General features: G+C 38.0%; 1 long non-coding RNA gene across 8 annotated transcripts; it reads left to right on the plus strand.

Annotated features, from left to right (window-relative positions):
* The first annotated feature begins 17,505 nt into the window (after window positions 1–17,505).
* Window positions 17,506–98,601, plus strand: LOC121498496. 8 transcript variants are annotated; one of them, XR_005989801.1, is made up of 7 exons: window positions 17,506–17,705; window positions 74,322–74,485; window positions 85,997–86,151; window positions 90,539–90,565; window positions 93,113–93,183; window positions 94,467–94,558; window positions 96,976–98,601. It is a non-coding gene; the product is annotated as an uncharacterized LOC121498496 (long non-coding RNA). The 8 variants fall into 8 exon arrangements; XR_005989800.1 differs by lacking the exon at window positions 17,506–17,705 and adding an exon at window positions 73,007–73,207; XR_005989804.1 differs by lacking the exons at window positions 17,506–17,705; window positions 90,539–90,565 and adding an exon at window positions 73,008–73,207 and having other exon boundaries at window positions 85,997–86,144.
* The last annotated feature ends 45,578 nt before the right edge of the window (window positions 98,602–144,179 follow it).

The following is a 144,179-nucleotide window of genomic DNA, read 5'->3' on the forward strand; positions in this document are numbered from 1 at the left end:
AGAGTATCGTGGACAACCTAAATTCCTTTTGTGTCCTAGTCTCACTCTGTCACATGTCATTGTTCTCCCATTTTCAACCCTCTCTCAAGGCAGCATCTCATGGCACAATCCCCAAATGTTCCCAAATGCTCAATGAGCTCCATTACACCAGTCCTCAGAAGCTCCAGCTGCTCAAAGCTCGATCCTTGGGGATCCTTGGCCTGTAAACAATCCGTGTTGTCAGACACAGGGGGCACCCCCTCTGGTTTTCCCTGAGGATCAGCTGTGAATATTAAGATATGTTAGAGTTGTTAAGAACAAAACAAAACAACAGCAAAACTGAAGACAGCACAATTCCCAAACATACAGTGTCTATAGTCACTTGACTGAATTACTTAAAATCTTAAGAGCTGATGGTCCTAAAATTTCTATCAAGAGACCAGAAATTAAGTTTTTGCAATCTGCCATCTGGACCTTGAATGAAAGAGAAACTTGTATCTTATCCTCAGTTCCAGTTTTGTTCAGAGACAAAAACAAAAAGAAAAGAAAAGATAAAAGAGATCTTTTGTAGGTAGGGCCTAAGAAGTGATATATGGTATCTTGTTCTAGTTTATCACACTTTGCTCATTTGTCACAGCACTTGGGTGACCTGGTGATGAGTAGTGTATAAAATTATAGACCAAATGCTTTAATTAATTCTTGATTTAGATTGTTAATAGACGTAATTCAGTTTTTCAGTACTTTTTTTATTGCTGTCGTAAATAGCGGAAAACCTGTCTCAAACCACCTTAAGATTAAAAAAGATTGATTTTTTGGTCATTGAAAAACATAGGGTAAGCCAGGCTTGGGGACTTCATTTAGAGCTTACTAATGTTATTAAGGGCCAGTTTACCTTTACCTTTCCACTTTACCTTCTAAAGTGTGATCTTTATCCCAGGTCTGATGCCCCCTATTGATTGTAAGGTAACTTGTCATTACTGACAATGCAGTGTGCTGTTTCCTTCCATATCTTAGTAGGAGAAAGCAAAGGTCTGGACCGATATGATGAGTTTCATGTTTACTGGGTGTGGTTAAGGTCCGTTGCCACTCCTGAACAGTGATAGCCATGGAGACAGAATGTATTGGTATGTTGTCGTCTACATGGGATACCTGGAGAGAGTAAGATGCTTGGAAACAAATCCTGATATTATATAAAAAATAACAAATACCATGTAATATAATTGCTGTTTTTTTAAGAAAATCTCTCAAGACTCCCTTTTCATACTTTTGAGGATTTGGGCATATATGTGGTCGCTTCGGCTGTATGTGGATGAACCATTTGTTGGCATTTGTATACTTTTTATGATTTTTATCTAGTTTACAGCTACTGTAATTCCCAAGGGTTGAGAGATACCAAAAGGTTGCTGGAATAATTTCACACTCCATTAATAAATAACAGATAGATGCTGCCTTTGGGATTCCAGGAGCATTTTCCTAAAAGGTTTAAACTCCTTAAAGACATGGCAGGTGGAAAGGTGGGGCTTGAAGTTGTTGGGAAGCAACAGGAGAAGACTGGAGAGGGAGCCGTTTTTGTCTAAATTAAGGGTTGAGTTTTTTCAAACTAATACAACTAGTATTCTCAAAATGTCTCGCTAAGTTAATGCTAATTGCAGAGAATAACTCTTAATAGGCAGAAGAACTGTAATGTGTTATGAAGAAGCCAGTTCTCCAAATGGCAAATTTATCCATTTCTTGATTCAGAAATGGAAGATGAGATCCATCTCTGCTTTCAGGATTCTCGTAGCTTGGAGGTTTAAATACTGGCATTGCTTGGAATGGATAATGCAATAAAAAAAGGTCAGTACCTGAAATAGAGTTGGAATAATATACACGAGAAGGACTTTCACAGGGCAGCAGGTTTCTCTCTCTCTTTCTGATTCGGTGCAGATCCAGAAACCTTTAAACTACTGTTTGGTGACACCTGACAGTGAACAAGACCTATCCTTCCTCTAAAGCTTATCTGTCATTTCAAACGTTAAGGAAAAGGTCAAACCAGGCTCACCTATGTGCCTTACAAAGCTCCAATAATCAGGGAATTCTCTTACCAAATACCTGAACTTTGGTGTGGTTATGGTTTCCCCCTAAATGACATTAGCCCCTTCATTCCTCTTCAGTGGTTCCAATGGTCCCATCATGCTGCATGATACCTGTGCAGCTTTGGCAGTTTCTGGAGAAAACTAATGGCCAGCGACGACCATGACCTCACACCCAGGACTGATAAAACTATAACGTCAAAGGTATGTATTCGACATTGGATGCTGATGTCTCAACATTTTGCCCTCAACTCCTAGGACTTCCTCTTCAATACTTCTTGGAGGTCTTATAAAAGACTCTATCTTCTCTGTTTCCTCCAGTGGGATATTTTACCTGGATTATTATCACAACTATTTTGCTATGTGCAATGAAATTAGCGGTGATTTCATTTGTTGAAATCATATGTAGACGACAGTGCTCTCTGCCTTATTACCAAATGAGTACAGTGTGCCCTTCAATAATTCTTTAAACTCTCAAATGCCATGGAAATAATATGCTGGAATATTACTGAGCTGTGACTGAAACACCATTTGTGCTAAATATGACAGCGCACAAATGATATTCCTCTATAAAAGTTCAAACTACATTAATCTTTTAGGGAGGTTCATTGACTGGGAAGATGGCTTAGATATAAAATAAAGACACGGAGAGCTCACCGAGGAGAGCTTTTCTGGTCAGGATTTCTAGGAACAAGTGTAAGGTAAGGTCCATAAGTTAACCCTTTATGATTAGAATGTGAGCAAGATTATGCAGTTCCAAAGGGGAGAGGTTCAAATGATAATGCATGTATTTCCATATGAGGGAAAAAATGGGCTTCCGGATCTGAGAATTACAAATCAAAGAACAGGGATTAAATGACCAGGCAAATACACAACATTATTGTTGTGGGAATCTGGAGGAGACAAATGTGATGCCCAGGTCTATGCTTATAGCCCCAGCCCATATTATTTGTGTTTAAAAGAATGACAAGCTCTTCCTATACAGTCTCTCCAATGCCATTTTGTCTGTCATTTTGCCTTATCTTAAGGCTGCACAAAGAGAAACAATTGCATGAACATCTCCTTTTTTTCCTGAGTTTCTAGGAATGGCTGTAAGTAAGTAGGGTTAGAAGCACATATCAAGAGGTGAAAGTGGGTTAGAGATTTTTTAAAAATTTTATTTATTCATGAGAGACATAGAGAGAGAGGCAGAAACATAGGCAGAGGGAGAAGCAGGCTCCTCTCAGGGAGCCGGATTTAGGACTTGATGATCCCTGGACCCAGGATCATGCCCTGAGCTGAAGGCAGATGCTCAACCACTGAGCCACCCAGGTGTCCCAATGGGTTAGAGATTTAATTAGGATTAACAAAAGTAGTTGCAGTGTAAATGTGAGACACTCTTAAGTTTCGTGGTACTAGTTTTTCTAAAATGTATAGAACGTATAAAAACACTACTATTTGTAAAAAATTATAAATGCAGTATATATTTATTCAATGCATAAAACATGTAACAGCATAGAAACATACAAAGGGAAAGTCACCTATCATCATAGTGTCCAGAGAAAACCATCACTAACATGCTGGCATGTATCTTGTAGTCTCTGTTCTGTACAAATAGACACATAGTATCTTTTTTATTTTATTTTTTAAAGTTTTTTTCTTTTTTTTAATAATTTATTTTTTATTGGTGTTCAATTTGCCAACATACGTGAATAACACCCAGTGCTCATCCAATCAAGTGCCCCCCTCAGTGCCCGTCACCCATTCACCTCCACCCCCCACCTTCCTCCCCTTCCACCACCCCTAGTTCATTTCCCAGAGATAGGAGTCTTCATGTTCTGTCTCCCTTTCTGATATTTCCTACCCATTTCTTCTCCCTTCCCTTCTATTCCCTTTCACTATTATTTAATTCCCTAAATGAATGAGACCATATAATGTTTGTCCTTCTTCTCCGATTGGCTTACTTCACTCAGCATAATACCCTCCAGTTCCATCCACATTGAAGCAAATGGTGGGTATTTGTCGTTTCTAATGGCTGAGTAATATTCCATTGTATACATACACCACATCTTCTTTATCCATTCATCTTTCGATGGACACCGAGGCTCCTTCCACAGTTTGGCTATTGTGGACATTGCTGCTACAAACATCGGGGTGCACGTGTCCCGGTGTTTCATTGCATCTGTATCTTTGGGGTAAATCCCCAGCAGTGCAATTGCTGGGTCCCAGGGAAGGTCTATTTTAAATTATTTGACGAACCTCCACACAGTTTTCCAGAGTAGCTGCACCAGTTCACATTCCCACCAACAGTGTAAGAGGGTTCCCTTTTCTCTGCATCCTCTCCAACATTTGTGGTTTCCTGCCTTGTTAATTTTCCCCATTCTCACTGGTGTGAGGTGGTATCTCATTGTGGTTTTGATTTTATTTCCCTGACGACCAGTGATGCGGAGCATTTTCTCATGTGCATGTTGGCCACATCTATGTCTTCCTCTGTGAGATTTCTGTTCATGTCTTTTGCCCATTTCATGATTGGATTGTTTGTTTCTTTGCTGTTGAGTTTAATAAGTTCTTTATAGATCTTGGAAACTAGCCCTTTATCTGATAGGTCATTTGCAAATATCTTCTCCCATTCTGTAGTCTGTCTTTTTGTTTTGTTGACTGTATCCTTTGCTGTGCAAAAGCTTCTATCTTGATGAAGTCCCAATAGTTCATTTTTGCTTTTGTTTCTCTTGCCTTTGTGGATGTATCTTGCAAGAAGTTACTGTGGCCGAGTTCAAAAAGGGTGTTGCCTGTGTTCTCTAGGATTTTGATGGAATTTTGTCTCACATTTAGATCTTTCATCCATTTTGAGTTTACCTTTGTGTATGGTACAAGAGAGTGGTCTAGTTTCATTCTTCTGCATGTGGATGTCCAATTTTCCCAGCACCATTCATTGAAGAGACTGTCTTTCTTCCAGTGGTTAGTCTTTCCTCCTTTATCGAATATTAGTTGACCATAAAGTTCAGGGTCCACTCCTGGATTCTTTATTCTGTTCCATTGATCTATGTGTCTGTTTTTGTGCCAGTACCACACTGTCTTGATGACCACAGCTTTGTAGTACAACCTGAAATCTGGCATTGTGATGCCCCCAGCTATGGTTTTCTTTTTTAAAATTCCCCTGGCTATTCAGGGTCTTTTCTGATTCCATACAAATCTTAAAATAATTTGCGGGATCCCTGGGTGGCGCAGCGGTTTGGCGCCTGCCTTTGGCCCAGGGCGCGATCCTGGAGACCCGGGATCGAATCCCACGTCGGGCTCCCGGTGCATGGAGCCTGCTTCTCCCTTTGCCTGTGTCTCTGCCTCTCTCTCTATCTCTCTGTGACTATCATAAATAAATAAAAATTAAAATAAAATAAAATAAAATAAAATAATTTGTTCTAACTCTCTGAAGAAAGTCCATGGTATTTTGATAGGGATTGCATTAAATGTGTAAATTGCCCTGGGTAACACTGACATTTTCACAATATTAATTCTACCAATCCATGAGCATGGAATATTTTTCCCTCTCTTTGTGTCTTCTTCAATTTCTTTCAGAAGTGTTCTATAGTTTTTAGGGTATAGATCTTTTACCTCTTTGGTTAGGTTTATTCCTAGGTATCTTATGCTTTTGGGTGCAATTGTAAATGGGATTGACTCCTTAATTTCTCTCTCTTCAGTCTCATTGTTAGTGTATAGAAATGCCACTGACTTCTGGGCATTGATTTTGTATCCTGCCATACTGCCAAATTGCTGTATGAGTTCTAGCAATCTTGGGGTGGAGGCTTTTGGGTTTTCTATGTAGAGTATCATGTCATCTGCAAAGAGGGAGAGTTTGACTTCTTCTTTGCCAATTTGAATGCCTTTAATGTCTTTTTGTTGTCTGATTGTTGAGGCTAGGACTTCCAGTACTATGTTGAATAGCAGTGGTGAGAGTGGACATCCCTGTCTTGTTCCTGATCTTAGGAGAAAGGCTCCCAGTGCTTCCCCATTGAGAATGATATTTGCTGTGGGCTTTTCGTAGATGGCTTTTAAGATGTCGAGGAAGGTTCCCTCTCCCTACACTCTGAAGAGTTTTGATCTGGAATGGATGCTGTATTTTCTCAAATGTTTTCTCTGCATCTAATGAGAGGATCATGTGGTTCTTGGTTTTTCTCTTGCTGATATGATGAATCACATTGATTGTTTACAAGTGTTGAACCAGCCTTGTGTCCCGGGAATAAATCCTACTTGGTCATGGTGAATTATTTTCTTAATGTACTGTTGTATCCTATTGACTAGTATCTTGTTAAGAATTTTTGCATCCATGTTCATCAGGGATATTGGTCTGTAATTCTCCTTTTTGGTGGGGTCTTTGTCTGGTTTTGGAATTAAGGTGATGGTGGCCTCATAGAACGAATTTGGAAGTACTCCATCTCTTTATATCTTTCCAAACAGCTTTAGAATAGGTATGGTTTCTTCTTTAAACGTTTGATAGAATTCCCCAGGGAAGCCATCTGGCCCTGGACTTTCGTGTCTGGGAGGTTTTTGATGACTGCTTCAATTTCCTCCCTGGTTATTGGCCTGTTCAGGTTTTCTATTTCTTCCTGATCCAGTTTTGGTAATTTGTGGCTTTCCAGAAATGCGTCCATTTCTTCTAGATTGTCTAATTTATTGGTGTACAGCTGTTCATAATATGTTTTTAAAATCGTTTGTATTTCCTTGGTGTTGGTAGTGATCTCTCCTTTCTCATTCATGATTTTATTAATTTGAGTCTTCTCTCTCTTCTTTTTAATAAGGCTGGCTAAAGGTTTATCTGTCTTACTAATTCTTTCAAAGAACCAACTCCTGGTTTTGTTGATCTGTTCCACAGTTCTTCTGGTCTCGATTTCATTGAGTTCTGCTCGAATCTTTATTAACTCTCTTCTTCTTCTGGGTGTAGGATCTATTTGCTGTTTTTTCTCTAGCTCCTTTAGGTGTAAGGTGAGCTTTTGTATTTGAGTTCTTTCCAGTTTTTGGATGGATGCTTGTATTGTGATGTATTTCCCCCTCAGGACTGCTTTTGCTGCATCCCAAAGATTTTGAATGGTTGTATCTTCATTCTCATTAGTTTCCATGAATCTTTTTAATTCTTCCCCAATTTCCTGGTTGACCCTTTCATCTTTTAGCAGGATGGTCCTTAACCTCCACGTGTTTGAGGTCCTACCAAACTTCTTGTTGTGATTTAGTTCTAATTTCAAGGCATTATGGTCTGAGAATATGCAGGGGATGATCCCAATCTTTTGGTATCGGTTCAGACCCGATTTGTGACCCAGTATGTGGTCTATTCTGGAGAAAGTTCCATGTGCACTTGAGAAGAATGTGTATTCAGTTGAGTTTGGATGTAAAGTTCTGTAGATATCTGTGAAATCCATCTGGTCCAGTGTATCATTTAAAGCTCTCGTTTCTTTGGAGATGTTGTACTTAGAAGACCTATCGAGGGTAGAAAGAGCTAGATTGAAGTCACCACGTATAAGTGTATTATTATCTAAGTATTTCTTCAGTTTGGTTATTAATTGGTTTAAATATTTGGCAGCTCCCACATTCGGGGCATATATATTGAGGATTGTTAAGTCCTCTTGTTGGATAGATCCTTTAAGGATAATATAGTGTCCCTCTTCATCTCTCACTACAGTCTTTGGGGTAAATTTTAGTTTATCTGATATAAGGATGGCTACCCCTGCTTTCTTTTGAGGACCATTTGAATGGTAAATGGTTCTCCAACCTTTTATTTTCAGGTTGTATGTGTCCTTCTGTCTAAAATGAGTCTCTTGTAGACAGCAAATAGATGGGTCCTGCTTTTTTATCCAGTCTGAAACCCTATGCCTTTTGTTGGCGTCATTAAGCCTGTTCACATTCACAGTTACTATTGACAGATATGAGTTTAGTGTCATCATAATATCTATTCAGTCCTTGTTTTTGTGAATTGTTCCACTGGACTTCTTCTTAAAGGGGAATTTTAAGAGTCCCCCTTAAAATTTCTTGCAGAGCTGGTTTGGAGGTCACATATTCTTTCAGTTCCTGCCTGTCTTGGAAGCTCTTTATCTCTCCTTCCATTTTGAATGAGAGCCTTGATGGATAAAGTATTCTTGGTTGCATGTTCTTCTCATTTAGGACCCTGAATATATCCTGCCAGCCCTTTCTGGCCTGCCAGGTCTCTGTGGAGAGGTCTGCTGTTACCCTAATACTCCTCCCCATAAAAGTCAGGGATTTCTTGTCTCTTGCTGCTTTAAGAATCTTCTCTTTATCTTTGGAATTTGCAAGCTTAACTATTAAATGTTGAGGTGTTGAACGGTTTTTATTGATTTGGGGGTGGGGATCTCTCTATTTCCTGGATCTGAATGCCTGTTTCCCTTCCCAGATTAGGAAAGTTTTCAGCTATGATTTGTTCAAATACATATTCTGGCCCTCTGGCCCTTTTGGCACCCTCGGGAACCCCAATTAAACGTAGGTTTTTCTTCCTCAGGCTGTTGTTTATTTCCCTTAATCTATCTTCATGGTCTTTTAATTGTCTGTCTCTTTTTTCCTCAGTTTCCCTCTTTGCCATCAACTTGTCTTCTATGTCACTCACTCGTTCTTCCACCTCGTTAACCCTCGTCGTTAGGACTTCTAGTTTGGATTGCATCTCATTCAATTGATTTTTAATTTCTGCCTGATTAGATCTAAATTCTGCAGTCATGAAGTCTCTTGAGTCCTTTTTGCTTTTTTCTAGAGCCACCAGTAGCTGTATAATAGTGCTTCTGAATTGGCTTTCTGACATTGAATTGTAATCCAGATTTTGTAGCTCTGTGGGAGAGAGGACTGTTTCTGATTCTTTCTTTGGGGTGAGGTTTTCCTTCTACTCATTTTGCTCAGTGCAGAGTGGCCAAAAACAAGTTGTATTGGGAAAAGGAGAAAAAGAGAGGAGAGAAAGAAGGATCGAAAAAAGAAAAAGGAAGGAAAAAAAGAAAAAAGAGAGAAGAAAAAGATAGAAAAAAAGAAAGGAAAAAAGGGGTGGGGGAAGCAAACAGAAATCAAAAAGAAAAAAAAAAAAAACACGGGGGAGTAGCCTCTGATTCTATATACTGTAAGTCCCTTGACTTCCCCTGGAACTTTCCAGCACTGCTTGGTCAATAATTTGTTTTTCCCCTGTCCGTCTAGCTGGTCTTCTGGGGGAGGGGCCTGCTGTGCTGATTTTCAGGTGTTAGCACTTGGGGGAGCTGCTCTGCCCCTGCCTGGTGCAGGGCTCAGTCGGGGTTGTTCACCCCGTGAGGCCCCAGGAGGAACAACTGCAGTGGCGGGGCCAGTTCTGGAGCCCTGGAGTCAGCTCCTGCAGTAACTCCAGAGCTCTGCATCTGCAGGGCCTGGAGGCTCCGGGCGGGGCCGCTGATCTGCTCAGCCCCGGGCAGGAGCGTCCTTGCGGTCCTGGGCCCTCCTGGCCTCTGCCTGTCCCCGGGGGGAGACCGGATCCTGGGCTGTGTCTCGGTGCCCTGTGCTCCGGGGCCTGCGCTATTGGATTCGCTCCCGGCCGGCAGCCCCCTCCGCGGAGCCGCCCCCGAGCCCCTCCGAGCTGCTCCCCGTCCCGCCGTGCGCGCTGCAGCCCTTAGGGAGCTCGGCGCACTCTCCCGGGGCGCAGGTGCCTGTTAGTGTTCCCGGGAGCCCGAGGGCATCCCCGCCCTCCCGGGTCTTGCTCTAACTCCCTATGGGCCCCTTTCCGCCCGGGAAGGTTGGTGCAGCTCCTGCTCCTCCGGGACGGGGCTCTCCTGTCCTGGGGACACTCGCCCCGGCCTCAGCCCGGCTCCTCGCGGGGCCCCTCCCCCTTGGAGGCCTTTTGTTTCTTTATTTCTTTTTCCCCGTCTTCCTGCCTGATAGAAGCGCGAACTCTTCTCACTGTAGCATTCCAGCTGATCTCTCTTTAAATCTCAGGCCGAATTCGTAGATTTGCAGGATGATTTGAAGGTTATCTAGGTAATTTGGTGGGGACCTGACTGGGGACCCTACTCTTCTGCCATCTTGCCCCTCCTCCTATTTTTTAAAGTTTTTATTTAAATTCCAGTTAGTTAACATATAGTGTAATATTAGTTTCAGGTGTACAATATACTGATCCAAAACTTCTGTGCTACACTTGGTGCTCATCACAAGTGCATTCCTTCATCCCCATCACCTATTTCACCCTCCCCTCTGATAACCATTAGTTCGTTCTCTAGAGTTGTTTCTGGTTTGCCTCGCTCTCTGTCTCTCTTTTTTTACAGTATCATTTTACTAATTGACTTTTACCCAACATTGTATTCCCCTAAGTCAGTTAATAAGTAGGGTAAGTCTTCCCACCCCCACCAAATGAAAGAGCTTATTATTAACATTTTTATTATAAAATCATTATTTATTTTAAGTGTAACACATATTTTTGACTCAAGTCCTGCGGAGGAAAAGGGGAAAGAACCCAATCTCACTTCTTTCATTCACTCACCCATTTTAGGCTACTAGTGCTTCTTGCGTTTCTGGCCACAAGCTCGAATTCTGGCTGTTTTCTCTGCCTGGAACGCTTTCCCCACAGGTCCTGCTTTACCAGCTCTTCCTCCTCCATTAGCCAAATATCTGCTCAGACTTCACCTTCTCCATGAGGACTCCCTGACTAGATATCTGCTCTTACTACCATATTGATTCCTCCTTACCTTACTTAGTCTTGTCTTTTTGTTCTTTTTTTTTTTTTTTGTAGCACTTAATGCCTGCTCTTACTATATAATTTATTTACATGTTATGTTTCTTGTTTTTGTGTTTGCCTCAGTAGAATGTAAACTTCTTCAAGACAAGAAGTTTTGTCTGTTTGGTTCCCAAGTACCCAGAATAGTGCCTAATCTATTAATATATGTTGACTATATTAATTAAATAACATTAGAGGGTGAGATCATGACAGTGGTAAGAAGAAAGGAGGGGAAAGATTGGAGAGCTCTTATATGAGTAGAATCTATAAGACTTAAAGAAAAAAAAATGAACCAGAGATGCCTCTGATATGAAAGTGATTCCCTGCCTTTTCACTATTGAATTATCCTGTCAATTATTTTAAAGTCTTTTCCCAATAACTTATAGCTCACTAATAGAGATTCGTAGAACTGGATCAAAAGAGTCTATTATTTTTAGGCTAAATATATATTGAATACTTGGAGCCAGAACCAATTGACCTATTGATTTGAGAGCCAAGACAGAAAGTCCATTTACCTGCCAAGTTCTGATTTTCCATGTCAGAAAGAATCTCTGCACTATTGATTAGCTGCTTCTGGGTACCATCAATATATTTTGCAACTGGATGTTTCTAAATAAGGATTAAGGGAGAGGCAGTGACTTTTGGATACCAATTAATGCAATAACAGAGACCAGTATTGCAAATAAAGGTTTTCTATTACATGAGCCGTGGGACAGGATGTTGACTCTGCCATTCAGCCTCAATTATTACAGGGAAGTCATTTAATTTTTTCCCCAAAACATTTCTGTTTGCCTTTGAGTCTTGCCTGTGGCACTAAGATGGTAAAGAATATCCCTGCCTAGACTCTTCACTGTCAGTGATATGTGGTGTAACAGTGCTAATAAGCTACTTGATGATGGGTAAATATTTTGTAATTTTTTTCCTGGCTTGCATATCAAAGAATCTACTCAGATTCAATCTGCAAGCTTTGTTCTCTCCCTGCCCACTGAAACCCCTAATATTTGCACTTGGATGCTAAAAAAGCCAATAGAGCAATGCCCCAAATACTCATATCCATCCTAGAGTGATGAGTTCCATACACCTGGATGCTACAGTACAGCTCTAATACTTGACACTTGACCTACCTTTCCTTACTTACATTTCCAGTTAAAAATATCCAATAAGAAAGTTTTCCTTAAGAGCCTTGCTTTTCCCTTAAATTTCTATCCCCCCACCAACTTTCCAAGTCACAGTAAAAGGCATCACATACTGTTTTTTTTTAAAGAGTGAGTTTATTTATTTATTTATTTATTTATTTATTTATTTATTTACTCATGAGAGACATTGAGAGAAAGGCAGAGAGATAGACAGGGAGAAGCAGACTTTTCGCAGGGAGCCCAGTGGGGAATTCAATCCCCTGAGCAGGATCAAGACCTGAGCCAAAGGCAGACGCCCAACCACTGAGCCACTCAGGCATCCCGCATCACATACTTCTGACTACTTCAACCAGAAACATAGCAGTATCCACGATGCCATCATTATCTTCACCATCACATCCAGTCCAACCAGGAGCCCTATCTTCACATATTTTAACATTAACCCCCTTTTTTAAAAGGTTTTATTTATTTATTCATGAGAGACACAAAGAGTGAGACAGAGATGTAGGTAGAGGGAGAAGCAGGCTCCCTCTGAGGAGCCTGAGGTGGGACTTGAACCCAGGACCCCGGGATCATGCCTGAGCCAAAGGCAGAGACGCTCAACCACTGAGCCACCCAAGTGCTCCCAAGGTAACCTTCCTAAAACATAAATTGGATCAGACCAATTTCAGTTTAAGCCCTTTAGGGGCTTGTTCACCACTGTATTTTTAGAGCTTTGGACAATGATTGGTATGTAGTTTGTGCCCAGCAGGTACTTTTAGAATGAAGAAAGTTTGACAACCAGGACACATTTCTAAAAAATGTGAGGGCCCTGTCCATCTTTTTTGAATTCATAACAGTACGATTTGGAATGCACCTTAAAGATGATCTGATTCAACCTCCTTTTGTATCGAATTTCACAGTGTGCACCTGATTCAAGATTTTGGTGTGATTTTGATGCTAGCCTCTGCTGCAGGTTCCTGTCTGATCAGTCTGTGGTTCTGTATATTCACTATCTACAATGCCTCTTGATTTAGGTTCTTTTCCATTGCTTCTACAGCTAGACCTCAGTTTGTCTCTTATCACTTTGTGTTCGAATTATTGAGACAATATGGTAGCTCGATTTCTTTCGAATGTATTTTCCTCTAGTTTTTAAGAGGGCACATTTCCCCAGATAAATATCAACCTGCTGTTCTTCTACTTAAGAGCAGATCTGCTTGATCAAATCTAAATTCCTTTGCTTGAAATGAAGGAGCAGGAACCATCTTGTCTTCTATCTATCCATGACACTTTGTAGACACAGCCTCTTCTCCTGGCAAGCCTTTCGATAAAGAGGTGCTGGTTTCTACTTTTCTTTATGGTATTACAACACTTTACTCATAAGCAAGGTTACGACTTGTTCTCAAAAGCCTAATTCCTAAGTAATCCATTTCACATAAGTACTTAAAAATAGGTCATCACACTTAATATGACTTATTATTTACTTGCATTTTTTAGTGTTTTCTCATGCAACAAGTAGCATAGATGGGGCCTAGTTGGCAAGTGTACCTTAAAATTTTGAGATAACTGTATATACTAGAAAACTTATTTTCATAAGGAGCCTAAGCCTCCTGGGGAATGTGGTGGAGAGAGCTTTTGGATTTATTATTGGGCTCCTGAGATATGGGGATAAGCCTGTCTCTATAAAGAGGAGAAACAAAGTTATTTAGTTTTAAAGATCTTTATTGATTTATTTATTTGAGAGAGAGCAGAGGGAGGTGCAGAGGGAGAGAGAATTTGAGGTCAATTGTATGCCCAGCACGGAGCCTGACTCTGGGTGCAATCTCATGACCATAAAATCACAACCTGAGCTGAAACTAAGAGCCTGACGCTCAACTGATTGAGCCACCCAGGTGCCCCAAAGGTTATTTTGTTTAAAAAAAAAAAAGTAAAAAGCAGCCATCCTGGTAAGAAAGGGAGTTAAGGTGACATGCGTTGTCTGAGATTTGGTCTTGATTGACTTCAGGGCAATGTATTTGTCATATTTTCCCAAATAAGGAATAATTCAGGAAGGTTTAGAGTATATCATTCCTTTAAAAAAATTATATAAATATTGTATGTATTAAATAAATTATATTTACACTGGAAGATTTAGCATTTTTTTTTTCTAAAAAAACAAAAAACAAAAAACAAAAAACAAACCATGGTGTCAGAGTCTGACACCAGGCCGAGACCCATGACCCCAAGATCAAGACCTGAGCTGAGATTAAGAGCTGAAAACTCAACTATATGCAAGTAATTCCTCAACCTGTAGATCTGCTGAAGTGTGAATGGGAGTCAAGGACGTTGTGAAACTAATTTGGAGGTGAGTATCTGATCTCTGAAAGAAAACCTCAATAAATATTTGCTATGTGAATTAATTGACCTCATCCAAGGAGTAAATCTCTTGGAGTTACGAATGTTGTTACTTTGTGAAAATATCCTTCAAAACACCGTCCATTGCCAGTACTGTGTTACTGTTTCTGAATGTTCTTAAGATTTGGAAGGTCATGGGATCCCTGGGTGGCGCAGCGGTTTAGCGCCTGCTTTTGGCCCAGGGCGCGATCCTGGAGACCCAGGATCGAATCCCACGTCGAGCTCCCAGTGCATGGAGCCTGCTTCTCTCTCTGCCTGTGTCTCTGCCGCCCACCTCCCTCTTTCTGTGTGACTATCATAAAAAAAAAAAAAAAAAAGATTTGGAAGGTCACTGGACATGTCCCTTAGGGACATCATGGCTCTAGTGTGATGGGTTTGGAAACTGGAGCTCACCATACCAATCAGCCAGTGGTGACATTTCTGGCTTAAAGAAAAGTTGATACTTGGACTTTGTAAATAGTCTGTCTTCATGGTTTTAGGGATCCCTGATCATACAGCCATTTTGAGGAACATTCCTGTTAAAACTCATGACAGTCCTCCAAAAAATGGAAACATGTGTTTTCCCTTCACTTTATCTATCTATCTATCTATCTATCTATCTATCTATCTATCTATCTATCTATCTATTTATGTTTTATTTATTTATTCATGAGAGACACACAGAGAGAGGCAGAGACATAGGCAGAGGGAGGAGCAGGAACCCTTATTTTTAAAGACCAATATTATGTAAATAAAAAAAGCAGCATATCCAGGAAGAATCTGAATTATTCTTTGTAATCAAATAATTTCCTACTTTGATAAGTCTGTAATTTGGCTCTGGCCATATAAAGAACAATATAAAATTCCTGGTTCATATATTGCAATTCTGGGTTGCCTCTTGTGATACTTCAAAATGGTCTTCTCCTGTTGTTAAGACTGTATTAAATTTTTCTAAACAGCATGAACTTATCCACAGTATTTCGTGGAAATGTATCTTAAAATGCCAACATCTTAGCACATTTAGGTGGATCTGTCCACTGGCGGGGCAAAATAATCACTTTCTTTAATCTTTAAAACCAGCTGTTCACAGACATTAATTGCCATGTCACTTACACTCCTCGAAACAGTGTCATTTGACAAAGACACACATTTTAATTTGTTTGCTGCGTCTGGTCCTATTACACTTGATACCTAGCCATTGTCAGTGGTAAAAGATTCTCAGCAACTTTGGGTGGTTAGTATTGTTGTACAAGATGTAGTGATTCCAAATAGGACATTTTGAGAATTGCATTCAAATAGCATTTGTTTGGGAATATAAGTCTTTTATAGTTGAAAACATCACATTTTCGATGAGAGCACAAAATAACCCAGTGCTGACTTTTTTTTTTTTTTTTTTGAGGATGAATGCATTCATTTCTGAAGTCAGGCAGTGAGGTAGAAGGCTTTGTATCTTTATCTAACTAACCCTCATAATGTATTGACATTTCCACAAGAAAATAAATAATTGCATACTTAATGTCTGGGTCAGCATATTTTTCTACTTCTTTTTTTTCTTTTACTACAATTTTGAGAATCATCCAATAAAGCAAAGAAGCTATTTCTCATCAATTATTATCTTTAGACACTTTTACATAAAAATAGTGAATGTAAACCCATATCTCCTTAAATTACACTGTAAATCTATAGAACCTAATGAGTGATTGACTTATTTTTTCATGTATTTATTTATTATATATTTATAGAGGAGTTACTCTTTTCCAGGTAGTATGCTAGATTCTAGTAATATAAATAAAAATAGAAGATTTCTGTGTATGTCACAAACTAGAAGGAGAGAAAAATTGTAAAGATGTAGTTATAATACAGCAGTAGTGAGACAGTGAAGTGTGGTTAAAGTGTATGAACCCAGATATCTAATGATAAATTCTACCTGGAAACCTCAAGAATTGCCACAATGACAACTTTCGCAGAGTTCAGTTTGCAACTTTTTCTGTCCCATTTTGACCCTCAATACAGAAAACAACTTAACACCAAGAGTCTAATGACCACAGTGAGAGGTAGAGATTTTATGACCCTCTCAGCATTGCCACAGCCAGGGAAGCTGGGGTACTGCAGAACACAGGTAACCTCACTACCCCTGCTGACAGAGGAGCATGATTTCTGCTTCTATGGCTTTGGTTCTCAAATCCCATCCTCCTCTGCATTCAGTGTCTATTGCCATTTTCATCTCCTGTCATTTTACTGGCCCATTCCTATTCATTTGGGGCCTAAATATCTTCCTCAGCAATACTTTTCCTGGCCCCTTAATCTAACCTACTCTCCTCTTAAAATGTTCATCAAACTCTTTTAACTTTCCTCCATAACCTTGCTAGCAGTTTATAATCACAGCTTTATTTGTATGTCTATTGATTCACATTGCAAGGACTGTGTCTCCTTGTTACTGTGACATTTCCAGTACCTAGTACACACAGTTTAAGTGCTTGAGGGAATGATCGTAGTATTTGTGATTGTACAGCAACACCATCGGGGATGTAATATACCTCCAAAAAGGAGACCATACCCCTCTGAAGATGTCAGCGTTACTTCTTAAATTCTTTACTCTTTCTTACTTCTTGCCAATGGGTTATTTACCTTTTGTGGTTGCTCTGCGCTGAATTAATTATGGATCTAATCAATCAGGAGGGTTCATCCTGCAGGGACACCCACAGAGCAGCCTTCCCAGTTCCTTACCTAACAGCTCCAGTCTTGGCTTGTGTGAATAATGACAAGAGGACTGTTCATTATCAGTCACCTTATTCTCTTTCAGGATAGTGTATGTTTCTGATCCTCTGAATGTTTGCCAGACATATTTCAGCCTATAAACTTTCAAGGGGTGCGCTAATTGGGCTGATACATACGAGTATCCTTGCATTTTATTTTCATTAGTAGTAGTGATTGTAACTAACATTTGGGAGCAACTGGTTATTATTTACTATTATTATTATTTTATTTATGTATTTATTCATGAGAGACACAGAGAGAGAGAGGCAGAGACGCAGGCAGAGGGAGAAGCAGGGTCCCTGCAGGGAGCCGGACACGGGACTCGATCCGCGGTCTCGGGGATCCCGCCCCACGCCGTTGGCCGATGCTCAACCACTGAGCCACCCAAGGGCCCACTCAGCCCTGTGAGCAGCGTGACAAACTCTCGCGGGATCTGCTGCATCCTGCCCGGGAAGCGAAGCCGCCCCTTTCCCGCGCGTGCGCACTGCGTGCCCCCTCCGGCCTGGGGGATGGGACCTGCTGCCTCGGTGTTGCAGCGCTTGGGGCCGCTAACCTTTACTTTACTTAATCGTGGTCCCAAAGCACAAGAATAGTGACGGGAGCAGTTAGGATAGGCCAGAGAGAAGCCACAGAGTGGTTCTTTTAAGTGAAAAAGTGAAACTTTCCGACTTGACAAGGAAAGAAAGAAAATAGTATGCTGAGGCTGCAAGGTCCACGGTAAGAACAAATCTGTGAAACTGTGACGACCGAAAGGGAAGTTGGCATTCGTTTTATTGTTAATCTCTTCCTGTGCCTAATTCAGAAATAAAACTTTATCATGGGGGGATATATGCAGAGGAAAAGCCAGGATAGGGCAGCCCGGGTGGCGCAGCGGTTTAGCGCCGCCTTCGGCCCAGGGCGTGACCCTGGAGACCCGGGATCGAGCCCCACGTCGGGCTCCCTGCATGGAGCCTGCTTCTCCCTCCGCCTGTATCTCTGCTCCCCCTCTCTCTTTCTCTCTGTGTCTCTCATGAGTAAATAAATAAAGTCTTTAAAACAAAAACCAAGTAGAATCCAAGCTGCGGGACAGAGGGCTGGATCTCATGACCCTGAGATCACCACCGGAGCCGAAACCAAGGCCACTCAAGCGGCTGCACCAGCCAGGTGCGCCCCAGAAGGCGGATTCTTTTCCTTAGCTCTTCTGCTTTCTTTTTGCAAGCATGAGAACACGGCTTGAGGCGGGAATACTTGTGTAGCGTGGCCGGAAGTACAGAGTACTTCTCCAGGCAGAACGGGCCCTGCCCTCCGGATTAGCGTTGGGCTCCTCCCTCCTGGTTGGGGATGGCTCCTCTCTCGTGACATCAGATAGAAGGTGCCACTCATGAGCTAGTACTTTCCCTACTACATTTGTTACACATTATTGGGAGCACAGTATCCAATGTCTATTTTCCCTGCTAGACCTTGCATTCTGTGAGAGAAGGGGTAATTTTGTTCCTGTTCATCTCTATATTCCCAAAGCCTAGACAGATTCGGACTAAAGGATGATACACAATGTATGTGGCTAATGACTGAATACAGGCAGAGTCCCTTCTAAGCCCTAAAACATGGACACACTGATTGACACTGTGCAGGGACTGGGGACAGGAAATGGCAAAAGTTACTTCTCCACTCAGTATTTGGTGGGCCACAGGGAGAACAAACTCTTCTCTTAGTGCCTTGGTGAGAAAAGGACATAGCTCACCTACTTAACTCTGGCAACATGCATCATCCAATCTGAACAGCCTTCTGCCCTCCTTCTGGTTCCCTGTCTCGATCTAGTTTTTAATGGAATACTAGCTTTCAGTCTCATCTCTATTAGCTAAGAGCTTTGCTGAACGATCTAGGTTACTTCAAATTTACCTACAAATCATGTGACCAGCCTCACTCTACCCTGTTCTGACTCTGCCACTTGGCTGTCTGAGCTTGGGAAAGTTGCTTTACTCCTCTAAATTAAGTTCTTCTTATCTCTACAATGGAAATGATAGTATCCACCTCATATGTTTCCTGTGAGGGCTAAATGAATTAGTGTATGTAGATTATTTAGCACAATGCTTGAGACTAAATAAGATTCCAGAGTTGCCTGCGTGGCTCAGTTGATTAAACATCTGCCTTCAGCTCAGGTCATGATCCCAGAGTCCTGGGATAGAGCACTGTGTGGGGCACCCTGGTTGATGGTGAATCTGGTTCTCCCTCTGCCCACCCCCCAAACCGTCCCCCAGCTGATGCAATATCTCTCACTCTCTCTCAGATAAATAAATAAATAAATAGTCTTTAAAAAAAGATTCTAGTTGACGATATTAGCACTGCACCAGTAGCAAAGGCTTCTCAAGGATCTGGCATGAGAAATATATAATCTTTGTGCCTAGATTGGGTGAACCTGATTTTCTCTAAGCTTATATCTGAACTGGAAATGGCACAAATTACTTCTAATTGTCCCCTACCCCATATCAAGTCCCTCCTTCAGTTCTTCCTTCAGATAAAGAATTCCTGAATTTAAGTGGGCACATGGCTGTCCAACTAGACCACATTCTCCCTCCTCTGGCTAGTGGGATATGAGCAGAAGTCACATGTGCTAGTCTCCTTTCTCCTTCTTGCAGACTATGGTGTGGTTAGTCAGCTCTAAAAATGGGGATAAGGGCAACACCCTTGGACACAGAAGGATAAGAACGTAGAAAGAATGTGGGTGCCTGGATGATTTCATGGAGCAGAGCTATCAACCCCCAGAATTGCCTATCTCTTCAGGTTATTCTGGGAGAGAGGAACAATAACTTCTATATTGTATTTGGGAGTCTCAGTGGTAAACAACTTACTATAATATAACTAATACACCAGCCTGGTGAGAAAACCTGAGAATGTGATTTAGTTGGACTCCAGAGAAAAAAAGAGGAAGGAGTGGGATATTTAGCACCTGTATTTCAATCTCTTTTTTCCTCTTATAGTCACGTTAGCAAAAGTAGACAGCAAATACCAACACATTCATGTCATTTCTACATAAATCAACAAGAAGTCCTGTAGTATCCTACCTGTAGAAAATAATCACGATATACCTTGAGTGTTGTGTGAGTTTTTATGATGTATGTGAGAAATTCGTAAAAGGTAAGCAAAGCAAGTGAGGGGGTTCTTTGAAGAGGTAGCTTGGAATGCTCCCCCACCTGAGCAGCCCAGGCAGTCACCTGGCTGAGACACTTTCTGAGAAGTGGGTATTCTGAGAGAGGTGGCAGTTCTTACTGCCTGAGAGAGAAATATGTCAAGATAGATAGAAGGGCCATAATTGACCTGAATGTGCCAGTTACAATTTTTAGCAGAAGCACACCTCTAAAATAATTCACCCCCAAAGTTAACGGAGTGTCAACTGAGAAAAACATTTTTGTGTTCTATAGCATGGCTCTCAAAAACTGAGTCACTGACTAAAGCGACTGAGAGGGAGCGAGAGGGAGAGCCTTTGAAAAGGACCCTGCAGGAAAACTCAGAGTGAGGACAGGTCTGGCCTCAAGGTTGATCTTAACAGAAAGAGAATGTCTCTAGCCTGGTTAAATTAATATAATCTTATGTAGGTTGAAGAGAAATAAGTGTTACTGACAGAACTGATGCTCTGGAAGCTGTCAAAATCCTGTCCAGAGATGACAGGGAGCTTTTGTGACTGAGCCAGCAAGTGACTGTAACTGACGGATAGGACAGTGTTTGGATATGAAAGACAGCTTTAAAGAAGCTGGCTAACTAGAGTCCAGAAGAATCTACTTAACATAAAGTGCTTGCAATTTCCATCTGCAATTGCTATGTCGACTATTTCTTATTCCAGTAATGAATTTAATACTAAATTCCTTGTCAGTTTTAAAATAATGATTTAACTTTTTACAAATAAAGATATTTATTTATTTGAGAGCTATAGCAAGCACGCGTGCACATGAGGGCGGGACGTGGCAGAGGGAGAGAGAGAAGCAGAGCCCCTACTGAGATCTGGGATCATGACCTGAGCCAAAGGTAGACACTTAACCAACGGAGCCACCCAGGTCCCCCCCATGATTTAACTTTTAATGGTTGGTAGAATTCTGTTTCTTATTTACAGTGTCTCAGTACATTAACTTTACACAAACCTCAATTGTTCAGTTATAGCTACCAAATTAGTTGGCACCTGGTACTCCCCAGCAGAACTTAGGTCTGGGCTAAGGTGCTAAGAGCTTAAAGAGATTTCTGGAGAGAATAATTATAAAAGAGATGAGGTGGAGGTTAGGAAAAGAAACGAGAGGGAAAGGAGTATTATTGTAGGTCAGTGCAGCCTTGGGAAGAGAAAGGTAGCTGAGACAATTTGAATTGTCTTGCCCCTCCCTTGGGAGGAGACCACAGCCTCTATGAGGAATGCTAATGGGTCTCCATGCGGAGAGTTTGAGACCTCTCAGGAGCCCTGTAGAGCCAAGTTTTACATATTGTTGTAAATGTGCAGGGAATTTGGAACTAACTCGTAGATGTACTTTGGGAATTATCCTCAACTATGGGAATAATTAAATGAAGTTTATCACAATTTTTCATATTTTAAACATCTGCAGTACTCCATAGTAGTGATAACATTTTGGGGTTTTTGTTTATTATTTTTTTTAATTTTAAGATTTTATTTATTTGGGAGAGAGAGAGAAAGAGGGAGAATGCACTAGCAGATGGGAGGGGCAGAGGGAGAGGAGAAGCAGACTTCTTGCTGAGCAGGGAGCCTGATGCAAGACTCCATCCCTGAGCCAAAGGCAGATGCTTAACTGACTGAGCCACCCAGGCATCCTAGTGATAACATTTTAAAGTGTGCTGTTCTTATATTTGCATCTATTTGCTTTTACAGGCAGATACGTTGGTAAATAAAGACAGTGTTTTTGCTTACATGTTTCAGGCTGATCCCAACATCATCACAAGAAAAATAGCAACTGAAAGCAACAATATATAGATAGGCACAAAAAAAAAAAAAAAGAAAAGAAAAGAAGAAGAAAAAGAAAAAAAATCCAAGCTCTAGAGAATTTCATACTATAACATGGATTATTTAGGTATCTTTCTATGACTACTAATACAAAATCATGTTCTTTTAAAAAATATTTTTAACGACATCTGAGTGGCTCAGTGGTTGAGTAGTTGAGCAGGGAGCCTGCTTCTCCCTCTGTCTATGTCTCTGCCTCTCTCTGTGTGTCTCCCATGAATAAATAAATAAAATCTTTAAACAAAATATTTTTAAAGACTTATTTATATTTGAGAGGGGGTAAGGGCAGAGGGAGAGGGAGAAGAAGACCTCCTACTGAGCAGGGCCCCAATATGGGGCTCGATCCCAGGACTGCAAGATCATGACCTGAGCCAAAGGCAGACACTTAATCTACTGAGCTACCTAGGTGCCCCCCAAAATCATATTTTAATACTTTAGTTTTATATAGAACTTTTGTAGAGATGATCTCATCTGATTATCGTGGGAACCTAGCAGTTGGTATTATTATTGCCAAATCTCCACTAATTCTTGGAGGCTGGCATTTGTGGCTATGGGAATGAGAAGGAGCAGTGACAGGGTTGGTGGCTGGAGCAGAAAGTCCACATCCAGGACAAGAGTGAAGGAGCTGTTGAAACTGAATAAATGAGGCCCAGACTTTTGAGGAATGCTAATGTCCAAAAATTCAACAGGAGATTTTGAAGGGTTCTCAAAACCCAAGGAGGCTGGAGGAACAGACAGCATCAGGAATGGAGGATGCTCACCTGAATGGTGAGTAAGGAGTGTGAGAATGGAGTCTAATACAGCAGGGCCCCTTACCTCTCACAGACGGATGAGACTCATGAAACACTGAGAGCTTGAGTAAATTTTCCACTCACACAGTGAGGAGCAAGATTGGCATTTACATTTACTTTGGCTGATTCCCATGCCAATATGTGATAAGACATATTTAAGATATTTCTTAGCCCTGATTCATACTTTTTGCACTTATTTGACTGTAAGAGTTTTGATAAGATAATCACCATTTTTGTATAGTTTAAGTAAAGTATCGTTGTAATTTTAACTTCCTCTTCTTAACTTTGGTTTCTTTCTAACTTTGGATTGGTCTACATCTAGGTGTAAAATTACATAAAAATTTTAAGTTAATAATAGGTATTTGAGTTAGTAATTGTCATCAGAAGACGCTATGTCCACCAGCTTTCATAATTTTCTTTTTTTTTTTTTAAGATTTTATTTATTCATTCATGAGAGACACACACACACAGAGAGAGAGGGGCAGAGACACAGGCAGATGGAGAAGCAGGCTCCATTTACAGAGCCCGATGTGGGACTCGATCCTGGGTCTCCAGGATCACACTCTGGGCTGAAGGCAGTGCAAAACCTCTGAGCCACCCGGGCTGCCCTAACCTCTATTTCAAACAGAGACACTGAAGCTTTCATCACATCAAATGTTGGAAGTCCATTGTTCTGCCCTATATTTCCAAAGATTCCTGGTAGAACTTACAGTCTCTCCCTTTTTTACCGTTAACTCATGCTAGTTCTTCAGTTTCATCTTCTCACTAGCCTCCTCTCCTTGGGCTCCTGCCCTCCCCCCTTACCCCCCACAGCACTCTGCCTGTGACTCAGCCAGGCTTCTACATTGCCCAAATGACCACTGACAAGGTACTGTGCATGACACATTATTAGGAAGGTTTTAAGGAAAATGGGGTCATTGCAGCTCAGAATAGGAACAACTCCAAAATCAGAAATGATTTTTCCAAAAATAGTTTATGAACCACTTTCCATCCTGGATCACCTTTTACTGCCATGGCCTGCCTGTGGATCTTAAACTATTGAAATATTGTTGGCTTCTCTTCATAGAGGGAGGGCTCATCACCCCCTCTTTTCCAAGTTTCTAGGGCCCCTGAAACTTTGGAGCTACCCATGAACAACTCCCCAAATTCCTGCTCATTTATTACATAATTTAGATTCATTTAAGCCTCCCCATCTGCGTGAGCTCCTGACCTCACCTTTCCCTGGGTTATTCTGTACAAAGGACTTAGGGTATGTGATACAAAGAACTGGTGAAAGCTTTGAATTCTTAGGCAAAGTTTTTTTTTTTTTTCTTCCTCACCTCCAGCTCATAAGTGAAGGAAAAATTTATTTTCAGTTTAAAATTTATTTTTGCCACTTCAGGAGTAGTGATTCATCTTTGTTTTTGCAGCCATTGTATTTCTTTCTGTTACATGAAAATAATAGTAATAAGTGTTGCTTGTCGTTACTCATTTTACTTTGTGAGAGACACAGAATTTAATGCTTTACATTCATTTATTGAATTAAATCTTTGCAAATGACATGTGAAGTAAGTCCTGCTATCGCTCCTCATCTTATAATGGCTGGAACTGAAGCTCAGAGGTTCAGTGTCTTTCCTGAGTTGTGCAGTCCCTGCGTGCAGAGGAACACAGCATGGGAACTGAGCTTGGATGACTGCAACTCTTTGCTCTCAAGTGCTATATTATCTGACATGCTGGGCAGAGGTGGACTGCGCTATACATCTGTATCATGCAGACGGCACTCTCTCCCAGTGTCCTTCCTTGAACTCATGTGTATGTATTTAAGAAATGACTTGTGAATTAAAAACTATGACAGGGAGAGGAAGAGGAATATGATTAAAGTGAAAAGTACTACTTGCTGGCAGACCAACGGAGAAATAAGAGTTTGGTGACAATGCCTCAGCTGCCTTTTTCCATTTATCTGGCATGCAGATCCTAGGGCCATAGAATGCTTGTAGAGGACAACTGCTAAATGGACAAGAATGAGGGGGAAACATCTCTTGTGCAAAATTATTTGTTGTGGAGTACTTGCAATGTGTAGAGTTATAAAGTAAACTTTGGGTAATGAAAACAAACTTCGTTGCACTGAAGCTTTCTTGGTTATGATATAAAATTGCCAGAGGTTATCTTTAGCTTTTTTTTGGAATAGTTTTAAAAGTCATTTGCCAAATTTGCTCTTAGGACTATTTGATGTTTGTTTGTGGTTTCTTATTCCTGTCTAGTTTTCAGTGATATATACATTGACCTTTTTTGGTAATTATGCCCCATAAAGTAGTGGGGTAACTTGAAAAAAACCTAAGGGTGGCTTTGGCCTCCAGGAATTTGGGGGGGTTGCTATTGATGTAATTGTGTTATGTAAGTTAGAGTATGAAAATCTTTCACCCACTTCTGAGACAGGCATAAAAAGGCTTACATAAGAAAGAGGGTGATGATTGTTCATGACATTGTGGATACACTTAATGCCACTGACCTGTACACTGAAAAATGGCTAAAGTGGTTAATTTTGTTATATATGTGCTTCCACAATTTAAAAGAGTAATGAAGGGGGCAGGGAAGAAAGAGGAGGGCTTCATCTCTAATCCTGTCATGGTCATCTTCCTCTGTTATTCAGAGATATTTCTTCTGGGAGATCTCCAGGAGTGCCTAGGGCTCTAAGCATTGGTGAATCTTGACATTTTAAAATATCCTGATGTTCTTGTCTCCCACATATCCAGCCAAAACAAACCAAACAAACAAAATTACATGAATTTTCAGTGGTGGGTGTTGGAATATACAGAGAAATATAAGATGAGGGTCATGTTCTCAAAGACATGACAAAGAGTTGGAGAAATAGTTTGAAAGGTTAGCCACAAACACATGCATATTGCTAATGTACCATATAAGGCCTTTAAGTGGTAACTGATTGATGTTGATTGTAAGGGTTTAGGAAATGGACAAGGAAGAGAATTCCAGAATACTAGGACTATCAGAGAAGAATTCAGGGAAAAGGTGAAACATGAATTGGTGCTTGAAAGGTGAAGAGGAATCAGATTGCTGTGGAATTTGTCATAATGAGAGACAAATTATAATCATATCTAAGGACAAATGATTATTTTCTTCCTTATGTGAACTCCATTCTCTTTCTTCTTTGTTACAACAATATTATCCGCATACCTTCGTTTATAAGTCATTCAGTAATTCATTTGTTAGCACCATGTGTCTTGCCTGTAGCCTGACTCTTACTCATGCATTGGGGTATACTGTGAACTAAATAGAAGAATCTCTGCCCCCATGGAGCTTATATTCCAGTGAAGGAGACAGATGATTAAAAAAGATATATGGGGGATCCCTGGGTGGCTCAACGGTTTAGTGCCTGCCTTCTGCTTGGGGTGTGGTCCTGGACTCCCAGGATCAAGTCCCGCATTGGGCCTGCTTCTCCCTCTGCCTATATTTCTGCCCCCCCCGCCCGTGTCTCTCATGAATAAATAAATAAAATCTTTAAAAAATAAAAAAGATGTATGAATGAAATATAGTGATAACTGTAGGAAAAAAAATAAATCAGAAGAAAAGATATAAATTGCTAGAGGATATTGAAATTAGGAGGGTGGCTGAGGAAAACCTCACCGAATATGTGAATTTTGAAGAAAGATCTGAACACAGTGAGGGGGAGTTATCTAGGGGAAGAGCATCCTGGGCCGAGGGTCCAGCAGGCACAGAGGTCGTGATGTAGAAGTGTTCTTGATATGTTCGAGTAACTGCAAGAAGGCCAATGTGGCTGGAGTAAGTAATAGGTGAGAGTGTCAGAAGACGAGATATGTGAGGCGATGGTGAGCCCAGTCACATAGGGTCTTTCATGTCACAGTAAAGACTTTGAGTGAGTTAGGTCATCTTTTCAGGATTTGAGTACAGAGATAACATGATCTAACTGGGTTTTTAGACTCGTCTGCAAAGGACTGAAGGGGAGAAACTGGTTAGGAGGTTATTGAAATAAGCTAGAAGAGAGGTGCTCTCTGGTGCAGATTGGTGAAGATGTTGAGAAGTGTTCAGTTTCTTGATGTATTTTGAAAGTAATGCTGATAGAGTTTGTTGATTATTCAGATGGAGGAAGTGAAGGAAAAGAGGAGTTAAAGTCCTTGAGCAGCTGCGTTGCTCAGTGGTTTAGCACAGCCTTCAGCCCAGGGTGTGATCCTGGAGATGCAGGATCGAGTCCCATGTCCGGCTCCTTGTGGGGAGCCTGCTTCTCCCTCTGCCTGTGTCTCTGCCTGTCTCTCATTCTGTGTGTCTTTCATGAATGAATAAATAAAATCTTTAAAAAAAAAAGTCCTTGCCTTGAGTGACTGTAAGGATGTAGTTACTTTGAATGAGATGTGGAAGATTTTGGGAGGAGTTGTTTTGGGGAAAATATCAGGAGCTTGTTTTGGACATGTTGAGTTTGAGATGTTTAATAGGCATTCATTCACTGGCAATATAAAATAGGCAGAGGGTATATAGGCTTGGAGTTCAGAGAAAAGGTTCAGGTTATAGATATAAACTTGGGCATAGGGATGTTATTTAAGGTCATATGATGAAATAGGAAATGAATGTAGATAGAGAGAAGGGGGCCAGTGACTGAGCCCTAGGATTTTCCAACATTTTGAGATTGGGGAGAAAAGATATGAGCAAAAGAAACTTGGAGTATGTAGAAAGTAGGGATAAAACCTGAAATGTGTGGTGTTTGCGTCACTGGTGACTTTGAAAAGAGGAGTTTCAGTGATGTAGTGGGGATGAAAAACCTAACTGATGTGTTCAAGAGAAAACGGGAGAGGAGAGATTGGAAGTAACTGAGGAGTTTGTGGTAAAAAGAAGGAAAGAAAAGCAGGTAGCTGGAGGGGAGGAGTGAGGTCAAGAGAAACTTAAAATGATATGAGAGTAATACGTACATGTCTGTATGCTAATGGGAATAATCTGTAGAGAGGGAAAAACTGATAATGCAGGAAGGAGTATAATTACAGAGGAAATATTCTTGTAAAGCATGGAATCGGATTTAAGGAATAATTATAAGTATTTGAAATAACATGAGAGAAGGTAGAGTATACATACATACTCCAAGGTAGGAGGCACGTTTCAAAACTGGCAGTTTGTACCTGTTTGCTTCAACACATTTTATGTTTATTTCTTTGAGTCCTTTATGGGCCTTTTTGAAGACAAAGGCTATACTACTGCATTTTTATGTGTGGTCCCATCACTCAACAGATGTTTCTTGAATGAATGAATGAAAATGAGAAACTCAACATTTATGGCCTTGAATACACATAAATGAAAAACTGGGTTTTAAGCATTATAAGGAACAAAGTAGGGGCACCTGGGTGGCTCACTCGGTTGGGCATCTGCCTTTGGCTCAGGTCATGATCCTGGCATCCTGGGATTGAGCTCCCCATCAGGATCCCTGCTCAGTGGGAAATCTGTCTCTCTCTCTTCCCCTCTCTCTGTGCTCTTTCTCGCTCTCACTCTCTCTCAAATAAATAAATAAATAAAATCTTAAAAAGAAACAAAGTGGAACCTAATATTTTTAGTCTTCAAGAAGGTTAAAAAATTAGTGTTGGGAAGATATAATGAAATTTTTAAAAAAGATTTTATTTATTTATTCATGAGACACACACACACACACACACACACAGAGAGAGAGAGAGAGAGAGAGAGAGAGAGAGAAACACAGGCAGACGGAGAAGCAGGCCCTATGCAGGGAGCCTGATGTGGGACTTGATCCCGAGGCTCCAAGATCAGGCCCCAGGCTGAAGGTAGAGCTAAACTGCTGAGCCACCCGGGCTGCCCATGAAATTTTTATTCTTAAAAGAAGTTTTCATGATTATCATCTAAGAAGATATTACTCAGAAATGACTTTTAAAAATTAGCAGCTTTAGGGGATCCCTGGGTGGCGCAGCGGTTTAGCGCCTGCCTTTGGCCCGGGGCATGATCCTGGAGACCCGGGATCGAATCCCAATCGAATCCCACGTCGGGCTCCCGGTGCATGGAGCCTGCTTCTCCCTCTGCCTCCCTCTCTCTCTCTCTCTCTCTCTCTGCGTGACTATCATAAATAAAAAAAAAATTAGCAGCTTTATTGACATATAATTCATATACCATAAAGTTCACTCTTTTAAGTATGTAATTCAATGTTTTTTTTTTAGCATATTCACAGAATTGTACATCTATTACTACTATCTAATTCCAGAGAGAAACCCCATAAAAGAAACTGCATAGCCAAAGCGGTCATTTGGCTTGGTAATTACTAATCTACTTTCTGTTTTTATGGATTTTCATATTTTGGACATTTCATAAATATGGAATCATGAGACATGTGGCCTTTGTGTCTGACTTCTTTCACTTAACATATTTTCAAAGTTCATCTATGTTGTAGCATGTATTGAAACTTCATTTCTTTTTATGATTGAATAATATTCCATCGTGTGGATATGCCATGTTTTGTTTATCCATTTCATCAGCTGATGGACATTCAGATTGCTTCTACTTTTTTGGCTGTCATCAGTAACATTGCTATGAACTTTTATATGCAAGTTTTTGTATAAACACATGTCTTAAATTCTCAACCTATTATAGTATTAACTCAAACTTCACAATCTATTCTAAATATTATTAGCTCAAAAGCTCAAATATTATCAATTTAAATCATAAAAATTAGCTGTGGGTGAGGTTCTTCTCATAAAACATCCCAGGGCATATTTGGTCTTCATCTGTGTATCTATGAAACTAGAAAGCGTATTATCTACACACACAAATATAATGATGGGACAAACCTGAGTTATAGACATTCCTGTACAAAAGGGGAGGAAATAGAAGGAACAAAAGAGTCCCTGGTTCCAAGCAGTTTTTCTAGCTGGAAAAACTCTATTGGGTTTCAAGGCCTGGGAATAATTCTCTGTAAATCTTGGCTCTACTCTCTGGGCACTTGGTTCCACACCCTCAGAATTATCTTATTTATTTATTTATTTATTTATTTATTTATTTATTTATTTATTTATTTATTTATTCATTCATTCATTCATTCATTCATTTATTTATTTATGAAAGATAATGCATCTTTGCAGCTGAGTAGTTTTATTAGCATGACTCATGCCTGTAGAATTTTGGGTGTCTAGCAGCCTTCTTTCATTTCATACTCTCTTTGTCCTTTTGGGTCCAAGCTGGTATTGTTTCTGCTAGTATTTAAAATTCTCAAAAACCTTGTGGGTCTTCTGTGTATGTCATGGGATTTGCTCCATTATTGGTGAGGATCCTCTAAAATATTTCTTAGATAATCCCATCCTTATTTTTGGCCTCTGCTGAGCCAGCTGAAGGGATTTATGAATCACAAACTTAATCTTTTCAAAGAGCCTCTTCTGTGATATGTGACTGAATATTCTGACCTTTTGATTGATCTGAGGTATTAGCAAAAGTTTATACAGCCACACACTCAGCTTTTTCTCTCCTGAAGGTACATCCCTTAAATTTTAGCATCTTCGGCAATCTGATAATGCTGAGAATTCCCTAGATCATCAAGTCCTGGTTCCTTTTTGCTTAACTCTTTCTCCCCTCATTCTTGCAAGTTTGTCAACATGATTTAGGTACTCTGTAAGGTGATGCATGTTTTCCTTACTACACTTCTTCATTTCTTCTGAGGCCTCTCTAGCAGAGTTGTTAATATTTCTGCTACCAGTCTGTTCAAGGTAATCTAGGCCTTTCTGATCTTGCTTCTCAGAAACTTTCCAACCTCTGCCAACTGTCCATTTCAAAAGTTACTGCCACATATTTATGTATTTGTTGCATCAGAACCCCACTTTCATCGCCATAACCTGCATTAGCTCTCCATTGCTGCTGTAAAAACTTAACCACACACTTAGTGGTGTAAAGCAACACAAATCTATTATCTTGCACATTTATTAGAAGTCTGACACAAATTTCACTGGGCTAAAATCAGTGTACCAGCAGGGCTGACAAGGTTTATGGGAGAATATAATTGCTTGCTTTTTCCAGCTTCTAGAGGCTACCTGTACTCCTTGGTGTTTGGCCTCCTCCTCCATCTTTAGAGCTGCAACAGTGGTTTGAATTTTCCTCACCTGCATCCTCTGACATCCTCTTTTACTTCTCTTTTCCACTTTAAGGATTTGTGATTAAATTGGGTTTACCCAGATAATCCGGAGTAATCTCCCTGTTTCAAGGTCATTTTATTAGAAACCTTACTTCTTTGTGTAACCTTAAATCTCCTTTGCCATATAACCTAACAAATTCATGGGTTTAGGATATTAGGACTTGAACATTTTTGGGGTGCCATTATTGTGACAACCACACTCATATAATCTCTTTATTTGTTGTAGGTTTATTCAGATTTTCTTTTTGAGTAAATTTTGATAGTTTGTGTCTTGCTAGGAATTTGTCCATTGCGTCTAGGTTGTCTAGTTTATTGGCATACGTCTGTTCCTACTATTTCCTTATAATTGTTTTTATTACTGTGAGGTTGATAGTGATCTAATTTACTTTCATTTCTGGCTTTAGCAATTTTAATCTTTTTTTTTCCTTGGCTCTATCTAAAGTTTTACCACTTAAAAAAATCTTTTCAAAGGAACAACTTGATTTTGTTGCTTTTCTCTATTGTTTCTCCATTCTTTATTCCATCTATTTCCACTCAGTTTTTATTATTTTCTATCTCTTGTTTGCTTAAAATTTTAGAGAAAGAAAAACAAAATAGCTTTTTTTTTTTAAATAAAAAAAAGTATTTTATTTATTTGAGAGAGAGATAGCATAGGCAAGAGAGTACAATGTGGGAGAGGAGGAGGGGCAGGGGGAAAGGGAGAAGTAGACTCCTTGCTGAGCAGAAAGCCCAACTCTAGGCTTGATCCCAGGGCTCTAGTTTCTTAAAGTGAAAGACTAGATTACTAATTTGAGATCATTTTTCTTTCTTTTTTTTTTTATTATTTATTTATGATAGGCACACAGTGAGAGAGAGAGGCAGAGACACAGGCAGAGGGAGAAGCAGGCTCCACGCACCGGGAGCCCGACGTGGGATTCGATCCCGGGTCTCCAGGATCGCGCCCCAGGCCAAAGGCAGGCGCCAAACCGCTGCACCACCCAGGGATCCCTCATTTTTCTTTTTAAATGTAAGTGTTTATAGCTGTAATTTTCCCTCTAAGCATTGCCTTAGCCATATTCATAGGTTTTAGAATATTGTATTTTGTTTTTAGTATTTAAAATATTCTCCAGTGATCCCTGGGTGGCACAGCGGTTTGGCACCTGCCTTTGGCCCAGGGCGCGATCCTGGAGACCCGGGATCGAATCCCACATCGGGCTCCCGGTGCATGGAGCCTGCTTCTCCCTCTGCCTGTGTCTCTGCCTCTCTCTCTCTCTGTGACTATCAAAAATAAATAAAAATTAAAAAAAAAAATTCTCCAATTTCCTTTGTAACTTTTTCTGTGATCCATTGGTTACTTAGGAGTGTGTTGTTTAATTTCCACATATTTGTGAATTTCCTAAATTTCTTCCTGTCATTGATTTTGAATTTTATTCCATTGTGATCAGGGAATATACTTTGTATGATTGCAGTCTATTTACATTTTTTGAGACTTCTCTTAATGATCTAACACATGGACTATCCTTGAGATTTCATGTATACTTGAGAAGAATGTATATTCTGTTATTAGGTGGTCTGTTCTATAGATACATATTCTAATTGGCTTATAGTATTGATTTAGTCTTCAGTTTCCTTGCTGATCATCTATTGGTTGTTCTATTCATTACTAAAAGTAGAATATTGTATTCTCCAGCTATTACTGTTTAATTTTCTATTTATTTTTTTAGTTCTGCTGATATTTGCTTAGTGGATTTGGGATTTTGTTGTTAGGTATATATGTTTACAATTGTTTTGTCTTCCTGACATATTCATTTTTTTAATCATTATAAAATACCTTTCATTCTCTTTTGTAACAACTTTTGTCTTAAAGCCCATTTTGTCTAACACATACATAGCTCTCTTTTGGCTACTGTTCTCATGGTATATCTTTTTCCATCCTTTTACTTTTTACTTTCTTGTATCTTATTTCTTACTCATTTGTTTCTAAACTGAGTCTCTTGTAGACATCATATAATCAGATCATTTAAAAGAATTCTCTGGCAATCTCTGTGTTTTGATTATTGTGGTTAGTCCATTACATTTAATGTAATAATTAGTAAGGTAGGATATATATCTGCCATTTTGCTGTTTGTTTTCTGTATATTCTGCTGTGTTAAGTAGATCCTCCCTAGCATGTCATTTTAATTCTGTTATTTTTTTTTATCACTATGTGCTTTGAGTTATTTTAGTAGTGGTTGTCCTGAGGACTATAATTAACACTTAATTTAAAATAATCTAGTTGTGTTAATACCAACTAATTTTTATAGCATACAATTTTTTTTTGCTCCAGTGTGGTCCTGTTCCCACCTGCCTTCTTTGTATAATTTTTGTTATATAAATTACATCTTTATTTGTTATAACACACCAACAGTTTTATAATTATATTTTTATCTAATCTTTTTAATTAGGAGAAAAAAGGAATTACAAACTAAAATACATTTATGCTACTTTTTATATTTTCCTATTTACGTTTAATGGTGCTCTTAATTTTTTCATGTGGATTTGAATTACTGTCTATTGGCCTTTTATTTAAGCCTGAAGGACTCCTTTTAGTTTTTATTGTGTGGTTTGCCTTCTTGTGACAAATTCTCTCTGGTTTTGTTTTTTGGTTTTAAAGAGAAAAATTGTCCTGACAAATTGTTAGAATAGTAAGGAAAATTTTACTCAAGACTGTTGCAATAGGGGGAGAATATTTCACTAGAGGAGAGAGTTTGGGCTTAACTCTGAACACAACAAGGACAAATGGGTATTTATAGCTAACAAGCTGAGTGAAGGTGCCAGTAGATGTAAAATTACTAAGAGGAGAAATCAAGAGTAGGGAGATTCTTGCTATACTGACTTAGGATTCTTGCTAAAAACAGATCAAGGTTTAGGCCTGATTGAGAAGAGGGGTCAGAAGTTTGGTCAAGGAGAGAGTCTTTGTTACGGGAATGTTATAATTTATCTTTCATTTTTGAAGGATAGTTTTTCTGGATATGGAATTCTTGATTGACAATCTTTCTTTTAGACCCTTGCAACTTTAGACCCTTGCAACATTATTCTCTTGCCTTCCAGCCTCCATGGTTTCTGATGAGAAGTCAAGTTTTAATCTTATTAAGGATTCCATGTACATGATAAGTCACCTTTCTCTTGCTGTTTTCAAGATTCTTTTTTTGTCTTTTGCCAGTTTGATTATGATATATTTAGGTGTGTATCTCTTTAAGTTGATCCTAGGCTCTTGAGCTTCTTAGACATGCATATTAATATTTTTCATCAAATTTAGGACATTTTTGGCCATTATTTCTTCAAACATTCATTCTCAGCCTTTCTCTCCTTTTTTTCTGAGACTCACTCTCATGATTGGTATGTTGGTATGCTTGAAGACATTCCAAAGATCTTTGAGTCTTTGTTAATTTTTCTTCATTCTTTTTTCTTACTATTCCTCAGTTTATATAACCTCAATCAGTCTTCAATTTTGTGATTCTTTCTTCTGCTAGATATAATCTGTTGTTGAGTCTTTCTCATGAAATTTTCACTTCCATTATTGTACTTTAAAATCCTAGAGTATTTATTTGGTTCTTTTTTTCATCCTCTTCTTCCTCCCTCTATGAGATATCTCTATGAGATATTACTCTCATAATTTTCCTTAATTTATTACACATAGTTTCATTTAATTTTTTAAATGTATTTATGAATACATTTATTTATCATTAAATTTTTAAAATGTATTTATGATAGCTGATTTATGATATGAGATATTACTCTCATAATTTTCCTTAATTTATTACACATAGTTTCATTTAATTTTTTAAATTTATTTATGATAGCTGCCTTAAAGTCTTTTCCTAGTAAGTTCAGCATGCAGGCTTCCTTGGAAAGTTTCTACTACTGATGTTTTTCCTACATGTGGGTCATATTTTCCCTTTCTTTGCATGTCTTGTTTATTCTTTGTTGTAGTTGTTATCTGGACACTCAGTATAATGTTATGTGGCAATTCTGAAAGTGACATCCCTCTGTACTCCCCCAACCTGAGTTTTTGTTCTTGCCTTTTACTTGTTTATTTAGTGACTTTGGCCTATTCCGTAAAGTATGTGTAAAGTCTGTAAAACTGTATATAGTCACTGATGTCTCTGCTTGATTACCTTAGTGATAAGTTAATGAATGGACAGAGATTTCCTTAAAAGCCTTGAGTCAGTAAGGCTTCCAGCCTTTGCTAATAGATGTGTGTGTATGTGTGTTGGGCATATTTTCAATGCTATTACAAGTTATTTACAACTCTGCCTTAGCTTTTATTTTTTGCATGAGTGGGGTCTCAAGGTAAGCCAGGTATGAGATTCTGGCCTTCTGAGATATTTTCTGAGCATATGCACAGCCCTGGGTGTGCACACAACCATGTTCTCACACATGATCTTCTTCCTTGCCAGGAATATTTCAGAACTTTCAAAACCTGTATGGACATGTTATTCCCCAGTTTTTCATTTTAAGTATTTTGGTCAGCCTTTTGTTAGCCTCAGTTGGTAATGCTGTCTCAGGTGGCAGCAAAATTAAACAATTGCCATTGATTGTCTTTGACAAATGCCCTGTAGATAGGTCTGTTTGCACAGAGCAAGTTCTGAGTCATGTCAAATAAAGACAAGCCCTGAATGGAGCTTTTTAAGTGAACAGCAAGACAGATCAAATGGTGACAGTTCTGTGGGGACAGATCTTTTAAGGGAGTTCCAAACTCATTCTGTTTCTTCCAGTGGCTGCCAGACTGCTGTTTTTCACAGCTACCATAGAGCTTTTATTCTCATGGTTTCTATCTTGCAGCTTTCTTTAAGAACTAGATGGAATAAAAAGTGAAGTTTTAATTTATTATATTAAGGAAGGGAAAATAAAAGGAGGTATTCTGTCTTTTTAAAAATGATTATTAACCTGTTCACAACAGATTTTATTAAAGGAAAGATAAGTGTCATCTGTCACTTCCATCCACCAACAAAAACAATATTTCTCCACAGTGCTGGGTAAATGACTCTTGATTACAGAGAATCCTTGTTAAGAGAGATGCAATTCCTTCCATGTTGATTCAGGCATAGAACAATATAGAATCATATCATTTCATTGAAACACTCGAGTTTGTTCTGTAATAGATAAGTTAAATGCTTTCACCTGAGACTAGTTTTCTGCAGAATTCTGAGTACGTAAGAGGTTCACAACAATTGAACTTCTGGATTTATTGTCAAGTAAATTTGATTAAACCTATAAGTTTTAGGCTACAAAGCAAGATTCCAGTCAGCATATCCTTGAATTTGCTTAACTCAGTAGATAACAGCAGCAACAACAAGAGAACCTGCAAAAGACAAGCAAATATGGAAGCAAACAGCCACAAGCATAAACATCTGAACTTTACTGGGATGGAGCCAGAATAACCAACAATTCATTTTATTCTGGTACTAATTTTATGGTGCTTGGAATTTAATTAAAAATTGTACGATTGGGGGATCCCTGGGTGGCAGTGGTTTGGCACCTGCCTTTGGCCCAGGGCGCGATCCTGGAGACTCGGGATTGAATCCCACGTCGGGCTCCCGGTGCATGGAGCCTGCTTCTCCCTCTGCCTTTGTCTCTGCCTCTCTCTCTCTCTCTCTCTCTCTCTGTGTGTGACTATCATAAATAAAAAAAAAAATTGTACGATTTAGGGGGTACCTGGCTGGCTCAGTCCCTACAGTGTGGGACTCTTGATCTTGAGGTTGTGAATTTGAGCCCCATGTTAGACATAGAGATTATTTAAAAATAAAGTCTTAAAAAGATTGTATGATTTGGCCTTCTATTTTTTTAAGTGTGACTGTTCTATACTTGAATGGAAGATGGAATCATTGAGTGCCTCATATCTTGGGTTAATCTTGATATACTCAGCTTTAATCAGTGACTAAACTTTTTAGTCAGTCAAATGGAGTTATTAATAATTTTGATTTTCTCTTTGCATCTTTTAAACATGAGAAAAATTAACTAATTGTTTTCCTTCTTTTTTTCCTGCCTACTCCTTTGGTGCTACTTTAAATCTTTATGAGTTAAAATCTGAGTATTAATAGTACTTTTACTTGATGGAAAAATGAATAATTAAATTATAAAAAGGGTTTTATTTATTTATTTTTGTTTTGTTTTTGCTACTTTTGCTTTTGTTTGTTTGTGTTTTGGTAAGAGGAAGTAGCTGCAGGAAATCTTATTCAACTTTCTAATCAGATCTGGATCCTGAGCAGCCAGATACACTTTTTTGTTCTAGCTTAGCAGACCAGAAGGTCAAGGTAGGTTTTCTCAAATCTGTTATTACACAGGGATTAGTCCCAATGCAATTTGGAGTTTCTTTCTCATAGCTGGTGTAGCTTTGTACTCACTTATTACCAGACCTGATAAATATTTACATAAGTATTAAAGTGACCAGCCCTTTAGAAATATATGGCTCCAGTTGATTTACCTGTGAGAGTGTATTACTATCAGTGTTGTTGGTGAATGATAGTTTTGGTTATACAGACCTTAAATACAAGTTTCCCTCCTCAGTCTCTCTATAGAAATACATGAATATGGCTGCTGGTTTATGGAGTGGGGAATATCCATTAGTCTCTGGTGGCTTGAGCCAACATAAATGATTCCTTAGAGCAGTGAGATGGAAAACTAGAAATCTAACTAGCTGTATGGCAGACAAGGACTAGACTTCCTCGTATAATTAACGTGTGAGATGGGAGCATTGCTTCTTGAGGTTTGATGGCCTCTCTGCGTCATGTAGCTCACTGGGTGTGAATGATGTCTGCTTGTTTATCTGGAAATCTGAAAGTTTGCCTTTGTCTTATCTTTACACCTCATTGCTCCTCCATCTCCTTTTCAAATCTCATTTAAAAGGTATTTAGATATTTTTTCCTTGCCCATCTTTCTTAATTTTACTCTGCCTCTCTTGATGGCCTTGTGATTCCAATGTCTAACATTATCTTTTCCAGGGTATTTGCCAATCTTCTTCTTCAACTCAAACTTTGATATAAAATATCTGTAAATTTAGCCTATGAAACTCAGACTAGTGCATGGAAATATAGTTGTCTAAATTAGCTCAGGTCAGTAAACTGTTTCTAAAACACAAGTTGGTCACTTAGGACATTGCATTAACTCAGGCACAAGTAGTTTCATAAGTTAAATTATTAGTACAGTGTGCCAAGACATTTGTTACTCAGAAACTATAGATTAAAAATGTTCTGAAATGAAATTATCCTTTTAAGAGAGTGGCTCTTCCTTTTATAGTAAAGGGCTATTCTAGTCAGAAGAGATGGTGGGCACTGAGCTTGTGAGGTTATTAGGCAAGGTGGTAGCTATGGAGAAGTGTGGAAAGGAGTTTGGAAAGTTCTGACCAGGATTTCCTGCCACTGAATTGAAGGGAGTATACTTTAACAGTGCCTTCTAAAATTTAAATCTCTTGTAGCTTATGTACACTTGTTCTTTCTCTGTTAAAAAGGCTGAGGTATAGAGGTCTAGGAAGGGGGCCATGATAATTACCTGTGTTCACATCCCTACCTTCTCTGATCTCAGGGCATTTGAAAGTTAGTGAGACAAACTTTGAGTTAGCTTTACCAAATGTGTGCATTCTACTGGATATAGATAGAGGTCAGTTAATTAGTTTTAGTTAACCTATTGGGGACTGGTGTCCCTGGTGTGTAATTTCAATCACAAAGTGAAATAGAGACCCTGGCTGGATCTGTTCCAGCATTATTGGGAGGTATTATTTTAAGTAGAGTCAAATTTTACCCAAATATCTAACTCTTGGGGATGAGCTGCTTTTTTATTTCAATGACTTTATTATTTCTTGAGCTAGTCTTTGTTTACAAGTAGTGGGCTAGCTAAATCTCTTAGGTATATGGTAGGTAATCCAGACAAAGAAGTGAAGGTGCATGTCTTTTCTGCTGTGAGTGGGCTGAGCATCTCAGTTTCTGGGCTACTTTCAAAGTTTGTGAATGCCAACATGTTTGTCTGTATTATTCTTGGCAATATTGGTCCTGGAGAGACTATTTCTTGGATGGATGCTGCACTGCAGGAAATAAGGGTTTCTGGCCAATGTGGTACCATTCCAAAGGAGCGCTGCCTTTCAGGGAGAGGCTTTCTGTGAAATGCACTGTGCTGCTGCTTTTGAGAGATGTCTGTCAGCATCTCAAGGAGACCAATTGTGATCAAGTGGCTGGAAGCAGAGATTTAAGGGCAGGTGAGAAACCCAGTGGATTTTCCTCCACACCCGTACCATTTGCAAAACAATTCAGAACTTAGGATCTGGGAGCTTGAGTATCAGTTTTCCCCAGAGAAAGAAGGCACAGCCTTAACTTATGCTTGCTCCAAAGTGTTATTTCTTTGATGTATAGGTATTCTTTTTAATATCTCTGTGGGAGAAGTAAGACATAGGATTTAATTTGCTTACTTGTATTGAGGTTGAGAGGAAACTTTGAAAAGTTAAGTATATCCAATTGTTGCTTCCTTGTAGAAGAGTCTAAAGAAAAGCCAACTCATTGAAATGGAAGAGACCTCAGATATATACCATGGTATGTTGACATGGTTTTCTAAATTCATTCAGTTGAGTTCCAGGATCCTATGATCCCTAAAGTTTCTTGAAGGAAGGTTGGTGGTAGCTGATATTTAATCTCTGCCTGTTATATTACCTCCAAATTTTATCCTCATCAGTGTTTTTAGAGAAGAGATTTTTAGATCCTAACTTGCTATCTTTAGAATAATGATGAATTGAGCTTCACATATTAATCCTCTTAATGTTTAAAAAAATTATCTTCATTTTTGTGAATCTTTCTTTTTTATCCCTTTATTCTTTTGGTCAACACTATTGATGCCTATTGTGTGATAATAGAAGCATATGAATTTTCCTCTGCCTCAGTGATAGAGTATTTTATTCTTTTATTAAGTCAGGCACTCACTGGTACCTGGTGCCTCTTCAGAAAGGGGAAGGTCACTTTTCTCAGAGCAACAGCATGAGGACTAATTTTTTAAAAGAACCTGGTTGCTAGGCCATAGGTTCTTTCTCATGCTGCTTCATTTGGGTGTTTTTTCTTGTTCAGAATAAGCTTTCATGAGTTAAAATGATTTCCCAATGGTCTGTCTTGTCTCCTCATAGTATCTTTCAGTTCAGTGCCCTCAGATGATGATGAGTATGCTGAATATGAAAGCTTTTGGCTGAGGCTGAATAAGCTCACTCTAAGACAGATGTTCAGTCTGTAGAAATGTAATAGAAAATCCATTCAGTGTCTCATCAGCCCCAGGTTGATGATGTGATTCAACTTCAGGTGCTTTGTCTTCAGTGTAAACTTTTTCATCTATTGCTTTGAAGATGGAATGATGATTTCAAATTGGATTTAGGATGCTGATGGAAACCAGTGCCTACTTCATTGCTCCTGGTGGCCTACACACTTGTCATTCTTGTCAGCCAGAGAAAAGGCCACTTTTTGCCTCCTTAATTCCTTTTTTGTTTGACATCTCCCTTCTAGTCAGTATTGCTTCCCTTTCCTTAATGTCCACACTGCTAACCCCCTTAGTTGCTGTGATAGGTTATAGTTATCCCTGGACTCATCCCCCTTATTTTACTTCCTTTCCACTGTGTTCTGATGGGAAGACCTCAGGTGCATTTGTTCAGTCTCTACATTTTCAGTGTAAGTCACCAGTCTCTTTTTGAAATGCTTCTTCTTCAGGTCTAGCTTAGTATGATAGATGTTCCTTATAGATAGGAGCAAGGCTCCTGTGAGTCAGTATACACAGGTAGATCTAACACTAGTTGTTAAAATATTGAAATATATCTGAACTGGTCAGGAAATAGCCCTTTCTTGAGACCCTGGATACTCCTCACATGCTTTGGCTTCTTTGGCCCCTCCTCTGGAATCATTCCTTGGAACTCCCCATTAAGGGAAATTTCAAACCCTACTTCAGTGCAGTGGCATTCAGGAATTCATTCTGATTGATTGGTGCCTCTGCCAACCAGTTATAAATATTTTGAGCATTGCCCCTCATTGTTAGTAAAATAGAGTTCATTGGCAGAGCTTTCTAAACTTTGACATTTATACCTCTTCTGAAGGCTAAACTTTTTGTTAAGAAGCATAACTTCCAGGATTAGATACCAATATCCTTCTGGGAATGGAAGTGAATGTCATATTAGAAAACAAACCATAGGGATCCCTGGGTGGCTCAGCAGTTTGGTGCCTGCCTTTGGCCCAGGGCGCGATCCTGGAGTCCTGGGATCGAGTTCCGCCTCGGGCTCCCGGCATGGAGCCTGCTTCTCCCTCTGCCTGTGTCTCTGCCTCTCTCTCTCTCTCTCTCTCATGATTAAATAAATAAATCTTAAAAACAAACAAACAAAAACAAACCATATTCGTGTCAATCCAGTAGTAGTTTAAAACAATTTCTCAGGGATCCCTGGGTGGCTCAGCGGTTTGATGCCTGCCTTCAGCCCAGGGCATGGGGATCCCAGGATCAAGTCCCACATCAGGCTCTCTGCATGGAGCCTGCTTCTCCCTCTGCCAGTGTCTCTACCTCTCTCTCTCTCTCTCTCTCAAGAATAAATGAGTAAAATCTTAAACAACAACAACAACAACAACAAAACAACACAATTTCTCAGACCTAGGCTAATTCCTTCATAGTTTTCTTGATAATACTCCAACATCTGACAGGCCCCCACCCGCCACCCATGACAGTATTTGGAACTAACTTGATTTTTGAAGTTTTGGGGCAATGGGAGATTATATACTTAAGAATAGTCACCCCCACATCATTAAGAAAAAGTTCTGATCTTCTGGAGTGATTTTTTAAAAGCTGTTTATTTATCACCTTTTTGTTCAGTGGTTTGGCAGGATTTAGCCAGCTTTGAGGAATTAAGATTTGTCTTTTCCAGTAAAAAACATTTGCCCTTTGTTTGGCATTTAAAAAATGTGATTCAATTTGCACCGTATACGTAAGCTCTAGAGTTACATTTTAGAAACCTGCAAACAAATGGAATGAACTCGCTTTTGTGTGTCAATATGTGGTTTTATGGATGGGAAGAGATGGGTACATGCCCATTGCAGGCCCATTCATTCCTCTCATGTTTGAAAGCTTCACTCTGAAATGCCTTTAATGGAAGATGTTTGTGTAATATAGAGGTGGTTGTTCACTGTACCATCACTGATGTGCTGCATTTTGACCAAATGACTAACTTTGTAAATAGACTGTTTATGTCGAGTAGGAGAAAAGCTTCTCCACCGAAGTGCATTTTTAATGATTTACTTTAAGAGTAAGTGGGTTTAGAAGTAGCTGCCCAGGAATCTGATTGGCTGGCACAAATGCCACTTCTCATAATTACCCAATAAACCATAAGGGCTTTGTTGGCACATTTATTCATGCCTGTCATGTCAGACCAGCTGCCACCCAGCATCCTAAGTCCACTTCTAATACCCTCTTTAAAATCTTTGTGGAGAAATTTGGTGCCTACATACTTTTGAAAAATCTTTGTGGAGACATACGGTATCTAAGTGCTGCAAATTTCATGATAAAATGTGTTGTTTCAAAAACAAGTTAATATTTTTTTCTAAATAACTAAAATTATGAAAATTATGATTGTAGACTAAGTTGTTATATTGAGTTTAAAAAAAAATGTTTCACTTTGGTACATTTAAGATATGTACTAAAAAAATGTACCTGTAATTTAATCTAAAAGATGCAAATTGTAAATTCCATCTTGAAACCAATTCTTGAAACTTGTGGAAACAATATATTAAAAAAATTAAAAGAATAAAAAGAAATTTAAATTCTATCCTGGAGGTAGGAAGTAACCTGCTCAATTTCTATGGCAAGAAAAAAAAAAAGACCCAAAGAAACTGTAATGTAGGAAATCAGAAGAGCATCCTGTACACTAAGTATAATTATTTTCTGATTTCCTTTTAAAAAAAGATTTCTTTCTTTCTTTCTTTCTTTCTTTCTTTCTTTCTTTCTTTCTTTCTTTCTTTCTCTCTCTCTCTCTCTCTCTCTCTCTCTCTCTCTCTCTCTCTCTATCTCTTCATGAGAGACGGAGACATCGGCAGAGGGAGAAGCAGGATCCCTGTAGGGAGCCCAATGTGAGACTTGATCCCGACTCCAGGATCACACCCCGAGCCAAAGGCAGATGCTCAACCACTGAGCCACCCAGACATCCCTATTTTCTGATCTCTATATGAAGTATTTCAATTGTATGGTAGACTAAGGATATTATAAATGATTCTTATACCATTTTTTGAGGAGTAACAAGAAAATATTGAAACTATGTAAATATGGTACATTTAAGGGAAAATATTTCATCTTGTAACAGTAGAGATTTTGTATGTTTCACATATGCCTTCAGATCTTTCTATTAAGATCTCAGTTGTATTTTTATTGATTGGTGGGTAAGTAAATGGCAGTCTGTGGGCTCTGCCATTTGTTGTTGACATCTAGAGTAATTCAGCCTATTTTCTCAGACTGCTGTGACACTCTCTACATTATCACATAATTAAGTGGGACATGGGAACAGTGACATACTGAATAAATAAAATGGACATACACTGAAATATTAAAAGAAACCAGCTCTTACAATGGCCATGTAGGCCTTCCAGAAAATAATAGTTTTACTTTCAAGAAAGTATTACAGAGTGACTCTATCAATGAAAGTTAAAAATCCAGTATTTCCCCAGCAGAATATTGGCTCTATGAGGATGAGGATATTGGCAATGTGCTAACATGAAATAGAAGAAATTAAATGCACTTGACAATAATTGGCTGAAGAAAATTCAGGAGATGTGTGGTAGCAGCAGAGCACAACAATATAACACAATTAGGGACACATTAGCCATATGTCTCTATTACATTGAGAACACAGCAATATAAATGACCAGGTGATGACCTTCACCCCAAGCTAGAAGGTAGATGACAAAGTCTATGTGTGTTTGGAAACTTAAAGTTGGAAAAACAAGGATAAAAAATTAAAAGACACAGGAATGGCAGTGGTCTGGTCTGCAGCTTGGAGCTGATGAGGACTTGATAAATAAAGTTCAGTAAAGGTTCAATATGGGAAAAAATTATCTTGGTTAGGTGCTATGGATTAAGTGAAATTAAAAATAGTTTTTGTTAGATCTCAATATAACCTCTTGTAATTTGTACTTTATGTCAGCAAATATTTATGGGTAGTACATGTTAATACATCAGAATAAGTCTATCCTTAGTATTTAAGGATGAATAACCTTCCATAACCATTTTATCTTATGCATTAGAGCCCTGATCAAATTAGAGCCCTGATCAAATGGTTCTGTAATTTTTGGTTTATATATGTCTCTTCTGACCAGCCTCTGGTCTTCTGGTAGGTGGGCACAGGTCCTTGGAATCCAGCCTAGTGCTGAGTACATGTGATCTCTCAGTAAAGTCACCGAATGAATGGTTTTAAGATGACTTTAGTTATGAGATTTGGTGTGTCTGCAAAGGCAATTGACTGGCTCCTTTAGAACCTTCTCTCTATCTCATGTGCATTTTGTCTCTTTTTAGGGGTTTGTTTTAAGGGAGCGCTTGGTCATAATACTGTGTGGTTTTCTCATACTCATTCTATGGTTGTTGTCAAACTGTCCATATAGCTAAAGTAAATATGTGATACAGAGGTAAAGGAAAGAGGAAAGGATAAATTAATGAAGCAGTTTAGTTTAAAGAAATGAAATCCCAAAAATGTTTTATGAGTAGTGGCAGGGTGACCAATTTAATTATAAATATATTTATGAATATGTTTATGGAGCTATAGGCTGGATAAGTTCTGTAGAAAAAATTAAGAATATATATGTGTATGTGCAATACCCAATATTTACAAATATGTACAAATACCTAATTTAACATGATTGAAAATAGAATCATAGATCTGTCCTTGTTTCCCACATATTCAGTTGATCACATTCAATTTTATTATGAGCACTGGTTGTACAAGTATTCCAGAGGTGGGCAACATTTCATGTTATATCTTACTCTCCATTTTTATGATTTCTGTTTTGTTTACAAAAGGAATAAAAGTTTTTATTGACCTTTTTATAGGGGCCTGGTGTAACTTAAAAATACTTGGTTTTTGAGTATATATTGGGTACTAGGTAAAAATATTTTCATGCTTGTATTTTGTATTTGTTTTCTTTTATAGAAAAAGATATTTAAGTTTTCATCAATATAGTTCATTGGAATGCCAATTTCAGATTTAGTAATTTAGCCTGGTAACTGCTAGGACAACCATAAGACAGGTGAAGGAAACAGGCTTTTGAGGCAGATGAGTCTTCATGTTCCAGTTCTTCCCCTCACTACCTGAGTAATCACAAACAAGCTACTTAACACTTCAAGGCCTCAGTTTTCTCCTTTGTAAACACAAGATGATGTATTCTTCATTGGGTTGTTGTGATGAATAAATAAAATAATATAAATTACCATGGAAGTGTTCAATTAATAATAGACCTCAGGGTAGGAGAACACTTTTCTTCCTTTTAGTATTTGTCTTCCTACTTATTAATGGGAGTGCCATCATTTTACCTCTTGTTACCTTATTTTCTCTGTGACAGTGTTAATACTATAATATTACTAGATCATACTGTTTATTACATTGATTCATTATATGCCAGGACTTCCTCAAGCCCAAATGCAATGTAATGCATTTAAAATTAATGAATTCTGAGTCTCAGAGTGAGGCTCTTGTTTTTGCTGATTTTTAAAATCTGATTTGTAGACAGAATGTAAGCACAAAGCAAGTGTTTTGAACATCAGAGTTATATTAAAATATGTTGTGCCTTCTAAGAGTATTTAAACTGTTATCATAGAGCACTAGGTTTCTAGAACTCTAAGAGATCTCCTGGGGTGAGTTTACTTTCCTGGCTATCACAAGCTATTTTATGGTTTGTGTGTGTGTTTTCCTTTTTTTTTTTTTTTTAATATTTTATTTATTTATTTGAGAGAGTAGGGGACAGGGGCAGAAGGATAGGAAGAAGCAGACTCCTTGCTGAGTGGAGAGCCTGATGCAGGGCTTGGTCCCAGGATCCTGAGATCATGTCCTGAACCAAAGGGAGACACTTAACTGGCTGAGCCACCCAGGTGCCTCCTGTGTATGTTTTACCTTAATTGAAGCTGCTTATAGTCTTTCAATTTAGACTCTTCTGCTTTAGCTCATCCATCCCTAGAATGTTGTCCTGGATGATAGAAGGGAAGTTTCTACGTCATCCAGTTATAAAGGGATTCTGATTTAGGTTGCTACTCTGGATATATCTACTTTATAAGGACTATGTCTCGGATGTTCCTCAACCTAATGGCTCTCCTGACTTCTTCAGACAAGCTCAGCCCTTGGTAATTGTCAGAAGTTATCTTGGCAGTCTCATGTTTATCACCTAGCTTATCATTCTTCTTTGTCATATTCCCTAATCCAGTCTTCTAGAATCTTGTACCAGGTCCCCAGCACTAGCCTGATCCTCCTCTTTGCTTCCTACCTTCCAGTCATGATTTTGGCATCTTTCTGATGAATAACTGCATTGGCTTCTCATTTCTTTACATGATAAGTTCTTAGCCTCTGCTCAGATCAGAAAAATCAGCAGCTAAACTTGGCTCCTGCTGCTAATGTCCTGGTCTTGGTGCAATCATTATTGTCATCATCGTCATCGTCATCATCATTGTCATCATTGTTAATGTCATTATTTTTATTCCTCCTTTTCTCCCTTTCTTTTTTCCCCTTTTCTTTTTAAGACAAAAGCACTCCCTAAGTCCTATTAAAGAAAAAGTTCAGAAGTGCCCTCTGTTTCTTTACCCAGGTAATATACAAGAGGAAACGCTGGAGAAGGGAATGACAACCACTTGAAACTTCTCTATGTCAAGACAAAGAAGTGCCATTGAATGATTTCATTATTCATGGGGCTGTTTAGGATCTTCCCACTGTCTAGCTGTACTATTAATATTTACTTCCAGTATATATCATTGCTATTGGCTCATTGTGTTCGACTGGTAGGCTCATTGTATTTTACTTTAGTCCCTAAAGTCAGGTTAAAATGAATATTAGAGATAGTTTTGGGAGACAAAAAGGCAATTTTCCTTGCCCATTCCTTTCAGAAAACTTCAAATGCTTAGAGGGTAGGGATTGAGGGTGAGTTAAGACAAAAACCTACAGTTCTCCTCCTGTGTCTTTCTCCTTTACTTTCACTTGGAACACTTCACTTCTGATGAGTCTGGTTACGAAATGTATTTCCCCCCCCACACCAGGCAATTTTATAACACCAAACAGAATTTAGCAATTTTTTTTTAAAAAAGTAGGCTCCATGTCTACCTTTCATGACTGATATCAAGACCTGTGCTGAGATCAAGAGTTGGACACAACTGACTGAGCCACCCAGGTGCCCCTAGAATTTAGCAATTTAACTCAATTTATTCTCTATTCTGAAGATGGTGTCAGATCCCACAGATTAAGGGCTCAGTCCCATGAGACTGCTTCCCACTTTAGATGCCATGTACAAGTAGTAGGTTCCCAGGTTATCCACAACTTTCTTCTGACATGGCTATGAATCATAAGTTTCCATGACCTCCTCCCCCTTGGATTCAATTATTTGCTAGAATATACTAGCACACAGAACTCAGGGAAATATTTATTTACATTACCATTTATTAAAGTATTCAGATGAATAGCCAGATGAAGAGATACATAATGCGAGATCTAGGAGGGTCCTGAGCATGGAAGCTTTGGTCCATGCAGAGTTAAAGTGTGTCGCCCTCCCAGAATGTGGATGTGTTCACCAACCTGGATGTTGTCTGAACCCCTTACTTTTAGGATTTTACAGAGATTTCATCGTGTCAGCATGATCAATTATAAATTCCATCTCCAGCTCCTCTCACCTCTCCAGAGAAGTGGGGATGAGAAGGGGCTGAAAATTCTAAACCTCTAATCATGGCTTGATATTCCTGGTGACCAGCCTCCATGTGGGAACTCATGCAGAATTACCTCTTTAGAACAACAGATGCTCCTTGTGCTCTTATCACTTAGAAAATGACAAGGGTTTAAACAGCTCTGTGTCAGGAACTGGGGCAAAGACCATTATATATATTTTCTCTTATCTCACAGAGGGGTATGGGAAAAAGCAATATAGTAAGTCTGCATGATTTGTTCTAGTTGGAATGTGGCTGAGGTTTTCGGGCTGTGGTGTGCTGTTCAGCCGAGTGGGCAGAAATGCTGATCAGTAGCTTCAAATTGAAGACCAGAGTGAGGTAATTACATCTAAGTATAATCCTGGGACATGATCTGTCAGTCATATGAAACTGGAAAGGGATCTGGTGTGCATTTGTCTCAGGTCTTACCCATTTACACAAAATATCTTTTCTAACTGAATTAAGTCTGAGTTAATGAATGGAAATTGAGTTTAGTTTTGGGGTTAATATATTTAAAAGTAGAATTTCATATATGGCAGAAGAGTTTAATTTTTCTACTAAGTTACACGAAAATGAATGTATATTTTCTTGCCTCTGAAAGATTTCAAGCCATACTGGGACACTCTGATGCTCAGAATTTATCCATTAAATTAGGTGGAAGGGTCATAAAACATTCTGTAGAAGCCGGCACTGATATATCACTCTTGAAAGGTGTTAATTTGGTTCTCCAGCTCTGATTTGTTTAGTAGAACATATTAATTGCTTGGTGGACAGAACTAAACCATTTTAGGCTTCAAAAAATTGGAAGCTTTCAAAAATAAATAGCTTGATCATTGTAGAACATTCATTCTGATTATAGTAGCTTATTTGATCAAAGACAGTATAAGTTTATTCTCAGATTTTTTAACAATTGCTTTTAAAATGGGATTTGATACTGATACAGTTCAAATGAAATACATCTTCCTTCAACAGCTAAATCAAAATGGTAGAAATAAAATATTGTTGCTCTACCCCTGAGGGCATTATCTCATGAAAGTGTAGCAGTCAGAAAGAAGGAAGATGTTTTGGTCCAGACTGACATCAACTGAATATTAGAATGATTAATTCTTAATATTGATACCTGCCATTTATTGAATTTTTACCTATTATATGCTTTCCAGCACCTTCTGGGTCTTTACATGCCTTAACTCATTTAATTCCCAAAAGACGCACCAATAAATATAATTCTTATAATACAAGTGAAGGGACTGTCAGCTAGGAAGGTATGCTTTGCCTAATGTCAGATATAACAAGTGGCAGGTCTCTCTGATTTCCAAATCTGTGCTTTCAACCCCATGACTTCACCATCTTTAAATCACTCCACCTTTCTCGTAGAATCTCCAACTCACTGTCGAGCATAAGAATATCATTTCTGCTATCCAGCAAATTAAGACAAGATTTTAAAATAACTAAAAATATTGGGATGTAGGAAATGCTCTGTACCTTTTTTTCAGCTTTACTGAGGTATAATTGACAAAATTTTTATATATTTTAAGTGTACAATGTGATACTTTGATGTACATTGTGAAAGGATTCCCACCATTGAATTAATTAGTATATCTCTGAGCTCACATATTGACTTTTGTTTTTATTTATTTTTTAGTGAGAACACTTAAGTTCTACCCTCTTAGAAAATTTCAATTAAATAATACAAAATTATCAACTATAGTCATTATGTTATACATTAGATCCTCAGATCTTACTCATTTTATAACTGAACTCTCTTACCAACCCCTATTTCCCTCACTCCCAACCCCTGATAACCACATTTTCCTTTCTGTTTCTTTGAGTTTGACTTTCTTTTTTTTTAAGGTTTCACATATAAATGATACCATGCAGTATTTGTTTTTCTTTATCTGGATTACTTCACTTAGCATAATGCCCTCTAGATTCATCCACATTGCAACTGGTAGGCTTTAGCCTTGTTTTTTAAGACTGAATAATAATCCATTGTGAGGAGATATATATATCACATTTTCCTTATCCATTCATATGTCTGCAAGTACTTAGGGTATTTCCATACCTTCGTTATTGTAAATAATGCTTCAGTGAAATAATGCCTCAGTGTAAATAATGCATCTTTGAGACAGTTTTGTTTCCTTTGGGTATATTCCCAGACATGGAGTTGCTGGATCATACATTAGTTCTGTTTTTAATTTCTTGAGGCAATTCAATACTGCTTTCCATAGTGGCTATACCAGTTTACATTCCTATCAACAATGTATAAGTGTTCTTTTTTTTCCACATCCTTGCCAGTATTTGTTATCTTTTGTCTTTTTGATAGTAGATATCTGAGTAAGTTTGAGGTGATATCTCATTGTGGTTTTGATTTACATTTCCCTGATGATTGGTGGTATTCAGCTTTTAACTTACCTGTTGGTCATCAATATGTTGTCTTTGGAAAAATGTCTATTCAGGTCCTTTGCTCATTTTTAAACTTGGCTATTTTATTTCTATTTTTTATTTTTTGCTAATGAATTACATGAATTACTGGTATATTTTGGATATCAATCCCTTATTGGATATGTAGTTTGCAGATATTTTATCCCTTTTCATAGGTTGCTTTTTAATTTTCTTGATGGTTTATTTTGTTGTGCAGAAGCTTTTTAGTTTGATGTAGTCCTACTTTAGTTTTTATTTTGTAGCTTTTGGTGTCAAATACAAAAAAATTGTTAAGACTAATGTCAAGGAGCATACCCCTTATGCTTTCCTATAGGATTTTGACAGTTTAAGATATTACTTTCAAAGCTTTTATCCATTTTGATTTTTGTTTATGATATAACATAGGGATCTAGTTTCATTCTTTGGCATGTGGCTATCCAGTTTTCCCAGTACCATTTACTGAAGAGACTGTCCTTTCCCTATTGTGTAATAGAGTATCTTGGTTGGCAGCTTTTTGTTTTTTATTTTTTAAAATTTCAGCACTAAATATATCATTCTAGTTGTAAGATTTCTGCTGAAAAAAACGTGGATTGTCTTATTAGGGTTCCCTCTGTGTGTAACAAGTTGCTTTTCTCTTGCTACTTTTAAGATTCTCCCTTCATCTTTGATTGTAATGTGTCTTGGTGTGGGTCTATTTAGATTTACTTTTTTTGGTACTCTTTGGGCTTCCTGAATCTGGATATCTGTTTTTTTTTCTCCATGTTAGGAAGTTTTTAGCCATTATTTCTTTCAATAAGCTCTTTGCCTTTTTCTCATTCTCTTCTTTCTGGGACCTCTATAATGTGTATATTCATCTGCTTGATAGTATCCCATTAGTCCCTTCAACTATCTTCACTTTAAAAAAAAAATTATTTATTTATTTATTTATTTATTTATTTATTTATTTATTTATTTATGATAGTCACACACACACACACACAGAGAGAGAGAGAGAGAGGCAGAGACATAGGCAGAGGGAGAAGCAGGCTCCATGCACCGGGAGCCCGACGTGGGATTCGATCCCGGGTCTCCAGGATCGCACCCTGGGCCAAAGGCAGGCGCTAAACCACTGCGCCACCCAGGGATCCCTATCTTCACTTTGTAAAATTCTTTTTAATTTTTGCTCTGTTAATGAGTGAATTCCACTGTTCTGTCTTTGAGTTCACTCATCCTTTCTTCTGCTTGACTTACTCAGCTTTTGAACACCTCTGTTAAAATTTTCAGTTTGATTATTCTATTTTACAGTTCTCTGGGGTTTTTTGTTTCACTTTGTTTTATATTTCTTATATTTTGTCTTTGTTGAATTTCTCATTTTATTCATATATTACTCTCCTAGCATCTTTAATACTGTTATTTCAAATTTCTATCTGGTAAATCATGTATCTCTGTTTCACCAAGATGAGTTTCTGGAGATGTATTTTATTCTTTTGTTTGGAACATATTCCCCTGTTTATTTTCTTTGACTCTCTGTGTTGGCTTATGCACATTAGATAAAACAGCCACTTCTCCCAGTCTTGTCAGACTGGTCTTGTATAGATGAACCTCATCAATCAACCTTGCCTGGGCTGGTTGTCTTTCAAACCTTTGTGATTGTTCACCTTGCTGTCTTTGTTCTTAGTTGCTCCCAGTAGTTGAGGATATGCTAAGACCCATCAATATCCTAAAGGGGATATTTGCAGGCAGATTAAAAACTGGACCTTCAGGCAGCAGCTAGGAAAGTAGTTAAGCCCCTTCCATGGAAAAACTGGGAGGTAGGCATTTTTGCCTACTCCCTCTGTACTGAACCTGAGTGTATAACCTCAAGGTTGGTGCTTCTATGCCAGTTTAAAAACTGGCTCTTTGTTTGCAATAGTCCTGTGAGACTTGTGAATGCAAGCCCACTGGCTATCAAAGCTAGATGATATGGAGTCTCAGCCTTTAGGTGATAGCCATAAAAGTTCAGACACTCAATATGTGGATAAACTCCTTCCAGGGAGACACTGGTGACTTGGTTTTATTGTTGGAGTAAGCTGGAGGAAAGCAGGGGAAGTGTCTGCCAGTTTTTCAGACTCCAGCCAAGATCTCAGTCTACCCCTAAATGCATGCTATTAGAAATCGAATCCTCAAGCCACAGCTTTTGAAGTATATAGTCAAATCCCTTCCAGGGAAAGACTGGGAGAGGAGTGTTTTATATGCTACTTCTGCCCTGGGGGGATAGCCATGGGGAATACTCACATGCCTATTAAGAACTGCTGCATTTTTTTGCTCCAGTCTTATGGAACTTGTGGATGCAAGCCCCACTGGCTTTCAGAGCTAATTGTTTTTGGGGTGTGTCCCTTCACCCTTTAAGGGGAAGCTGGCAGTTGGAAGGTTTGCTTCTGATTGTGTAGTGCTGTGCTGGGGTGGGGTTTATGGTAAGAGTATGTTTCAGACTTTCCTACTTTCAGATGCTAACGTGTAGAAGTCACTCAGTTTCTCGTTTTCGTCTCAGAGAGAATTGTTCCATATATAGCTGTACATTGGAGGAGGGAAGTTCAGAGGCCTCCTGTACTTCCATTTTGGTCCCTCCTGCCAAATGATCTATATCTTGATCTGGATGAGGTTCCTTGAATATGGAATTATATAAAACTGCATTGAGCTATACACTTTGAACTTGTGTGTTTTGCTGTACCTTAATAAAAATTAAAAACAAAATACTACTAATTTGATGTGTTAAGTATATTATTTATTTAACATTGATTAGTTATACACCCTGTGTTTGGCTAGCCAGGCCTATAGTGAGATATTTCTCAAAGCCTGACCATCTAAGGGATGAAATTGTCCACTCTGAGAACTAGAGGGGAGGTATGAATTCAGGAAGTTACAGCTCTGGTTTGTTCTTGTTGACTTGAGGCTAGGATTCATCATGTTCCTGCTTCTTTTTTTCTTTTCTTTTCTTTTCTTTTCTTTTTTTTCTTTTTTCTTTTCTTTTTTTTTTCTTTTTTCTTTCTTCTTTCTTTCTTTCTTTTTCTGGGAAATAGGTTGATATAAGACTCATATTCAGAGTGACTCTTCACTCTTTATTTCTGTAGTGTCCTATCTCAACAAAGAAGATACAATTTCTATTAAAAAAGAAATTAAAAGGAATATGTTCCTTTTGTATTTTCTTCATCCTGCCTCAGTAATCTGCACTCAGTCTGATAAACTCAGACTGAAACTCCCTTTCGTAGCAAGGGAAAAGGAGTGCTAGATGGAGTGGAGTGTTATTCAGCATTTCTTCTTTCCCAGTATGAGAAAATTCAGACATAACAATTTGAAAGTACAAAATTGTCAAGATTATGCACTTTACAAAATAATTTACAGTTCTATAAATATTTGGATCTCTAGAGTAATTGCATATTTGAATGATTATAAATGCCTTGACAGACTGGTGGCCAAAAAACTGTGAGGTTGAAGATTTAGCAGTCACTGTTAATTGAAATTTAAACATGAATACAGTAAAGTATCTCTGAATGAAAATATCCTTAAATGGGAAAGTATGACTTATTTTATAAATATTTCAATTTTCACTCAATTTTTGGGAATCTGTTCTTTTAAGGGAGTTATAAATGTATTATGAAACATTATAAGAAGAACCAAGTATTCTTTTTTAAATTCTAATTTCTACTGTTATAAGTTAATCTTACAAATCTCTAATTAATATAATAATAAATAACTTCCATTTATTGAATACATACTATTGGTCAGGCTCTGCTGACACATTTCATCTAAGTTTTCTCAATCCTCTGAAGTCTCTTGAGGTAGACTTTATTATTCCATTTAATGGTTGCTGATTCTGAAATTCTTCAAAATGTTAATATGTTTTCTGAATCACTAAAGAAAAGTGAAATTAGTTACAGTTCTATTGTTATGTAATTTTTATATTGTGACTTAGAAAATTATTGAAGAATTGCATGAAATAGTTCTTTGTTAGGCAGAATACTGGATTAACAAGAGAGAAAGTGTGGAGTACAGTGGGCCTCCATGATCAATGTCATGGTCTGAGTTCTAGATTGCCACAGGGCAAGATAAGTAACCTCTGTGCTGTAGTTACTTGTTAGTTGAGGGTAATGTTTACCTTCTCTACTTCATAGAGGTGTTCTGATGGTACAGTAAAGTAATATGTCTATGGCTTTTATAACAGTGCCCATACAAAGTCAACTCAATAAATACTAGTTATTATTGTTATTCCATTACCTGAAAATACCAGTTAATGGCAAGTTGATAAGGTTTGTTAATGCATGGGATATTATTTGTTCTTTTAAGAGGGACCAAGAATTTGAGGATAGTATAAGGGCACATGAATGATATAAAGATATGATCCAGGAAAGTATTACTTAGTTACATTTTGATTTGTTAAACATCAAGTTACACTTGATGACTGGATCTGTTGTCTATTTTCCCTCCCTCCCTCCCTTCGCACCTTTCTTTCTTTCTTTCTTTCTTTCTTCTTTCTTTCTTTCTTTCTTTCTTCTTTCTTTCTTTCTCTTTCTTTCTTTCTCTTTCTTCTTTCTTTCTTTCTTTCTCTTTCTTCTTTCTTTCTTTCTCTTTCTTCTTTCTTTCTTTCTTTCTTTCTTTCTTTCTTCTTTCTTTCTCTTTCTTCTTCTTTCTTTCTTGGAAGTAGGGAAAAGAAAGGAGGGAACTAGAATGTTGAACACCATAGTTGTAATACAACTATAAAATGAAAAAATAATTTGTAGTCCAGGTCAGATTTTATTATTGTCTTTAATAGTAGACAAACTTGGTACACATAAATTTGCCTCTGAACTTCATTTGTAAATGGGATATTGATAATTTTAAAACCATTTAGGATTTAATCAAAATAGTGAATAATTCATGTTTGTGATGCAGTTAGAGGATCATGAATGCCTTTGCCTAAAAAAAGCAAAAATGTAGAATTCTAGTAAATATAAAAAGTCCCATTTATTTACAAATTAATCACTTATATGGGTCCCTTTTCATCCTCTAAAGACCAAAAAAGTAATATTTTCTCTCTTGGTTTGGCACAATAGAAGAATGTGTTATTCAAAATTCTAGTTGTGTAAGTTAGGAGAAAAAGTGACATTTATCATTTAATTAGTACTTTTGACTCAGGATCCAAAATTACAGTCCAAGTTTCCTAATAAGCTGAAGAATGCAAGCAAATGATAACATCTTGTTATTAATAATAAAAAAAAAACCTAAGGGATATCAGCAGCTTGTATTCTCATTTAATTATTAGTATGATATTTTTCTTGTATGTTTACATTAATATACAGCAGCCTTTCTTATGTTTCATTATTTTATTAAGGATATAGAAGTTTCTGGTGGGTAAGAACAGACTAAAGCTATAGCTTAAAAACTATTGTAAAATATTGGCTATTATTTCTTTGTCCAACTTTTTTTGACAGGGGACAATGTTAGTGTTTCCAAATCTCCTTTAAGATTAAAAAAATCATGATTCTATGACTCTATTGCATATGTGCAAGGTATCTGTTTAAAGTAGGAGAGAGGAGGGGGATCCCTGGGTGGCGCAGCGGTTTGGCGCCTGCCTTTGGCCCAGGGCGCGATCCTGGAGACCCGGGATCGAATCCCACATCAGGCTCCCGGCGCATGGAGCCTGCTTCTCCCTCCGCCTGTGTCTCTGCCTCTCTCTTTCTCTCTGTGTGACTATCATAAATAAAATTTAAAAAAAAAAAATTAAAAAAAAAAAAAAGTAGGAGAGAGGATGAGTTAAATGGTGTTGAGGCTGGTGATTGGTATTTGGGTCACGTATTTCAGAAGGGAGATAAAGTCTGAAGAAATTATTAAGGATTCTTGTCTGGGTGCTATTTTGGAAAACATAAATAAAATTAAATAAATAAAAAATACATCTGTAAGATTAGTTGAATTCCAAGAATTTTTAATTTAAAAGACTTGAGAGCTTTTTTTTTTCTTTCTTTTTGGTCACAGTTCATGTGGGCTTTTTAGGATAAGGCAGAGTGAGATAGTCCCTGCGTGTACTTTAGTGCCCACGTAAGCCATGGAAAACAGCAGTAAACGCTATTAGAATTTCAGAGAATAACCTAATGCCTAACCACATTGGTTGTACTTGGTTTAATAATATCTATTATTTTATTTTGTGATTTCTAAGTGTTTTAACCACAGAATTTTTAAAAAATTTTGTTTAAGTAATCTCTATACTCCACATGGAGCTTAAACTCATAACTCTGAGATGAGTTGCATACTCTTCTGACTGAGCCAGCCAGGCACGTTCCACCAGTTGCCTTAAGACTCACATTTTCTCCCTAAACTTTGAATTGCCTCCTCTTTTCTTTTTCATATCTGGCTTTGTAGCTAACTCTTAACTCCCCAGTGCCCCATTTCTGCTAAGTGCTGTAAAACTGAGAAATAAGAATTAAGTTAGATATTTAGAGACTATGTATTATAGGCCAAATGTTTAACGCAGGCATTGGTTAGGGGTAACAAAGATCCCCCAAACCTCAGTAGATTAAATCGGAATAAAAAAAAGATTGCTCCTGGGTTGCAGAGGCTCTACATTTAGTTTCCTTACACTTATCTTATGATTCTACTGATCAGTATGATGCTTCAAAATTTACTATGGAGAAAGTATAGAGATGAAAGTGCCATTCTAGCAATTAAATACTCTAGCTCAGAAATGATACATTCCCACAGCTCATTGGCTAGAACTATTTGCACAGCCCCATATAAGTACAGTGGTGGTAGGGAAGTGTAATTTTCACATATTTCAAAAGCAGAGCAGAGCTGGGTTTGAGTGAATCTTGGATGTCTCTACCTCACCATTCTTAATTTTTAATAATATTGTAAATTCACAACAGTAAATTTTAGGATGACATATCTATGCCCAAAACATATACACAATATGTTTTATTGACCCATGTTTGATACAACAGATACCTTAAATGGATTTTGTTTTGGAGCTGGATTTGCACTGATCTAGTTACATTCTACACATTTGTAATTTATTACATCAGTTCTTTTTTTTTTTTTTAATTAACTTTTATTGGTGTTTAATTTACCAACATACAGAAAAACACCCAGTGCTCATCCCGTCAAGTGTCCACCTCAGTGCCCGTCACCCATTCCCCTCCAACACCCGCCCTCCTCCCCTTCCACCACCCCTAGTTCGTTTCCCCGAGTTAGGAGTCTTTATGTTCTGTCTCCCTTCCTGATATTTCCCAACATTTCTTTTCCCTTCCTTTATATTCCCTTTCACTATTATTCATATTCCCCAAATGAATGAGAACATACACTGTTTGTCCTTCTCCGATTGACTTATTTCACTCAGCATAATTACATCAGTTCTGATCAAGGGATAAATCTGCGAGGTGAGCAACTTCAGCTGGGAATAGTCAGCAGCCTGAAGTTAGTTGCCCACCTGAGAAATGAACCAGTTCTTGGTTTCATTTGGATTATGTTCTAATGAAATGTACCCACCCCTTGCCCTAGACTAATCTCAGAAATTTCAAGATGTCATGTGACATGAGTTGAGTTCCCCAACCTTCCTTCTTACTGAAGTGAGGAGGAAGGAACAGTTTTCTACACTTTTCATGTAAGGAGAGTGAGGTAGATTGATGGCTGGGAGATGATGTCTGGCTGTCCAGAGAATGGTATGAGCGTTTACTCCTGGTGTCTGAATCCACAATATGGAATTTATAGATTGGAGAGAATCTTGCTGGCAAATGGAAGTTTTGCTCTTCTAATTTTTTATAACTTTTGGGGTATAATAAAGGTCATCCAATTTTTCAGATTCATCCATCTAAACTTTTTTGGTCCATCTGTTTTTGTCCTGGCACGCACAGTAGTAAATTCTTCATTTCAGAGCTGGTTCACTGCTCTTCCAGAACAGAGAAAAGAGAGCACTCAGAATTATTATTAATTTCTAAATAAAATGGGCCAGGTCTTATGCTCTCCTAAAAATGGAAACAGTTTTTTTTTCACAAACCATACAGGGGGTAAGATTTTAGTGTGGTTTGTGGGAGAGTGGCTGTCAAACTCTTTGTATGAAAAGGCAATTAACTGTTTTTAAGCTGGCAGTGGTGCCCTGGAGAAGGGGGAGGAATGGGAGATGAGAGGGTCAGGTTCTGATTCCCTTCGGCAGTCCATGTGGCTCTTTCCTGGCAGAGTGCCCCTTGATGTCAAAGTGAGCTGTGCGCGCCAGGAATGAGGCAGTGTGAGCAGAATTAGATACCAGGTCTGAACGGTGGCATTTTTCTTCCTGCCCCCCCTTCATTTTTTTTTTTTTTTTTTACAATACTGGTTCTCAAAATAAAGGAACTTTGCTTTCTGTACAGAGTAAATCTTGCAAAGTTGTTTTGACATGCTGCATTAAGCCCTAGGGGACAGTATTTTTGGATATGGAGCTGAGTGCAAAGTTGAAGTTGAAAAGGGACAAATGGAACTAGGGTTTCTATTATTAACACTTGGCTGAGTTGGAGCCTTAGCCTTAAATTTGGTAAGTTCAGCTGGTCATTTGGAGCCAGCAGGAGAAGCAAGGTCAGTGACTCTCTAGATACTTGTTTTTGTCTTTGCCATCAACCCACTTTGTGTCCTTGGAGGAGACTCTTCAAATCAAGTTCTCCATTTATGAAGTCAGAGTGGGTAGGGGTACAAAAGGAGCCCGGAAAAATGCAATATTTAATCAAGCCTTTATAATGCTTTGGTTATGTGGTATACATTGTACTGTGCCTAATAAATGATTTTTAATCAGGAGGATGCTTATGAAAGGGCTGAGGAAATATGGTAATTAGCACTATGGGACCAGATATAATTAAGTACAAATGGTGCTTCAAGGTCATCTGGTCCTAACATTTGCTTCATAGCAGGAGTAATTCCAACCATCATATTGAGTCCTTTCATTTGATTCTGCTGATCAGACTCTCTTGCTATTGGGATGAGGAATGTGTGTGTTTGTGATTTAATATTGTGCTATACTATACTATATACAACTGTATTTTTAAGGTCTTACCCTGTACCAGGCATTGTGCAATAAATGCTTTGTGGGTATTAATTCATTTGATTGTCACAACAGCTTTATGAGTAGAATTTAAAAAGAGACACAATGTTTACTGTTCCTGTAATAAATTATTGATTATAATAAAAAATTGAAATAATTTCACACTTAACAGAAAAGTTGCAAGAGTAGTACAAAGAATTTTTTTGTCAAACTATTTGAGAGCAAGTTGCTGACATGATGCTCCATAATCCTGAATGTCATGTGTACTACAGTGACACCCATGCCTTGAAACTCACAGACCCAGTCAAGTCTGCCATCCTTTATAGTGAAGGGATTCAATCCAGGATCGAATATTGCACTTAATGGTCATGTCTTTATAGATTCTTTTAGTGATTCTTTTGTGATATTGACACTTGTAAAGATTTTAGCGTACGTATTTTTTTTTAAAAGATTTTATTTATTCATGAGAGAGAGAGAGAGAGAGAGAGAGGCAGAGACACAGGTAGAGGGAGAAGCAGGCTCCATGCAGGAAGCCCGATGTGGGACTCCATCCCAGGTCTCCAGGATCATGCCCTGGGCTGAAGGCAGGTGCTAATTCGCTGAGCCAACCTGGCTGCCCTAGCTACTTATTTTGTAGGATGCCCATTATTTTGTATTTGTCTAATAATTGTTCATGATTAGATTCAAACTACACTTTTTAAAGAAGGAATGTAACAGAATTGATGCTGTGTTCATTGTATTCTATCAGATAGTACACAATTTTATTTGTCTCATTGCCAGTAATAACCTCGATCCCTTGATTAATACTGCCAGGCCCATCATAGAGTTATTCTGTATCTCCTTCATAATAAGTATTTTGTGGGAAAGTACTTTGAGACTACACAAATATTCCATTCCTCATCAAACTTTCACCCACTACTTTTAACATTCTTTGGTTTCTTGGGTGAATTAATTACTACTCTCATGGTTACCAAATGATGATTTTCTGGTTGTATAATTCCCCTCACGTTCATCAGATGGCATCCCATTGTAAGGAAAAGCTTTCTCATCTATGTATGTAAGTATGTATGTATTATGTATGTCAGGATAGACTCATGGATTCTCATTTAATGGTTTATAATCTATTGCTATCACTATTTATTTTGACACTCATACGGTTCCAAATTGGGCTGTGGGAGCCTCTTTAAACTGGCTTCTGTGTCCTTTTGATGTATGCCTATCACTCTATAAACACTTCTTTAATATCTGAGACAACAAGATGCTGCAGGCTCAGCTTGTACTTTCCCTGCCTCAGCCCTGGAATCAGTCATTTCTGCAGAGCCCCGGGGTCCTTTTAGCAGAGAATAAATAGTATGTAGTGATCAGGATCTGGGTGCTAGATGTGCTCATTACTATTGAGGTCTCAGGTGGTTAGACCCTCTCAGTTCAGAGCTAGGGAGTTTGTGTGTATGTATATATATACACATATACATATACATATATATATATATATGCACAGATACTAGACTTGTTTCTCTAAGTATTTATCTATAATGAAAGTCTTGAGTTTATATCAACACTTAAAATTGGAATTCATCAACATAGCATTTATTATAGTTTTCTTCCTGGTTCCCTTTATCCTCTGTATGTTTACATATTTTCCCAGTCTCCCTTGTGTGTATAAATCTTGCCAATCACCATATCCCCCTGCTCCACCCCTACTTTACTCTTTTCAATCTAATGTCTTTTAAATTATTTTATTTTATTTTATTGAGAGATTGAGTGCATACGTGAGCAGCGGGGAGAGGGAGAGGGAGAGAGAATCTTAAGCAGGCTCCAGACCCAGTGTGGAGCCTGTTGCAGAGCTCAATCTCACAACCCTGAGATCATGACCTGAGCTGAAATCAGGAGTCAGATGCTTAACCGACGGAGTCACCCATACGCCCCCAATCTAATTCCTTTTAGATGAAATTATTCATAAAGGGAAAGAAGGAAGAAAAATTGCTAATTTTTTATTTAATGCCAGTGCTGGTAGAGTTTGTTACTAATTCTTTCTTTGGTTTTCATTGAAAAATGTTATCTCTACCATGTATGAGAAATAAGTTATATTTCCTCCTTGCATATCCATGTTAATGTAATCAGATTGCTCTAATTAGGATGCTTATCTACATGTAGCAGAGACCCCAAATAATGGTAGTTCAGATAAGAGAATTTTTTCCAAGTTTTTAATTTTTTAAAAATAACACTAAACATTTATTGGTTGGGCACTGTTAATAAGTACCTTATATAAGTGCACAGTCTTGATAAGTCTAGCTTTTTAAGCAAATTCAGATACAAGTATTACCTACTTTAAACACCAGAACTGTCCTTCATGGTTTGCTTGTATCACTTTATATAAATTATGGCTCATTTTGGCTCAGTAGTGCTACCTCACTTAAATTGACATTTTATAAAGATAAAAGACAAGCATATTCATCAAATGTTAATTTTGCACAACAGCTACATTTTATATAACTTAGCCTGACAAAACTGTGGACTGTGAGTTTTCTGTGTCAAGTAGCATTTTGTGTGTGTGGTATTTTTCTGTGGTTCATCAAATTGTGGTTATAAGATACAGAATCATATAGCAACAGGATCCCAAACTGAGAAGGGGTGGAGCAGTTCAGAGGAGGCCAAACTCAGAGGAAAATGCTCCTGGACTCTAAACATACTGCTGCAAATGCTTATGTATGCTTTTTATGTAAAATGACTTTATTAATTGAGACCACATCCTGTGCCTGTCTGCTTATTGTGACATAACTAGATCACCTGATAGAATTGTTTCCTAACATAAAGGTTTTCAGATTCATGGAAATTTGAAATCTGGCTTGATAGTCAACTAATTTTGATGCTAGTCTTGAAATTTTTGTCATGAGAATTTCCTTTGACTTTTCTGTGCTTATTTCCACCTTGCAAAATGGAAGCAGCAGTACCAGCTTACACTTTTTGTTCAAGTATGATTTATGGCAGATACAAGAGATACCAGAGATTGTGTAGTCTACAGTTTTCCAGCTTTTTGAAAGCAATAGGTCTCTTTTTTGTAGAGTCTGCACATTAGAGCCTTTTTTAATAGCTATAGTTAAAAGGTTAGGGCAAATCTATTTTGCTAATAACACACTCAGGCTTGGGGCCCGAGGCCTGGCCACTTTGGCTTCAGTTTTCCTTTGGAACTCCTGAGGTCTACCGAGTACAGTTTGAAAGCCCCTGAGCTCGTCCACCTCACCCCCATTTTATAGTTGAGAAAAACCCAGACCCAGATGTAAAATGACTTACCAGGAGTTGGACAGAGCATTTGCATTAGAGCTAAGATCCAATCGCTGGTCTTTTGATTCTCAACCAAGTATTCCTTCCATTTAACTAAGTTTTATTGTTATTTTCTATATTTACTCTTTTTAGAAAGCTCTGGAATTTGATTATTATCTGTATGTAGATGACATCATGCTTTTTAATCTATTATTCTTTTTTTTAAATTAAGATTTATTTATTTATTTGAGAGAGAGAATGAAGGCATGCAGAAGTGTGGGGAGAGGCGGGGTGGAGAGAATCTTCAAGCGTATCCCTGCCGAATGTGAGGATGCCCCAACCTAGGGCTTGCTCCCACCACCCATGGGATCATGGTCCCAGCCAAAACCAAGACTCAGACACTTAACTGAATGAGCCACCCAGGTATTCCTCTATCATTCTTTTCTATTCTCTTTGCTGAAGTACATATCCATTTTTTTTTTTGTCACAAGAATGCTCATTCTTGATTGAATTGCTGCCACTGAAAATAATATGGCAAAGAGCTTTGTAGTTATAGCTGCTCAATAGTAAGCTTCCTAGTTCAAAACACTATTCCCATTCTTTTTTCTATTACTAATATTTAAGGTGATATTTGATGCCTCCTTTTCCTTTACTATCCACTCATTTACAATATCTAAGTTACCATAAATTATGTCAGATAAACAAATTGGATGTTGTACTTTTTTCTAACAACAAACTAAAACTGAGTATCAGCTACATGACCTTCTTGTATTGCACAATGAGAATACAGATGAATAAGACATAAGAGTCAGGCAGTCTTCCCTCTTCCTTTCCCTCCTCTCTACCTTCAGTTGTTGTCTTGAATTCACAAACTAATGGGAAAGTGAGGTCCCAATAATAGAGCCGAAGTCAACTGGACCATGAGATCTTTCTCACATGAGTCTTTTATTTCTGATTTTACTCATTCAGTGATTTGTGGGTTTCAGTTAGAATGGTTCATCAACCATGCTTTCACATTACATTCTTTGTCAATCTTTTTTGCTTTTATTATCCAGTGAATCAAAAACCAAGTACAGATGTGAGTACTTAAAGACCTTCCATTATATTTCTGCCACCCCTTCCATCCCAATAAGAGCATGTGCCTTCTATCCCCTTCTTCCTTCCCTCTGTCCCTTAACCAGACTCTCCTGTCAAGTCCTGCTTTCTTCTTAAAGGAAACTTTTTAGTTATCCCCACCTCTTGAATCAGTGGTACTGATATATTTTCCATCATTCTTTGTCTGGAAACATTGGTTTGTACATCTACCAACCTGAATCCTTTCTTCAATGAAACATTCAAAATAAATTCTGCAGAAAGCTTTTATTAATCCAGTTCTACCTACCTCCAGTAATAATCTTGTTAATGCCCAAGTTTCCATAGACACATTGGGAAGTAATATGACCTTTTATTTAAAGATTTGTCCTGCTGAGTCTTTAATATTTTTTATATGGATGGAGGTTGAAAAAATACCCCTGTGAAATTATTGTATTTTGTGCAAGGATATTGACTGGGGAATATTTCACAATATTATAGTCATAAACTTTGTGAATTATGTGACTGATCATGTTTTTTTCTTTTTTGCATTAGCTGCCAGGAAGCTCAGAAGAAAATGTGTGGCTAATCAGAAAGTGGTTAGAATTTCACAGCATTTGCTGCTTTTTTTTTTTTTAACCCCAGTGGGTTTACCATTATTTTTTTTGCCCTATTACCCTTTGCCTCCTAATTTTCTTTGTATTTTTGTTTAATCTCACCATAAATAATTTTTTGTACATGTAAACCACCTTAATCCACTTTTGGAAAAAGGTATAACAGAACAAAGCATGATTGCTTCTTAAGCTATAGATTTAAATAGCTAAATGGAAAGCAAGACTGTAATTCTTGACATTCTGTGTGGCTTCAACTCAAGTGTAGGACTCCAGTGTGCACTTAGATATATTGGCCAAAGAGCCAAAGAGAAGACATTTCAAATTCAAAGTAATATTATTTATTTGAGAAGATTTTATAAAATTTTTGGAAAGTGTGTAAGGAAGCTGCTTGTTTCTATTTGGAGCTTTGACTTTTATGTTTTTTCTTTCAAAATCTACTTTAAATGATACATTTCCTCTGGAAGGACTAGTTGTAAAACTTATAAAGTTGTATTGGATGATCAATAGACAAATTGGCTTTTGAAGTTGGCTTATATGTATGCATTATCTAAAACCTGCTTACCAGTGCTATAATCTATGCTGTTGTAAATTCAAGTGTGATGTCTCATGATGTTAAAGAAACTGCAGTTGGAAAAGTGGATGTGTTCTGTTGATGCTAATCAAAGTGACAAATAGCGTTTCACTGAAAAAAGCAGCTGGTAAGCAAAAATTTTAGGAAGTGATTAGGAAACTGGAGACAAAACAAAAAACAAAAAACAAAAAAACAAAACAAAACAAAAACACCCAGGCCCTTGGTCAACCAACAAGCACTTATGGAACATACATGGTAGTATGTAAGGAGTTTCTTTCTCACATGTGATTTATAGCAAATAAGTTATATCAGATCGTATCTCTAAGAGGATTTTCTACATTGGCATGCCCAAGAGCAACTGGAAATAATGACTTTAATTATTCAGTAAATGATAGGCATTAAAAAATCTAACCTTATCCAATGAAAACTATTTGAAGCCAATGAAAAAAGTTATCAGTATCCCATAAGCTCTGCTCTTAGACTGCAGATCCTGGGTTCTGGAAGTATGCTGCCCAGTGAGCACTGCCAAAAAAATTATTTTTGGAACCCTCAGCTGTTTTAAGGGATATAGAAAAATTTTCAGCTAATATAAAAGAGAGAGAGAGAGAGATCATGATGATGGTGATGATGATGATGGTAACATAAAGTCACCCACCATTTCTATAGACTTGCTCTGTGCCAGACACAGTGTTCAGCAGTGTAATTTGTTATCTCATTTAATCCTAACAACAACTCTTTGAGGTGGGCTTTATTATTTTCATATTTACAGATGTGGAAATAAAAGATTAGGGAGTTTAATTGACAGGATAGGCTAACTGCTCTTAATACTTGAAGATTGTGTTGTTGTGTAACACAGTCAAGGTCTATTTCTCTTCAATGAAATGAAGGCCTAGGAGAGGACTGCTCTATTCCATGCAGCCTTTTCAGTGCAGGTTCTTTTCATCTAGTAGCTGTGCCATCCTGAGGGTTCCAGGGTCCACTCCTGGATCCTCTGCACCCCGGCTGGGAGCTGAGATTAGTCAATGTGTGGAGGACGAGTGCTTTTTTTTAACTGCTGCATCTGGGGGTGACACACATCACTTTCACTCATATTTCCTGGACAAAGACTCCACCTAATTTCAAGGGAACCTGATACTTACGTGGTTCCAGAAAGAAGAAAAAACAGATACAATGAACATCTAGCTGGGGTTTCTAACAAGAGATTGTACCGAAGTCATATGGCTGCTAAGGAATACAGCTGAGATATAGACTCAGTGCCTTCCCCCTTCAGGAAAACATGCTACAGGAACCCATAAGGCAAATATCCTTGTAGTCAAGGAACAAAATTATGCTGTTGAGCTTAAGATTTATTTATGTTATATTTGAACTAAGGAAGGGACCTAAATATATAGGTTAAGTTTACTGCTGCTAAGAGGAGAACATTAATTGCTTCTGTGAAATGGGCTTGAAAAGGTCCAATGGGATTTTAAGAGTCTGACAGTCTATTAAATAATAATGAACTCTAAGACCCCCTGCTATATTAGTGGCAAAAGGCATTTTATAGAGAACATTTGGCTGGATTCATTCACAGGGAGATACATGTCTCCTATGATAATTCACTCACGAACAGTAAGAGAAATAGGTAGATTTTGTTAAGGACAAAAATTTTATGCAGTCACAAATGATAAAAGAAATGGGTAGATTTTAACAAAACCACAAAATAGTTATGTCTTGTTTTATTTATTTTTTAAGATTTTATTTATTTATTCACGAGAGACACAGAGAGAGAGAGAGGCAGAGACACCGGCAGAGGGAGAAGCAGGCTCCATGCAGGGAGCCCGACATGGGACTCGATCCGGTGTCTCCAGGATCAAGCCCGGGCTAAAGGCGGTGCTAAACCACTGAGTCACCTGGGCTGCCCTGTGTTTTAAATAAATCCATGTGTGTACTGGGTTGGATCAAATGAAAAGGCCAATATGTGATTATTTTTGACCTACAGAAAGGCCATTCACATGGTTTAACCTAATACTTCTAGGAATTAAATGTCTACATTAACTGCTAATCTGTAGATACATTATTTCATAGTGCGAGCTCAGTGCCTATCAAATAGTCTTATTTTGCCCATAGGAAATTCCAAATTAAAATGACCCCCAGATATTCTAAATAGGGAGACTGCCCAGCCTCTGTTGGCCAGGGCAGTAAGTAGCATTCTTCATGAACGGTTAGACCAGGACCTCTTGAGGCGGGACTGTGCTTGCCCCTCCTTCCATTTCCATGTTCTCACTGTTCCAAAAAGTGCCCTGCTTCATTCACTTTAGTCAGTTTGGTTTTTTTTTTGAAAGGAGCTTTTAAGTGTAAATGTTTAGAAGGGAAATTGTCCAGTGAATCACTATCAAATAATAACACCTTTGTTTGCTAGCACAGTATAAGGCTGTCACATCCTCAGACAGGAAATAGAGAAGTTTTGTTGAAGAGGAGTGATGTGTTAGAAGTTTCGGGCTTCAGGGGATCCCTGGGTGGCGCAGCGGTTTGGCGCCTGCCTTTGGCCCAGCGCGGTCCTGGAGACACGGGATCGAGTCCCACGTTGGGCTCCCGGTGCATGAATCCTGCTTCTTCCTCTGCCTATGTCTCTGCCTCTCTCTCTCTCTCACAGTCTGTGTGACTATCATAAATAAAAAAAATAAAAATAAAAAAGAAGTTTCGGGCTTCAGAAGCACTAGGCCGACCTCAGTTTGAGGATGCTGTGTAACTGCTGTGATTGAGGATCAGAGTTACTGGATGGAAAAGGGAAAAGAGAAAGGGAACTGAAGTGATGTTGGAGATAAGTTCAGCTCGGTAACAGTTTTGTGCAGGCCTGATTTTACAATGACTGTGATGTCTGCAGAAGAACTTACTTTCTGTCTCTTCTGTACCTGCTGATTCTGAAAATCTCCTATTGGTTATAAAAAATTTCTGAAGTGTGGTATACTAATAGTCCCAGCCTGAATAGCTAAAATGACATCTACTTCTAAAATGACATCTATAAAAAAGCTGTGTGGAAAGAGGTAAAGTACCTGGCAAGGAGCGGTTAGGAAGGTAAATGTTTTTTTGGCCACATTTCCTGTGTTTTCTTGATTCATATTTTCTCTTCTGTTGTCCTCAAATTGTTCTCTTTTGCCCACCACTCAGCTTTTCCTTTTATTGCTCTAAAATCAATGTTATGAATGATATTGGGACCTCTTAATGTTTGAGTGCTCAGTCCTTGACATCTTTTATTCTTCTATTTTTGTTCCCTTGGGAATCTCATTAAGTCTCATGGCTTTAAATATAAGCTTAAGAGTTTCAAACTTATATATCCATTTTGGATTTCTCACCCTTGTCTTCTGACTGGAATATCTGACTTGAGTGTCTTTCTCCATTGTCTCGTAGATATGTCAAATGCAATGCAAACTACATTTCTAACTTTCTGCTAGGCTGTTCTACACATTGCCTTCCCCTTCTCTGTGGATGGCAATTCCATCTTTCTGGTGGCTCAGGCCAAAAATCTTGGAAAACATAGTATTCTCTCTCTCTCTCTTTTTTTCTCATATTCCACATCTGTCAAAATGTCATTGATGTCACATTAAAAAATTAAAAACTCTATGCCCAGAGTTATATTGAGACAATATAATATAATCTGTTTTTTGTGTTACTGCAGTGGGCTCCTATCTGGTCCCCAGTTTTTCTTTCCACCCATTTCCAGCACCCCAGCCAGAATGGTCAAACCTCATCTCTGCCCAGTGAAGTGCTCCCTATGGCTGAAATTCACACATTGGCCCTAAGGCCCTGTGGCCAACTCTACCTCACTCACCTCCATGATCTCTCATAAGTCATCCTTTTCTTGTCTTTCTCTCACTCCACTATAGCCATATGGATTTTCTGATGTTCCATGATCAGGATGGACACAAGCTTAGCTTAGGGGCTTTCTGCTGGATGTTCCCTCTGCCCCCAGATATACACATAGGTAACTCCCTCAGCACCTCTAAGTTTTTGCTAACATTTCATCTTTTCAATGAAGCCTACTCTGTCTACTTTGAAGAAAGCTGTAACTCTTCTTCCTGTCCTGACTCTATAGATCTGTTCAGCTTTACTGTTTTCCATAATATGTGCCACCTTCCAATATTATATACTAATATATTATTTCATGTAACTTACCTTTTAATTTATTTAAGCTTTTGTAATCTGTCTCTTTTTTTAAATAATAAATTTATTTTTTATTGGTGTTCAATTTACCAACATGCAGTGCTCATCCCATCAAGTGCCCCCTTCAGTGCCCGTCACCCATTCACCCCCACCCCCCGCCCTCCTCCCCTTCCACCACCCCTAGTTCGCTTCCCAGAGTTAGGAGTCTTTATGTTCTGTCTCCCTTTCTGATATTTCCCACACATTTCTTCTCCCTTCCCTTCTATTCCCATTCACTATTATTTATTTTCCCCCATATAAATAATATATTATTTATATCCCCCAAATGAATGAGAACATATAATGTTTGTCCTTCTCTGATTGACTTACTTCACTCAGCATAATACCCTCCAGTTCCATCCACGTTGAAGCAAATGGTGGGTATTTGTCGTTTCTAATGGCTGAGGAATATTCCATTGTATACATAAACCACATCTTTATCCATTCATCTTTCGATGGACACCGAGGCTCCTTCCACAGTTTGGCTATTGTGGACATTGCTGTTAGAAACATCGGGGTGCAGGTGTCCCGGTGTTTCATTGCATCTGAATCTTTGGGGTAAATCCCCAGCAGTGCAATTGCTGGGTCGTAGGGCAGGTCTATTTTTAACTCTTTGAGGAACCTCCACACAGTTTTCCAGAGTGGCTGCACCAGTTCACATTTCCACCAACAGTATAAGAGGGTTCCCTTTTCTCCGCATCCTCTCCAACATTTGTGGTTTCCTGCCTTGTTAATTTTCCCCATTCTCACTGGTGTGAGATGGTATCTCATTGTGGTTTTGATTTGTATTTCCCTGATGGCAAGTGATGCAGAGCATTTTCTCATGTGCATGTTGGCCACATCTATGTCTTCCTCTGTGAGATTTCTGTTCATGTCTTTTGCCCATTTCATGATTGGATTGTTTGTTTCTTTGGTGTTGAGTTTAATAAGTTCTTTATAGATCTTGGAAACTAGCCCTTTATCTGATATGTCATTTGCAAATATCTTCTCCCATTCTGTAGGTTGTCTTTTAGTTTTGTTGACTGTATCCTTTGCTGTGCAAAAGCTTCTTATCTTGATGAAGTCCCAATAGTTCATTTTTGCTTTTGTTTCTCTTGCCTTTGTGGATGTATCTTGCAAGAAGTTACTGTGGCCAAGTTCAAAAAGGGTGTTGCCTGTGTTCTCCTCTAGGATTTTGATGGACTCTTGTCTCACATTTAGATATTTCATCCATTTTGAGTTTATCTTTCTGTATTGTACAAGAGAGTGGTCTAGTTTCATTATTCTGCATGTGGATGTCCAATTTTCCCAGCACCATTTATTGAAGAGACTGTCTTTCTTCCAGTGAATAGTCTTTCCTCCTTTATCGAATATTAGTTGACCATAAAGTTCAGGGTCCACTTCTGGATGCTCTATTCTGTTCCATTGATCTATGTGTCTGTTTTTGTGCCAGTACCACACTGTCTTGATGACCACAGCTTTGTAGTACAACCTGAAATCTGGCATTGTGATGCCCCCAGCTATGGTTTTCTTTTTTAAAATTCCCCTGGCTATTCGGGGTCTTTTCTGATTCCATACAAATCTTAAAATAATTTGTTCTAACTCTCTGAAGAAAGTCCATGGTATTTTGATAGGGATTGCATTAAACGTGTAAATTGCCCTGGGTAACATTGACATTTTCACAATATTAATTCTGCCAATCCATGAGCATGGAATATTTTTCTATCTCTTTGTGTCTTCCTCAATTTCTTTCAGAAGTGTTTTATAGGTTTTAGGGTATAGATCCTTTACCTCTTTCGTTAGGTTTATTCCTAGTATCTTATGCTTTTGGGTGCAATTGTAAATGGGATTGACTCCTTAATTTCTCTTTCTTCAGTTTCATTGTTAGTGTATAGAAATGCCACTGATTTCTGGGCATTGATTTTGTATCCTGCCACGCTACCAAATTGCTGTATGAGTTCTAGCAATCTTGGGGTGGAGGCTTTTGGGTTTTCTATGTAGAGTATCATGTCATCGGCGAAGAGGGAGAGTTTGACTTCTTCTTTGCCAATTTGAATGCCTTTAATGTCTTTTTGTTGTCTAATTGCTGAGGCTAAAGACTTCCAGTACTATGTTGAATAGCAGTGGTGAGAGTGGACATCCCTGTCTTGTTCCTGATCTTAGGGGAAAGGCTCCCAGTGCTTCCCCATTGAGAATGATATTTGCTGTGGGCTTTTTGTAGATGGCTTTTAAGATGTTGAGGAATGTTCCCTCTATCCCTACACTCTGAAGAGTTTTGATCAGGAATGGATACTGTATTTTGTCAAATGCTTTCTCTGCATCTATTGAGAGGATCATATGTTTCTTGGTTTTTCTCTTGCTGATACAATGAATCACATTGATTGTTTACGAGTGTTGAACCAGCCTTGTGTCCGGGAGATAAATCCTACTTGGTCATGGTGAATAATTTTCTTAGTGTACTATTGGATCCTATTGGCTAGTATCTTGTTGAGAATTTTTGCATCCATGTTCATCAGGGATATTGGTCTGTAATCCTTTTTGGTGGGGTCTTTGTCTGGTTTTGGAATTAAGGTGATGCTGGCCTCATAGAACGAATTTGGAAGTACTCCATCTCTTTCTATCTTTCCAAACTGCTTTTGTAGAATAGGTATGGTTTCTTCTTTAAAAGTTTGATAGAATTCCCCAGGGAAGCCATCTGGCCCTGGACTTTTGTGTCTTGGGAGGTTTTTGATGACTGCTTCAATTTCCTCCCTGGTTTTTGGCCTGTTCAGGTTTTCTATTTCTTCCTGTTCCAGTTTTGGTGGTTTGTGGCTTTCCAGAAATGCGTCTATTTCTTCTAGATTGCCTAATTTATTGGCATATAGCTGTTCATAATATGTTTTTAAAATCGTTTGTATTTCCTTGGTGTTGGTAGTGATCTCTCCTTTCTCATTCATGATTTTATTAATTTGAGTCTTCTCTCTCTTCTTTTTAATAAGGATGGCTAATGGTTTAATCTATCTTATTAACTCTTTCAAAGAACCAACTCCTGGTTCTGTTGATCTGTTCCACTGTAGTCTGTCTCTTATCATTAGAATATAAGCACCATAGCATGAGGAAGTTCTTTGTTTCTTTCACTGAGGAGCCTAAATAAGACTGGCATACTGTAAATGCTCAATAAATATTTATTGACTTATTATTATTTATTATATGGAGGTTAATTGTTTAATACACATTTGAATGAAATCATCATACAATTTGTATGAAACTTATTGAATACTTTCTTTTGGAATTAGATAGAAGTAAAGAAAACAATGGCATATATTAGTTGTCCAGTAGGAAACTTTATTTTATTTATTTATTTATTTATTTATTTATTTATTCATTTATTTATTTATTTATAGGAAACTTTTAAAGGAAAATTATATATACTCCTTCAGTAGGTGTTTAAACTTGAACTATGTTTGGACTACTGCCTCCTTTAATGTGGACTAGATAATTTGGGCCAACACTCCTACTGACATTGACTCAAAGAGCTTGATAAAATATTTAAAAATCTTCAAAAAAGCCCCTAAGACCTGACGAAATAGTAAAGAATTACCTTGTCAAGACCTGCGAGAAGACAGTAATACAGAACATGAGCCTGGCTTTTGAGATCGCTTTTGCGTGGTAGGCAACATTTGCCAACCTAGAACAGGTGGCTGAAAGGATGAGTACTGACTGTGATACCCTCAGAGTATGGGGGGCCCTTAAACTAGAGTTCAGTGATACCAAGAATGGGGGTCCATGGGAATACCAGTTGTGGATGGGGCACCAAAAGGCTGCACCCTAGGAATGAGAGTGAATCAGACATAAAGCAACTCTTGCATGGATTCCAAGCAGCCTTCTAGGCATCCATGGGCCCCAAAACTTCAAACCTTGAAGTTTCATCAAATGGAGCCTAGATGGTCAATGCAACTTGAGCTCCTAGCAGAAGCAAATGAAAACCTTCTCTTAGAGGAGGACAAAGGTCATCCTCAGCCTCATAACTTTAAGGCATTTTTTTCCAACTATGATGTCCACTACACTGTTAAAGGTAACAGAGAGAGACAAGAAAAGATGACTAAGAGACCACTGAAACAGATCCATGGGACATCTGCTGAGGAGAATTACCAGAGGCAGACCAACACAAACCATGTTTATTATGCTTATGGAGGTAAAACTCAGTCTTAAATATTTCATGAAGAAACTGGAAACATAAAGACCTATATTTCAAATTTTAAAGAGTGAACTAGAAGTTCTAAAATTGAAAAACATAATAATCAAACTGGAAGTGGTTTCGCCTCCAGTAATGTTCTCTAACAATGTAATATTCTATATTGAAATGATGCAATGCTGGTGAGTATTTCTTTTCTTTTCTTTTTCTTATTTTAACTTTTCCTGGTTATGCTTTTATCTAACCTTGGATTTTTTTCTAATATTTTTCTGGCTAATCAAGTTTAAGGTGAGATATAAAGTAATTGTTAAATATTATATTGGGATGCCTGAGTGGCTCAGTGGTTGAGCGTCTGCCTTCGGCTCAGGGTGTGATCCTGGAGTCCTGGGATCAAGTCCCGCATCGGGCTCCCTGCATGGACTCTGCTTCTCTCTCTGCCTGTGTCTATGCTTCTCTCTCTGTGTGTGTCTCTCAGGAATAAACAAATAAAATCTTTAAAAAATATATGATTATATTTTCATTCTAAATGTTAAATTTTCATTCTCAATGCTCCTTTGCGACAGTTTAGTGATAGTTATCTTGTGTTTTGTTTTTGGTTTTAGAACTGTTCTACAGTTATTCCTTTTATATGTAGACATAAGAAGATTTTTATTTTTTGCCTTTATTTTTTTATTGCAGTATTTCTTGTTAGATAACTAAATTTAAACATCCATGACCCCTACTACATAGTACTTTTGGAACAAAAGTTTTCTTAAGTCTTCTTACATTTTCTCCTTTGATAATTGGTTAACTTAGCTATGAGAATTTCAAGAGTATCAGGATTTTAGAGTGAGAAGAAGAGCTGAAGCCAAAATTTCAGTCCCTTACTCTTCATTTTAGAGAATCCCGTGGCTTTGAAGATGCTGAGTTAATTGTTGATATCAGACTCACAGCTGACTTATGTCACTGATATCAGAAGGCTCAACAAAGCAATTCTCTTGTCCTTTGAAGGCATTTGTTTAACTGTGGTATTGGTTATTACATTTTCAGAGAGTTTTATAACCCTGAGATTGTATATTTGAAAGAGACTGTACTGGAAGAAGACACACCAGATGGCATAAAGGGGGATAAAGCCAATCTAATCTAAAATGTGGTAATAAATGAATTTTTATTTAATTAGTATGCTAATGATTAATAGGAAAGTCAATACAACTGACACCAAAGATATATTAGACATGTATTATAATAAACACTCTGATTTGTGCTGCTATAGTCTGTCAGATTGACATATCCCTGCTTGTGTTTTATGTGACTCAGGAGTAAAGAAAAAGTATCTATTGTCACCAGGTGTACACTGAATGGTTGCTTTATTCAAACAACTTCCATCTTACTTCCTGAGGAGCAGCATTATAGTACCCAAGTGTCCTGAAGGATTTGATACAACAGCAAGCGTTTTAAGGTAGAGCCAGTGATTGAGCCAGGTGAGTGGCACTGTTGTGGTTGTAGGTGTTCCGTATGTTTGCAGATCAAATCCCTGATCCCAGTGGGTGAGGTTTAAAGAGAAGAGTCAAGCTCCCAGGAGGAAAAGATTTGAAACCAAATAAATCAGAGTTTCAAGGGTCCAGATGAGTGGATTGGGATTCAGATGAGGGTGCCTGCTCATGGTGGAAGGAGAAGGGAACCTGAGAGTAAATAAAAAAAGAAGGACAGTCACACAGATGAGAAAACCACAACTGGGGCTTCCAGGAGAAGCTTCCACCAGACATCTCCAAGCTGGGAATATTCATCCTGGAGACTGCATGTGATCCATTGGAGGAAAGAAGGGAAATACTAGCACTGTCATTTATATATATTTTCATCCTCATTCTCTAAAAATTGACCCTTCTATGTATGTTTTATGATGTATATAACTTGTGTGTAATTTACATGTAAATGAAGGTACATGTATACGGGTGCATGCTCCCCTAATGGGGTGTTACCATTTCATGCCTAGGTACAGGGAGATTATTAGTCCACTGGCTAATCCAACTTTGTGCAGGTGTACAGAGTTGGGTCAAAAATCCAATGGGACTGGGGAGCCTGGGTGGCTCAGTGGTTTAGCACCGCCTTCAGCTCAGGGCCTGATCCTGGAGACCCGGGATCGAGTCCCACGTCAGGCTCCCTGCATGGAGCCTGCTTCTCTCTCTGCCTGTGTCTCTGCCTCAGTCTCTCTCTCTCTCTCTCTCTCTCTCTCTGTGTCTTTCATAAATAAATAAAATCTTAAAAAAAAAAAAGGACTGAACCTATAGGTGAGGAGCTGCTCAGTCAGTGCTGAGAGGTAATCAGAGTATGGCCTGGCAAAGTTTGAGAATCATGTCCATTTTCTTGACTTAGGCCCACCTGTCCTTTCTTCTCTCCCTGCTCATTTCCTCCCTCTTCTTCCTTCCTTCCTTTTTTCCTTTCCTCCCTCCATCTCTCTTTTTGCAAGTACTTAGTCCTAATAGGATCTAGTTCTTCAGTTCTTTACTTTTCTATGAGAATTTTTAACAACTAACAAAATATTATTTATACATATGAGAGCATGATCTTATATTCTTTGGGATTTTAGCAACTTATCAGAAATACAGAAATCTCTTTTAGATGTCTTTTCTTTCAGAAAGTGCATTTTAATCTTTTTCTAGATTATTAGCACAAAATAGCTAAATTATAATTATCCTAAAAAACTCACAATGGCCATTTTCCAGTTTTATTAAGAAAAAACTGACATACATCAATGTATAAACAACTAAGGCATACAGCATGATAGTCTGATTTACATATGTTGTGAAATGATTACAATAGGTTCAGCTAACATCTATCTTCTCATACAGATAGAATAAAAAGAAAAGAAAAAAAGATTTTCTTGTGATGAAAACTCAAGATTTACTCTCTTATCTATATATCGTTCAAAAGTGCTGATTATAGTCATCCTGCTGTACATTACATCCCTAATAGTTATTTATCTTATAACTGGAAATTTGTATGTTTTGACCACAAACTTCCTACAATTCCCTCTCTGTCCTCCACGTTTGGTAACCACAGGTCTTTTTCTGTGATTTTTCTTTTAATGATTTTACACTAAGTGATAGAGTATTTGTCTTCCTTTGTCTTATTTCACTTAGCATAATGCTTTCAAGATCCATACATGTTGTTGCGAGTAGTAGAATTTCTTTGCTTTTTATGGTTGAATAATATTCCCTTATATATCTACCACAACTTCCTTATCCATCTGTATGTTGACACTTAAGTTGTTCCCATGTCTTGGCTATTGTAAATAATCCTGTTATGAATGTGAGGGTGCACATATCATATCCACTTAGTATTTTCATTTCCTCTGGATATACTCTCAGAAGTAGAATTACAGGATCATCTGGTAGTTACATTTTTAGGTATTTGAGGATCCTCTATACTGTTTCCATAGTGGCTGCACCAATTTACAGTCCCACCAATAGCACACAAATGTTCCATTTTCTTCACATCCATGCCAGAATTTTTCTTCTCCTGCCTTTTTGATCATGGCCATTTTAACAGGCTAGGGTGATATCTCATTGTGGTTTTAGTTTCCATTTCTCTAATGACTAAAGATGTTAAGAATCTTTTCATGTACTTGTTGGCCTTTCATATATTGTTTGGAGAAATGTCTATTCCAGTCTTTTGCTCATTTTTATTTTTATTTTATTTTTTTTCTTTTGCTTATTTTTAAACGATTATTTGTTTTTGGTTTTTTTTTGTTTTGCTATTGAGTTGTATGAATTTTAACATATTTTGGATATTAACCTCTTATCAGATATATGGTTTGCAAAAATTTCTATTCTACAGGTTATCTTTTCATTTTGTTGATTTTTTTGTATAGAGCTTTTTAGTTTGATGTAGTTCCATTTATTTATTTTTTTATTTTGTTGCTTGTGCTTTAGGTGTCATATCCAAAAATCATTACCAAGATCCATGTCAAAGAGTTTTGTTCCTATGTTTTCTTTTAGGTGCTTCATGGTTTTGGGTCTTATATGTAAGTCTCTAATCCATTTCAAGTTAATTTTTGTGAGAGGTGTAAGCTTTGGGTTCAGTTTCATTCTTGACATGTGAAATCCAGTTATCCCCACCACCACTTTTTGAAACAACTGTCTTTTCTCCATTGGATATTTTTGACTCCCTTGTTAAATATTAGTTGACTGTATACTTGGCTTTATTTCTGGGCTCTCAGTTTGGTTCCATTGGTCTATTTGTTTTTATGCTGGTACTATGCTATTTTGAGAACTATAGCTTTATCATATTGCTTGAAATCAGAAAGTGTGGTGCCTCTTGCCTTATTCTTTTTTCTCAGGATTGTTTTGGCTATTCGGGGAATTTTATGGTTTCATGTACATTTTGGGAGGTTTTCTTTTTTAACTTTGTAAAAAATGTCATTGAAATCCTGATGGGCATTAAATCTATAGGTGGCTTTTGGCAGTATTGACATTTTAATGATATAGATATTTCTGATTCATGAACACAGAATATCTTTCCATTTATTTGTGTCTTCTTTGATTTTTTTAAATCAATGTATAGTAGTTTTTAGAATAGAGATTTTTCATCTTTTTAGTTAAACTTATTCCTAGGTATTTTATTGTTTTTTTGGTGCTTTGTAAATGGGATCAATGTCTTTATTTCCTTATCAGAAAATTTGTCATTAGTGACAATGACTATTTTTAACTTACTGTTTTAAACATTGTTACAATTGCCAGTCTAATGTAGACTTTTATACCTTGAGCTCTGAGCCAACTTTTATCTCTTCTTTATCTATCTTTATGTCTGGTGTGTGCAACCTAGATAATAAAAGCATCATTTTGGCAATAGGAGACTGGAACTTTATTATTTTTTTTTAAATTTTTATTTATTTATGATAGTCACAGAGAGAGAAAGAGAGAGAGGCAGAGACATAGGCAGAGGAAGAAGCAGGCTCCATGCATCAGGAGCCTGATGTGGGATTCGATCCTGGGTCTCCAGGATCGCGCCCTGGGCCAAAGGCAGGCGCCAAACCGCTGCGCCACCCAGGGATCCCTGAGACTGGAACTTTAAGATAAACTTCAGGGAGACAAAAGTAGCACTTATTTATGGCACATGAGAATAAATATTCTGGCCCATCAGAATATAGCAACACTATGTCATGCTACATTCAGTAAATGTTTATTGAGTACCTCTTATAGGCTAGGTGCTGTGCCAGCTGCTGCAGAAGTTGAGGGGATGATATAGGGCAATATAAGATATGTTATTAGTTCTTAAGAAGCTTATAATGTGGTTGGAGTGATAAACCATACACATATATAAAGGTAACTAACAGTTATATAAATGTCACATACATATTACAGACTTAAGACTTTAAGAGCTCAGGAGAAACATGAGTCTTTTTTTTTTCCCTTTTGTTTTCTTCTTTTAATCTCTGCACTTTCTCAAATCTATTCATATTTGCTTAGATGATTTGATGTGGATGATGATGCTTATACAAAAGAACAGATAAATTTAATTGTAGACAAACCTAATTACTGGATTTTTTTTTTCATCCTTTCATCATCCATCTATCATTCAACATTTATACAACCTGGGATGAAAAAAAAAAAAAAAAAACCTGGGACGCCTGTGTAGCTCAGTGGTTGAGCATCTGCCTTTGGCTCAGGGCATGATCCCCAAGTCCTGGGATGGAGTCCCAGATCGGGATCCCTGCATGGAGCCTGCTTCTCCCTCTGCCTGTGTCTCTGCCTCACTGTCTCTCTGTCTTTCATGAATAAATAAATAAAATCTTTAAAAAATTACAAAACCCTTATTATGTACCAGGCAACATGCTAAGTAATAGAATTACAAACCATATTACAAAGGATACAGAGGTATCCTCAATTCATATTTGCTGATGAAAAGTCTACTTTGACCACAAATGAGTGACTCTGAGATACTAATAAATGATAGATCCAGCTCGAGGATCATGTTCATTCATTCATTCACTTACTGACTTATGTATACATTAAGTGTTTATTCTTATACACCAGGCACCGTATTCAGTGATGTGGATATAGTTGTAAAAAGGCAAAACATGGACCCAACCTGTATAGTAAAACTAGTTCCAGTTTTCATAGTCCTTACAATTTTTTTTTAGTCCTTATAATTTAACAGAAGAAGCAGACAATAAACAAATACAGTTGGTCCTTGCACAACATGGGTTTGAACTGTGCAGGTCCACTTAAAGGTTGATTTTCCCCCATAAATACACTATAGTACTGTAAATATATTTTCTCTGACTAATGATTTTCCTAATAATATTTTTTTCTCTAGCTTGCTTTATTGTAAGAATAAGGTATATAATACATAACGTACAAAATATGCATTAATCAACTGTTATCAATAGGCTTCTGGTCAACAGTAGGCTATTGGTATTTAAATTTTGGGGAGTCAAAAGGTATACATGGATTTTTGACTGTGTATGGGGGTCAGTGCCCTTAACCTCCACCTTATTGAAGAGTCATCTCTAATTACTGAATCATAATTGTGAAAAAGTCTATATAAGAGCAATACCAGGGCCTTGGGAGCATATAAAAGGGAGGACTAATCTCTCTTCAACAAATGGTGTTGGGAAAACTAGATAGCAACATGCAAAAGAATGAAACTCGGCCACTTTCTTACACTATATACACAAAAAAAAATTCAAAGTGGATTAAAGAACTAAATGTGAGACCTGAAACCATAAAAATCCCAGAAGAGAGCACAGGCAGTAATTTCTCTGACATCGGCTATGGCAATGGAAAAGAAAAGCAAGAATGAACTGTTGAGACTACATCAAAATAAAAAGCTTCTGCACAGTGAAGGAAATAATCAACAAAACTAAAAGCCAACCTATGGAATGGGAGAACATATTTGCAAATGGCGTGTTTGATAAAGGGTTAGTATTGAAAAAATATAAAGAAGTTATAAAACTCAACACCCAAAAAACAAATAATCCAACTTAAAAATGGGCAGAAGACATGACCAGATACTTCTCCAAAAAAGATATCTGGATGGCCAACAGACACATGAATAGATGCTCCTCATCACTTATCATGAGGGAAATGCAAATCAAAACCACAATGAGATGTCACCTCATACTTACCAAAATGACTAAAATCAAAAACACAAGAAACAGGTGTTGGTTTAATGCTTTTTTATGGCCAATGTTCCATTATATCACATCTTTTTATCCACTCATCAATTGGTGAATACCTGGGCTGCTTCCCTGTCTTGACTATTGTAGATAATGCTGCTATAAACATCAGGGTGCATGTATCCATTTGAATTTGTGTTTTTGAATACTTTGAGTATATACCCAGTAGTGTGATTACTGGACTGTAACGTAATTCTATTTTTAACTTTTTGAGGAAGCTCCATACTGTTTTCCACAGTGGCTGCACCAGTTTGCATTCCCACCGACAGTGCACAAGACATCCTTTTTGTCCACATCCTCATTTTCCATTTGCAATGACATGAATAGAGCTAGAGAGTGTAATGCTAAGAGAAATAAGTCAGTCAGAGGAAGACAGATACCATATGATTTCACTCATATGTAGAATTTAGGAAACAAAAGAAATGAACAATAGGAAAAAAAAGAGACAAATCAAGAAACAGACTCTTAACTATGGAGAACAAACTGATGTTTATCAGAGGGGAGGCAGGTGAGGGAAGGGTGATAGGTGGTGGGGAATTAAGGAATGTGCTTGTCCTGTTGAGTACCGAGTAGTTAAAATAAACATTTAAAAAAAGTCACCTACTAAGGTGTAATTTATGGACAGTAAAACTCAACCTTAAAAAAGGGTGGGGAGTACTAATTTAGTTTGGGGATAGGAGAGTTTCCTCAGAAATCAGCATTTAAACTGAAATCTGTAAGATGGTTTGCAATTAGCCAAACATAGGTTGAAGGGAAGAATATTCCAGAGGAAAGTTAGAGTACACAAATATGTCCTTAGGAGGGAACACACATGTATGTACTCCGAGGAGGGGACAGCATATGATTAAGTCCTGAGTGGAAAAGGTACTGGGTCTCCTGAAAAGTCTGAGAATCAAAAAGAAGGTCAGGGGATCCCTGGGTGGCTCAGAGGTTTGGCACCTGCCTTTGGCCCAGGGCGTGATCCTGATTTCCTGGGATCGAGTCCCGTGTCAGGCTCCCTGCATGGATCCTGCGTCTCCCTCTGCCTGTGTCTCTGCCTCTCTCTCTCTCTCTCTCTCTCTCTCTCCCCCCCTCTCCCTCTCCCTCTCTCTGTGTCTATTATGGATAATTAAATAAAATCTTAAAAAAAATAAAGGTCAGTGTGTCTGAGCTCTAAGAGCGAGAGGTGATGTGAGACTTGTGAGGCAGGCAGTAGTCTGATTATGCAGACACTCAGGCTGTTGTATTAGGGTTCTGTAGAGAAACAGAACTAATAAAGCATATATATGTTAAAATATATATATTAAAAATATATATTTAAATATATATATAAGCGCTCAATCAGTTGAGTGTTTGCATCAGCTCAAGTCTTGATATCAGGGTTGTGAGTTTGAGCCTCACATTGGGCTCTATCCTGGGCATGGAGCCTATTTAAAAGAAGAAAAAAATAATATAATATATATATAATTTGTGTACATATATACACACAAATAAGATATATATATATATATATATATATAGAGAGAGAGAGAGAGAGAGAGAGAGAGATATGTATATAACCTTACCTTAATACACACACACGTGTGTGTGTGTGTGTAGAGAGATTTATTATAAGGAATTGGCTCACAAAATTGTGGAGGCTGAGAAGTCCCATAGTCTGCCAACTGCAAACTAGAGACCCAGAAAACTGATGGTTTGGTTCAGCTTGAATCTGAAGGCCTCGGAATCAGAAGTACTGATGGTGTAAGTACCAGCTGGAAGACAGTAGAAGATCAGTGTCCCAGATGAGGCCAGGACATAGAGAGAGAGAGACACAGAGACAGAGACAGAGAGAGTGAAAAGAGAAAAGAAAGCATTCTTCCCTCCTCCACATTTTTGTTCTATTGAGGCCATCAGTGGATTGAGTGATGCCCACCCACATTGAGGAGGCCAATCTGCTTATCTCAGTCTACCAATTAAAATATTAATATCATCTGGAATCACTTTCACAGACACTCCGAGAATAATGTTTAACCAAATAGCTGAGTACCCTATGGTCCAGTCAAGATGACACATAAACTTAACTTTCACAGCTTACATCACATATTATATTGCAGTGCATTGAGAAACCGTGAATGCAAGTAAGAGATATAAAGAGATTTGCATTTTCAAAAACTATTTCTGGCTTCTGTGGACAAACTTGACCAGAGTTGGGCAAAGGAAGAAATGGGATATTCATTCAGAGGTTCTTTTTCAGGGTGTATCCTTCTTTCTGCTGCTTTAGAATCCATCTTTCCAAGGGCATTCTTTGTTATTTTATTGCACAGTTAGAAGTTGTCCTAAGTGTAGTAAGTATGTAGTACATATCAATTAATTCCAAATCCTAACTTCTGTGAAATTTCTTTGGTCTAGCAAACAAAGTTATGAGTGGAATTTGTGTGATAATGTTAAGTTCATCTTAAGTTCATGGCTGCCTTCAAATAATTCTGGATACTTGTGACGGGCTTTTCTGTGCATATAATACACATTCTGACATTGCGTCAGTATTCTTCACTGTAAAGTGAAAATGTCAGACAAAACACATTTCAAAGTTCCTTGCATCTTTACTGATGTTAGGAGATTTGGAAAATAGTTCAATAGCACTGATATTGAATGAATATATAGAAAGCCTCTTGTGTCCAGGATGTAGAATTGTATGTGGCACATGGTAGGTTCAACATTGGTAAGTGAACTAATGATGATAGAATTTCTGCATAGCAACCAGGTAAGTGAACTAATGATGATAGAATTTCTGCATAGCAACCAGGCACATTATAGGTAATAGAAAAAATACTGGCTGAATTCAATGGAATCTCCTGGAAACTGGAGAAGAATGTTAAATTGATGACTTAGAATAAATGTGTTAATATTATGCATATTTAACACTTAATATTGAATGTTTCCATACAGCCAAATTAAATGTAAAACTCTTGACATGTTTTTATCTGTTTCACTTAGTTTTTCTACACCTCAAAAAATGTTTTTGTTTGTTTGTTTGAAACTAAACCCAATGGATTAAACCATCTGCCTGCTGTTTTCAAAATGAAAAAATTATTTTCTCCCAAATGAATGAGATATCCTAGAATGTAAACCCTTAGAGGGCAAGAATTAATATTTTCATGTTATTTAATATTCTTCAAAGGCAAATGAAAACCCATGCACTCAGGGGACGCTAATAAACACCAGCTAATTATGATCAAGCCTCTTGAAACCAGTCTCAAAATAGTTCTTTTTCAGTTTGTCAAAATGTTATCTATATTTAGCAACATAAAATTTTTAAAAGAGCAGATAGTTCTTTGTTTTCCAGATTGTCAAAATATTATTTGTGTTTTACACAAAATTAAAAAGAAGTCCAAACATCTTCTAAATATTTTTTAAAATGTGTAGGTAAAAGTCAAACAAATTTTCTTAATCTCTGGGATTTCACAATTATTTCCAGTGGTTTTGTTTTATTATTAATTTATTTATAATCTCAATCATACTCAGACTTAATTTCTAGCTTCTTACAAGAGTTTTAAGATAAATGTAAAGTTGCTTGTAATATAAACCTCATTCAACAGAAAACTGTCCAAAATACTCATAAAGCATTTTTAAAGAAATAGAATAATCAGAGGCAGTAAGAATAGGAACTTAGGAATCCCTGCTATATTAATAATCCTTTAACAACCTCAAATTCTAGCTCTTGGCCAGTTCTAAACATGCTCACAGCATTGGGGTATAGGACTCCATTTCCATGGCAAAAAGAATGGTTGGAGAAGGCAACAACTTTTTAAAGCATCTGCTATGATTTGGTTGGTGCTTTGTATATTGACTCATTTAACCCTTCAGAATAACTCTATGATAATTTCTCACATTTTGAAATTAGAAAACCAATGCAAGGAGAGATTGCACCAGTTTCCCAAGGACATACAGATGGTTACGTGGAGGTATAGGATGCTACTGCCAGGTTGCCACAAAGGCTACGTACTTCTAGTACACTGGGCTGGCTCTCTTGGTGTTATCCACTGGAATGCTCACAATTTTGTCCATTATGCCAGGACTACTTGAGACATCAAAGGACAAGGAGATTATTTCATCATGGAGAATTCTGGAAAGGAAGAAAATAATCTATAGAAGAATTTTGTGTGACCTCTAATACCAGAACCATTCTTAAACTGTCGCACAGGAATGGGGCTCTGACTTAAGCAGAATATAGTTTAATGCCATTTATCATTATTAGCTCCTTTCCAATATTATTCTTGACAGATTACCAAAGAATGGCAAACAGTTCCTTTCATACATCCAAACTCATTGTTATGTTCTCTCTAGGTCTAATCTCTCCACAGCTGCCTTTAACCTTCATCTGGAAGCTGTAAAATATAACCATAAAATGTTTTTAAGTGTAGAAAGTTTGAGGCAAAGGATATGAAGAAAGAATATTATCAAGAATACAATTTGCAGCAGCTTGTTATAGATGAGTCTGCTACTATTCCCTGCCTCCTTCCACTTTTTAAAATGATCTAAAACTGAGAAACCAGAAGATTCACAGAGTTTTGGCAAAATCAGTTTTGAGAAATTCACATAAAGATATGTTCTAATAAAATCATGAAACACTTTAAATATAAAGAATAACGCTGATGGATTAGTAATGCTTTATTTCACACCAGTGATGGTTGTCATAACATCTCCTTATTTCAGTGAGGTAGTTTTCCTCTAATGCTCAATAAATAATTATATATATATATTATGTATATAAAATTCCTTCAGGTAAGATGGGCTGCTATACACACACACACACACACACACACATACAAAAAGGGATAGAAGGTACATAAACCCCACAACCCCAGATTCCCCAAAGGACTTCACTGTCAACTTTGAAATCCCTACATGCCTTTTCTCATTCAGAGATTCTTATTGTCATCAATTTTCTGATTAGCATTTCATTGCTTTTCTTTATATCTTCTCACATGTATTTATATCCCTTAATAAGATATTACTTAGTTTTAAATATTTTTGAGCTTTATGAGAATGGAATCATACTTTTGTATTTTTCTTCAGTTTGTTCTTTTCACTTAACACTATGCTCTTGAGATTCATCTTTGTTATTGCATGTGCTAGCAATTCATTAATTTTCACCAAGATATATCTATCTATCTATCTATCTATCTATCTATTTATCTATCTATCATCTATCTATCTCACAGTTAATTTGACAACACTAAAATTGATTTGTTCATTCTGTTGTTGGACTTTTGAGTTACTTCTTTTTTTGTCTTTTCTATAGCCACAGTGCTCCTGTGAAGACTGCTGTATCTGTGTATAAAAATTTCTCTAGGGTACGTTAATAGGAAGAGAATGATAGGCCACAGATTATACTCATCTTCAACTTTATTCCATACTGTTGGGGTTTTCTATAGCAGTACTACTAATTCAGACTCCATATCCGTGTTGACTTGATATTGTCAGACTTTTAAACTTCTGCCAGTCTGGTGAGTGTAAAATGGTTTTTCGTTGTGCTTTCAATTTGTATTTGAACCATATCTAAAGAGTTTGAGCAGGCAGCCCTGGTGGCCCAGCGGTTTAGCGCCTGCCTTTGGCTCGGGGCGTGATCCTGGAGACCTGGGATCGAGTTCCACGTCGGGCTCCCTGCATGGAGCCTGCTTCTGTCTCTGCCTCTCTCTCTCTCTCTCTCTCTGTCTGTCATGAATAAATAAATAAAATCTTTATGTTATTTCTTTATTGAATTGTTTGACTTTTACTTATTGATTTGTAGGAGTTTAAAAATATATTCTGTATACAAATACTTACTTTTTTTGCTCTCCCTTTTTTAAAGGTTTTATTTATTCATGAGAGACACACAAAGAGAGGCAGAGACATAGGCAGAGGAAGAAGCAGCATCTTCCAGAGAGCCTGATGCAGAACTTGACCCTCGGACCATGAACCTGAGCCAAGGCAAGGTGCTCAACCACTGAGCCACCCAGGTGCCCTGTTAGTGTTCCTTTTAAGGAGTATTTTGGCGCCTTAATCTTTCATATAAATTTTGCAATTGCCTTATCAAATTTCAGTTATATACATGTACACAAAAACATGCTGAAATTTTGACTGGAATTGTATTAAATCTAAATATCAATTTAGGCAATTAAGATTTGACTTGTATATGATATTAAGATTTTCAGTCTTTGACTATGGCATATTTCTCCATTTATTTAGCTTTTTAAAAATATATTTCAGTAAAGGTTTATGATTTTCTCTGTAAAAGTCTTATTAATCTTTGTGATAGCTTAGTAACTTCCAAGCAGGGGCTATTTCCCAATGCTCACTTCAGATATGGCTATGAAGAATGGTCATGGAGGCACCCTTCCCAAGGAGGAACTGTGAGATCAGGGAGAAATTCTCAAGGGAACTCTTTTGAGAGTTCTCAGAACTCTCAGAACTCACAGAAGAGTTCAGTCAAGGGTCTTTCATCCATTTCAAGGATCTTCGATTCCCCATCCACCTCAGGGTATAGAACATATATGGATTCTGCAGCAGGATTTAATGATTGGTGATTTCTGATGTTTCTTATTCGTCCTTTTTTTATTTTTTTAATTAAAAATTTTTTTTAGATTTTTAAAAATCTATTCATGAGAGACACACACACACACAGAGGCAGAGACATAGGGAGAGGGAGAAGCAGGCTCCATGCAAGGAACTGATGTGGGACTCCATCCTGGGACTCCAGGATCATGCCCTGGGCTGAAGGCAACGCTAAACTGCTGAGCCACCCAGTTGTCCCTCTTCCCGTTTTTAAATGGAGTTTTTACTATAGTTATCTTGATCCAACTCCACTGTTGTACTTTAATATTAGGAATGTAGATGACTTGTGTCCTTCATTCACAGGTCTTTGAGCCTTGAGGAGCCATATCAACATCTGTTTGAGAGGAATGTATGTGACCTTAAACTCAGAAATGAATAAAATGATTGAATAGAACTATGTTTCATCCCTTTTAAAGAACCAGTGAGTGTATCCTATGTGTGAGAAGAGTAAAAAGTTTATCAGATCTCTGCCTATACAATTTCTAACTCAAAATGGATCATAGACTTAAATGTAAGAGCTATTAAATAGCTAATAAAACTATTAGAAGAAAATATAGATTTAAATCTTTGTGACTTTGGATTAGGCAATGGTTTCTTTGATATGACCTGAAAAATACACATAGCAAAAGATAAAAGGCAATTAGACTTCAAAAATCAAAAGCTACAAGTATACAAAACTGATTTATCATCTGAAAGTCAATAAATGTAATCATCACATCAACATGTTAGAGAAGAAAAATTTCATTGATGATATAAATAGATGCAGGAAAAGCATCTGACAAATTACAACACCTATTCATTATAAAAACTCTTATTAACTAACAAGAGGGGAATTTTCTCAATTTGATCATCTAAAAAAACTATAGCTAGCATTGCATGTAATGGTAAAGAAGCTCAAAGCTATCCCATCAAGATCAGGAACAACGCAAGAATAAACTGTCTCATCACGGTTTTTCAACCTCATACTGGAAATTGTAGCTAATGCAATAATACAAGAAAATAAAAGATATAGACTGAAAAGGAAGCATTAAAGCTATCTTTGTTTGCAGATGACATGATGGTCTATGTAGAAAATCTGAAAGAATCAACAAAAAATTGCTAGAACTAATAAGTGATTATAGCCAGATTGCAGAATATAAGGCCAATATACAAAAATCACTTACCTCCTCTATAACAAAAATTAAAAAGTAGAATTTGAAATAAAAAATTTACATTAGTACCCCCCAAAATGAAATACTTAAGTATAAATCTAATAAAATATACCCAAGATCTATATGTACAATGAAATATCGTTACACACATTTAGGAGGAAGATTACAAAATTGATGAAAGGTATCAAAGAACAAGTAAACAAATGGAAAGATACCCCATATTCATGGACAAGAACTCAGTATTGTCAAGATATCAAATTTTCTAACTTCATTTATAATTCAATGCCATCCAAATCAAAATATGAGCAAATTATTTTGTAGCTATCACAAACTGATTCTAAAGTTTATGTGGAGAGGCAAAAAAACCCAGAATAACTAATATTGAATACTAAAGAACATATCTGGTGGACCAACATTACCTGACTTCAGGACTTAATCTAAAGATATAGGTAATTAGTGACAGTATATGGTGTTGGTGAAAGAAAAGACAAATAAATAGAATAAAGAGCCCAGAAATACATCCATATAAATATATTCAATGATCTTTGACAAAGGAACAAAGAAAATACAATGGAGCAAATACAGTTTTTACAAAAAGTATTGCACAACTGAACATTCACATGCCCCCCCCACCAAAAAAATCTAAACACAGACCTTAACACCCTTCACAAAAATTAACTCAAAATGGATCATAGGCCTAAATGTAAGATGTAAAACTATTAAACTATTAAAAGATAACAGAAAACTTAAATTATCTTGGTTATGGTGATAACTTTTTAGATAAAGCACTGAAGGCATGATCCATGAAAGAAATAGTTGATAATCTGGACTTTATTAAAATTAAAAACTTCTCTGCAAAAGATAATGCCAAAAGAATGAGAAGACAAGCCACAGACTGGGAGAAAATATTTGCAAAAGAAATACCTGATAAAGGACTGTTATCTAAAATACACAAAGAGCTCTTAAAACTCAACAATAAGAAAACAACTCATCTAAAAAATTGACCAAAGATCTTGAATAGATACCTCCCAAAGATACACATATGATAAACATGAAAAGATGCTTCATATCGTATGTCATCAGGAAAATGAAAATCAACACAACAGTAAAATATCACTGCACGCCTCTTAGAATAGCCAAAATCTAGTACACTGAAAACACCAAATGCTGGTGAGGATTTGGATTTTACCACTATCACACTGTCTTAATAACTGTATCTTTATAGTAAGTCTTGAAGGCAAGGAATGTTAGTCCTCTAACTTCTTCAGTATTAAATGATGAATAAATACAGGAACTGTCATTTATTCCTGGTGGGGACACAAAATGTATAGCTGCTTTGGAAGAGAGTTTGGCAGTTTCTTACAAAAGTAAACATACTCTTACCCTATAAGCTAGCAATCATGCTTATTGGTATTTACCCAAAGGATTTGAAAGCTTATGTCCTCACAAAAATCTGAACATGGGTGTTTATAGCAGTTGTAATCATAATTGTCAAAACTTGAAGCAATCAAGATGCCCTTCAGTAGGTGAATAGGTAAGCAAAGTGGTATAAGCAGACAGTGGACCTTTTTTTTTTTTTCAGACAGTGGACTCTTATTCAACATTAAAAAGAAATGAGCTATCAAGCCATGAAAAGACATGGAGGAAACTTAAATGCATACTACTAAGTGAAAGAAGCCAATCTGGAAAGACTACATGTTGTATGATTCCAACTATATGATGTTCTGGAAAAGGGAAAACTATGGAGACAGTAAAAAGATCAGTGGTTGCCAGGGTTTAAAGGGAAGGAAAGATGAACAGTTGGAGCACTGAGAATTTTTAGGGGAGCAAAATTACTCTGTATGTTACTGTGATGGTGAATACATGTTACTCTGTGTTTGTTCAAATTGGTAAAATGTACATCACCAACAGTGAATGGATAATGTAAACTAGTATAATGTAAACTATGGATTTAGGGTGATAATGGTGTCATTTTAAGTTCATCAATTGTAACAAATGTACCACTCAGATGGGAGGATGTTAATAATGGAGGAGACCATGCATGAGTGGGTCAAGATGGGAAATCTCTGTAGCTTCTAGTCTATTTTGTTGCAAACCTAAAATTGTTCTAAAAAGCAAAATCTACTTAAAATTCAAAACCGTTTTTACTCCAATAGACATTATTAGAAAAGTGAAAATATAATCCATAAAATGGAGGAAGATGTGTACGTAATACATTTGATTAGACTTGTGTTCAGAATATATAAAGAACTTCTACAAATGAAAAACAAAACCATACATATAGTTCAATTTAAAAATGAGCCAATGATTCAAGTAGACATTTATCCACAGGAGATATACAAAGGGCCAATAAGCACATAAAAGATGCTCCATGTCTTTAGCCTTTAGAGAATGGATAAAGCCACAGTGTCATACCAGTTTACACCACTAGGACTGCTAAAGCAAGATAGACGATAATAAATGTTGGCAAGGCTGTGGAGAAATTGGCACTTACAGGCATTGCTGGTGGGAATGTAAAATTTTGTAGTCACTTTGAAAAACAGTTTGGCATTTCCTCAAAATATGATACGTAGAGTTATCATGTGACCTTTGATTGACTGGATTGAGGCTGTAGCTGTTAAGGGAGATTTTATGTTTGGTTCTTTTAGGTGTTCCAGAGGAGAATTACAAGTCAGGTACTGCTTTTTTTATGTTGATATCTCAAATTTCTGGACAAAGATACAGGCCTGTATTTCCATATTCTCCAATGTAAGAACTGGCATTGTTTTATTTATTTATTTTTTAAAGATTTATTTGTTTATTTTAGAGAGAGAGAGAGCAAGATCACATGAGTATGTAGGGGAAGTGGCAGAGAGAGAGAGAATCCTTTATGCAGACTCTCTGCTAAGTGCAGAGTCCCATGCAGGGCTTGATGCCATGACCCATGAGGTCATGACCTGAACCGAAACTGAAAGTTGGTTGCCCAACCTGCTGAACTATGCAGGTGCCCCTATTTTTTTTAAAAAGGTTTATTCACTTATTTGAGAGAGAGAGAGAAAGAGAGAGAAGGAGAGCAAGGGGAGGGGCAGAGAGAGAGAGAGGGAAAGAGTGAATCTCAAGCAGACTTCCCACTGAGTGCAGAGCCCAATGCAGGGCTGAATTCCAGGACCCTGAGATCATGACCTGAGCCGAAGTCTAGAGTCAGAGGCTAAAGTGACTGACCCACCTAGGTGCCTCTGTTTTTTGTTTTTTTAAACCTGACCTAGATTGGGTTTGAAAATATATCATATTTACTATTAAAAGTTGGAGATTTGGGAATCCCTGGGTGGCTTCAGCAGTTTAGCACTTGCCTTTGGCCCAAGGAGTGATCCTGGAGTCCTGGGATCGAATTCCATGTTGGGTTCCCTGCATGGAGCCTGCGTCTCCCTCTGCCTGTGTCTCTGCCTCTCTCTCCTCTGTGTCTTTCATGAATAAATAAGTAAAATCTTAAAAAAAAAAAGTTGGAGATTTGAGGATTCCTGAGTGGCTCAAAAAAAGTTGGAGATTTGATATTTTTTGTTTCTTCTTTCTTTGAAAAGCATTTTTTTTTTTTAAAGAAAGGTAAACTGCCACAGGCAGTGCCTCATTTGCTTGTACCTGGAGTCTTGGAAATCTACGTTCTCAACAAATGGACCTTCAGAGCTTGTTTGGAGGTTCTAGCAGCTATTCGTAATATCTTTGACCCAAGAGTGGTTCTTTTCCATTGAGGAAAGTTATCCTCTTTGACCCAGCCTCAGCTTGGGGGTAACACAAGGTGAGGGAGGGCTGGGACACCTGCCTAGTGAGCCAGATCTGCTGAATCAATCCAATGAGATGAGATCAATGAGATGACAGATGTAGCAAGACCTCACATCCTTTCTGAAATTTTTGGAAATTTCTGATTATAAAGGGACTCTACTATAACTCCCTACATTTAGGCAAGGCTATGTGTCCTATCCTTATGTGGCCATTAAAACACAGCCTTGTGTTGGATGAATAATGAATGTTTCCAGTGAAGTAAAAAAAAATCAGAGATGGCTCACCACTCTGGTTTTCAGTTTCCTCTATTTTTGGCCCCCAGAGACTTTGTCTACTTTTTTTTTTTTTTTTTTTTTTTTAGTGATACCAGATATTCATTTAAGAGAATTAAAAAGAAAGTCTATATTTCCAGGTGTTTTATAGGAAATGTAAGTGAGCCACCATACTGATAGAGAAGGAAGTTAAGTTAGCATTCTGTATGAAATGTCACATCGCCAGTGGATATCTAAATAATCCATCAATAGATACCTGATAAATGATATTTAATAAGTCTTAAGTCTTCACTACAATATTATTTTGGCCCTGTTTATCTAGATTTCTGAGTATAACACAAAGTTGAATGGATTATTTAACCGTGGGTTTGAAAAAAAAAGATAAAAAATGGATAAGGCAGAGCAGGAGATGAGAACTATGTACCCTTTACTAAAGTGTAATATTAAATAAAATTATGGGGCAGCCCAGGTGGCTCAGTGGTTTAGCACGGCCTTCAGCCTTGGTGTGTGATCCTGGAGACCCAGGATCAAGTCCCACGTTGGGCTCCCTGCATGGAGCCTGCTTCTCCCTCTGCCTGTGTCTCTGCCTCTCTCTCTCTCTCTCTCTCTGTGTCTCATGAATAAATAAATAAAATCTTTTAAAAATAAATAAATAAATAAATAAATAAATAAATAAATAAATAAATAAAATTACGTACACTATATTATCCTATATGGATACTCTATCATGTACTAGATGTTATACACCTAATATATACATATTATGATATGTAACACATACACACAGTAATGCCGCTTTAATCTGTCAGTTTCTCCTCATCAAGGAACTCGTGAAAACCCTTCAGCAAATGTAAGTAAGTGAATAGTCTTTGTTCAAAGTCAGCCAGGGCTCTCCTTCTATTGTCCAAGTGTAGTTGACCCTTTCCTAAATTCTTCCTTTTATTTGTGCCTCAGACCCTTCTGTGCTATGAGATTACTTCTTATACCAGATATTTGAAGGCACCAGAAAATACTCAGATCCTTTTCATACTTGTTCAAAGTTCTTATAAATGCTCTTTATCCATTGTATTTCTAAGGGGGGTTGGCACTCTTCACTATGCTCTGTAGAATTTGATTACTTGATAATATGTGAATACGTTCCTCATATATTTGCTTATCTCTGAAACTTTTTTGTATTTTTCACATCTTTGCCAGGTGTGATCTTTGTCCAACTGTCTCTCACCTTGTTGGTAGGAGGGATATCTGAAACACTTCATCTATGACAGGTAGAGACATTCCTTGACTGGGGTGTGACCTAAAATTACATTTTCTATCTGGCAGAATGAGGGACATGCTGGCCCTTTATTTACAGAACAAGTTAACATTCTCCTTATTTGCAGAGGCTCAGAGGAGTGCTGGATTGCCCATTTTATTATCCTCATGGAGTGGGCAACACAAGCTCTCACCTGTAGGTTCTGATGGTTCATTCAGGTCCCAAGAACCAGAATATTCACATGGGAGGGAATTGATATGCTTCCTGTTGTTAATATTTGAAAAAATCAATGCTCTGTAGCATGGATACATACCTTAAAAAGCACAGTGAACTGAACATCTTTGCTTCTAGGTTTAACTGCAGAAGGAGAACGAAGTATTAGTCCTGGTCTGACTTTAAGCAATGATGTTTCTCCTATTATAGAGGGAGGGCTACTGTCGAATTTACATTTCAACCAAAAGCAAAAAAGAGCAATATTTAGTCTCAGCTAACAGACTTCTCTGAAGCCCTATTGTAACTTAAGCACACTGGTGGCAGCTTTTTACTCATAAAAAATACTTGTTACAGAGCACATACCACTGAATGAACCAAATGTACAAAGTGGGGTTTTCTGTTTAAATAAATAAGCACCATTTGACATCTGGTGAAAATATCTCCGCAGCACCCTTTGTTCTCCTTAGCTTACATTGACGAGGTTTTAAAGTTGAGAAACTGCCCTGTTAGGAAAGGAAGCACATGAAGAAACATGACTATTAGTTTTTCCTTCACTGCAAATGTCTGAAAATCTCACATCTAGAGTCTGTAGTTATTATGGGGTTTGGCGTGTGGGTGGCTGAAAATATGGTACTTGGCCTTTTGGTGCCAAACTTTCACGCAGCTTCAGCTGTCTGTATACAAAAGACATGGAAGAACGTGTTGCTTTACTTTTAATATTCGGAATTGTTCGCCTTGCCAGTGGAATAGTGAATATGTGGATGGTACTGTTGCTCTTGGAGCCTGCCAGTCTCATAGAATCTTAATTGATGGAGATGCTGTTAGGAACCGAGTGAGCATGTGGGTGGGGGATGGCTTAGGGAAAGTCTGCACATTAGAAAATGCTGCCCTGGACGCCATTTCCTCTCGAATCCCCTCTTCTCCCTCCACACACCCAATTTTCCATGTTTCTCCTTTCCTGCCTTAAATCAATGTCTTTGATTTAGTCTTGCCCCTGATTCTCACATGGATAGAAAGTATATGACAGATTTCGAAGATTCTAAATGGCCATTCTTTGGTTGAAAATTTTTTATATTTTCTTAGGTTCTGGGAAATGAAAATAAATGATCTGTAAGCCTCAGCTTTCTGGACAACCTTCTCTGGAAGTTGGATATGGTAAAGGCCTCTCTCCTGAGGTGAGCTGTGAGTCTCGAGCCATGATCCACTATGGCTGTTTTTATTTCTGCCTGTCTGCATGTCTGTATTCCTTGCTTAGCTTTCTCTCTCCTTTCCTTAGGATTTTCTTCTAGCTCTGTTCCCTTTCTCTGCATTTCTATCTCATTAAATGGAGAGCTATTAAAGCCTTATGTCCCAGGGAAATGGTGAAGAATAATGGGATGGCTAAGTCGTGTTATCTAGGGAAGCTGTGAAAATCACATCTCTAGAGAGTTTAAGAAAGTGTCAATATGAGATGAATCTATGCGAGGTTGTCTCTTGAAGGGGCCAGAGCTTGGGGTACAACCACTCGTGCTCTGGGTGCAACACATAGCCCATCCCTCACATCAAAGGTGAATTCCACATATGGATTCCAGCCTAGGAAAGACCAAGGGACATGGTGTCTTCTATATTCTTGGTCACATCCTTAAACCTTGCTTTTCCTCTATGCAGCCTGTCCTTTCTGTGTTTGCAGGCTTTTTAAATGGAGGGAGTTTCATATACAATTATGAAGAAGGAACATTTAGTCCCATGAAACCAAGGGCTTCCTATAGTTTCCATCATTGTTTGTGCAACAATGTTTATTGACTGTCTCCTGTGGACTTGCCTATCAGGCACTAGGGTTGGAACTGGTGATGCAAAGAAAAGTAAGATGGGTTTCCTTCCCTTGAGGTGCTCACTGTCTAGTGGATGTAAGACCAACTTAACTTCTGAGTTTGCAGGATTTGTGAGGTCCAAAATGAAAATTCAGAGCTCTTTCCTGAAATTCACCATTTGGCAGTAGAACACGAAGCCACATACCCTTCTGAGCATGGGGCTCTGTGAGAGTACACAGATAGAATGCCCATGAGGCTGACTGGGAGTCGGGGAGAGAAATGATGCACACTGATACCAGGGCTGGGTGAAAGGGCCCAGAGGAGCTCTGTACAGTCTTCTGGTGGCACTGGGGAAGGAGGGGTTCCCCCAACTCAAGGAGGGGTGAGAAGGAAGTCTTCTCTCTCAGAAGTTTCCCTTCTAATCTCAGTGTCACTAATGGACTTCAGGAATATGTATTTCTCACTCTTCCTCTGGGACATAATCACCAACAGCTTTGTCTTGCCAGACTGAGTGTACTTTAATATGGAAATCCTTCCTTGTTCTGCCAAAAAAATTTTAAGTCATCGTACTATAAAAACTAACACACAACAATAAAATAATATTTTAAAAGAGTCAGTGAGGAAAATAAAGCACAGATAATGTAGGCATAGGAAGAATAAAGAGAGGCAATAATGAGATAAGTATGCATTCTGTGGGATTTTATACATTTGCTAGAGATTGGCTGCAAAATAAATTTTTTAAAAAATTATGGAATATATACACCATATATTTACTATTTTAACTATTCTTAAGTGTGTAGTTCAGTGACACTAAGGACATTCACATTGTTCTGCAACCATAGCTGCCATCCACATCCAAAACTTTTTCATCATCCCCAAATGAAACTCTGTTCCCATTAAACAATAACTTCTCATTTCTCTCTCTTTCCACACCCTGGTAAATACCATTCTACTTTTCTCTGTGAATTTGACTAATTTAGATATCTTATGGAAGTGGAATCATATGGTATTTGTGTCCTTTTGTGACTGGCTTACTTCACTTAGCATATGTCGCCAAGGTTCATCCATGTTGCAGCATGTGTGAGAATTTCCTTCCTTTTCAAGGCTGAATAACATTCTATTGTATGTGTATGCCACACTTTGTTTATTCATTCATCCATCAATGGACACTTGGGTTGCTTCCACCTCTTGGCTGTTATGAATAGTACTGCTATGAACGTGGGTGAACAAATATCTGTTTGAGTCCTTGCTCTCAATTCTTTTGGATGTATACCCAGAGTGGAATTGCTGGATCATATGGTAGTTCTATGTTTAATATTTTGAGGAATAGCAAATTTAGTTTTGAGGTTTCTAGCAGTCTTCTTAAGAAAGGAAACATAATAAATTATATAATTCACAGTGCCCTTGAGGTAAACATGGATCAGTTGTTTGTGAGACTAGAAAAAACTTTCTCCCACGGGTACTTATAAAGAAGGTGCTCTGTATTTCAATGAGCGACAGGATCTATAATTGCTTTAGAGTAAAGATAACAGTGCGCTTCCAGGGGCTGTTCAGGGCAGATGATGGCACAATGCCAAAGCACAGGTCGGTGATGCAGACCATGCGGTCCAGGCTTGGAGTGGGGCTGGCTCCTCTTAGGACGGAAATTCAAAAGAAGAAAATGGTCAGCAGGGGAGAGAGAAATTAAGAAACACAGCGCAGGGAAAAGGGAGTTTTCTTTAAGAAAGCATTCTTAGCACTTTGCAATTTGGAAAGGAGAACTTTTTTCCCCAGGATAAACTGTTCTTTATTTCTCTCTGTAGCAAACTGTATTGCTGATTAACCACCACTTTCATAAACTTCAAGTGGGCCATTCAAGCTGCCTCACCGCTGCTTAATGTCCTGTACTGAGCATGGTCTTCCCGTAGTGCCGACCACGTTTTGTTTTTATTAGGAATTCACCTCGCCTTGTCTACTAAGAGGAAAGAAAAGGGAAATCACACCCCAGAGCTCAGCAAGCCCATAAAATGGCAGAGATTCCTGAAGAAGGCTGCCCTGAACCCCAAGGCCCCGGCTGCCTGCACTGTAATGAAATGCATGACTATGGAAGACAATAATAATTGCAGCAATGGCTCGTTCCAGCTCCCGGATGATTTGGTGCTGTCAGGAGTGCGCTGTCCTCTGACATCCCAGGAGGCGAACGGCACCAGTGACTGCGGGCCCTGATTGGGGCAGTGAAATATTGCTGGCAAAAATTAAAAGGTCCCCGTGTCAAAATAATTCATGATATGCATATCTTCCATTCTGATGAAACGGCTGATATCCGGATTAGCAAGATAATAAAACTGATCAGGCTACAGTTAAACAATTTAAGTTGGAGAGCTGTTCATTTTGTAGGTGTCACTTGTCAGATCAAGGGGTCAAAGCAGAATGAAAGGCTCTCCCCGGTAACCTTCCGATGATGTGGATTTGGAATGTTCTTCATGATTTGTCCAAAGTTTTCATCATCGGGCTGCCGACTAGCATTACCGCGGCAGGCTGTGTTCTGACATTCAAATCCCCGGAATGACAGGTTATTAGGAGAGGAGAACTGGCTCTACATACATTAAGCACCATATCTCTGACCTGTAATGTGAACTGATAGTGATATTGTAATTGAGTGAGTCTGAAAAAAAGGAGGGGAGAATCTTTATTAAAACATGGGAATAGAAAGGAAAGCATTTATATTTCCGATGATTTGTGGGTTTGTAAAATAAGCTTTTTGGTGATGATTTATTTTCGGTTTCTGGAAGGCTGAGTGGTGTGCATAGTGTTTATTTGGTGTAACAGTTATTAAACTAAGATAACACAAACTCTCTCAGCTTCTCTCCACATGCTGAGCAGGCACAGATCAAAAGAGATTTGTTCTATTAAAGGCAGGAGCTTTAAAATGAACAAAATGGACCCAAGTACAACCCAAGGCCAGGACTTCTCCTCAGGATGTTTATACCTTATAGCTTTGGCTTCACCCCTCTGCCTGATGCTGAGATCTCACTTTTCCACGAGCCCAGCCAAGGGGGGTGGGTGGCCTCCCTTATTGGTGTCAGTGACTCCATTGTGGGGTGGGAAACTAATTTAATGTGCATTAATGGGGTCCTAGGTGATATCTTTCATCTTTCTCGCAAAACACCCTAGTTTCAGGGAATGAGGCAGGCAAATCACTGAATTCAGTGGTGGTTGTGGACCTCTTGAAAGAGCCTGACTCTTTGGTGACCATAAGGAAACTCAGTGTGTGGGGGCACCTTGGTGGCTTGGTTAGTTGAGTGTTCGACTCTTGGTTTCAGCTCAGGTCAAGATGTTGGGGTTGTGGGATCAAGCCCCACATCAGGCTCTGGACTTGGTAGGGAATCTTTCTGAGAGTCTCCCTCTCTCTCTCTCCCTCTCTTTTGGCCCCTTCCCCACTTGCTTGCTCTCTCTAAAATAAATAAATCTTTCAAAACAAAACAGAGACTCAGTGTGTGTTTAGTGTGTATTTGTGTGTATGTGTGCATGTGTATGAGTGCACACATGTGTGTCGATGCACATATGTGTAGTGCATGTGTACATGTGTGTGCATGAATACATACATGTTTGGGATCTTCTCCTGATTTCATAGGGTAAGGATTGTCCAGAGAAAGTACTAATAGTATGAGCACTGGGATGAATTTCAGCAATGACACGCTAAGTGACTTTGGGCAAGTTAACTAGTACCTCCATCTGTAAAATGCAGTGATAGTTGTCAATGTGCTGTGATAAAGGAGAAATGACATGATTGGCTTGAAAGCCATTATAAATTACAATATGAACATAAAATATTATTGTTAAACCAAGAATAGGACTAACACATGTTTAGCCCCATGCAGATATAAGGGTTTATTATATCTACATTTTTTTGGATATTAAATAGGAGCCTTAACTCAGATGCTTCAATATTTGAAGTATATTCTATAAAAATACCTCCTACCCCCAGTGAAATATGGTAACTTTAAATATTTTGGAAACAGTTATCATCAATCTCTGTTTAGTTCTCACTATTACAGTAATCACCTATTTTTCATTTTACGAATTTTTCTTGTGTGTGTATAAATGTGGTATGTGTGGCATCATAGCCTTCCCCAAAATTGAAGGTAGTGAATATCACTCTTCTCATTTTACAGATGTTGATATAACAGTGGTGTTCAGAAATGCCAGTATTGAGTTACCAAGGGAAAGAGTAGAGGCAAGGATGATCCAGGATTTCTGGCTTAAAAAACTGGGCAGTGGGACACCTGGGCGGCTTAGCAGTTGAGCATCTGCCTTTGGCTCAGGGCATGATCCTGGAGTTCCGGGATCGAGTTCCACATTGGGCTTCCTGCATGGAGCCTACTTCTCCCTCTGCCTATGTCTCTGCCTCTCTCTCTCTCTCTCTGTGTCTCTCATGAATAAATAAATAAAATCTTAAAGAAAAAAAAAAGAGAACTGGGTGAATGACGGTGACATTTTTAGAGATAATGAATTCTGGGAGAGGGACAGTTTCTGGGAATAAAAACTAAGAGTTTCATTTAGGACAGATCAAGTTTGAAATGCCTATTATGTTGTCTTTTCCAGCTATAAGTTGAAAGATAGTATCCCTGAATGACTTGCTTTTATATTCACACAGGAGAAATTTTATAAATTAATTAACTTACAAATGTTATAAATGAATTTTATAGTTAAGTAGATAAATTACAAAAAATAAATCAAGGAGTTGCTTCAATCCAATAAACACATCAATATATGAGGCCCTTTGTGTAAAGAATACATAAGTAGCTTCTCCATGTGAAAAAAAATTAAATACAGGAGTAGAGAGTAGCGATCATTGTGAGTGAGGATAATCAAAGAATGTTTACTCTGGAGGAGGTTAGTTTAGAAAGAGACCTTGGTCTCACGTTGATGGATGAAAATACAAGGGTTTTCAAAGGGGAAAATTGTCAGTAACTACTTCAAGTATGCATCTGGATGGAGGCCTATCAAAATATGAATTTCTCATTTAATAAGAGTGTAAGAAATGGTGAGTAGAGACAGAAGTAAAGCATAATTGAAATAATGGAAGAGCAAGAAGAGCTAGTATTTTAGGAATAGCTATATGGAGTGATGTCTGTATAAATTCATATATAACTAGATACTTTTCTTTTTTTTTAAGATTTTATTTATTTACTCATGAGAGACACACAGAGAGTCAGGGACATAGGCAGAGGGAGAAGCAAGCTCCCGGCAGGGAGGCTGATGTGGGAGTCAATCCCAGGACCCCAGGATCATGTCCTGAGCCAAAGGCAGACACTCAACCACTGAGCCACCCAGGTGCCCCAATTAGATACTTTTTCAAGTATATCAAGGACTATGAGTCAAGGATAGGTGAATTAAGCCAGGTTGCAATTCAATGAGCACACTTACTCTTACACACATTTACAAACTCATCAAATTTATGTTACCAAATGATTTCTGGATAGAGAGTAATCCCAGGTACTGGGATCTTGGATAGCCAGAGGCCAACTTCGTACACCTGTTTATGAAGATGTGTTTGGTCAGCTTGTATTTGGCCACCGGGTGCCTCCTGATGGGGTGATATAGGAGAGAGAGGAGAATTGAGAGTGAAAGTGTTTGGATAAACACTGCTTTTGGGCATGCCTGGGTGGCTCAGCGGTTGGGGGTCTGCCTTCAGCTCAGGGTGTGATCTCGAGTCCAGGGGTTGAGTCCCCGCATCGGGCTCCCTATGGGGAGCCTGTTTCTCCCTCTGCTTAAGTCTCTGCCTCTCTCTGTGTGTCTCTCATAAATAAATAAATAAATAGATAAATAAATAAATAAAATCTTAAAAAAAAAAAAAACCACAGTGCTGGTAAATAAACTATTTTGTGCTAATTCATTTGCACATTTGTCTGTAGCTGCTGGCTAGCTGGAAGTAGTTTTCCTATGTCCTAGGCTAATTCCCACATTGGGAAGCTCTAACCCAGTCTAAGCTACTTATATCAGTATAGCTATTTTGAGTTATTAAGCTAAAGGACTTGTTAGAGCAGGTGTGAGAGGTGTCATCTTGTTCCCAGTTTTGGGGTCACTAAAGGCATTACTTTAGGGTTAAGCCTGGTATTACATGAGATGCCCAGTGAGTTGATCTGACTATCCTTGTAATTTAGAAAAAAAATATAAAAATTGGTTTTTATATGTTTAGGCAATATTGTCAATGTCTATTGTGCAGGACATTGTAAGACAGAGTGAAAGAAGGGAGGAACAGATAATTTATGGTATCACTCAGTCTTGCTGTGGCTAAGATGCTTCCATGGGAGGACCCATTTTATTATTGGATATCTGATGGGTGTTTTTCAAAGAAGTGGTTAATCTCATTACTACCTGTAACAGCTGAGTTGAGACCAGAAACTTTCCTGAATTGATATAATCCAGTGCTTATTTATAGATAATTATAATTCCATAAAAGGTGAAAATGAAGTTGAAAATAAAATAAGGTCCTGAATTAAATTTGGTCAACCTTCTGTTTTGTTGGAAGTATAAGTAGAAGACAGCTTCAACTTAAATGTCTTACCAGGACCAGCACAGACAATTTTGTCTTATACATAGTCTATAGTGTCATTTGTATACTTACATGCTGAAATTATTTTTCATTTTCAAAATAATAATATTTACTCCCTTGGAAGTCTTTACTTTAACAAATACACATGGCTCTTGGTTCAGATGTGAAACATTTAATCAGATGTCCATTGAAAATCAGAGACTTTTTGGTTATATTTATAAAATGTTACAAACTCATATATCTTAGATCTAAAATGTTTGAGGAATTCCCAGCATATAAAGTAAAAGTGGGAAGACCTAATTTAGTTCTAATTAACTCCCTTAAACCAGACCTTTGGGCTTCTTTTTTCACCTTCCTTCTTTTGTTGACACAGTATTCTTTGTCTTTATTTTTTAAATGTCTTTACCTTTATTATCATTACTCTATCTTATTAAGTCTCATAATAGATAGAAGGGAACACTTCTAAACTCCACTTACCAGAAAGAGAATGAATCAGGAGAGTGAGGCTGTTAGGATTGTTGTTTGTAGCCACCTGAGGCATGATATGGTCTAACTTAATTTCATAGGGATCATATTTATTCTTATATTTCTTGATTGAAGAATTTGTAACATTTCAAACAAAATAAATGAAGTACCTCTGCTGCCTTTTTAACGGGAGGCATTACAGTTTGGTCGAATGGAGCATGTGCTCTGAACCTGATAGCCTGGGTTTGAATCTCTGTACCATAACTGTGTGACTTTTTGGATGGGATACTTACATCTCTCTGTACTTCAATTTCTCCATCTGTGAGGTGAGGACAGCAATAAATGGTAAATTATCTCATAGACTTAGTGCAAGGGTTTATTTAGTTGTCTAATGCACAGCACTGACTAGTGTTGGCTAATACGATTATTGTTCACAATTTCCCATTGTGGTCTCATTACCCTCACTCGCTCTTAGTGAGATAGGACCCAGCTTTTTTTCTCTCATTCCTTTGAAATTTAGGGGCCTGTGCCAGCTATTATCTTTATTGTATGTTTCTAGCTTTATATTTTAATACATTATTTAACAGCACAGCTAAACATCTCCTTAAGGCACTAAAATAGAGGTTTCCTATTGATCAAACTCTGGGAGGGGCAGGGGAGATGGAGAGGACTGAGGAGGAAGATGACCCCCAAGAGGAGGAGGAAGCTAGTAAGAAAGTTAGGGGCTGGAAACATACTTCAGAGGGAGCTACCCCTTGCTGTGCTCTGCTGAGAGCCTGTCCCCAGAGCGCTCAGATCTGATGGACTTGCTGACTGGGTCCTTCCTTCTCCGGGAGCAGACAGTGTGTACATGTGGTTCCGTGTCCCGCCTACAGGGGGCAACACTGCAGCTCTGGTCATTTGTCTGTATCCTCAGGTTCCCTCCTATTTCCTTTCTGAAATACATTGTTTTTACAGCCCATCTAATTTGGGTGTAAGCTTGGCCAGCCTTGTTGTCATTTTAATATATATTATTTCGGTTTTTCACACAATCTGTAATTTATTTTATTGACTTTCTAATAAATAGGGGGGCAAGGCTCTTATTTCCATATGGACTGTGCATTTTGGAGAAGATTCTGGTGGCTCGATACTAGAGCAAATCCACTCTGGCTCATTTTCATCCCTCCCATTTGAGGTTTATGTGCCTCTCCTCTCCTAATTTTTCATTAGAATATAGTAATAGTCTGAGGAAAGGGTGATCTGATATGTGATATATTTCATTATGTTCTTATGGTAAGGGCAGCGTCTACAGTGGGAGAGCATCACTAAGTTTTCGGCACGGTAATTTATTCCGCAGCATTTAAATGCTGTAATTTTCACACGGAGGCACATGCTGCCACATCTATCTTCCCCTGGACCAGTCTGTCTTGCTCTTTCCTTTTCATCTGTTTTGTTTTTGCATATTTTTTTCATAAATTCGACAGATGGCCTCCTGATGAATCCTTGATAATACTGTCATGTAAAGCAGCTAAGACTAGAAATCATCTCGCAACAATTTTTCATCGCAAAGGGAAAATTGAACAGAGACAAACATCGCTAAGTCCATAACAACAACCACAAAATATCCACTTTGTGTAAATAAAGAGGACAGGCTTGCCTCCTTGTGCTTCCACACAAATGCCAAGCGTCCTTTGAAAGTCCTCTGAATATTTCATGTTGTGTTTAGATCCCTCTTCCAGCCTCAGGTTGGTTGAGGTTGGTGGGTTTTCATATTCTGAGCATTCGCACAGCCTCACGTCCTCTCTCCTCCCTGAGCCCCTCCTCGCCGGGCTTGGTAATTGTGGATCAGGTGAAGTTTGCGTCCCCTCATTTCAAGGTCATGCACCAGTAGGACCATTTTCCTGACTCAGAGGGCACGTAATTTCACAGCCGTGTACTCCTCATTAATCCCCCCGAGTGGGGGCTTGGGAAGTTCCAGATCACAGGTTTGTTTTTGTCTTGTTCTCTGACTCAATGCTTCACAAAGGGATTAGATTAACCCCTTTGATTGTATTTGTGTCTTACTGCCTCCTTTTGAAATAAAGTGATTTCTTCCACCCTCTCTCCTGCCCCCATTCCCCACCCCTTCCCATTTCCTGTCCTCATATTTTTTCCTCCCATTTAATGAATAGGTTGCAGTTCATTAAAGAGAGATTTGTGGCAAATACAGGGAATTATTCATTTATGGTAGTAATTACAGCTTTCTTTTTAGATAGACATATATCTGTATGTATATATTTTTCCATTCTCTTTCAGAAGCTCATTTATATAGTCTCCAGGATTATTGCAAAGATGAAAATGTGTTGTCCAGTGGGTGTGAATTGAAGTCCCTCTGCATCTGAATTCTTATAGTTTCTAAAAATTTGAATGTCCTAAAACTAGAACATTATTAATTTGTTTCTCTGTGCTGTTGGCTTCTAGGATGAGTAGGCACAGGATCTCAAGTGAGAGCTTGCCTCATTTTTAAAATGGCTCCTTTCTCCTTGCCTTCCCTTTCCTGTTCTCATTCCTGATTCTGATGGCTTCTGTGGCTCGCAGCAACCACAAAAAGGATGCCCCTGGGTCTTTCACAATTTCTCAGGATGTGTGAGCTATTGCAAGCCCTCTTTGCTGGTATTGAGATTTTCTACCTTCCATGATGGTAGCAATAATAGCTGTCATATAGCCAATGCCTTCGTTCATCAGGCACTTTATTCCCATTGAGATAGGCATTACTGCACCCATTTTATGGAATAGGAAGCCAAGTGTAGACGGGGTTAAGTAACTCACCTGAAGTCCACATTATTAGAAGGGTTGTAGCCAGATTGAAATCAGGTCTCCTAGATTTCATAATCCACACTGTCTCCTTCCTTTATTTCAACCTGCTTATCATCTGAAAAGCTGTTCTAAGCTCCAAATTTATTTATTTATTTATTTATTTATTTATTTATTTATTTATTTATTTATTTATGAGAGGGAGAGAGAGAATCTTAAGCAGACTCCACACTCAGTGTAGGGCTCAATGGGTGGCTCAATCACAAGACCCTGAGATCCTGACCTGAGCTGAAATCAAGAATCAGATGCTTAACCAACTGAGCCACCCAGGCACCCCTAAGCTCCAAATTTAAAACCAACAGTCCTGTTTTCCAGTTTATGTGCTTGCAAATGCAACAACGTGACACTGTACTCCACTTCAAGGGATGATGCATTTCCTTTTTCTCTTTCTCATCCCTTTGACAATAAACACAAGCTGCACAATAATCAAACAGAATTGGAGTGTGCTGGGCTTAATTCCAACTTAAGAGACAGGAAGGAAGGATATCAAGCCTGCCTAGACATTGCCTGCCCTCTCCACGGAAGCAGTGGAATTCAGGAATGGAGAGCATCAGCTGTTGGAGTGAGTTTGAATCCTGTTTTCTCTAGTCTGGAACATAGATTGTTGTGAGGATTAAAAGTTAACATGTGTATACTGCTTTAGAAGGTCTCTGGCTCAGAGCAAGCTCTCAATAAGTAATAGCATTTGATTTTGTTGTTGTTAGAAGTGTTAGTCTATGGTCCACCATGGGGCGCTTGGCTGGCTCAGTCAGTAGAGCATGTGATTCTTGATCTCAGGGTTATGAGTTCAAGCCCCATGTTGGGCATGGGGCCTATAACTTAAAAAACAAAAACAAATATTCTATGGTCTAGCAGGCAGAGAACACCAGGAACACACCTAGAGCCAAACCAGAGTGAGGTTTGCTTACTTGATGCAGCCTGGGATAAAGAGCATTTAAAGAAGCAGAGGCTGGTGTTGGATGTGTGCTGGTAGTCTGATGATTGGAAAACCCACTGGTGTTTCATCAAGGAAGTAGGGGGATTGAAATGGGACGATAGCTGTCACTGATAGAGCAGTGGAAAGTACTCATTTAATCAGAGGATGAGGGATGTTTAGTATCCTTGTCTCTCTCATTTCACACATGGCCGTGGACAGACTGTGTCTCTGCCTTGTTCCCCTGCATCTACAGCATGACTTTGTTTGATATTTGTTTACTTTTGTAAGCATTGTTTATGAGCTGTTGTGAATATTGTGGCTTAGGTAACTGCCAAGACCTTTGTTACCACTTTCTCATTGATTAGAAGCCTTCTAATAAACAAATGAACAGATACTTAACTTAATGAAGGCCTTCTTCTAAGTGTCTTAAAAGATAACCCTCACTTTATCCTTCTAAGAACCCTACAAAGGAGGTAGTATTATCTCGATTTTGTGATGAGACAGAGCAGTTTAGTAACTTGCCCAGGGTTACAGCTAGTCAGTGACCTGTGATTGCTTTTCTCTGATGTGCTTCATTTCTTCATGGAAGGAAAACTCACTTCAGGCATTTGGCCTTCCCTTTAGATTCAGAGAATTCTGATAACCTCTCTTGTGACTGAGGCATAATTAAAGGTGGGAGTTCCTTTCTCCTCTTTGCTATATGGCATTTCTATTATTTAAGTGTGCAGATGGATGCTGGGTGAGGAAACATAAATTTAAGTTGTGGACTTGGGTCAAGAGGTTCAGAGGACTCAGATGCTTTTGGAACTTTTATGGGGCTGGTTGCATAATGTGGTAGGGGATTGGGGAGGTGGGTTGTTATGGTGAAAAGGGTTGAGAGACAAATAGGGAAACAGCTGGACAAAATATTTTATTACAGACAGTTTTGGGATATTGGCAAGACAACATTTTATAAAATACTGAAAGTCAGTTAGGGTCTGGATTTTCTATTTCACTACAGAGAGGCCATAACTCTATAAAGAAAGAGGGCCCTGGTAGTGAAAATGGAATTCAGAAAGGTAATATAAAAATATAATAGGGAAATAACTCAAAAAATTCTTGTTTTAAAAAGCCAATATTTGGTCATATAACAAATATTCATTGAAAATGTAATATATGCTTGGTATTATGATAAATCCTGGGAATATAGTATCTTACAGGGAAGACAAGGTCCCTGACCAAATTCCTCCTTTTTTAAATTCTATCAACAAATACTGAGCACCTACCATTGTGGTAGCACCACACACACACACACACACACACACACACACACACACGAAAAACCAAACCAACCAACAAAAATAAAAGCAAGCCCGAAACCAAAATTAAAATTAAAAAAGCAGATGGACACCAAAATAAATGAAAATGAAATGAAATAGAAGTAGCCTTTGCTTTCAATTACTCATTCTTTACAAATGAGGCAGACTTTTTCTTGACCACAACATTTTGAGATAAAGGACTCTTATTCAAAGCTGCCACTCTGACTGCTTTGCTGTCCGCAAAATACATTTCTTTTTGGCTACCGGATGAGTCCTTTATTGAGTGCAGGCACGATTTACAGAGCTTTCACCACTGCCTTTTCTCTCTCCACAAGAATGTGCCTTTGGGCATTTTACCCTCTGCCATACAATGAGGGTGCTGAGACAGAGTGGGTGAGTTGCCAGGCTTCACACAGCTAAAAATGATAGTGATGGGATTTTAACTTAGGTGTCCTCCCCTCACAGAAAGCAGAAACTTAGGCAGTTGCACAATCTTTACACTCTTGTTTTTTCATTTGCTTTATCCCTCAAACAAATTCCTCACTAATGCTCACATTTACTAACTCCGCATGGCTACTCTCTTTTAGAAGACAAATTAAGACTTCCTTTTTTTTCTTTTCTTTTCTTTTTTTTATTAGATAGACAATGTTTATATGTACTTCATCTCTGGCCATCTTCTCTATGGCTATAAGATAATAAAGAGAAAAAGGCAAGTGTGAATGACAAGTTTTGATTTGGCTTTGGGGGTCTCAGGTGCTTGTGCCTTTTTGTAAGTTTGGGTCTAGAATTCTATTTTCTCATCAAGCTCTTCACTATCAAATATGAAAGAATGTTTTGCTTATATCCTGTTGCCTCAACCTGGGAATTTTGATGAACTCAAGAGTATATGTTTTTGTTAAGGCAAGTTATTGAATCTCCCTGTGCTTCTGTTTCAAACTTTTTTTAGATTTGATAAAGCACAGATATTTGATCAACAGTATTTCTGTGAAAATAACTTAAACCTTTTGGAGGGGAGTCTGCAGACATACATGGCGAGGACCACAAACTCTCCTGTTCGACATGACACTGCCCTCTGCTCTGTGACCCATGTGGGGATTTGTTAGGCTGAGATCACAGATTTTATTCATATGATGGCACTACAGCCAGTCTTCCTCACTTGTGAATTCATATCTGGGAGTGTTTATTTGGAGAAGTTATCTTTTGTAACAGCCTTTGTGATTATTTCTTCTTTCCTTTTGTTGGGAGTGAGATGAGGGGAACAGAGCTTGTTTTTGTAGTCCTTGTATGTGAACAGTATTACCCTCGTATGCATATTAAAATTCACATCTTTCCATTTGCAGGAACTTATTCTGCATTTTCTCTATTGCTTAGGGGCTGGGTTATTCCATTTATAATTAATTTTTTAATGATTTATTGCTCAGATGCAATTTTGTCTTACAGAAAAACAACTCACTGGCCTCTCGCCCTTCCCACCCATATACTCCTGCACTGTTTTTTAAACCTCAAGAAGCCCCTACTTCCTAAGTGCAATGCCTGGAGATTTTTCCAATAGAAAACTAGAAAAATTCCCACATTCTGCAGCAATTTCAGTACTAGCAGAGGCATCAGCTGTTTGCAGCTGTCCCTTTGGGACCACAAAATCAAACAGTAATATTCCTGATATGGACAAAGCCTGGGCTTCAATTATTCAGCAAGAATCACAGTTGTGCAGGGAAAGCGGCATGCCAAAGTGGACCCACACAGGCCCGGGAGTGAGAAACTCCACATTTTAATTTAGATTCTGCCCTAATGCATTTCACTCCTGGGTGAGTCTCTGTACCTTTCTGTGTCAATGCCTTCAAGTGCAAAGTTCCATTGCCTGTAGTTCTCTGTCATGTTGTAGTGAGAGAATAATATTTCTCCTGTGTGCCTTTCTCTATGTCTTTTTTCAAGCCTTTTAATTGTTGGGCGTGGAAAGCTCATCCCCCAGGCAGGCAAACCCTGATCTTTCTCATCTGGGTGGATGGTCAAAAATGTCACTTTTTCTTCAAAGCCACCCATCCTTTGCAATCAGTGGTACCCATCAACCTGCCTGGATGCAAACTCTAGGTTTCTATCTGACTTCAGCAAGGTGGGAGCCAGCTTTGCACTGAGCTGAAAAGAGGAATGGATAAATGTTCAAGTCCCAGCTCTACTGCTTGTATTTTTTCACCAATTTGAAGACACATTTAACTTGTATGAAATTGAGGCGTACTCTAAAATCAATGACATTTTTGCATATTGTCATAGCTTAACTTTCAGCATGTTTTCGTTGTTAGTGGAACATAAAATAATAATGAGTGACCTAAGTTGTGTTACGTTCAGTGAAATTGTACAGGAGTTTTAACTAAAAATCAGCCAATGGGCTGAAATTTTATGGTAAGTGTGCAGTAATGTAGTATGTCTAATTAATATAGCAGACAACTTAAATAAGATATTTAAGTTGACCACAAGCTAAACATAAATCAGTGGTATAGTGTTTTGAATAAAGAAACAAAGAAGCAAACCAAGTATATGTGATACATTCATTTCATTCATTCAGAAAATACTTTTGGAGTGTCTGCTAGTGCTTTGGCACTATACTAGGCACTGGGACACAAAAATAAGTAAGCCTAGTTTCTGGCCTCCAGAATGTCATAGGAGAGAAGATGGGAAGGGAATTAATTAGACTGTGACACGACACTAAAATTATATGGAAAGTAAAAAGTGGGGAGAAGACCAATATAATGATCAGGAGGTAAGAGGAGACAGAATAGGTTTCCCTAAAGACATTACATATGAGCTAGATATTAACTCCATTAGTTGACATATAACATTGTATTCGTTTTAGGTATACAACATAGTGATTTGCTATTTGTATATATTGTAATATCACCACAATAAGCATAGTTATTATCCCACATAGTTACAAATTTTTTTCTTGTGAGGAGAACTTTTAAGGTCCATTCTTTTAGCAACTTTCAAATATACTGTATATGTAATGTATGATATTAGTGTATTAAGTTTAAATTTCCTGAATTTGATAATTATATTCTGGATATGTAAGAAAATTTTCTTGTTTTTAGGAGATACAAACTGAGATATTTAGGGGTAAATAGTGATAATATCTGTAATTTACTGTCAAAAGGCTCAGCAGAGTAATAATTGTATGTGTGTGCAAGTGTGTAAATGTGTGTGCACGTGTGTATGTGTGTGTGTGTGCGTAGGGAGAGAAAATATACAGCAAATGTGGCAAATGTTAGAAACTGAAGAATCAATTTGAAGTTTCCTTGTTTTATTCATTTATTTTTCTGTAGGTTTCCTGTCATTTGCATTTTTTCAAAATAAAAAGAATTTCTTCTCAAAAGTTTAAATATTTAATTCTAAAATTTCCTAAAGAAAAAATAGAATCTTTTTATAATTAAAGTTAGATATGCATTGGGGAAGGACTATTTAGCAATCATGTAGATTATCTTTGAAACATTAATATTGGATTATAAAATTGGATATCAAATTACTAATATCTCAATATCCATAGTTGGGCCTGCTATATCCATTGTATATCTCAGGTATCTGGAGCAGTAGTTTACTTTGAACTAACACCATGTTGGCCTCTGAGTACTTTTATAGTTAGCTAAATATGAAAAAATCTTGTTTTGATGAAGTAATTAAAATCTGTAAATGGTCATCATGGGATAAAGAACTTCCTCCAAATTATTATTATGTATATGTCAGTTGTTTTAACACAATGTAAAATTCTATTGCTATAATACCATATATTAATAAGGGAGATTTTTAAAAAAGCAAATCATGTAATATTTGGTTTCAACTCATGTCTTCATGGAAAGAACTTTTATTTTTATTTTTTTAAAGATTTTGTTTGTTTATTCATGATAGACAGAGAGAGAGAGAGAGAGAGAGAGAGAGAGAGAGGCAGAGACACAGGCAGAGGGAGAAGCAGGCTCCATGCTGGAAGCCCGTCACGGAACTGGATCCCAGGACTCCAGAATTGCGCCCTGGGCCAAAGGCAGGCACTAAACTGCTGAGCCACCCAAGGATCCTGGAAAGAACTTTTAATATCTATTCTGTGGACCAATAATTGGAACAATTGTGAACTAGCACATCCTCTTTTATACATCTTCTGACAAGCTTTCATCCTGGTTCCTCAGGAAACTGGTAATTACACTCACAATCATATTAATTACAGCTTCTACCACCAGCTCCTTTTTAGGGACACCATATGCCAGGCATCATGCTAAGGATTTTATATATAAGGTATATCTCTTTGTAAATATATAGTTTAAAAAAATCCATTCTGACACTGTTTTAATTGGCATATTTTGTCCATTTGTATTTGATATAATTGCTGACATACTTGGGTTTATAGCTACCATCATCTTATTATGTTTTCTGTTTGACCCACCTATTAGATGTGCCCTTTTCTCTCATTTATTGCCTTCCTTTGGATATTCTTTACAATATTCTTTAAATATTCTTTACAATAGCATATTTTCTCTGTATTATTAGTTATATGTCCTATCATTTTATAAAAGTAGTTACTACAGAAATTATAGCATGTATTCTTATTCAGTCTAATACAAAGATTAATTTTATCACTTCTATAAGAATCCTAGGATCTTAAAATACTGTAAATTCATTTACTTCTTATTGTTGTCATGCATTTTAATTCTGAACACATTTTTAACCCCCATAGGACATTATTAATTTGTTTTGAACAGTCAGTACTCATTTAGACTTACCTACTGTCTAGTCTGCTCAAGCTGCTTTAACAAAATGCCAGATTGAGTGGCTTAAACAACAGGAGTGTATGTATGTATGCATGTATGTATGTATATATGTATTTATTTATTTAAATATTTTATTTTTTTAAAGTAATTTCTGTGCCCATTGTGGAGCTTGAATTTACAACCTAATTATCCAGAGTCCTATGCTTTACCAACTTAACCAGATACCCCATTGGGAATTTTTTGGGGTGGGAGAAATAAACTTTTTTTTTCCTTTTTTTTTAAATTGGACTTCAGTTTGCCAACATATAGCATAACACCCAGTGCTCATCCCGTCAAGTGCCCCTCTGAGTGTCCATTACCCAGTTACCCCCACCCCCTTTCCACCACCCCTTGTTCGTTTCCCAGAGTTAGGAGTCTCTCATGTTTGTCACCCTCTCTGATAATTTCCCACTCATTTTTTCTCCTTTCCCCCTTAATCCCTTTCACTATTTTTTATATTCCCCAAATGAATGAGACAATATAATGTTTGTCCTTCTTCGATTGACTTATTTAACTCAGCATAATACCCTCCAGTTCCATCCACGTTGAAGCAAATGGTGGGTATTTGTTATCTCTAATGGCTGAGGAATATTCCATTGTATACATAAACCACATCTTCTTTATCCATTCATCTTTCGATGCACACTGAGGCTCCTTCCACAGTTTGGCTATTGTGGACATTGCTGCTATAAACATTGGGGTGCAGGTGTCGCGGCGTTTCACTGTATCTGTATCTTGGGGTAAATCCCCAGCAGTGCAATTGCTGGGTCATAGGGAAGCTCTATTTTTACCTGTTTGAGGCACCTCTACACAGTTTTCCAGAGTGGCTGCACCAGTTCACATTTCCGACAGTGCAAGAGGGTTCCCCTTTCTCCACATCCTCTCCAACATTTGTTGTTTCCTGTCTTGTTAATTTTCCCCATTCTCACTTGTTAATTTTCCCCATTCTCTCTGGTCTCACTGGTGTATCTGGTGTGAGGTGGTATCTCATTGTGGTTTTGATTTGTATTTCCCTGATGGCAAGTGATGTGGAGCATTTTCTCATGTGCTTGTTGGCCATGTCTATGTCTTCCTCTGTGAGATTTCTCTTCATGTCTTTTGCCCATTTCATGATTGGATTGTTTGTTTCTTTGCTGTTGGGTTTAATAAGTTCTTTATAGATTTTGGAAACTAGCCCTTTATCTGATATGTCATTTGCAAATATCTTCTCCCATTCTGTAGGTTGTCTTTTAGTTTTGTTGACTGTATCCTTTGCTGTGCAAAAGCTTCTTATCTTGATGAAGTCCCAATAGTTCATTTTTGCTTTTGTTTCTTTTGCCTTTGTGGATGTATCTTGCAAGAAGTTACTGTGGCCGAGTTCAAAAAGGGTGTTGCGGGTGTTCTCCTCTAGGATTTTGATGGAACTTTGTCTCACATTTAGATCTTTCATCCATTTTGAGTTTATCTTTGTGTATGGTGTAAGAGAATGGTCCAGTTTCATTCTTCTGCATGTGGATGTCCAATTTTCCCAGCACCATTTATTGAAGAGACTGTCCTTTTTCCAGTGGTTAGTCTTTCCTCCTTTGTCGAATATTAGTTGACCATAAAGTTCAGGGTCCATTTCTGGATTCTCTATTCTGTTCCATTGATCTATGTGTCTGTTTTTTTGTGCCAGTACCACACTGTCTTAATGACCACAGCTTTGTAGTACAACCTGAAATCTGGCATTGTGATGCCCCCAGCTATGGTTTTCTTTTTTAATATTCCCCTGGCTATTCGGGGTCTTTTCTGACTCCACACAAATCTTAAGATAATTTGTTCCAACTCTCTGAAGAAAATCCATGGTATTTTTTTTATTAAAGATTTTATTTATTAATTCATGAGAGAGAGACACACACACAGAGAGAGAGAGAGAGAGAGAGAGAGAGGCAGAGACACAGGCAGAGGGAGAAGCAGGCTCCATGCTGGGAGCCCAAAGTAGGACTCGACCCCGGGTCTCCAGGAACATGCCCTGGGCTGAAGGCAGCGCTAAACTGCTGAGCCACCAGGCTGCCCAGTCCATGGTATTTCGATAGGGATTACATTAAATGTGTAAATTGCCCTGGGTATCATTGACATTTTCACATTATTAATTCTTATAATCCATGAGCATGAAATATTTTTCCCTCTCTTTGTGTCTTCCTCAATTTCTTTCAGAAGTGTTCTGTAGTTCTTAGGGTATAGATCCTTTACCTCTTTGGTTAGATTTATTCCTAGGTATCTTATGCTTTTGGGTGCAATTGTAAATGGGATTGACTCCTTAATTTCTCTTTCTTCAGTCTCATTGTTAGTGTATAGAAATGCCACTGGTTTCTGGGCATTGATTTTGTATCATGCCACACTGGCCAATTGCTGTATGAGTTCTAGCAATCTTGGAGTGGAGTCCTTTGGGTTTTCTATGTAGAGTATCATGTCATCTGCAAAGAGGGAGAGTTTGACTTCATCTTTGCCAATCTGAATGCCTTTTACTTCTTTTTGTTGCCTGATTGCTGAGGCTAAGACTTCTAGTACTATGTTGAATAGCAGTGGTGAGAGTGGACATCCCTGTCTTGTTCCTGATCTTAGGGGAAAAGCTCCCAGTGTTTCCCCATTGAGAATATTTGCTGTGGGCTTTTCGTAGATGGCTTTTAAGATGCTGAGGAATGTTCCCTCTATCCCTACACTGTGAAGAGTTTTGATCAGGAATGGATACTGTATTTTGTCAAATGCTTTCTCTGCATCTATTGAGAGGATCATATGGTCTTGGTTTTTCTCTTGCTGATATGATGAATCACATTGATTGTTTACGAGTGTTGAACCAGCCTTGCATCCATGGGATAAATCCCACTTGGTCATGGTGAATAATTTTCTTAATGTATTGTTGGATCCTATTGGCTAGTATCTTGTTGAGAATTTTTGCATCTGTGTTCATCAGGGTTATTGGTCTATAATTCTCCTTTTTGGTGGGGTCTTTGTCTGGTTTTGGAATTAAAGTGATGCTGGCCTCATAGAACGAATTTGGAAGTATTCCATTCCTTTCTATCTTTTGGAACAGTGTTAGTAGAATAGGTATTATTTCTTCTTTAAACGTTTGATAGAATTCCCCTGGGAAGCCATCTGGCCCTGGGCTTTTGTGTCTTGGGAGGTTTTTGATGAATGCTTCAATTTCCTCCCTGGTTATCGGCCTGTTGAGGTTTTCTGTTACTTCCTGTTCCAGTTTTGGTAGTTTGTGGTTTTCCAGAAATGCATCCATTTCTTCTAGATTGCCTATAGATGCTCATAATAAGTTTTAAAAATTGTTTGTATTTCCTTTGCGCTGGTGGTGATCTCTCCTTTCTCATTCATAATTTTATTAATTTGAGTCTTCTCTCTCTTCTTTTTAATAAGGCTGGCTAATGGTTTATCTATCTTATTAATTCTTTCAAAGAACCAACTCCTGGTTTTGTTAATCTGTTCCACAGTTCTCCTGGTCTCTATTTCATTGAGTTCTGCTTGATTCTTTATTAGTTCTCTTCCTCTGCTGGGTGTAGGATCTATTTGCTGTTTTTTTCTCCAGTTCCTTTAGGTGCAAGGTTAGCTTTTGTATTTGGGTTCTTTCCAGTTTTTGGATGGATGCTTGTATTGCGATGTATTTCCCCTTCAGGACTGCTTTTGCTGTATCCCAAAGATTTTGAATGGTTGTTTCTTCATTCTCACTAGTTTCCATGAATCTTTTTAATTCTTCCCTAATTTCCTGGTTGACCCTTTCATCTTTTAGCAGGATGGTCCTTCACCTCCACGTGTTTGAAATCCTTCCAAACTTCTTGTGATTTAGTTCTAGTTTCAAAGCATTATGGTCAGAAAATATGCAGGAGACGATCCCAATCTTTTGGTATCAGTTAAGACCTGATTTGTGACCCAGTATGTGGTCTCTTCTGGAGAAAGTTCCATGTGCACTTGAGAAGAATGTGTATTCAGTTGAGTTTGGATGTAAAGTTCTGTAGATATCTGTGAAATCCATCTGGTCCAGTGTATCATTTAAAGCTCTCGTTTCTTTGGAGATGTTGTACTTAGAAGACCTATCGAGGGTAGAAAGAGCTAGATTGAAGTCACCACGTATAAGTGTATTATTATCTAAGTATTTCTTCACTTTGGTTATTAATTGGTTTAAATATTTGGCAGCTCCCACATTCGGGGCATACATATTGAGGATTGTTAAGTCCTCTTGTTGGATAGATCCTTTAAGGATAATATAGTGTCCCTCTTCATTTCTTACTGAAATGGGATAAACTTTAATTTATCTTTGGGATAAATTTATCTTCTTACTGAAATGGGATAAACTTTAATTTATCTGATGTAAGGATGGCTACCCCTGCTTTCTTTTGAGGACCATTTAAATGGTAAATGGTTCTCCAACCTTTTATTTTCAGGCTGTAAAGGCTGTAGATGTCCTTATGTATAAAATGAGTCTCTTGTAAACAGAAAATGGATGGGTCTTACTTTTTTATCCAGTCTGAAACTCTGTGCCTTTTGATGGGGTCATTAACCCATTCACGTTCAGAGATACTATTGAAAGATATGAATTTAGTGTCATCATGATACCTATTCAGTCCCTGTTTTTGTGGATTGTTTCCTTGGACTTCCTCTTTCTTTTACAGGGTCCCCCTTGATATTTCTTGCAGAGCCGGCTTGGTGGTCACATAGTCTTTCAGTTTCTGCCTATCTTGGAAGCTCTTTATCTCTCCTTCTATTCTGAATGAGAGCCTTGTTGGATAAAGTATTCTTGGCTGCATGTTCTTCTCATTTAGGACTCTGAATATATCCTGCCAGCCCTTTCTGGCCTGCCAGGTCTTGTGGAGAGGTCTGCTATTATTCTAATGCTTCTCCCCATAAAAGTTGGGGATTTCTTGTGTCTTGCTGCTTTAAAGATCTTCTAACTTTGGAATTTGCAAGTTTCACTATTAAATGTCAAATGTTGAGTGGTTTTTATTGATATTAAGGGGGGATCTCTCTATCTCTTGGATCTGAACGCCTGTTTCCCTTCCCAAGTTAGGGAAGTTCTCAGCTATGATTTGTTCAAATACAGTTTCTGGACCTCTGTCCCTTTTGGTGCCCTCAGGAACCCCAATTAAACAGAGATTTTTCCTTCTGAGGCTGTCATTTATTTCCCTTAACCTATCCTCATGATCTTTTAATTGTTTTTCTCTTTTTTCCTCAGTTTTCCCTCCTTGCCATCAACTTGTCTTCTATGCCACTCACTCGTTCTTCTACCTCGTTAACCCTCATCGTTAGGACGTCCAGTTTATATTGCATCTCATTTAATTGACTTTTAATTTCGGCCTGATTAGATCTAAATTCTGCAATCATGAAGTCTCTTGAATCCTTTATACTTTTTTCCAGAGCCACCAGTAGCTTTATAATTGTGCTTCTGAATTGGCTTTCTGACGTCAAATTGTAATCCAAATTCTGTAACTCTGTGGCAGAGAATACTGTTTCTGATTCTTTCTTTTGTGGTGAATTCTTTCTTTTTTTTTTAATTTTTATTTATTTATGATAGTCAGAGAGAGAGAAGCAGAGACATAGGCAGAGAGAGAAGCAGGCTCCATGCACCAGGAGCCCGACATGGGATTCGATCCTGGGTCTTCAGGATCACACCCTGGGCCAAAGGCAGGTGCTAAACCTCTGCGCCACCCAGGGATCCTTGAATTCTTCTTTCTAGTCATCTTGCTCAGTGCAGAGTGACTGTATGAGTGGGCTGCATCAGGAATTTCAACCATGACCTAAGTAAATTTCACCCTAGATGATTCCGCCGACGTCAGAGACCAGAAATTGAAAACAAAGATCAGAATGAAATAAAACAAAAGGACCACTAAAGTGAAAAGCAAACTTTAAAACAAAGTAGTAAAATATAAAAGGCCAGGAATACTAAAGAAGAGAGAAAAAGAAAAAAGAAATTAAAAAAAGAGAAGGAAAAAAGGGGGGGGGGCTGGGAGATGGTGGTGGTGATGAAGTTGAAGTGGTAGGAGAATGTAGCATACCTGAGGGGTCCTAGAGGGTGATCCTCTTGCTTCTGAGTATATTAAGTTCTGTATGTTAGAAGATGCTCAGCCCCAAATTTATATAAACCAGAAATACTTGTAGAAGGCCCTAATACTGACCACCAAAACATAAATGAGATAAAAGAATGTGCAGAATGGGGATGAGGAATATCACAGAATGAACCAGCACAGTATACCACTTGGTTCTGGGTGCATGCTGGTCATGTTTTAGAAGGTATTAACTTACAACATTGTAGAGCAAAATGAGGCAGAGGAAACAAAAAACACAAAACAACAAAAAAAACATATCTTGTATATCTCCCAAAATTGAGTATGTTGAAGGGAATCTAGAAGTGGAAAATATATCTAGGACATGTAATTGTAGAAATATGAAAGTCAAAAAGGAAGAATCTTAAAAATGAAGAGGTGGTAAAATATTGTAGTTAAGGTGGGAAAAGAGAAAAAAATATTGGAAATTTACAGTCTGATATAAAACAAGTTGTACTGGAAAAAGGGGGAAAAAAAGAGGGGTATCCTCTGGTTCTATATACTGTAAATCCCTTGACTTCCCCTGGAGTTTTCCAGTGCTGTTTGGTCAAGAACTTGTTCATCCCCTGTTCTTCCAGCTGGTCTTCTCGGGGAGGGGCCTGCTGTACTGACTCTCAGGTGTGTGTACCTGGGGGAGCTGCCCTGCCCCCCAATGGGTGCTGGGCTCAGTGGGAGCTGTTTATCCTGTGAGGCCCCTGTTCCCTGGTGGCCCTGCCCCTCCCAGGCACAGGATGACACCAGGAGGAACAAGCACACTGGCAGCAGCCAGCTCTCCAGCTCTAGAGTCAGCTCCCGCAGTAACTACTGCAGCTCCCAGTCCACACTGGCTTGGTTGCTCCGGGAGTGGGGGGCGCTGATCTGCACAGCTTGGGGGCCCCTGGCGGCAGGAGCATCCTCCCTGTCCTGTGTCCTCCTCCCCTCTGCCTGTCCCGGGGGTAGCCCAGGATCCTGGCTGTGTCTGCTGGTGCCCTGGGATCCCGGGCTTGCGCTGCTGGAATCGCCTCCCAGGCCGCGGCTTCCGAAGGCAGCAGGGCGCAGCCCCCTCCGCCCGGAGCCCCCGCCCGCCCCGCTTCTCCCCGAGGCCCCGCCGGGCGCGCTCCAGCCCTTTGCTGAGCTCCGCCTGCGGTGTGCAGCGCGCTCTCCCCGGGGCGCCCCTCCTCTTTAGTGACCCCGGGAGACTGGAGGCTCCACTGCCCCTCCTGCGGTTCTGCCGAGTTCCCAGGTGAGCACTTTCCCTCCGGGAAGAATCCAGTGCGAATTTTTTTAAAGTTCCTGCTTCTCTGGGGCTGGGTTTTCCTGTCCCAGGGGCTCTCACCGCTGGCCTTAGCCCAGCTCCTGGGGGGGGGGGGGACTCTCCAACTTGATTCTTTTTTATTTTTTATTTTCCTTCTTCCTACCTTGTTAGACGCGAAAACCCTTCTCTCTGTGCCGTTCCGGCTGTTATCTCTTTAAATCTCAGGTTGAATTCATAGGTTTTCAGGATGATTTGAAAGTAACCTAGGTAAATTGGTGGGGCCAGGTGAGGTGAGGACCCTTGCCCTCCCTCTCCGGGAATTTATTTTATCCCAGTTCAGGAGCCTAGAAGTTCAAGATAAAGGTGCTGCCAGGATTGGTTTCCTCTGAGGCTTCTCTGCTTGGTCTGCTAAAATAGCCACTATCTAGCTGCCTCTTCACATGGCTATACCTCTCTGCACATGTGTCCTTGGTGTTTCTCTGTGAATCCTAATCTTTTCTTCTTGTAAAGACTGGTCAGATTGGATTAGGGCCCACTGTAATAGCTGCATTTTAATTACTCTTTTATTTTATTTTTTTTTTAATTTTTTTTTTTAAATTTATTTATGATAGTCACAGAGAGAGAGAGAGAGAGAGAGAGAGAGAGAGAGGCAGAGACACAGGCGGAGGGAGAAGCAGGCTCCATGCACTGGGAGCCTGATGTGGGATTCGATCCCGGGTCTCCAGGATCGCGCCCTGAGCCAAAGGCAGGCGCCAAACCGCTGCGCCACCCAGGGATCCCTAATTACTCTTTTAAAGGCCTATCTCCAATATAGTCATATTCTGGGCTATAATATTATATAGCCTTTCTGGTTCAACTTATAGACTTCTGTTATTTTCTGGTTGTTAAATGTTCTCATTTTATGCTGAATCCATGTTTTTTATTTCTAGGGAGATTCCTCATCTAGAAATCCAACAGATCTCAGGTGATTATAAGATGAGAAGTATTTGGATTACTTCATTTATACTAGTTTGTGATGGATTCCATAGCCAGATGTTTTATCATTTCCAGAAAATATTTATTTTTATAGTTGTGTATTACCTTAAAGAAATGTGCCATACTTTGCACTGGGCATGGGGCCTGTCTAAGATTCTCTGTCTCTCTTTCTGCCCCTTCTCCCCTCCCATCTCTCTTTCTCGCTCTGTTCTCTAAAAAAAAAAAAGAAAGAAAGAAAAAGAAAAAGAAAAAAAAAGAAAGAAAAAGAAAAAAAAGAAAAAAATGTGCCTTAAAAATAAAATTTTTAGATAATCCTCTGTACCAATTATTCTCTGTTCTTTTTCAACTCTATTAATAATACTTTATTTTATTATGTTATGTGTGTGTATGTGTACATGTTTATATTAGTATCACCTATATAGCTTTATATAGTTCTATGAACTTTATTTACATGGCTATAGTTTTCTATATTTCTTTCTAGGTGATCAGGTTTAAAGAGAGAGATTCATTGTCTATTTTATTTTTTTATACTCCTTTACAACCTTCTATAGTACTAGGTACTAAATTAACATTTATTTAATTTAATTTTAATATAGTTTTGGTGAAGTGGGATGACTTACTAGAATTTTAAAAATAACATCACACAGGTAGTTTCTGATCTGAAATATATTTAACATTGAACATTAAAAGAAGAAAAGAGAAGTATAAGATATATTAGTATCTTATAGCCTGACCAAGGAGGGAAGCTGGGGGAAAAGAATCTATTAGTATATGTGTGTTCCATTTTGCATGCTTCTTGATGAGTGGTATTCTTTCTCATAATAATTCACACATAGTCTACATGGAGAAACCATTTCTCACCTATCAAACTGGCAAAAATACAGAAGTTGGTAATGTACTTTGTTGGTGACTCTGTAGAGAAATAGAGTAAATGCTAACTGGGAAAACTTTCAGGAGGGAAAGTTGGTAATATTCGGTGATATTATATATACATTTATCCTCTGACCTGGCAATACCATTCCTAAAAACTAATCACAAAAGGAGCTGGCAAAAATATAAAAAGGTCATTTGGAAGCCTATTAAAAGTACTATTGATAATAGCAAAACATTAGAAAATCCTGATGGTAAAAAAAGAAGTAGTTGAGTGAACTAAGCTGTCTGTACAAACTGGAGCACTGTGCAGCTGTAGAAGGGTATGAGGAATGTCTTTATACACTTTTATGAAACAATCTTCAGGATATATATTTTAGGTAGAAAAAAACAAGGTGGAGAAAAATATGTGTAATATGGTACCACTCATCTAAGGGCCTGGGGGTGTGGGGATGTGAATGTTTTTTAGGGCTACCATACAAAGTACCAATAAGTAATATGGGTGGCTTTAACAACAGAAGTTTATTCCTTCACAATTATGGAGGGTAGAAGTCCAAAATCAAGGTGCTAGCAGGGCCAGGCTCCTTCTGAAGGCTCAATGGAAGAATCCTTAATTGTCCCTTCCTAGCTATGGTGGTGCTGGCTATCCTTGGCTTGTAACTGCTTCACTACAATCTCTGCTTCCATATTCACATGGCCATCTTCTTTTGTGTGTGTTTATGACTCTGATTCCAAATCTACTTCTTTGTCCTCTTATAAATATTTTGGTCCTGAATTAGGATCCATTCTAATCCAGTATGATCTCATTCTAACTTGCTTACATCTACAAAGATCCTATTTCCACATAAGGTCATAATCACAGGTACTTGAAGTTAGGACTTTAACATATCTTTTTGGGGGATACAATTCAACTCACAAGTACATATAAATGAGTATGTGTGTGTGTGTGTGTGTGCATGTGTGTGTGTGATGGAGGGGACAAAGGTGGAAATGTATATTCTCTGAATAAATATTGTTTTGTAGATTTGATTTTGGAATAATGTAAATATTCTCATAATTATAAAACAAAATTAAATTTAAAATTCTAGAAATTAAAAGCAAAATGAAATAAATGAATCACCTGAGTATTGAATTTGTGGCACAACCATATAGAAAGAAACTATTTTAGGTGACTTTGTAACACACTACTTTGACCATATTTCCAGAGTGGAATATGCCCTAAAGAAAATAGAACTGAAAAAATCTTAAAACTCTTCCCAATGGTTTTATTGTAGCTGGTAGTGTTGGCATTTTAATTTTAAGACTATTGAATGTGTATAGTATGGATGAAGTGAATAGTTATGTTTATATTATTGGGAAATAGGATTTGGGGATAGGACAAAGGATAAGTGAGGGAAAATGAAAAACTTTGTGGTTCTAAATTTACATTAGAAACATGAATTTGAATTAATGATATATCTTACACCTTAAAATGACAACAGAATAACAACATATTTCTAGCCCTGTTCATTGAAAAGGCCTGGAAGCAAGAGCCAACCCAGTAGTAATTAGCAAACTTCATGCCAAAGCATTGGTCTGTTAGCATCATTTCCTTCCTGAAGGAGCCAGGATTCCTCAGAAAAATGGCTGATCTGCAGCAGAAGATGTTCAAGATGAGCCTGTAACATTTTATCATACTGCAGGGCACAGAAAATATCAAAGACTCCAGGAATATGTCCAAAGGATTCAAGTGTCACCCTGAAAAGGCCTCCACTGGCAAACAATGTGACAACTTTATCAATAAGGATAATAGCTACAATAGACTGAAACATCTCAATATGTTCTAATCTATAATTTTATAATGATTCAGAGGAAAAAATACCCTCAGCAATCACCTATGGAGAATACCAGGGAACTAACTCATTATTCTGAAAATCATCCATTTATCCTGCCTTTCTTATGTATCAGATCTCAGAGGAATCAAACAGTTGGGGAAGTTTCCTTTACTGAATGTTCAAGGAGTTGGACAAAGAAGAATGAAAATGACCACTTTAGAATTAATGAAATAATGGAAGAAAGAAGGAATGAATGGGGAAAAATATTAGAAATTACCACTTTTGAGTTAATGAAATGGATCTAGTAATGATCACAAATGATTATTAACATAAGAAAGAAAAGTAACAGGACAATAGCATCCCCTGATAGAAATATATACTCCAGCTATGAAGAACTTGTACCAAAAAGTGACATAAATGCAATGAGAATCTGATAAAGCTTCAAGCCATAATTACCAATCTACAGGAAATATAGGGGACAGAAGAATATGTTAATGACATCATAGGGATGTAAATAGCAAGACTTAAACAGTGGGAATTTCTGCAGGACAAATTACTTGGCTTCCTCAACGTATCAGTTTCCAGGAACACCTCCATGTTCCTCCTAAAAGGGAGAGAGATGAAGATGGAACCTATAGATTAAAAAGATTTAAGAAATAATATGAAGTAAGTTCAATGTGTAGATTTTATTTGAAATCTGTTTCAATTAGACTGAAAAATGTCTTAAATGACTTCTTTGGGAAACTTAAGCACTGTGTAAATACTTAATCATGTTTTTAAGCATAATGACATCATGGTTATTTATTTTTCTTAGAAAGAATACATACTGAAAAATTAAGAATGGAATTGCATTAAGTTTGAGATTTGTTTTAAAATAGTCTGAGTAAAATATAGATTAAACTATAAGATTGGCCATGAGTTGATCATTGTTGAATTTGAGTGGTAGGTACATAGGAGTATATTATATCATTTTTGTACATATTTGAAGCTTCTTAATAATAAAAACTTCTTTATTTAGAGTGATAGTTAGAGAATCCTGAACAGGTTATTACAGCAGGTAAGGCCAAATTTATTCTATATTCAATAAATTTTAAAAAATTATATTAAATTTTATCAGCAAATACTCCAGAAATTATTGGCACTTTAGCTGGTAAGAAATAATTGTAATGATGATAGTAAAAGCAATAATTAACATTTTTTGAGTGTTTACTATGTTTTTGGTGCTGTATATATAGTATCTTAATCCTCATAAAAAACCTTGAGGTAGTAACGTGAAATACCCATTTGATATTTGGTACACTGAGACCCAGGGAAATGGCACACCTTGTCCAGGAGATTTGGACTCAGGAATTCTGATGGAAATTTCCTTTCTTTTTTTCTCACTTCTATCCTATTCTATTCTATTCTATTCTATTCTATTCTATTCTATTCTATTCTTCTATTCTATTTAAAACATTTTAAAAAATCCATTATTACAGTGTTATATTAGTTGTAGGTGTATGATGTAGTGATTTAATGATTTTATAGGTTATTCAGTGCTCATCAAGGTTAGTGTCCTCTTTAATCCCCTTCACCTATTTCACCCATTCCTCACCCCACCACCACCTCCCCTCTAGTAACTATCAATTTGTTTCCTATAAAGAGTCTGTTTTTTGGTTTATCTCTTTATTTCTTTGTTTGTTTTGTTTCTTAAATTCCACATATGATTGAAATCATATGCTATTTGTCTTTCCCTAACCAACTTCTTTTGCTTAGCATTAGACTGTCTAGATCCATTCATGTTGTTGCAAATGGCCAGATTTCATTCTTCTTAATGGAGTAATATTCCATTGTGTATGTATATGTACTTTACACACACACACACACACATATATATATACATACATATGCTTCTTCTTTATTAATTCTCCTATCAATGAATACTTGGGTTGCTTCCATAATTTGGCTATTATAAATAATGCTGCAATAAATATAGAGTGCATGTATCTTTTCAAATTAGTGTTTTCATATTCTTTGGGTAAATATCCATAGTGGAATTACTGGATCACATGGTAGTTCTATTTTTAATTTTTTGAGGAACCTGCATACTCTTTTCCACAGTGACTACCCCAGTTTGCATTCCCACCAGCAGTGCACCAGGGTTCTTTTTTCTCCATATCCTTGCCAACATTTGTTGTTTCTTGTGTTTTTGATTTTAGCCATTCTGACAGGGTAAGGTGATATCTCACTGTGGTTTTGATTTGCATTTCCCTGATGATGAGTGATGTTGAGTATCTTTTCATGTGTCTGTTGGTCATCTGTATGACTTGGAGAAATATCTGTTCGTGTCTTCTGCCATTTTTAAATTGGATTATTTGTTTTATTGGTGTCAAGTTGTATAAGTTCTTTATTTTGTATACTAACCCTTTATTAGATATGTCATTGCAGATATCTTCCTCCATTCAGTAGTTTGTCTTTCATTTTTGTTGATGGTTTCCTTTGCTGTGGAGAAACTTTTATTTTTGGTTGTTTCTTTTGACTCAGGAGACATATCTAGAAAAATGTTGCCATGGTTGATGTCAAAGAAAGTGCTGCCTGTGCTCTCTTCTAGGATTTTTATGGTTTCAGATTTCACAATTCAGGTCCCTTTTCCATTTTGAATTATTTTTGTGTATGGTATAAGAAAGTGGTCTACTTTCATTCTTTTACATGTAGCTGTCTAGTTTTCTCAACACTATTTGTAGAAGAGAGTGTCTTTTTTCCCATTGCATATTCTTCCCTTCTTAGTGGAAGATTAATTGATAATATAATCATGAGTTCATTTCTGGGCTCTATTCTGTTCCATTGATCTGTGTGTCTATATTTGTGCCAGTATAATACTGTTTTGATGAATGTAGTTTTGTAGTATATCTTAAAATCTGGAATTGTGATACCTCTAATTTTATTCTTTTTCAAGACTGCTTTGGCTAGTCAAATTCTTTGTGGTTCCATTCAAATATTAGAGGATGATTTTTTTCTAGTTCAGTGAAAATTGCTGTTGGTATTTTGATAGGGATTGCCTTAAATCTGTAGTTTGATTTGGATAGTATGGACATTTTAATAATATTTGTTCTCCCAATCCAGGAGTATGGAGTATCTTCCTGTTTATGTCATCTTCAATTTCTTTCATCAGTGTTTTAAAGTTTTCAGAGTACAGGTCTTTCACTTCCTTAGTTAAGTTTCTTCCTAAGCATTCTATTATTTTTGGTGCACTTGCAAATGGGACTTTTTTTTTTTTTTAATTTCTCTTTCTGCTACTTCATTATTAGTGTATAGAAATGCAATGGATTTTTATATATTGATTTTGTATCCTGCAACCTTACTGAATTCATTTATCCGTTCTACTAGTTTTTTCCAGTGGAGTCTTAGGGTTTTCTATATATACTATCATGTCATCTGTAAATAGTGAAAATTATACTTCTTCCTCACCAATTAGAATGCTTTTATTTCTTTTTCTTTTCTGATTGCTGTGGGTAGAACTTCTAGTACAATGTTGAAAAAAGTGATGAGTGTGGACATCCTTGTCTTGTTCTTGATGTTAGGGGGAAAGCTTCTAGTTTTTCACCATTGAGCACGATGCTAACTGTGGGTTTTTCATATATGACCCTTATTATGTTGAGATATGTTCCCTCTAAATCTACTTTGGTTAGAGTTTTAATCATGAATAGATATTGTGCATTGTCAAATGCTTTTTCTACATCAATTGAAATGATCATATCATCTTTACTCTTTCTCTTGTGGATATGATGATCGTATTGATTGATTTACAAATATTGAACAACCCTGGCATCCCAGCAATAAACCCCACTAGATTGTGGTGAGTCATTTTTTTAAGTATTGTTGGATTTGATTTGCTAATATCTTATTGGGGATTTTTGCATCTATGTTCATCAGAGATATTGTCCAGTAGTTCTCTTTTTTTGTGATGTCTATCTGGTTTTGGTATCAGTGTAATGCTGGCCTCAGAATGAACTTGGAAGTGCTCTTTCATATTCAATTTTTGGAATACTTTGAAGAAAATAGTTTTAACTCTTCTTGAATGTTTGATAGAGTTTACCAGTGAAGCCATTTGGTCCTGGATTTTTGTTTGTTGGGAGTTTTTTGATTACTGATTCAATTCCATTGCTGGTAATACTTTGTTCAAATTTTCTATTTCTTCTTGATTCAATTTGGAAGGTTATATGTTTCTAGGTACTTGTCCATTTCTTTTTCTTTTTCTTTTTTTTTTTACTTGTCTATTTCTTCTATGTTGTCCAATTTGTTGGCAACAATTTTTCATAATATTCTTATAATCCTTTGTATTTCTGTGGTGTTGTTTTTTATTTTTCCTTTTTCATTTCTGGTTTTGCTTATTTGAGTTCTTTCTCTCTCTGTCTCTCATGAGACTGTCTAAAGGTTTATCAATTTTGTTTATCTTTTCAGAGAACCAGCTCCTGGTTTCATTGATCTGTTTTATTATTATTATTTTTTTATTTCTATTTTATTTCTTCCCTAATCTTTGTTATTTCCTTCCTTCTACTGGTTGTGGGTTTTGTTTGTTCATTTTTTTTAGTTCCTTTAAATGTAAGGTTAGGTTGCTTATTTGAGATTTTTCCTGCTTTTTGAGGTAGGCCTATATTGCTGTTAATGTTCCTCTTGGAAAAGTTTTTGCTGCATCCCAAAAATTTGGGGCTATTGTGTTTTCATTTTCATTGTCTCCATGTATTTTTTGATTTCTTGGTTGACATGTTATTTATTTTTTCTTGTGGTTAATTTCTAGTTTTATAATGTTGTGGTCAGAAAAGATGCTTGATATGACCTCAGTTGTTTTGAATTTCTTTGAGACTTGTTTTGTGGCCTAATATGTAATCTATTCTAGAGAATGTTTCATTTGCATTTGAAAAGAATGTGTATTCTGCTGTTTTAGGATAGGATGTTCTGAATGTATCTGTTAGATCCCTTAGGTCCAAAATGTCATTGAAAGAAACTATTTGTTGATTTTCTGCTTGGATGATTCATTGATGTAAGTTGGGGGTTAAAGTGCCCCACTATTATTGTATTGCTATCGATTACATCCTTTATGTTTGTTATTAACTGCTTTATGTATTTGAGTGTTTCCATGTTGGGGCATAAGTATTTACAATGGTTATATCTTTTTGTTGGGTTGTTCCCTTTATAATTATATGGTGTCCTTTTTTGTTTCTTGTTACAGTCTTTGTTTTAAAGTCTATTAGTCCAATAAACAATAGACCAGTAGCACGTATTGCTCCCCCAGCTTTCTTTTGACATCCATTTGCATGTTCAATGCTTTTCTGTCCCTTCACTCTCAATCTGCTCTATATGGCTCTTGCTTTTTTTTTTTTTTTAATCTATTCCATCACCCTATATCTTTTGATTGGAGAGTTTAGTCCATTTACATTCAAAGTAATTACTGATGAGTATATACTTATTGCCATTTTGTTATTCATTTTTTGGTTGTTTTACTAGTTCTTTTCTGTTCCTTTTTCTCTTGCTCTCTTCACTCATGGTTAGTTGGCTTTCCTTAGTGATATACTTGGATTCTTTTCCCTTTATTTTTGCATATCTATTACTGGTTTTTTATTTGTAGTTACCATTTAATTTGTATATAACACCTTCTGTATATAGTAGTCTATATTAAGTTGATGGTCGCTTAAATTTGAATCCATTCTTTACTCCTCTCTTCTCCACATTTTATTTTTTTTCTTCTCCACATTTTAGATACATGGTGCCATACTTTACATCTTTACTTTGCAAGTCCCTTGACTGATTTTTATGGATATACTTATTTTACTGCTTTGTGCATCCTACTTTTCTTACTCCTACTTATGGTCTTTCTTGTCCACTCAGTTCTCTTTAACATTAGCTGTAAGTATGATTTAGTGATCATGAATTCCTTTGAACTTTTGTTTGTCTGAGAAACTCTTTCTCTTTCCTTCTATTCTAAATGTTAGCCTTGCTCATAGTATTTGTGGTTGCAGATTTTTTTTCTTCCAGCACTTTGAATATATCATGCCATTCACACCTGCAAAGTTTCTGCTGAACAATCAGCTGATAGCTTTACAGTGTTTCCCTTATATGTAACTGTTTTCTTTTCTGTTCTACTTTTAAAATTCTCTCTTTATTACTACTTTTTGCCATTTTAATTATTATGTGTCTTGGTGCGGACCTCCTTAGGTTCATTCTGTTGGTGGCTCTCTATACCTCCTGGATCTGGATTTCTGTTTATTTTGTAAGATTCAGAAATTTTTCAGCTATTAATTTTTCAAATAAATTTTCTGTCTCCTTTTCTTTCTCTTCTCCTTCTGGGATCCCTATATATTATTATGCTTGATGCTGTTGCAGAATTCTCTAAGTCTATTTTGTGTGTGTGTGTGTGTGTGTGTGTGTGTGTGTGTGTTTGTGTTTTCCCTCTCACCAGTTCAGCTTGATTGCTTTCAGTTACTCTGTCCTCCAGGGCACTTCTGCTTCCTCTAGTCTACCGTTCATTCTATTTAGTGCATTTCTAATTTTGTTTATTGAGCTCTTGATCTGATTGATTGTTTCTTACATTTTCTGTCTCTTTGTTAAGGGTCTTACTGATGTCCTCTACTCTCTTCTCAAGTCCCATAGTATCTTTAAAGTAACAACTTTAAATTGTCTATCAGACATGTTACTTATCTCTGTTTCACTTAGGTCTCTTGTGATTTTATCCTCTTCTTTCATTTGGGACATATTCCTCTATAACCTTATTTTGTCTAACTCTCTATGTCTGTGTCTCTGTGTTAGGAAAGTCAGCTATGTCTCCTGCTCTTGAAAGTAGAGGCCTTATGAAGTAGAAGTCCTGTAGTGCCCTGTAGTACAATGGCTCCTGTTCACTAGAACCTGGCAATTCAGGGGTGTCTATTATGTGTATTGCATACAACCTACTATTGTGGCTGATCCACTTTTTCCTTCTGTCTAATCATCTGCAATGGCTCTCTTTGCCTGTTATGGGTCAGGTTTGGTCCTTGTGTGGTTAGTGGGGCAATCTGGGGCTGCCTTGGGCTTGAGTTGAGTCAGACCAGGCATGTGCCAAAGATGCAGTAGCACCAAACTTCAAGGCACTTTCCTTGTTTTGTCCCCTGAAGGGGTTTTTTTTTGATAAAAGGGGCCTGAAGTCAGACCAGCTGTGTGGCTCTAGTCTACTGCTGGGGCCACAGTCTGGTTGTTGTGTGTGGTTATCTTTCCCTCTTCCCATGGCACAAGTCACTTTAGAGTGGTACTAGCCCCTGTCAGGGCTGCTTGCACACTGCTAAGCTTATGGCACCACTTTGGATGTGCTCTGGCCAAGATCATATTGGAGGGGGCAGATCAGTAGAAGTGCAGGGGTAGGGGTGTACCTGATGTAAGCAAGGTTTGAGCAGGTCTGCAGTTGGAGGGGACCTGGAGTTCAGGCCTGGCTGGATGTGGTATGTCAACAGGGAAACATGGGTGCCGGATACACTGTTAACAAGTTAGGTAGTGGATGTTAGCTTTTGGTTCTTTGGTAGAAATTTCTCATATCATGTTGTAAACTTTCTCTTATAAAACAGCTGCACTATGGACTATGATTTTTCCTCTGGCTTCTTCCACCTTGATAGTATTCCCTCTTCTCTCTTCTTTATCCATCCAAGTCTTGTCCAATTTTGAACACCTGGATCATACCTACTTAGTAAAATATTGTCCTATAACCACAGCCTATCAAGATTTTCTCCTCTTCTGGATTTTGATTTTACTATTAATTAAGGTGGAAGCTAATTATGTGCCGGCCTATGACATCTTTCATAGTATTGTCTTGAAATGCTATTGAAATACTTAATTGTTTAATTTTATTTGTTTAAGTCTGGTGTCTCCAACTAGATTTTTAAACATCCTGAGGGCATAAACAGTGTCTTACTTTGTATCCTTCAACAATGTTGACATAGTGTCTTATGTAATAAATTTGTGCTAGTTAATGCAAATTGGAGACTTGGTAATTAATGGTGAGCACAATAATTGTCTTTTGTGCCAATTACAGAGAGTACATCTACTTATAAGATGAGAATGGGCAAATTAAATATATTCAATCCTCCATAGGAAAGCCCATGTTCAAGAGAAACACGAATTTCCACTCCTTGCCTTGTGAAATGACATTTTCTACCCCTTCTTGCTTCTGCTCCTATTCTTACTTATTCTGGAGAGAGGAGATGTGAACAGGAATTGACAGATAAGTTCAAGAAGAAGGAGTAGGGCATGCTCATTTCTTAATCTCAGTCTCAGTTTTCCTGACTTGCAGGAAGCATGTGTACTTGTCTGCTCTTGGATATATAGTAACTTAGCAGGACTGGTTCTACCTAGTGTCTAGGTGAAGGAGGAGACCTGTGATTGTAGCACCCCAGCACATCCTTGACGTAGTGCATAATGTCAGTTCTGTCACACGTCATTAGCAAGCCCATTTTGCCTTTCCATCTGAGGCAAACTCTTCAACAACTTTTTCAGGAACAAAGGTAATATTTTATTTTCCTTTTCCTGGCTCTGTGTGTCAATTCTGAACTTGCTTGGGGAAAATAAGTGTTATTTATAAGCCTTTCAATCCTCAAACATGTAAAGAAAGTGTATTTTAGAATTAGTTCTATTAATAGCAGCAGTTAACTTTGGAAAAAGGCAGTGGGTTCTTAAGAGCTAGATCTGGTAAGTCAATTTTATCTAAAATAGAAACTTCAGATGAGTTTCTGAAACCTCCATGGTACCTGTTTACTCTGCTGATCTCATTCTGTGATGGATGAAGGTAGTAATGGATGGGAAAGAAGATGATTAGAGTCTGAAGGACATGATTTCCCATTAGCTATCCACCACTCGTGGGAGGAATAAAGAGAATGTGGACAAGTCAAATAGGGAATAAACCCATATAAACAAATTTATAAGAATAAAGAACAGTATTGATGGAGTGGAAAAAGGAGGAGGGATATCAAGTATCTTGTCAAAGGTTAATTAAGAAAAATTAAGTTCATGGGAGAAAGTGGGAAGTGGAGTTGAAATAAGACTTGAATGTAGACATACCATCCATATTAGGTTGGGATCATTCTTGGAATGATCAACTCAGTTTGGAATCAAGATGTTTTACTTGCAAACAAGAAAAGTGAGGTCCCAAAAGATACATCTTCAAGGTCACAGGTATTTTCAAACTCATTTTGCCAAAGATGAGAACTTCTATCCTTTGGACCTTAGGTGGTGATTGAGGGAGTCATAATTAAGGTTGGAGAGGCCCAGTGAGTAAGTCTGTACACACATGCTACACATGCACACACACTCGCATATGAACACATATATATATGTGTGTGTAATATATATATATATATATAACATATGCACACACACCACATACACTACACACATATGCACACACTGTGCACATGCACACATACCTACACATACCAACATATGAACACCACACACATGCGCATACATGCTCACACATGCACATATGCCAGATACAAATATATATTTGTATATATACCACATACACATACAACACTATACATACATACACAAATGTACACATACATGCACACACTCAATTCATACAATTCTGCTTTTATGTTCCTATAGACTAGATTCTGAGTAAAATGTCTTGGAATGACACTCAACTAAGTTTAGAAAACTACTGCACCACAATGCGGTAGCCCTTATTTTGATATCTGTTTGACTGCTAGATGTAACACTTACTGACACTACACTAAGGGCAAAGAAAATTTTTGCTTATCTTGTGAAATCTGATGTCTTTTTCACATTTTTCCTTACAAGATATAGCATCTTACCTAAAGGGCTGATAAGGGCATATCTAACAAATAGGGTTTTGCCATTTAAAGGATGGTCCAGGGGTACCTGGGTGGCTCAGTGGTTGAGCTTCTGCCTTTGGCTCAGGTCATGATCCTGGGGTCCTGGGATCGAGTCCCACCTCTGACTCCCCATAGGGAGCCTGCTTTTCCCTCTGCCTGTGTCTCTGCATCTCATGAATAAATAAATAAAATCTTTAAAAAAAATAAAGGGTGGTTCACAGACCCACTCCATCAATATGATCTGAAAGCTTATTAGAAATGGAGAAAAATGGAGAATCTCAGGACCCACTCCAGAATCCCAGATTTTGAATCTGTATTTTAACAAGATCAGGTTGATAAGTAACCATCCAGTTATAACCTTATCATGAGTGTAAACATCATTTCCCATAAAGAAACTGATTAAACTTAAAGTCTACTATCAAATTTTTTACTTAAAAACATATTTTCAAAAAAATGAATTCAAACTGTGAATGGGAAAAACAATTTAAGATGGGTCATTATAGCTCCTCAGTGTGTCATGATGAACATGTTTAGATTTTGTGAAATAGTGTCATGTGGAGGGGAAGAAACCCTTACTTAATTAGCTCATTAGCTCTGATTTTACTTTTCCAGTGTAAACAATCTTTTGCAGAAGTCATAATTACTTATAGATGCTAATGCTGACTGTACTTTAAAAATCTAAAAATTGCTGTCATTGGAGTTGTGTCTTGAAAATATGTTTATCTATCCTTGTGCAAATGCTTTCTAGAATCCTGGAAAGCACTTAAAAATTTTTTTTTGAGGCACTTAAGCTCAACAGCTAATGGAAGATCATGTATTTAAATAATTTACACTTCCATCTGGTTTGAAGAACACCAGGTGGAAGTGGCTGATCAGGATGAGTCTGTTACGTGGAAGGAAATGTTTGCTCAAAATAAATGAAAGGCAAACATTTACATGAGCTCCATCTTTTTGTCTGTGTGGGTAGACTCCTGTTTCCTGCTGTAATATTCTCTGGTCCTGGATTCTGTCTTTTACATTCACTGTGCATTGATGAGGTTCCAGAAGGAGCATGATAAACTGAGTGATTTCCACTGTTTTATTTTCTTCTTCACAATCTTTTGATCATAAGCAATTATTATCTCTTTTTCTTGTCCTTTCTGCATGCCAACCTGAAATCAAAAGGGGCTGTCCCCTTGCTGTAGTAGAGAGAAAGCTGAGCTTCCTGGATATGCTTCTCCTTGTTGCTGGGCCAACTGGCAAATTTTATGTTTCCCACTGAGCATCACAGTGTGTTGTCAAAAGCTTGGTTTTGTGAGTTGACTTTTGATAGGCACTTACTGTATCTTACCTGTCAACGCCGCAGTGGACTTCCTCATTTACAGCATGTGGCTTGCAAGCACAGACCAAACCCTTCAAGCCAAGAAGAGTCCTACAGAGCACATGGCTCCACTTTCCAGCTCTCTTCTGCTCATTGTGCTTGTCAGACACATTCTCCCATGCGTGGACTTTTTTGGTGTGTTATCAGTGTATGTGTGTCTGTGTGTGTCATTTTAAGGTAGATAAAAGGATCAGAACCTTTCCTGCTGTTAATACTACAAAGACAAAAGTGGAACTTTTTGTTCTGGCATCATAAGGAGGAATTACTGGCTATGGAGGGCAATTGTTCCCAGGGCTATAAACCAACTCACCTAACAATTTCTCAGCTTACATGGAAGAGTATGAAATGATTACCACAAACTAAGTCAGCACTGAGAAAGGCAGACTTTTTAGTTCACGTATTTTGAAATATCATGGCCTCCATACTCCACCGGTAAGGCACTAAAGTTTACTTTCCTAGCCTCTAAGACTCCCCAGGGAAAAAGATCACAAAATCTGCAGCAGCTTCAAATTCATCTTTTCCAGAGCCAAATGAAATACAAATTCCAAATGTTTCGAGTTTTATTCTAGGTTTAGAAATAACACTTTTTCAAGTCAGTTCTAAATTTGACAACATCCCCTCTTTCATTGCTAGAAACAAGGCTGGGCTGGGCTGGGCTAGGAATGGGGGGACCCTGAGTATTACCCGGAATGACCGCTCCTTCATCCATCACAACTATGTGGGAATTTCTGAGGGGGGGGAGATTTTCATTTATTGTAAAATATATTGGTAATGGGGTACTTAAAAATTGTTTGATGGAAAATTGTTTGATAGCATTGCTTTGGAGCATTCTTAGATCCTGTTAGCCACTCCATTTGAAACAGGCAGTAGTCATTACTGTCATCACTTCCCTTGTTTAACTCTTGGCTACACATTTGGGTGTGGACTAGAAAGGAGGCTTGGTAGGAAACATGGGCATTAAGACATCACTGTGGCCTCCTCTCTCTTCTTCCAGGATGGCCTAGAAGTCTTGAGGGGGGAGCAGTGAGGCTAGCAAATGTAGAACTCGGGGACTCTCCATAGTCCTCATGTTTCCCTCAACTGATACCAGTCCTGGTGTCACTGTGGGCAGGTGCTCCTGCTCCTGCCTTACCAAGGGTGGGAAGCATATGGTAGAACCAGTTTAGTAAGCTTGGCAGGATGCTACTTAATAACTTAGTCATTGTGTTGGGCAAGTGGGCTCATGAGGTGTACTCTGTAAAAAACCTTTGTTCATCTCCCCAACTGCTTTGCCTGTTTTTCTCTTACCCTAAGGGCCGGCTTAAGATTTTCTGGTTACCTCCAGATAGCAAAAGATCCTCTGATTGTCATCGGTAATTGATTTCAGTTCAGTAATTAATATGTTGAACTAGAGTAATAAGTAAAACACCTGTTTCCATTTAATGAAAAAATTTTTCCTTTAGCTTGGGCCACCTGTAAGCAGTCCCTCTGCAGGTTTGTGGGGGCTGCTGAGGTACTGGTGCTGGTGCCACTTGCCCCATACAGTGCTCTATCTCTCCAGGACCAGAGTTACAGGTGGTGTGGAAGAGGAGAGAGACAGGAAGTTCTTGCTGTTGACATGGGTGTTCCCTGGATCTGGGAGATTGGTAAAACCACATTTCTCTTGTAGGATACACAGGCATAGACACATATACACACACACACAAAATTGCTAGGGATTGCTTACCCGTTAATGTGTCTCTCCTGGTTGGTAACATATATGGTCCTCAGCCCTGGGAATTCAGCAGTTCATACCCTGATGGGGTCTCTTCACCTATTTAGGTAGGTCCTATGTTAGTATTATGCTGGTATGAGAGGCCACATCTAGGGATACTCAGGAATCCTTTGCCCCAACAAGCCCTGGGAACATATGCAGGCTGTGACAACAATCTTTACTTCACCTTCAGAAAAGCTGGCCATTATCTTCCTCACCTTGAAAATCTCAGAGTCAGACACCAGTCCATGGTGTCTCCCAGCTCTGGAGGATATATGTCAGGCTTTCAGAGGGATCCCACTGAAGTCCTTTCCTTAAACTTGAAGGGAGAGGCATGCACTGATTTATAGTCCCCAGTTAAGTTTCTTAATCTTGGAAAGGCTTGGCACTTACAGCATACAGCAGAGCAGCTCTCCTAAAAGCCCTCTTATAATCAAACTCCTTTTTCAGCACCCCCTAACCCTTCCTAGGCTGAGGATAGGAAGTGAGCAAAGTTTTAAATAATAGTTTTTGACCAAGTCCCATGCATTCTCTGGCTGGTGGCTTTGTGTCTCACTTTGAAATGTGATATTTATTGTCTTGGGTCCTCTGCTGAAATTAAAGTCAGAATGGTTTATTTAACATCTGGTTACATTAAATCAAAGTTTGAGTTTGAAAATCTAGGTTTTATGTTCGTATGAATATGTGATTATCTATGCATCCTCATGAACAACTTAAAATTTAAAGTTTCTCTTCTGCTTCCTCTTTAATTACATGTGCATTTGAATGAAGAGCTCACAGGGGAAACAAAATCTTCCCAAAGTAGAGAAGTTCTATTGCTCTTTTCTAACTAGACAATATTGTGAGGAAATCCTTAAATAGCTTTAAAGATGTAGACAGAAGAATTATTAAACAGTGTTGACCCTTTTTTCTAATAGCATAATCTTTAGCAGCGAGGTAGAATAGTATTCAAAATGAAAGAGGTGATATCAAAAGCAATAATTAGACAACTAACACTTATGGAACATGCACGCTATTTCAGATGTTAGGCTAAGCTCTTTGAGGAGTTTGGCCCTCAGGCTCTTATAACAGCCTATGTAAGGTGGATGCTATTATTCTCATTTGATGGAGTTTTAGTAACTTGCCCAAGTTCATACAGAATTCAATCCAGGAAATCTCACTTTATAGTGTATTTTCTTAGAAAGATTGAAAAAAGAATTAGGAATGATTAGAGTTCTGAAAAGAAACTTCCTATAAAATAGAGAACATTGGAATTTTATATGTTGTCACATTCTCCTGCCTTCACTTAATTTCAGCCATTTCATGGAATTTATCTTAAGTAATCTTGCTCACCAAACATGGTCTGTTTCTGTGGGCATGGGAGTATCAGGACAAAAGGGCAAGGTTTTCTTTTTTTAACTACTTTATTGAGGTATGACACACATGTAAAAAGCTGTACATATTGAATGTATGCAATTTGATGAATTTGCAGATAAGTGTGCCTCTCAGAAACAACCACCACCACCAATGCCATAAACATATTTATGACCTCTAAAAGTTTCCTGCAGCCCCTCCTTGTTACTTATTTATTTACTTCTTGTGGTAAAAACACTTAATTTAAGATCTACTCTGTTGTCAAATTTTAAGCGTACAATATAGTGTTACCTATGGGAACTGTGTGGTAGATCTCCAGAATTTATTTATCTTGCATAAGTGAAACTTCATCTAACCATCACCTCCACATTTCCCTCCCTCCTCCAGCCAAAGCAGCAAGTTTTATAAGAGCAGTGCTAAAGGGTCTCCTATGTACTTTTTTGCCACTTTCATCAATGTTTAAGAAATTTCCACTTAGGGCATTTCTTTCAATGAAAAGTATTGATGGCCTTTTGTCTTTACTACTTCCTGACTGGTCTGATTGTTACTTTATTGAAAGTCAAGGATTTCTTTACTTAAATTAGTGTTTAGACCTGGGATGGGCAATGTAGTAATCATGCTTTATTGATTCCCTAAGTAAAGGGAAAAGGTAGGTCTGAAACTGACCACATGGAAAACTCAAGTGAACCAATTCCCTGCACGTTAATGACTTTTTTTCTCCACAGGCCTATAAATGGAATAGCTTTGACTTAGCCTATGCCCCTTCCCCTCCTGGCTGAGGGAAGGCATGTGTTTAGGTCAGGTTGTATCTTTCACAGTGATTCTCAACCAAGCAGGTTAAGAATCTTGCTGGTTGATTGTGTGTGTGAGTTTCAGAAATTACAGTGAAACAGTAGATTGAGTAAGACAAAAGACACATATGTGGAAAATTTTGGGCAAAGTGAATATTGAGCCAATATGGGTACACTGATCCCTGTGGCTTTTGCCTCTAAACAGAACTAACCAAACTACACTGCCTTTCCCTACCTTCCCACCTCATGATTTAAGATGTTCTTTGGGTTGTACTGATATCCCTTCTCCTCACCGCATCCCTTTGGTCATTTTGAGCACCTGTGCTCTGAAAGTACTCTAGCTTATTATAAATTTCCTGAAATGAGAATGATTTTAAATTAGACTAAGATAGGCTTTCCAGATTGGTGGTGGGATTTTCTTCTTTTCTGCCATCAACCACCTAAAATTTTAATTTTCTCAAGGCTTATGAATCTTATGACCAGTGTGAATAAGAGGAAAGATCTCTGGGAAACTGTGCCATTTTATTGTTGTGTTGAATGTACTTCTGGTGAAAACAGTGTGTCAGATTCAGGGCAAGTCCCTCAGACCTCCCATAGACATATTGCTTCACTTAAGAATTTACTATATGGAATGGTTTATTGCTTCCTTTGCTCAATAAAAATTTATTGAGCACCTATTATGTCTCAGGCATTGTTCTAGGCATGGGGGTAGAGTGAAAAAAATGTGATAAAAATCCCTGCTTTAACTGAACTTATTAGTCTCATGAGTGGAGACAGGAAATGAGAAAAAAAACTAGTAACACATATAGTGTGTTAAAGGTACATGCTATGGAAAAAAATGGAATATGCTATGGAGAGAAATAAAATAGGGGAGCTATAAATGCTGGTGTGGGGAAGGTGGTTTAATTTCAAGAACATTAAGGAGGACTTACTGGGAAGGTGATATTTGAGTAGATATGAAGAAGAGCAGGAAATAAGCTGTGTGGAGATTGGGGAAGGTGCTAAAAACACCATGACTTTTTAGGAGATCTGCTTAGGAGGACTTCTTTGGCTTGATCCTCTCTGGCATTGTATTTATGGAATCAGTTCAGAGCTCAACTGACCTCTCAAAGTAAGGGCAGAGGCAGTGGAACTTTCAGGAAAAAAAATGATGGGAAGGAAATGTCTGCATGTAGGCTGGTGATGGGTTTAAGGGCCCATCTTTTCTCTCTCAAGGAGATGCTACTCTGTTTCATTTCTCAGGTATAGAATCCTGTGTCTCCTTGAGTTGACTATTTATATAAAATTTAGCCACCTCCAACATGAGACAGAGCACAATTCTCATAGGCCTGCCCTCAGTTTTGGTGCCAGGTGCAATTTTGGGGGATTCCAGGTTTGAGAATTCATTAGAAGGACACACCGAACCCCCTGAAAACTGTTATACGTAGGGTTGTGGCTTATAACAGATTAAGATCAGCTAGGGGAAGAGATGCATAGGGCAGACTCCAGAGATCCAAATGCTGAGCTTCCAGTAGTCCTCTCCCTGTGGACACCTGGAGAGCATTAAGTCCTCCCAGCATCCATGTGTGGCAGTGTGTATGGAACACTGCCAACAAGGAAAGCCCGCCTGGGCCTGGGTGTCCAGAGTTTTTATTGACACTCCCATCTCACCCATATGTCTGTCCTTTAGTCTCCAGCCCTCTAGACATTAGGTTGACACCCTTAGTCTCCACTTCCTCCAGCGAGCAGCAGATACCACATGGCTTTACATAAATCACAATGTTAGACTGCTTGGTGGCCAAAGTCCCCAGGCAAACAAAGATATTCTTGTTAGGCATGACATTTCGGGAGCTGAGATATCACCTTTCAGCAGCAAAGGGCAAAGGCCAGACCTCTTTCTTGGATAAGGTTAATTCTTCACTATACAGTTTGCAATATACAATTATTTTCCTTCAACATTTGTGTTTTTATAACATCACTCATTACTGCTCTTCATTAAAAATCCACATGAGAGGTAAGGAGGCAGAAACAGAGCCGGGAGGTTCTTCATCTGCACACATGAGAGGACCACATATTTCACATTTGCATCTTAAGTTTCTTTACTATTGAATATATAGTAGATGGCTTTAAATAACATTCTTCTCATTGTCTTTTGTCCCTTTTTGGGGCAGGAGGGAAAACATGGATTCATGGACAAAAATATGTATATATTCTGCGCAAAATCATTGAAGGTAAGTAAACTAATAGCACATAGATTTAAATGTTTACTGGTTTGTGTCAGTGTCTGGTTATACAATGAATAATTCATATCAAACTAGTAGAATGTAACATTTACATAAAATAATACTTTGCAAATTTATGGTAAGTACTAATTACTTGCCTTATTTGCCATGACTATGATATTAAATATTCATAAAAATGTGATTATTTCTTTGATTTGGCAGGCATTTAGATTTCTCTACAGCTTTTCACACTGCTAATTTTAATCCAGTAAATTATCTGGAAGAAAACAGTATGCAGCCTAAAAACTGTTCAAAATTCACTCCAACATTGAGCACATTATGGACGTAATGATCCATTACAACCAAACTTCAAGAAGGTCTTAGAAGAAAACTGAGAATTAAACAAAGAAATATGGAGGCTATCATCATGATTTGTCAGATATGTTTATTAGGAGATTTTTTTACATATACGATGGACAACCTTTAGAAGTACTATCCTGATATATAATAAATGTATTTTGAGATGTTTTGCTCCCGCCAGGGGCCAGTTTAAGAGAATTTACCAGGACTCTGCCAGTGTTCATTTCCCAGCTTGATGTTTAGTGAGATTATTTGTGAGGCACATTAATGCAAGATTCTGAACTGTGGGTAAGTGTGCTAGAAATGTGCTCCTTATGGGATCAGAGGGGCACCTCCTCCCTTCCTCCCTGCTCCTGTTTAAGTTGTGGATTCTCATATTCTTTAAAACAAAATTAGAGTTCTGTGGCACAAGACTCATATCAGTGAAGATTGTACTGCATGACCTGATTATTTTATATTCAGGTAATAATTTGCCAGCTTTTTTTTTGGTTCAGTGAGCACAAAATGAATCTCTCCTATGGATATTCAGCATTCGCTGGTCAAAAAATTCAGAGGAAAAGGAGAGTTACTCTTGGGATCTAAAGGTTTAGGACATAAGATAAAAAGGGAGGTAGTAGGAGAGGGAGGGGGGAAGATTGTCAAGTGTGAGCTTCCTCATCAGAAAATAGTTGGAGAGAGATGTCAGTGAGGGACCAGACACAGTGCTTCCCTTGTTTATATCACAGCTTCTGTCACTGAATCCCTATGAGACAAAGACATTAAATAACCTATGGTCCCTTTGAGAGCTGGTATTCAACAGGGTGAGTTTTATTAATTCAGTATCTGGAGCTAGAGCTAGGAAGCACTTCCAGATTTGTTCATATTTGTTTATGAAAGGTGCTTGAATCGGGTCAGGGCTATGATAGAATAACAAAAGAGTTGATAACTCTGAAAAGTAAGGAATCTATAATATAAACCCCAAAATCAGAGGTTTGTAATTCAAGATCGATAGAGGAGGACAGGTGGTATGGCATATAGACAAAAGATGGCCCTTCTTTCACAAAAATTAAGGAAAAGGTGAAATGAAAATTTTAAGACTGAAAATTTAAAAGGTTAGCAACTCAACAAAGCCCATAAGCCTGTAAGTCTGAATGCTCTGCTTTGTCCTTAGAGGTGACTGTGATAACCAACACTAATACCACGGACGCTTAACAGTATGTTCTGAAGAAAGATAGCTTTGGTTTGTCTGTCATGCCAGGAGACAACACAGCTTAGTGGTGAGGTTGGGAGCAGACATATGTGGGCACCACTTCATAACGGTGTGATTTCTAATAAGTTATGTAACTTCTCTCTGCCTCAGTTTCCTTATCTGAACTGGGGAAAAACAGCATTCATCTCATAGGATTGTTGTGAGGATATACTGAGAATGTTTATATAAGGGCTTAGCATAGTATCTGACGTGTGGCAACTGCTTGATAAATCTTAGCTAATAGTATTATGACTATTACACGCAGTAAACTAAAACAGAGAAAAATCAATTAGCTAAATGTCTATTCATGTGAAGAAGGACTTCAGATATTTGACTGATATTTGCCAAAATGATTGAATTGACTGCACCCCATGGTTTTGTGATAGGAGAAAACTAACATAGTCTAGGTAAGTCAATGACAGCCACTTTGGGCCTTCCAGCTCAGTCTTGGGTTTAAGCAGGAATGAACAAAGCAGGCATTTCAGTATGAGGTTCAAGAGAACACTTCTAATTCTGGTTGCTCTGGATATATTCTAGATCAGGAGTTCCTGATCCGGAATCCATGGGTAACTAAAGCCTATGATTATTACTTATAGACCCTTTAAGGAATCTGCTAACACCTGGAAATGGAATACAAAATTGTAGATATATACATTTTTCTGGACAGAAAGTCCATAACTTTGATAAGATTATTAAAGGGCTTATGATTCTTCGGATTTTCAGAATAACTGGTCTGGATCATGTGGGATCTTAATGAGCATTACCTAGAAGCAAATGGGGTTTCAGATTTCCAGTGAGGCCAGACCATGATTGGGAGAGCAGGAAGCTGTCTTTGTTTTGGCATTAGGAGGCTATCTATGATGTGTTAGCTTTCTTGGCAAGCCACTTCACATTGAGTTTATACTAAACAAAATTGATATGGTCATTCCTGCAAATGTCACTCTTTAGCTATAGCCACCTCATCCTTCCTTATGTAATTGTTATTTTGAGTTCCAGTACCAGACTTTCCATTTTTAACAAATGTTACAATCATGCTATATAATCATGTTAGATCTTCCCATAATTTTACTACATTGAAATAATTTTGAATCCTGACTCTGTCATTCAATTCATTTTATGACACTTGCAATTTCCTTTCAGTCATAAATTTGATAATCATGCCATCTAAATAAATATGGAAAATCCTATGTCCATTTAAGAAAATTCTTTTTCTTTTTTGGAAAAAAATATATTCAGGCTTGATAAACTTTTTCAACACAAAACACTGTAATCATCCTCCTGGCAAAATAGGAATGATATTTACAGAACAATTTTTGAGTCCCTTGTTATAATGTTGAACTGATAAATTAGGGAAAAGCAGGAATAGATTAAAATATGTTACTCCTTTTTAGCCAAAGCCTTCTTGTGTCATTGTTTTGAAAATTAGCAATGATACATGAATATGATTTGCCTAAATTGAGGCTATAAAAAAAACAACGCAAAGAACGTTGTAGTAGAGTGTGAAACTATTCTGACCCAATTTTTACTTCCCTAACAAACCCACACAAAGTCCTCAGAAAATCTGCTGCAAGATGGCACAGTATAAAATAACTATGTATAAGTTAACCCCACCCACATCCCTCTCCCCACCTATGTTGCTATCCGTACTTCTTACAACGAAAAAAAATGTAAACCGCGTGCTTGCTGGCTTTCTCTCAAGTCTATGCACCACCTACTGCATTGCTTTTCCAAGCTATGACCAACCTTCTCAAGAGCCTGCTTCCCAGGTTTGAGAAACAAAGCTGCCTTGAAATCAAAGATTCGGTCTGATGGAGCCTCTCCAGTTCCTGGTGCTAATCATAGAACTGGAGGCTGCTCTTTCAGGAAAGCAGAACTGTTCACGGTTTAAGAGGTTGGGGGTGGGGGGCAATCCTACCTTCCAAGAAAACTGCAGAGTATACCTCATTTCCCTTTCCACTAGTCAGCTCCCCCAGAGCCGATTATTGTTGATGTTGTTGTTATTATTATTAATTATCCTGACAAGGACTTGGGGATTCACCCCAAGCATCTCATTACTGTGGGCGGAGGGGCCTGGAGAGCACGGGAGGGGGTAAGTTTCCCCGGGAAGCCAAGGGAAACTGTACACAGGGCGGCTGTTAGCAGCTGCGGGCACCATCTGACTGATCCGAGCCTGTCCTCCGAGCTGCCTCAACAATATGTGGAGCTTACCGGAGATCCAGGCCCGGCTGCTGGGTGTCATTTCCTATAAAGGAACCGGCTGAATTGGCGCCGGTTCTGTCCTGGGCAAATGTGCCTAGTGGAACAAGTGTGGCCTTCATTTACCCAGAGTCTCTGAAAGGAACACAAAGGGCGGAGGGGAT

The sequence above is a fragment of the Vulpes lagopus genome, chromosome 9, assembly GCF_018345385.1.
Source record: "Vulpes lagopus strain Blue_001 chromosome 9, ASM1834538v1, whole genome shotgun sequence".
NCBI classification, from domain to species: Eukaryota; Metazoa; Chordata; class Mammalia; order Carnivora; family Canidae; genus Vulpes; species Vulpes lagopus.